General features: G+C 39.2%; 5 protein-coding genes and 1 pseudogene across 10 annotated transcripts in view; 4 read left to right on the top strand and 2 right to left on the bottom strand.

The window, feature by feature from the left end:
• Nucleotides 1–36,349: 36,349 nt before the first annotated feature.
• LOC147853475 (uncharacterized) lies at nt 36,350–37,949 on the bottom strand. Its single transcript, XM_087332258.1, has one exon. It carries the CDS (start codon nt 37,934–37,936, stop codon nt 36,380–36,382), a length of 1,557 nt encoding a protein of 518 aa, XP_087188384.1. The 5' UTR covers nt 37,937–37,949; the 3' UTR covers nt 36,350–36,379.
• A 24,561-nt stretch (nt 37,950–62,510) lies between these two features.
• LOC147853474 (amino-terminal region of chorein) lies at nt 62,511–88,234 on the top strand. 2 transcript variants are annotated; one of them, XM_087332566.1, is made up of 21 exons: nt 62,512–62,624; nt 62,717–63,439; nt 68,901–68,989; nt 69,231–69,334; nt 69,475–69,538; nt 72,771–72,856; nt 72,940–73,006; nt 73,116–73,178; nt 73,266–73,430; nt 73,515–73,608; nt 73,694–73,773; nt 73,843–73,918; nt 73,990–74,033; nt 74,114–74,181; nt 74,333–74,418; nt 80,538–80,695; nt 80,789–82,118; nt 82,198–82,451; nt 86,642–86,866; nt 86,967–87,123; nt 87,763–88,234. In XM_087332566.1, exons 2-21 carry the CDS (start codon nt 63,328–63,330, stop codon nt 88,062–88,064), a joined length of 3,624 nt encoding a protein of 1,207 aa, XP_087188692.1. In that variant the 5' UTR covers nt 62,512–62,624; nt 62,717–63,327; the 3' UTR covers nt 88,065–88,234. The 2 variants fall into 2 exon arrangements, with proteins under 2 accessions (XP_087188691.1, XP_087188692.1); XM_087332565.1 differs by having other exon boundaries at nt 62,511–63,439.
• A 13,616-nt stretch (nt 88,235–101,850) lies between these two features.
• LOC147853473 (uncharacterized) lies at nt 101,851–107,294 on the bottom strand. Its single transcript, XM_087332405.1, has 2 exons — nt 106,676–107,294; nt 101,851–102,915 (listed from the first exon to the last, which is right to left on the bottom strand). The coding sequence occupies exons 1-2, from the start codon at nt 107,292–107,294 to the stop codon at nt 102,698–102,700; spliced, it is 837 nt and encodes a 278-aa protein (XP_087188531.1). The 3' UTR covers nt 101,851–102,697.
• Nucleotides 107,295–111,625: 4,331 nt separating this feature from the next.
• Nucleotides 111,626–115,927, top strand: LOC147853472 (phosphatidylinositol 4-kinase gamma 6 pseudogene; annotated as a pseudogene). 3 transcript variants are annotated; one of them, XR_015531149.1, is made up of 5 exons: nt 111,626–111,676; nt 111,785–111,897; nt 112,002–112,087; nt 112,194–112,469; nt 113,522–115,927. The product of XR_015531149.1 is annotated as a phosphatidylinositol 4-kinase gamma 6 pseudogene, transcript variant X3 (transcript). The 3 variants fall into 3 exon arrangements; XR_015531148.1 differs by lacking the exon at nt 111,626–111,676 and having other exon boundaries at nt 111,768–111,897; XR_015531147.1 differs by lacking the exon at nt 111,626–111,676 and having other exon boundaries at nt 111,768–112,087; nt 113,535–115,927.
• Nucleotides 115,928–122,549: 6,622 nt separating this feature from the next.
• Nucleotides 122,550–128,113, top strand: LOC147853471 (pescadillo-like protein). Its single transcript, XM_087332180.1, has 14 exons — nt 122,550–122,704; nt 122,978–123,063; nt 123,303–123,431; nt 123,507–123,626; nt 123,756–123,881; nt 124,011–124,095; nt 124,215–124,325; nt 124,489–124,582; nt 124,701–125,026; nt 125,195–125,302; nt 125,395–125,516; nt 126,555–126,768; nt 127,312–127,506; nt 127,732–128,113. The coding sequence occupies exons 1-14, from the start codon at nt 122,675–122,677 to the stop codon at nt 127,798–127,800; spliced, it is 1,815 nt and encodes a 604-aa protein (XP_087188306.1). The 5' UTR covers nt 122,550–122,674; the 3' UTR covers nt 127,801–128,113.
• Nucleotides 128,114–136,497: 8,384 nt separating this feature from the next.
• The window catches only part of LOC147853470 (uncharacterized), an 8,221-nt gene continuing 539 nt past the window's right edge, over nt 136,498–144,179 (top strand). The window contains exons 1-6 of one of the 2 annotated variants that reach the window (XM_087332354.1): nt 136,498–136,664; nt 138,900–139,058; nt 139,256–141,092; nt 141,207–141,369; nt 141,656–141,819; nt 142,305–142,563. In XM_087332354.1, the coding sequence (XP_087188480.1) occupies nt 138,920–139,058; nt 139,256–141,092; nt 141,207–141,369; nt 141,656–141,819; nt 142,305–142,563 (2,562 nt within the window). In that variant the 5' untranslated portion in view covers nt 136,498–136,664; nt 138,900–138,919. Of the gene's footprint in view, nt 136,665–138,899; nt 139,059–139,255; nt 141,093–141,206; nt 141,370–141,655; nt 141,820–142,304; nt 142,564–144,179 lie in introns of those variants that run through there. The other variant, XM_087332355.1, reaches the window with a different exon arrangement.

Genomic DNA, 144,179 nt, shown 5'->3' with positions numbered 1-144,179 from the left:
CCGCTTTGTACTTATCTTTTCACATAATATATTAACTGTTGTCATCATCTTTCTCTCTCTCTCATCCTCGCTATCTCTCTCTCTCCTCTTCTAACTTTCTCTCTCGGGAATCTTACGCAGTCCCGTCCTCTTAGTACTAATAGTACTACTCTTCTTAGTACTAATTCCATCTCTGCTTTAGTACTATTCCTGACAATTTGAATCAATTTCCTTTCCTCCAGCCTACTTGTCGTTCTCCCTCATCCTCCTACCCTTTTCCCTATACTACGGCTACTGTTAGCGCCCAAGAATATCAATCCGTTTTCTCCGAGCTACAGTGCCTAAAAGAAAAGTTTGTTGCCCTCAAACAAGAAAACCAACGGTTGATAGGGGATCTACAACAAATCGCTCTCGAAAAACAACAAACGCAACAACAACATGGGGAGTTAGCGTTACGGGTACGACAACTCGAAGCAGCGTTGCAACAACAAGGATCAAGTCCCCAAGGATTTCATAAAGAGCCCAAGATTGGACTTCTTGTGAAATTTGATGGAACGCGATCGCAATTCCGGGGATTCCTTCATCAGGTACGCTTAGTCATCCAGATGCATCCTTCCCGATATCCCACTGATGCATCTCGAGTCGGCCTAATAGGCACGTTACTTAGCGGCTCAACCTTGGCATGGTTCGCTCTGCTTCTAGAAAAACAATCGCCCTTGCTTAATAACTTTGAAGATTCTATTGGTGAGTTTAAAGCCTGCTTTGGAGATACAGATAGCATCAGGACGGCGATCAACAAGATCCGAAGATTGCGTCAAGGCGATCGTCCAGCCTCTACCTATGCGGCGGATTTCCGTCTACTCACCTCAGATATCCCCTAGGATGATCAGGCCCTCATGGATCAGTTTCGCTACGGCTTGCGCAATGATGTCAAAGACTTGCTTTTAACCTTCCCCGAAGAACCAAAGTCTCTTACGGAGGCAATCAGTCAAGCGGTCCGATGCAACAACCGCCTTTTCTAACGGCGTTCGGAATGTCAGTTACAAATACCACGCTCTCAGTCGGAACCCACATACGCCTCAGTCACGGCTAAACCGTTTGCACGTGATGTACCGCCAATATTCCGACACCGATGGAGATCGACACCATGCGTCGACGCGGCCCGTTATCGGAAGAAGAAAAGCAACGACGACGTGCCAATCGATTATGTCTTTATTGCGGTGGACCAGGGCATATCGCCATCAATTGTCCCCATAGGCCAAGAAGACGGGTAAATCAAATTGTTGCCTGTACTAAACCCGAGTCAATTCTTCCCATCGGAGTGTCTGATAGTATTAAAAGTACTAATAGAGTGTCAGATAGTATTCATAGTACTAATAGCCCAAGTATCTCAAACAAATTTGAAATCCTTAGTCAATTAGATGAAGAGTTAAACGATTGAGTCCAGCCAAAATAGGAGCCGTTTGGTTGGACAGCATCCCTAGATCTGTACAACCCATTAGTGGTTCCATTCCTTCCAAGCAAGTTAGCAATGTGTTCCTAGCCCAAGTCATTGTTAGTACTAAAAGTACTCCCCCAGTACCCGTCCTAGCACTTTTAGATTCCGGGGCTAATTCCTGTTTCATGGATCGAAATTTTGCCCAAGCTTCTCAAATATCCTTAAGAAAACTTCCTTGTCCCGCATCTGTAGTAGTCATTGATGGTCGTCCCATTGCTTCCGGGAATATTGTAGAAGAATCAGAACCCATTCAAGTGGTCCTAGGTAGTTTTGTGTGTGTAGTATCATTTAATATAATTAGTAGTCCATAGCATCCCATTGTCCTAGGATTACCTTGGTTTGAATTACATAATCCAGCCATAGATTGGAGAACAAGAGAAGTCCGATATCGACCACCCCAAGAATCTAATCACCGAGTTTCGACCATTTCACTCCATCAATTACGCGAAGAAGGACACAAGGAGGCAATGTTCCTATTTGCAATATCAGTACATCCTTCCAGCACTATTAAGGACTCCTCAGTACAACTTCCGGCAAAATATCATCCTTATGCCGATGTATTTGACAAGGTAAAAGCCGATACCCTTCCTCATCACCGTCCCTATGACTGTCCCATCGATTTACAACCAGGAACCGAGCCACCATGGGGACCAATTTACAACTTGTCACTCACCGAGTTAGAAGTCCTTCGATCCTACATAGAGGAGAACTTGGCAAGCGGGTTCATCCGTCATTCGAAATCTCCGGCCGGTGCACCCATCTTCTTTGTCAAGAAGAAAGATAGCTCACTTTGTCTCGTCGTTGATTACCGCGGATTGAATAAGGTCACCATCCGGAATAGGTATGCACTTCCTCTTATAGCAAGTCTTTTAGAGCGAGTTAATGGTGCCAAGTTTTTTACCAAAATCGATCTACGAGGAGCGTATAACCTCGTGCGGATCCGACCGGGAGATGAATGGAAGACCGCCTTTCGCACGCGGTATGGGCATTTCGAGTATACTGTTATGTCGTTCGGCCTAACCAATGCACCCGCAGTCTTCCAACACATGGCAAATGATATATTCAGAGACCTCTTGGATATCTGTTTGATCATCTATCTGGATGATCTATTGATTTATTCGAAGACCCAGCAAGAGCACGATTCTCATGTACTATTAGTACTAAAGCGACTCCGCGAGAATGGTCTTTATGCCAAGCTAGAAAAATGTAGCTTTGACTGCAAGCAAGTGGAATTTGTAGGCTACGTCATCTCCTCAAAGGGCATCGCCATGGATCCAGCTAAAGTCCAAACTATACTAGAGTGGTAAATTCCACGGTCGGTACGAGATGTACAATGTTTTCTAGGTTTTGCTAACTTCTACCGTAAGTTTATACAGGATTACTCGAAGATTATTTTACCCCTCACACAACTTACGATGAAGGGCCAAGCATTTCTTTGGTCCATTGAAGCAGATATGGCTTTTCGGCATCTTAAGAAAGCCTTTACATCATCACCGATTCTAGCTCATGTGGATACAAGCAAACCATTAATCATGGAGGCCGACGCATCAGGAGATAAAGAAGAGTTGCATCCTATGGCTTTCCATTCGCGCAAATTCGATGTCGCGGAAATCAACTACGAAATACATGACAAGGAGTTATTAGCCATCGTGGATTCATTTGTGCAATGGCGGCATTTCTTAGAGGGCTCTCCACATCAGGTCATTGTCTTTAGTGATCATAAAAATCTTGCTTATTTCCAGAACGCTCACATACTAAATCGACGGCAAGCTCGGTGGGCGCAATTCCCCACGCGTTTCGACTTCAAAATCACATATCGACCGGGGAAGTAGCAAGGAAAAGCAGATGCACTATCACGGCGTTCATATCTTGCACCTCGTCCTGGTGATCCAACATTTGATAATCAAAAGCAAGTAATCTTGGGACCAACACCATTGCACACGACGCGGATTTTTCACACCCCGATGGATTCACGGATTACCGATGAAATACGTGCAAACTTGAAGACGGATAGTTTTGCTCAAGACATCCTGGCGCAGATTGATACTTCTCGGGCATCCTGTTCTCAGTCTCAACAACCAGGTATTGACTACCGACAATTCGAATATCATGATAGTTTGTTATTCTTTAAAAAGCGCGTATATGTCCCCAATTGCTCCTGTTGCCTTCAAATCGTCCAGCATTGTCACGACACCCATACGGCGGGACATTTCGGTAGTACTAAGATGTTGGAGCTAGTGCAGCAATCTTTTTGGTGGCCCCACATGCGTCGTTTTGTCGACGACTACGTTCGGACCTGTGATGCTTGCTGCCGAGCAAAGATGCCACGACACCATCCATATGGCTTGTTGGAACCCTTACTGATTCCAAGTAAGCCGTGGCAGTCTATTTGTCTTGATTTTATCACAGATCTGTCGGTCTCGAAGGGGTTCGATGCTATCTTAACCGTTGTCGATCAATATACGAAGATGGCACATTTTGTGCTGTGTACTAAGGCCATCACTAGCGAGGAAACCGCCGCCCTTGTCATGCGTGAGGTATTTCGGCATCATGGCCTCGCAGACAGTATCATCAGTGACCGAGGACCACAATTTGTCTCCAAATTTTGGCAGCATCTCTTCAAGATGCTCAAGGTCTCTTGCAACCTCTCCTCCGGTTACCATCCTTAGACCGATGGGCAGGAGGAACGAACCAACCAAACACTAGAGCAATATCTCCGGTGTTTCCTGAGTTATCAACAGGACGATTGGGCCGAGATTCTCCACTTTGCGGAGTTTGCGTATAATAATGTTGTTCACTCCTCGACTCGAGTCTCCGCATTCTACACTTATACCAGTTCTCATCCTCGTTGGTTGGTGATCGACACCCCGGAGCTACCTACTAATCCTCGTGCCGGGGATCATTTGGAGAGACTACGCAAGATCCAGACAAATCTCTCGACTCATCTTCGTCATGGTCAACAAACACAGAAGACTTACGCGGATCGTCATCGGCTTCCCTCCTCTTTTGCCATCGGAGATCGAGTATGGCTCTTACGTCGTCACATCAAGACCACTCGACCGTGCGACAAGTTGGATTATCGACGACTCGGTCCTTTCCGTATTATGGGTAAGGTTAATGATGTCACATTCCACCTTGATCTCCCTCCGTAGCTTCAGATACATCTGGTTTTCCATTGTTCTCTTCTTGAACCTTATAAAGCAAACACCATTCCCGATCGTGTTACACCACCGCCACCCCCGCTGGAGTTGGACGCTGACCCGGAGTATGAAGTTTCTGCCATCCTCGATTCCAAACTTATTCGCAACAAACTTTATTATTTGGTCGATTGGCTTGGTTATAGTTCAAGCGAACGCACTTGGGAACCCGTCGAGCATGTTGCCAATGCTCAAGATCTGCTTCCTGATTTCCACCGACAGTATTCGGACAAACCCAGTCCGCAATCAACGTCGACTCGTTCCACTCGTCGTCTTTAAGGGGGAGATATTGTCATGTTATGGCAAGACTCGAACCCATGACCTTATAGTATATGGGTCGAGCTCTTAACCATCACACCATCTATTGTAATTCATAGGATATTATTTTCATTTATGTTTTATTATAAGAAAATAATGTATATTCCAGATTTCTCTAGAACATTCTAGAAGTTTCAGGATTACTCCTGACAACACTATAAAAGAAGGCACTAGGCATTATGTTGAACCAAATTGGTTCAACGCCAGTCTTAAGCCTCTTAGCCGCTTTGTACTTATCTTTTCACATAATATATTAGCTTCTGTCATCATCTTTCTCTCTCTCTCATCCTCGATATCTCTCTCTCTCCTCTTCTCACTTCCTCTCTCGGGAATCTTACGCAGTCCCGTCCTCTTAGTACTAATAGTACTGCTCTTCTTAGTACTAATTCCATCTCTGCTTTAGTACTATTCCTGACAGAGAGCTCCCCGAACGACGGCTTGGCAACATACTGTTGTTGTAACCTACCTTGGTCCGGCTCGAAGCTGGGGTTGTATCTCTTCCATTGTAATATGTATATATATATATATATGTTTGGTTGTGCACATCCGCATCTCTAGTAGTGTCGGGTGTTTCCACCCCTTTTTGTTTCCCGTGCATAAGAGTCGGCATAGCGCGCGCATGTTTCTCTCTCTCTCTCTCTCTCTATCTCTCCCTCTCGTGTTTCAGCTTCTTGGCATCCTTTCCTCCCTCGTCCGAGACCCCCGTGGTCCCGCCCTTCTACACGCACGCGCATAACAACACAACACCGCGTCGGACGGGCCCGCACCCGACTCCAACCAAGTTCGAGTCTCATCTTTCCTTACCGATGTCGGCTCCTCGAACTCCCTTATCGGGACCAGCCTTGCTGCTGTCAACCCCTCGCCGCTACATTCACGCCGTTTGTCGAAACGACCACAGACTTGCTTTACCACGGCCCAGTCTGTCGTGAGCCCTTCATCTGTCTCCAATAGGAGACCGACTTTCTCCCGGTGTAACGCGTCCACCGCTTTGACGAATAGCAGGACTCGGCTTGTGTCGAGCACAATCCGGTCCAGCGCCGACAACCGAGCAAACCATTTCTCAAATTCTTGGAGGAGCGCAGACGTGTTCCTCGCCTTTCCGGGGGTCTCCACCCACTCCATGAACTCTCGCTTTGATAGCCGAAGCGAGTCATCGAGCTCGTATTTCTTGAGGATCTGACCTTCAAACTCTCCCAAGTCCAACATCCAGCTTGTACCTCGAGCACCTTTGCGTGAATGCTTGGCGTTGCCACCCGAGGGAAACCGACCAACAGCCTATCTTCCAGAATGTCCCTCATCACCATTTCGGCCCGGTAGGCCTCCAAATAAGTCGTGGCGTTCTTGCCATTGAACCAGCCTATTGCGTTGACAATCGCTTCAATGGCCCTGTCGAGGGCGCTCGTGGCCTCGCGAGCGCTTACTATCCGATCCACCGGTACCGCCATGGCTTCTGCAAGCTCCGATCCCCTCATCTCCAACTCCTCTGCTTCCTCATTTCACGTCGGGTTTACCAAATTAATGTCGTGTAGTTCCGCTGACATGGAAGAAATTAAGGCGGGACCGCGGGGTTCTTGAACTGAGGGGTTTAAGAGATCAAAAGTGAGAGAGAGAAGACAGAAGTCTGAATTCAATAACTAACAAGGTTACAATGTATGCAAGATTACAACCGGCAAGCCGGCAACAAATCCAACACAGAGAACCCACGCACACGCATGCGACACAGAGAACGCACGGTGGAGCCTCTGTTGGAAGCACGCGGGCTTACACGCAGCAGAGGCAACCGACCCAGAAATAGAGTGGAGAGCAACGATAGAGGAGGAGAGAGCTCGATACCCAGTACGACAACACCCAGTCCGGTTTTCTTTGCGACAACGTGACGAAGGTGCTGCAGAGATTCAACATGTAGGAGGCGAAGCCGGTCGGCTTCACACTACTGACAAACTGCAAGCTAAGTGGAAACCAATGTCCAAAGAAGAATCTAGAGAAAGTTGGGATGAACAAGAACCCATATGCCTCAATAGTTGGAAGCCTAATGTATGCAATGGTTTGCACTAGGTCAGACATTGCCTATGCTGTCAGAGTAGTCAACTGGTTTATGAGCAATCTCGGAAGAGACCATTGGGTTGTGGTGAAATGGATACTCCGGTACCTAAAAGGCACCTCGAACGTGTGCCTCCGATTCGGCTTAGGTTAACTCATACTAGAAGGATTCACTGACTCGGACATGTCGGCTGATGCAGATACTAGCCGGTCCACGTTCGGATATGTGATGACATGTGCGGTTACAGAAGTTTGTGGCACTGTCAACCACGGAAGCGGAGTACATGGCCGTAGTGGAAGCCGGGAAGGAAATAATTTGGATGAAGGACTTCATCGGAGAGTTGGGGATCTGACAAGAGGAATTCCGACTCTATTACAATAATCAGAGTGTCATCCATCTTGCGAAGAATGCCGCTTACCACTCAAGGACCAAGCACATCCAAAGGAGATATCACTAGCTCCAAGAGAAGGTAGAAGAAAAGGACTTTTCTTTGACGAAGATCCACACATAGGAAAATGGATCAGACATGCTAATGAAGGTGTTGTCGGCGGAGAAGCTGAATGCATGTCGAAGACGGGTCAGACTGACGAAGCACCCCATGCCGGAGTGAAGGCCCGGGGGAGTTTGTTGGGAAATAGGTTCCTTTGAATGGGAAGAGCACGAGCCGGATCGGATGGAGTTGATAGGTAACTCGGCGGAGGCCAAAAAATTGATTGACCCATAACTGATCGATAACCGATTTGGCTAATAGCCGAATTGGCCGAATCCAACTAGGCTATATTTGTAAATAGCCTAGATGTGCCCATTATGGCTATATTTGTAAATAGCCCATATTCTATATGAGTATAAATATAGTTAGGGCAAGTCATTAAAGTTGTAGCAAACTTAGTTATCATTGTATAGAGTTGATTGTGCTGTGAGAGAGATTGTGTGTGTGAGTTAGAAGTAACTCTGTTGTAACTGTCTGTTAAATGAAGACAGTTACAACAGAGTTGTTTGTGTATTCATTTTCTATTCTTTCATTTCCACTTGTGAGTGATAATCAGTTGTGGCCGATCCCATATTTAACAAAACCCCCACATTCATTACAAATTATTTAATTTTTCAAAAAGAAGCTACTCTCTCATTAGTTACGAGAATATTACATTAGTATTAAGAAACACCCAAAGGCTATACACACAAGATGTAGTAATGAGCTCCTTTTCTAAATTATAATTGTCAGCTTAAAAAAATACTTTAGTGTAGAGTAAAACCATTCCACGTTACCAGAAATCCGTTTATAAAATATGCCTATGTCTCAGGTGGCATGAAACTCCAATAATCTATAAATGTAACTGCATTACAATTTTGTAAGCAAAGGGACTACATTATATTTATTAGGGTGTGGTATTAATCCTAAGAATTTGCAATCACATGCATACTCAAGGCATTGGCTAATAATCATAATCGATAAGCCATTTCCTAAGAAAACAAGCATTGCATATTATTTATTAGTGTAATTGAGGAAAAAGTAGACGATGTTATTGAATGTGTTCAACAAATGTTATAATACGATTGGCCCTTATGAATTTTTGTCTTAAAGTTGTGGCTGAATATGACATGTAGCATTAAAGTCTTGGCATGTGGGTCTTGAAGGTAGGGTCCTTGTGTTTGTCTACGTGGGCCAAAACCTAGCTATTTGTGGTTCCTAAATGCTAAATTATTTAGCAAGAACAAGGTGCACCAATTACTTGGAGGGGGGGAGGGGTGTAGCCATGTACTTCATTATCGGCAACCTATTACGAAACAACATAGTTATCGAGTCAGCTTTTAACAAGAATACGCACCACATATTATTCATCAATAATTGAGTTAAAACTAGACAGTGTTGTCGCATATGTTCAAACAACCACGATAAATATGATTGGCCCATATGCCTAATTTAAGTTTACACATTTTACGTTAGTTCTAGGATTTTTTATGTCAAGCTTGAAAAACCTTAGTGTGTGGGCATAGGTGGCAAAGCCCTTGTGAGTTTTTCTATCAAGGATTCCTTGTGTGAACCCATCATTGCTTGTTCAAGATGTTGAAGGAAACGTTTGACTTGACAAAATACACACTATAGAAGTTCAATATGTCCATCACATTATCGTTGCATGAGCTCTTGGATATTTATCTGTTGGGACTAGGAGATCAAAATATGTATTGATCACCTCAAATCTTGTGGAATTTCTAGCATGAAAGAGGCGTAATGTAGACACTATATATGGAATTGTCATAGAGACAACTAATGTAGACACTATATATGGGATTGTCATAGGGACAACTAAATCTTTGCTAATGTTGATTCCACACTCATTCAAGGCACAAATGCCTAAAATGTCACGATACAGTGTGTCCATGACATAAAGGAGCATTACAAAGAGGAATGAAACCGTGATCCAGATTTTGAGTGGATGAGAAGGTGAATGCAATTACTATAAGGAAAAAACATCATTGAGATAAGATGATAGTCATTGAATTAGAGAAATGTGTATTTCTCTATCTGTGATGTATAATGATGGTCTAAACACAAGATTTACGACGTGGGTGATAAATCAAAAGTTGAATCCAGAAATTCTATTCTTTACTAGATCAAATAGATTTAAGAGGGGGGGATTTCAACCAAAAGTTCTTTACTGGAAGATGCGAATTTATGGTAAAACAAGACATATGGCTAAAGACTGTTATATTAAACACTAACAACTTGACACCTCTACTTTGGAGTTTACCAAGAGGAATTCTCTACATTTGATTAAAGACAAAAGGGCAAAATTCAGCACTATCAAGAAGTAGATAATGCTACATTAGCTTGCTTCACAATTCATGTGTGAATGTATGAGGTAATTTGCTCCTCAATAATAGATCAAGGTGGTACATGGATAGTCAAGTGAACTCATTTAGGAACTTTAGAGACGTTATTTGAACTCATTCAGGAACTTTAGAGATGTTAAAGATGTAGGAAATTGGGCGATATATACTTTCCCAAACTAACTCGTGTTTACGATGTGCAAGGTTTGCATGTTGGGCAAGTTGCACTTGAATTCGTTTTTGCAAGAGCTTAAGAGACCTTTATAGACTTCTATAGAAAGATGGAAACAAAAACATTGGGTGGATCATCATATACTATAATAAGATGATGTGGGTATATTTCTCAAAAGGAAAGGTTGAGGCTCTTTAAAATTTCATAATGTAGCAGTGTATTGTGAAGACACAATTGAACATGTCGCTTGATTGTAATGCTTTCCCTAATGTCATCTAAATGTAGCATCTAAATTTTTATAAAGCGGTAGTGTATAGTGAAGAAACAACTGGACTTGTCACATAATTGTAAAGTTTTTTTAGACTGATAACGGAGGAGAGTTTCTTTTATGTCAATTTGAAAAGTATGCGTCATTGAATGGTATAAAAAAAACATTGTTGCTTCCTACATTGTGACTAATAAAGAGCATTAATATCCAAATATTATGGAAATGGGCCAATCTAGTCTCCAAGAAGGAGGTCGTACTATTCATAGATTTGGTAATCTTATTAGCCCCTTCAAGGTCAATGTCATGACTTTCAACTTGTGTATGTGTTAAGCTTGTTACCCAAACCCAAATTCATGGGTGATATAAGAAAGGATATGATGAAAGTGTTTGATTGTCCAATGTGTGTTTGATCCCTCAAGTGCTGGGCATTAGGAATCGGCAACGGTTTGGTTTTGGCTATCCCTATCCCTAAATCGGTTGAGGCTAACAGTTTTGGTTGAACCGATTAAGCCTTAATCGGTTTGTCAATGCCCAAGTAGAAACAAATAAGCTCAAATTGGTTAAGGAAGCTCAAGCCTAAGGTGGGTTGAAGCAAACTATTTTAATACGGTTTAATGGCTCAGTTCACGTTTGAGCCAATCTGTTGCTAACTCCTAGTGAGTACATGTATGTGGCTCAACTATCCAAGATGTGTGTGATCATACAAGTATTATGTGCACATTTTGCATTAAAATCTACACACTCCATTGTCAAAACCTTGTTACTCCAAGAGATGCAATACTCAGATCACATAATTAATGTAAAGAATATTCCATATCTTACCTAGGTCATGATGACAACGACAAAGTAGTTGCAATCTAGTGAGAAGGTAATGAGAGAGTGACCCTAAATCAATCACTCATCAATGACTAATTATTATCGTCCCCTCTTTTATTAATATAATTATTTTTCTTTGGTTCAATTTTTTATAAGCTATTTCTATGACATGATTTCCCGTTGATAGGTGGACGGACACCTTCAATGCGGATAGTTGGTGTTACGTATGCATGAGAGGCAAAATCGCCAAGATTCGATTTGAGAGAGGCTTGTAGTTTGCATCCCCTTGGTTCCCGGACATTTGGATGTTGATCACGGGCTTCACCCTGTGGTATGTATGGAAAGCGCATTGCCTAAAGGTCTTCCAAGATCTGGTGCGGTCCCTAGAGGAAGTGATCATGGACATATGGTTTGCACTTATTAGCTCCCTACGAGTGCAATTGGACGAGGTTTGCAGCCATTCCACTGACGTGGGCACTGCCCGTTTGCGCTTTTGGTAGAAATGTGTAACTAGTCTCATTTTCTTGAACTTGATCGGAGGGAGATTCCCCGATCTATGTTTAAGCCTCCTTGTACAATCTCTTTGTAATAATCCTTCCTAACTAATGAGAAAGTAGCTTCATTTTGGAAGAAGATCAATCGTATGATAAACTAAACCTATACGAGTTTTAGAACTATACTTCTCGTAGGGGTTGGTCGCACAATGAAAACACTAGCATGGGGGCCACAAAGATTGAGAGTATGATTGATGATGAACTGAAAACACAAAAGATTCTCTATCTCAATAGAACAAATGTAGCCATCATGGAAACATTGATTAAGAGCCATTTAGGTTATTTACAAAAAACCATATTTACAAGAAACTAAATATGAGGTTAGAGAATATAATGATCAACTTTTGTTAGAAACAAGTGAGTGTTTAGATGAGATTGAGCTAAAACAAACATTAAAGGAGAAAAAAATGGACATGGGGAGGTGTGTTGTGCACGAAATGAAAAATATAAGCACAATAAAGTAATGGGCCAATGTATGTGGTGGTGATATTGTTTCACCCACAAACCTTAGAAAAGTCATCACAAAATTCTTTATTATGCATTATGCCATGTCGTGTGTGAATGTATGTGGGGGCACACTGAGTTGGAAAACATGATGTTGCTCATTTGAGAGAAACGGCCTATTGTTAGTACAATGGTTAACAATACAAAGAGGAGGATCATGCTCAAAGACAGTGGGTGTACCGTAAATGACAATGCTTTGTGAGTGAAGATCATACCATTTCACAACAAAATGCTCATTGTAAAGCTCATAGAAAAATGGAAAAATAAGGTTAAGGACGTGTCCAAAGAAGGGAAAATATGCAAATATGGACACAATGTGCAATACAATGCTTATTATAAATAATGTATCTTTATGGTCCAACATGAATGGTTTTACAAGTGAAAACATAATGAATGAAAATTGTGTGATTGGCTATGTGGTTCTTTCCAAACACATTTTGGATTGCATACACAAATTCCATGTAGTGAATGGACACTAGAATTCAACAATATGACCTTTATGCATTGATCTCAAATGTATGAAAAGGTTTGAGTGTGAGACGGTTTTTGATAATATCAAACAACCATATTTGAGCATGGACCTTAAAATGGGCACTCATATATTCATGATGGATAAACTTTGCTACAAATGACAATTTACAAAGTCATAAGTTTTCAAATGCAAATGGGAAGCTTTCAAAAAAGTCATTTACTAATGTATTAACAAATGTTTTTCCGCCAAGCGCATACCTTGCAAAGGCATCAAGAAACGTAGTTCAAAGTAAAAATGGTTTGATAATGAATACCATGAAACTTGAAAATGCCTTTTGAGTTTGGACGTAGTCAAGGATAAAGAAAGATATTATAGGGCAAGGCATGGCATGACTTCAGGGCCTTTGTGACAATCTAGAATGAACACGAGAGCTGAAATTGGGTGTTACCACAAGTTTTGTAATCGTCTATGTGGGTGTTTACAACCTGCCTAATTGTTGTTTGCACCACTAAAATGAGGTACATGCGTACTTGTATCTCTCACATTATTGTTGTATTTGAGTCAACTTATTGCCATCATTCACATGACCATGAAATGGACTGGGTGGCCTCTAGCAATTCATTGAGGCCAACAATGTTTGTGTTACGGGCATGCCGATACAATATCCCATGGTAAGATGGTACCGTAGTATTCTATACACGTGGATGAAGTGTGAGGGTTAAACGAGAGTGTAAAAGGGAAGGATTACTTTTAATCCTTGGGATTGAGACAACCCATTAAGGCCAAGTGTGACCTTGCTTGGGGGCCTTAGGTTTGGCTATAAATATGAGGCCTAACTACCCTCATTTGACACATCTCTTGACTACGTCAAGAATCTGTCCTTGTGGTGGATCAACTCTTGTAGCGAGCACGCCAGTACCAGGTACGACTTGACGCCACGACGGTGGTATGGGACGTTGATAGAGGCTCGAGTCCATCTTGATCCCTTCGTTCGGGGGTGGTGCCCTTCTTTCTCTCTCTCCTTCTTATCTATCTATCCATTAATTCCTTATCATATGCTTACATCAAGATCTAGCTCTAACAGTTCCTTAATGGGTCGTCTCAATCCCAAGCATTAAAAGTAATCCTTCCCTTCTGTACACTCTCATTTAACCCTCACACTTTATCCATGTGTATAGAATACTACGACACCATCTTACCACGGGATATTATATGGTCATGCCCGTAACAGTTTGGATAACAATGGAGTCTATCCAAACATTGTTGGCTACTTACATGTTTTGAGTGTTTAGTGTGGCGTTAGATCTATGCTGACAAGTTTTGAGCAGTTGTGTAGGAGCTAGTAATAGCCTCACATGACGCTCATTCAACTGCTTGGTTGGCAAGTTGTTCCTACTTTGCTTCCATCATTGTTCATGTGATGCTAGGTTGGAATTGAGTCAAATGTTTTGCAATTGTTTCCAATTTTACAATTGTTTACTTGGACACTCGAACGCACGCACGAGCATAGTCAATGAAGACACCACCATGGTGTATGTCACCATTGACTTGTCATCTTTGCCGAGCTCAAACAATATTGACAGAAGCATATCACACTTTATTAAGCCTTGTGACTTACAATGTGGTGTATTTCAAAGAAGATGTATCGTCCCTCGAAGTTTCTGAGCCCTTTTTGGGTAACAAACTAGAAGATCTCAAAGATAACGTAGGTGTGAAAAGTAATTACCAAGACGGTTTGTACATTGTCAAGAAAAAAGTTTGTTACATGTGAATGAGAGGCGGAACCATAAGCATTTTGAACTTGGAGAGGTGTTCCACATTTTTCTTTAAGGTACTTATTTGTAATTTTTCTATTCATCATTCATTGGTTATTTATTTACTACCAATCATCCAAAAAATTATTTAGTTTATATCTATTTATTAGCAATTAATCAATTGGTGTCACTTGTGACCTTCAAGTTACTTAACAACATACTTTGGCCATTTCTATTGTTACTTGTGACCTTCAAGTTAATTAAGAACATACTTTGGCCATTAGAGATAATATGCTCTACAATGTATATGTTCTGAGGATTCATCCGTATAGAAACAATGATTGGTATCATCTACGCACAAATCATCTATATCTGCATGATTCACCTTTAAATGTCATAGATGATCTAAATACATTTTATTTGTCCTAGGTAATTTTCCTATGAGATTTTATGTTGATTGCATAGAAATCCATTCGTTTGTGCACTAAATCTCACTTAAATGCCATTGATTAACCCTTGGATTAGAAAAGGAGATCCCGAAATCTCCTTTGTAAAAATCTTGAGCCTAAACCTGTCAGGTATAGTTTCAATTACATCTGAGATCATTTCTATTTCTGCCCGTGATTTATGCATGATGGTTCATTATCCAATGATTTAATGATATTAGTCCCAAATACATTTAGATGCTTATGCCGATATTGCCTTCATTAGAATTTGCTTTCTATGCAATTTTCTGAATTGTTAGAAGGCCAAAATTATATAGGATATTTATATAGAACATCCTCTACTTACATTAGATCATGCAATCTCAAGCTATGTTATTTGAATCAGTAACAATGCCAATTATGATTGTATGAATCTGTATTGGAGGCAATCATGAAAACCCAATGGAAAACTCTTAATGAATGTCCTAACTTGTGAATGTGGATGTGCATATTATGCATACCTGAGAATCATAAACCTAATTGAGGAATTGTTCTATGAAATGGGGACATGAAATCAAGTAGTAGCATTTTTTTTCAGTCTAAGAAATTGTTTAGATGGTTGGGAAAGGATCGTGAGCAGAACTAAGAATCGTGTGTATGATTGAGGATGGGAATGTCGAGAGGCACGAGTAACTAACTAAGAGCCCCATGTGGAGAATATTAATTTGTCCCAAAACCTTATGTTAATGTTCCACTAGAGCTAATGCAAAACGTCCTAAACCTGAGGCTTTATTTCCTTGAATAATATAATGAGTCCGCAAATTTGAGTATACATATTGTGGATGTTAGCTAGAAAGCTACATCTTCTTCAAGTCTTTGAGAGAAACTAATCCGCGTAGACAAGGGGTTCTTGTTGGCAAAACAACTACTAGTAATTACAAATAATTAGTATTGTATTTATGTGTGTGATTGAAGGAAACAATTACCTTATAAGTTGACAAATACAAGGGCTCCATGTGCTAAAGCACAAGCCTTGCCCTAATCGAAAATGCCTAAGGTCCAATTGGACTCACATGACTCTTGTTGGTCACAAGCAGTATAAATACTGTCTATTTATATTTTGGCCATTTATGATGTAGAATATTCAATGCTCGTTCTTGTTTGGAAGAAGCACCAACCACTGTCAATCATCATCGCCGGATAGCTTCTTGAATGTTAATTCCTACTTAAAAAAACATGGTCCCCTTAATAATGTATAATAATAATTTTTTGTTAGAGAAGGATGATGATATGGGAGGAGGAAGCATCTCTATGGAGCCACAGGGACATTAGATACGTTAGTTGTACGCTACTCTTGGTGTCATTATTTGTTCTTCATTCAATCTCATATTCAAGTGACATTGCATGATGGATGCGAAGGATGAGGGAACAAGAACATTAAAGTTGTTTGGTTTGGCTTTGTTTGGGGAAGTCGTCCGAAAATCTTTTTAGTCTAAGTTTGTGGTAGAGATGGATGATGAAGCAGTTCTAGGGGGTGACGGGGAGGCTTGATTATACTTTTCAAATTTGGGGAGTGATTTTCTCATTTTTCTGGTGAGGATGAGTGGAGTCAAACTGCCAAAAGGTGTTGTATTAGGATGTATACATTTGGTAGCAGGTCTTATGTGTTGCTAACTATGAGCATGTTGAAGAAGGATTGAAATGGTTCAAAGCTAGGAGTTGTGCGAGCTTGCCTCAAGATGCAGCTACTTTGGTTTCTATCTATGGAATAGCTTGCAATGTGTTGATTGCAAATTATGTTGAACATGAACATGAGCATGCTGAAGAAGCATTGAAGGTTCATATCTATGTATCATGGAATTCATTGATTGTGGGATATGCCGAACGTGGGCCTTTTAGTGAAGTTTTGAAATGTATTCAGCAAGTTAATGAAGTTGGAGGAGATTGCTCCAAATAATGTAACATATTTGTGATGCTTGAAAGCATGTGGAAGAGTTGGACACGTTGAGAAAGTACAAAGACTGTATGCAGAGATTTTATGGGATGGTCTCAAAATTGATATTTGTATTGAGAATAGTGTGATAGGGATGTATGTTAGGTCTTGATCTCTATTAGATGCACAAGATGTATTTGATACGCTTGCAATCAGAGATGTTCTCTTGTGGAATGCATTGATTACAAGATATGTTGAGCATGGCCCAACAAAGATTTTTTGTGGGGTTTTTTATATTTTAAATATCCTCCATTGGTATTGAAATTAAAGTGGCCAGAGGCAATATGCAAAAATAGTCCAAGAGTCCAATCTTCCTATAATTACATTTCGCACACGCTCAAGTTGCATTCTCTCATAAAGCTTGAGAGCTTCATCACCATTTCCATGCTCAACATATCTTGATATTAACTTATTCCATGTTACTATGTTCTAAGTTGGAAGGTTGTCAAATACTTCTTGTGCTTTGACAATTGTGCCATATTTTACATACATATCCTGAGATTTTTTGTGGTTTACTTTAGAGGCATAAGAAATATTTTCAAAGCTTCAACTTAGAGATATGAGGATGTGGAATATAGTGATTTTGGCCTTGGGAGGCTTGCATCTTGTGTTATTTTGGACTTGATGGCTATGTTGGACTATTTTGATTTCAGGAGATGGATTTGAAGCACTGAAATGTTTTGAACGTATGCAAAGTGAAGGGCTTTCTCCTAATGTGATATCATTTCATTTTCATTTTAAAGGCTCTCATATTCTCCAAAGAGGTTTTCTAGCAAAGATTACCCATCTTGGAAGTAGTTTCGTATAGATGTATGCAAAATGTGGTGACCTGTAAAAGTTGAACAAGTATTCACTGAACTACCCATGAAAACTATTGTTGCTTGGAATGCTCACATCACGAGATGTATTCAATGTGGCCAAGCTTATGATGCTATAAAATGGATTATTTTAATGGACACCTTATGTGTCTTTGCTCAAGGCTTGCACTATGTTGCAAGATCTTGAGACAAGTATACTATCTTGCTAAATATGTATATGAAATGTGGCTTTTTCGCAAAGGCACTCAATGTGTTCAAAAGACTTCCATTACAGAATATAGTCTCTTGGACAACACTGATTTCAGGATATACTGGAAATGAGTGTGGGGAGGATGATCTTATATACCGCTCATGTAGGCATTCAGAAGGACCTAGTATATCTCTGAATGTCGTGGCTAGTATTCGAATAGTAGAAAAAGGACAATAAGTGCACAACAGTATATGCAAACAGGGTTTGAAGCATGATCTTGTAATTAGTAATATGCTCATTGATATGTATGCAAAATTGATATGTAATCAGTAATGTGGAGGGCGAACATGACGGGAAGATTGTGCTAAGTAACACCCATGAAGTGACAACAACGTTTCAATGCATCACACTCCAATATGTTTGGCCTTCGTATGATAAAATGTTTTTTTAGCCAAGAAATGACACTCATGGTTGTCACAAAACAAGAAGGGCACAAGCTGACGTATGCACGTGTCACAACCTAGTTTGGAAGGTCATAGACCTTCCTTACATGCCTCACTAGTTGCAACATACCCTATGCTTTAATAGATAAGAGTAGTAAAATCTTAGAGACCTTATTTGTAATAGATGGCACCTCCCACAAACTAGTATATGTATCCTAAAGTGCAAAAGAATAAATGTATCCTAAAGTGGATTTTTTGCATAGTATGAGTCTTGTATCCAAGAATAGATACATTGCCATCACTTAAATATAGACACTTATCTTAATATCATCTTAACTACTTCCCAATGTTTCTTACCAAGGTCTTGTGTCCAATAATAGATACATTATCATCACTTAAACATAGCTCCCACTGCAAATGCAACGTACGACCTAGTTTCTATCATAAGCACACATGAGCCTACCAACAATAGATTGATAAAGAATTTTGTTCATGATTTCCTTTTCGTTATCATATTTGGGCATTCACTCTTGTTCAGTTTTACATGCATAGATAGTGGTGTGCTCCAAGGTTTTGCACTCTGCATACTAAACCTCTTGAGTATTTTGTATATATATTGAGACTGATAAATAAAACAATTACTCTTGTTGTGAGTAATATACATGCCAAGAATATGTTTTGCATTTCCCTAAACAATTGATGTCAAATCTTTGACTCATATTTTACCTCAACATAGATAACTTAACAAGCTATTTTTCCTACCAATAAACATGTTATCTACATAGAGTATAAAAATCACGTAAGTCCCATTTAGACATTTCTTCATGACAGATAAGAAATGTCATTGCTTCTATTATAATCTTGTGACTCCATAAAGGCATCAAACTTTCTGTGCCACTTTCTAGGGGACTACATAAGTCCATACAAGCTCTTCTTAAGCTTGTATTCCAAATGTACTATTTCACAAGTCTCGTAACCCTTTAGTTTATTCCATGGTTATGAGGTATGAAAGTACGCATGCTTCTCGTGTTTTTCATTTTTCTTATGGACACATCTCTCTCACCTCGTTTCCTTCTTCTATTCCACGGTTCAGAATTAGAAAACTAGTTATTTGGCCTACTATTACGTCATTGGCTCTTTGGATAATATGGAAAGCGAGATGTGATTATGTTTTTAACAATGTCCACATCCCATCCACATACATCTCAACACTATGCTTATTGAATTCTGGATGTTATTTGTTCACACACTATGTGTTCAATATGATGATCTACAGGGTTCATATGATGTTCTATGGCAATAGCTAGTGGCCTTTATGAACCGATGGCAAGAACTTCACTTATTTTCGGGTACAACTACTAGTCCGAAGTGGAATTATGCCATACCTTCTTTTATGTTGGATAGTTGATAATACTTTTCTACTTGTTTCATATATGACATCATCTGTTTGATCATATGTACTAGCTTTTGTATCTTACAATAAGAAGTGAGATGAAATGTCTCCTTCTATTTTTTCTATGTAGAGTATTCAAGTAATATACTAAGGTGCATAAAATAAATAAAAACCCTCTAGTTTATTCCATATAGATCTCCTCATCGAGATCTCCAATTAAGAAAATAGTTTTACATCCATCTAAACCAACTCAAAATAATTCTTAACAATCAATGCATAGGAATGTGCAACAGTTCGGTTTCGGCTTAATGGGCATAAAAGCATATGCATTTTGTAGACCTCATTTTGTATTTGAGATGCCATGACCAAAGAATCATCTTACTTCTTATATGAAGTTCACTTTTAAGGGAAACCAACTAATTCATCACGTCAATATGAAGCCTTCATCACGAGGTTCATGACAGACTTTTCGGATCTCAATTCTGACTACCAAGCGAAGAATTACATCAACCTATTAAATTATTATTATTTTTCCATAAAAAACTATCCTCTATTGGTATTAAAATTAAAGTGGGCAATATACAAGATAATCTAATATTACAACAAATATTGTATAGCCATGTCAAACGGTTGTAGCCAATCTTTCTAGGTAAAGATAAATAATCTTTCTAGCCAATCTTATTCATATTCAGCATATCCAAGAAAAATGTTCATTCAGCAACCCCGTTCTTTCAATCTTAGCAGACATCTCACGTTTCTTCATAATCTGCTTGCATTGTCAGTGTCTTTGCACTTGCAATACATGTCTATAAGAGCATTTCTCACAAAGACATTCAAGTCATATCCACTTGCAATTGTATGGTTATCATGTCTATCATCTTACTTGCAATAATGATGTCTGCTAACAAACCATTTTTATAATAAGGTTATTGCTTAACACAAGCCAGGTTTCCTTCTTTTTTGCATCTCTTTGTAAGAAAAAGTATTGATTCGTTTGGAACAATTTTCCTCTAGTAAACAATTCCTAAAGTTCTTGAAATTCCTTGTTGATTGATCCATCTTCATGCACCTCACCGAAAGCTCCAACAGTGCCAAAATAGTGACCCTTCTCTTGCACCTGATGATGCTTGTTTTTGAAGGTATATCATTGTCAACCAAGTATTGAAGAGACTACCAATTGACCTTGTTTGCAGATATTGTTGTGCACTTATTGTCTTTTTCTACTATTAAAATACTGACCACAACATTCAGAGATATGCCTTCCCGATGTATCATGAGTGGCATAAGAGCATCCTCCCCACCCTCATTTTCAGCATAACTTGAAAACAGTGTTGTTCAAGAGACTATATTCTTTCTTTTTCCCCATTCTCCAAATCAACAAGATGCATAGTCAACCTCCACAAAAAAGACAGTGCGCAGTTTTTTTTGTTTTTTTTTGCGCCAACTTGATGATAAATTCAATTGCTTCTTTTGCCACATCAACATTCCCATGAAGTTGGCAATATCTTAAAATAACCATCCATGATGATAAAGAAGGTTCATTGGGAAGCTTTTGCAACAAGTTAGTTGCTACTATAATGCCACATGACCTTTTGTCCTGTGCCATTTTCAGTTATCCCATAAGCATGAGAACGACTTTGGATACCCAAACATCATTGAAGGATCTATGGCAATCATCAATAAACAAACATATTCTTACATTCAACTATAATCCAATGGTATTGCCTGATCGAAACTCAATTTCCCAACCTCCAATTGTAGGTTAATTTGAAAATGGCATCATTTTTATAATTGACATCCACATTTCACATACATATCAACCAACGCAGTGCCAAGCATAATATCTTTCTCCAATAAACCCTTTACTAGAAATAATATGATGAATTTATTTCCCCTTCTCTATGGCTCCAGTACTCCCATATGCCTTGAAGATACATATAAAAGTAACCATATCTAGAGAGATGCCCATGCTTTGCATTTGTTCAAATGAGTCGAGTGCTTTGTGGTCGTGTCTATGCTGGACATATGTTATAATGAGTGCATTCCAAGCTATTCACATCTTGAAAAACAAACTTTTCCAACAGTTCCTTGGTTGTTCCAAACACCTATGGTACCACAAGCTTTCATGATGCAAATGAAGGTGATTGCATCGACAAGATAACCCTCATATCTCATCCTTTCCAAAGCATTTCAGTGCTTCGTAGCCTCGACATTGTTGGGCATATCCAAAAATTAGTGAAGACAAAGAGACTTCATTTCGAATAGGAAGCTCTTAAAGCATTTGTTTTGATTTTGCAAGCATACCACATTTAGCATACATATCTGTTAAGGATTAGGTAATTAATTAAGGAATAATCATTACCTAATTATGTGATTACATAGCGGAAGATTAAGTGATATGTGTGTGTATGTGTGCATGAGAGGAAGAGAGGAAGAGAGAGAGAAGTACACTTATAAACACAAAAACAAGATGGGGGATGATAAAATATATTAAAAGGTAAATATCATCAACTATCATCAAATACAAAAATACCTTCAATGAGGTATATATAAGTTTCATGTGCAAGGGTGCACATGTGCTAGGAGAATATAGGTACAACGTGTAAGTCCTATATTAAATGAGCATGGAGTGGTGGATCTACAATGTATCCCACTCAAGTACAAAATCCTATTTACGGCTTTATGGTCAACACACTAACTAGATTCTATCTAGGTAACTACTAAGTTACATGTGTTGACTAACTAACTAAACTAAGTTGAGCTTGATCTCTCAACACACTCCCTCAAGCTCAAGTGTGAGGCTTCCAACATCCGGCGTTGTTTTCGGTGTTGTCCGGCTTCCGATGTCGGCTTCTGTGCAGCTTCCATCCAGTTCGGTTGTTACCTTCATCGCGAAGGCGTAATGATGGGCCATATACTCGTTGTAGCCGAGCCGAGTGACAGGATTCTTCTCTCTAGAAGAGCGTCAAAGTTTTTCACTCACTGATGTGAGCTCCTTCTTTCCTCCGGGTGTACGCATGATGGGTAAACCAAACTCACTGTCAAGTGAGGGAGCCGATCCATCTGAATCATTGTCGTCGGGGTGATCGACTTCGTATTCGGGCATTTTACCTTTGCCTTTGTCCAAGTTCGTACTTGGCTGCGACGGGCTTGGGTCGCGTTGGGGCTCTTGTGGCCCACTAGGCTTTGCTGTGATCGGACTTTCTTCGAACATGTGTTCGAAAAGATCTCCATCTTCTACATCTTGTTCGGCGGATTCCGGGTCGAGCGGAGTCGGAGTCAAAGTTGTCTCTGGTGCGTACCAAGATGTGGACTCGTCGAAGATTACGTCTCGACTTACCAGAACCACTCGGGTAGAAGGGTTGTAGCACTTGTACGCCTTCTTCTCGGATGAGTATCCTATGAGGATACATTCCTCCGACTTCACGTCGAGCTTCTGTCGTTGTTCGTTCGGAATGTGTACATTTGCAATGCTTCCGAACACCTTGAGGTGCGACAGGGTCGGCTTCCTTCTGACGAGGAGTTTGTATGGAGTTAGCTCATGGACTCCATTGGTGGTGCACCGGTTCATGAGATAGACGGCCGTGGATGCCGCTTCGGCCCAATAGAAATTCGGCATGTGCTTCTCATGCATCATGGGCGCATGCTACCTCGAGTATTTGCCAATTTTTCCTTTCGGCGACTCCATTTTGTTGGGGTGTGTGTCGGCATGAGAATTCTCTCCGAATGCCTTCACTTTGGAGGTAGGAGGTGAACTCGTTGGAGAAGTACTCCTTTCCTCCATCCAATCGTAGGCATCGAATGTGCCGACCAGTTTCTTTTTCGACTTGCCCCTTAAGCTTTTGGAAGTGGGAGAACACTTCGCTCTTCTTCTTCATCGGGTAGATCTACGCCTAGCGCAAGTAGTCGTTGATGAAGGTTACGTAGTATCGGCATCCGCCGATCGTCGGCATTTGAGCCGGTCCCCATACATCTGAGTGTATGACGTCGAGGAGGCCTTTGCTTGCGGAGCTCTCCTTCAAGAATGGGAGTCGATGTTGTTTGCCGAGTTGGCACGCTTCACATACTCGGTCGACTCGTTTCGACTCGAATGTCGGAAGTCCGATGATGACTCCCTTTGTTTGCATAGCTCAGAGCCATTGGAGGTTGATGTGGCCGATTCTTTTGTGCCACAACTCGATGTTTGTCTCGTTTTTGAGACCTTTAGCGTACATTGCCGATTTCACCTCGTTCGAATCGAGGATGAATATTCGGCCGTCTCTCCGCCCCTTCGCTATGAGTCAGCCATCTTTCTCAATCAAACAACCTTCGTTGTTGAAGCGGACTTGCATGCCTTGCTCCATGATTTGGCCGACCGAGACCAAATTCTTCGTTATTGTGGGCACGTGCAAGACATTCTTTATGCAAGTTTGCTCGCCTTCTTTCCCAAATGAGACATTGCCGATGTGCCGAATGGGGTGCGTGGTGTCATCTCCCGTCTCTATGAAGCCAGGTCGATCCGGCGTTCGTAAATCACGAAACCACTCTTCGTGAGATGTCATGTGATGTGAGGTGCCGGAATCGACGAACCACACGTCTTTCGAGTTGTAGGCGCTTGCGGAGTTGGAGGCCTTCATAGAGTTCGCTCTATGCCTCATTATGAATAGTCTGTCGTAATCATCGTATTCGGAGTTGTTGGCGTAGTTTGTGAGTTGTCGACTTGTCGACGCCGACTCGCTTCTTTTCTTCCGATACTCCGCCTCATAGTGGCCAATTTTGCCGCAATAATTGCAAGTTGTGGACCTCATTTGCCGACCTTGTTCGGCTTGGAAGCTCCCCCTTCTTTCGAAGGTTCCTCGATGGCTTCCTCTTCTACCGCCATGACCTCTTCCACGACCACCGTCCGAATTCGAGAAGAACATTTGTCCAATAACATCGATTGGAGGTCGAAGAACAAAGGAGGGTTATCTCTCGCCAAGATTACCGTCCATAGTGGATCAAATCGTTGTGCGAGGCCGTCCAAGCATACTTGAACCATCTCCTCTTCGTCGGCGTTTATGTTGATGGAGCCAAGCGAGTCACAAATGCTCTTGATTTTGGCGGTGTAGTCCGACACGGACATGTCTTTTTGCCGAATGTTATTCAACTCTTGCCGGAGTTGAAGTTTGCGGGCAGTCGTGTTGGTGGCGAACATTTTCTTTAAGTTCTCCCACGCCTCGTTAGGCGTCTTGGTGTCTCGAATGTGGCTAAGCATATGGTCGTGGACACATGTTGCCAAGCAATACATTACCCGACTAGCTCCTTGCGCCCATGTTGGGTAGTTGGCATTTGTGTTCTCGAGCTTGTTCTCGAGTGCACCGTTGATGTAGCTCCAATACCCTTGGCCGACGAGGTATTGGGTCATCTTGTACTCCTAAGAGGAATAATTGCTCCGGTCTAGCTTTTCGCTAGGGTGCGAGCTACCCATTTGTGTGTTCATATTGTTTTGTGTCTTCCTTTTTGGCTCTTCTTTCTTCGATCACGTACTTGTGCTACGTAGCGGCGCTACGGTAGAGGATGGCCAGAATTTGTCGTCGGCATTTTGAATACACAATCACGGAGTGTCGGGTGGACTTAGTGGATATGCTAAACCACACGCTCTGACACCATGTTAAGGAATAGTTAATTAACTAAGGAATAATTATTACCTAATTATGTGATTACGTAGCGGAAGATTAAGTGATATGTGCGTGTATGTGTGCGTGAGAGGAAGAGAGAGGAGTACACTTATGAACATAAAAACAAGATGGGGGATGATAAAGTATATTAAAAGGTAAATATCATCAACTATCATCAAATACAAAAATACCTTCAATGAGGTATATATAGGTTTCATGTGCAAGGGTGCACATGTGCTAGGAGAATATAAGTGCAACGTGTAAGTCCTATATTAAATGAGCATGGAGTGGTGGGTCTACAATGTATCCCACTCAAGTACAAAATCCTATTTAAGATTTTATGGTCAACACACCAACTAGATTCTATCTAGGTAACTACTAAGTTACATGTGTTGACCAACTAACTAAACTAAGTTGAGCTTGATCTCTCAACAGTATCAACCAAGGTTGAGCCGATTTGAAGAGCATCCAACACTAACGTTGAAGAGCATCCTTCTTGTGGGCACCTCAAGGCTCTATGAGAAGACCAACGAATCAACAAAATTAATCTAGATTATTTCCTCCCCCCTCATAATCTGCTTCAACCCCCACACCATCATCACTCATCCTCTCATTATGTTACTATACTTCAATCCCTACCGCCACACCATCATCACTCAACATAATGAAAAACCTAAAATCTTTTTCATTTAGTCCACATCAACAATTGGATCTCGCGGACCATCTTGCCATCTTGGAGATGCCCACCAACATCCTGTACATACAGCAAAAAATGAGTCTAAAAATTTCCTCACCTACTCATAATAGTCAGCTTCGACCCCCCCATCATCTTCGCTCATCCTTATCACAAAGAAAATATTCTTCCTTCAGTGCACATCAACCATCTTGCCAATTACCACCAGATTCCTGTATAAATAACAACAAAATGAGTGTAGAATGTTTCCTACTCATGCTCTGCTTTGGCCTCTACACCATCATCAATCATCGTCTCATCTTGACAATTTGCTTCAATCTCTACCATCATCATCACTGATCCTAATGAACAACATAAAATCATCTTCATTCAATCCTCATTAACATCTGGCCGACCATCTTGCCATATCGTCGATTATCATTAACATCCTATACATATAACAAAATATGAATCTAAAAAGTTCCTCACCTTCTCATGATATAGCTTCAGCCCATACAACACCATCACTCATCCTTACAAAAAACAGAAAATGAACTTCCTCCAATCCACATCAATCATCTCGCTATCGCCGATGATCAACAACATATCAACTTCCTTCCCGTGATAATAGCTTCAACCCCTACAACATCATCACTCATCCTGACAAAAACAAACAAATCACAAAAAATTCTTCATTCAGTCCACATCAACCATCTCGCCGAATATCGCCAAATTCCTATCTAAATAACAACAAAATGAATCTAGACTATTTCCTCCTCCCCTCATGATCTGCTTCGGCCCCCACACCATCATCACTCATCCTCTCATCATATTACTATGCTTCAATCCATACCGCCACACCATCATCAGTCATTGTAGTGAGAAACCTAAAGTCTTCTTCATTCAAACCACATCAACCTATCGATGTCTCCGACCATCTTGCCCTCTCGTCGATGCCCGCCAACATCCTTCTCATGATATCAACTTCAGCCTCTACAACATTGTCACTCATCGTTATAAAAAATAGAAAATAAACCGCTGACTCCAACTATCGTCCATGTACGATCCGTGATGGATCTAACCAGCAACCCACCCTACCCCGTCCTACACGACAGCTTGTCTTCGTCCAAGTAGGGTCCCTAAGTGACATGTTTTGGGGGTAGAGGGAATTTTCGATGGAGCGGTGAAATGCGTAGAGATCGGAAAGAACACCAAAGGCGAAGGCACTCTGTTGGGCTGACACTGACACTGAGAGACGAAAGCTAGGGGAGCGAATGGGATTAGATACCCCAGTAGTCCTAGCCGTAAACTTCCTCCAATCCACATCAATCATATCACCATCGCTAACGATCACCAACATATCAACTTCCTTCTCAAACACAAAAGATTCAAATTTATGTTCTTATGTGAAGGAAATATATTTCATCCCAACTTAAGAATGAAATAAGAAAGGACTAGGCGGAGGAAACAAGCATCGTGGGGGCACATAATTCCAGCTATTTTCATGTGTCCCATCTAGCCATAGAGGTATTAGCCACCATATTTGACGAATCTTCCTTCTTTTCTTATGCACCTTTTCTGTTGTTTCTTTGATATTATCATACTCTCCCTTAACTATGTGTATCAAGTTGTCCCAGAACATCTTTATCATATCCACCACATTATACTCGGTACCTTCATATTTCTTGTTGTGCCGACACTTCCACCACACCCATAAATCATGAATCGAAACAATATTCCAAACAAAAGACTTTTTAAAGTATTTACCACCCGCAACAATGCGAGCGTGGAGAAGGTTGTCGATCGTGTCGTTGAGCTCAAGGGTCAATTTGACGGAAGGAACATTACGAAGTTCCTTGATGCATATAGAAGGGAGATGAATCAAAGGGACGTGTCCGAAGCACGTCAAATCGCAAGCTTCAAGAGAGTTGTTGCCAACAACATCCAAAGACGTGTCATCGAGCTTCAAGAAGGCAAGACAATGTGGTCAGAGTTTGAAAGATCAATATTAGCGGAGTTCATGACGAAAGATTTGTCGAGGATGACTCGACATACCTTGATGAGGTGGATAGAGAAGAAAAATAAGAAGATGAGCGCCTCAAGGGTGTACGACGAGTTCGACCAAATGTTTCGTCGTCTCCCCACCACGGACCAAGTGCTACTTGAGGAGGACAAGACTTTGTACTTCTTGAAAGTTGTGGACATGAAGGATAGGCGAGAGTTGGGAACTCTCCTCAAAGATGATACCCAAGCGAACGGGCTTGTGGCGGACTAGGTTGCGGTGAAGCAAGCATGCAACAAGATCGACAGGCGTCATCGATTGCTCGATGATATAATAACTTGGTAAGACCAAGCGTAGAAAAATCAAAACCATCTAAAGAAGTTGAGACGCCTAAACAACGCATCCAACATAAAAAGAAGATTCATGATGACTCGAGGACGGAGAAGGCCACTTTGAGGGAGGACAAATGTTTCGGAACATGCGTTGTGTTCGAAACAACGGATGATGGAGCAAGCCAAATCGAAGCTTGCATTAAGGGAGATAAAAAGTGTGAGATCGACATGATGAAGGATCTCACCACTAAAATCAACATCGAGGAGGCGGCTATGAATAAGACAATAAGCGTCGACAACAATCATGACCGGATTTTCTCCACACATGTTCCGGAGACTTGGGTAGTTGCGTCCAAGAACCAACATGAGACCCAAGTGATGGAAGGTGTTGGCGAGGAGCCGAAGGTCAAAACGAATACATGCGACGAAGAGAGAAGGATAATCGAAGCTTGTTCGATCAAGAAGGTCAATGGGTACGAGGCCCATGAGATTGAAGAGATAGCCACGAAAAACGACATCAAGTCGGAGATGGCTATGGACGAGTCGATGGCGGATGGTCATGTGGAGACTTTCCTAACACTTCATCTAGAGACTTTGGCAGTTGCGTCCCGGAATCAACATGAGACCCAAGAGACGGATGGTGGCGAAAAGGAAGAGAAGGACCAAGATAATACAGACAATGATGACGGCCAAATTTTCTCCACACTTGTTCCAAAGACTTGGGCAATTGCATCCGAAAACCGATGTAAGACCCAAGAGACCGGAGGTGATGGCGAAGAACCGAAGGTCGAAGCTAATACATGCGACAAAGAGAGAAGCATAATAAAGGATTGCTCAGTAAAAAGGATCGATGGGTACGAGGCCCATGACTTTGAAGAGATAGCTATGGAAAATGACGTCAATACAAAGATGGTGAATGGCCATGAAGAGCCTTTCCCCGCAATAGTTCTAGAGACTTGGGCGTTAACCGATGTAAGACCCAAGAGACGGAAGCTGACGACGAGGAAGCAAAGGTCAATACTGATTCGAGCAACGGCGGCAAGGAAGCAAAGGTCAATGCTGATTCGAGCAACTTTAAGATGGAAATGGCTAAGTGCAGCACGAAAAAGGCGAACGATGGAATCGTATGGGTTCCTCCACACTCATTCTAAAAACTTCGGCAATGGTGTGAAAATCGCATAAAACATACGAAATCGAGTATGAATCGGATAAAACAATAATAGTGAAGATACTAATTTGAAATTAGTTTAATATCTTCGTACAAAGAGATGGAGGTCTTGAAGAGCTTTCGAATGCACTTCACTACATAAGAAACGGACATCTAAGTGTCAAGTTATGTGGGTATGAAGTTTTGCAAAAGAAAAAGAGAAAAATAAAACTGTGAAATATCCCACATAGATAGGAAAAGTTTAGGCTCCAACTATATAAGAAGATTGAGATCCATCATATTTCATCTATGTGTTAAAACAGCACATAAGAAATAGTTGGACTTGGGCCACTTTTGTCTAGATGGACATATGTGGCTAAGTCATCGGATGTGGCTAAGTGCCCGAACCGGTTGGTGAAGAAACTCAAACCGGCCGATAACAGGACTGGAAACTGGATGGAGCTGGCAACCGGATGCGTTCGGCAATCGGTGAGCCGATTCGGAACAGGCAGCATCCGGCGTTAGAGCCGGTGAGCTAGTGGAACCGGCGGAACCGGTGACCAGCAAGCGACTTGGGATGCGGACCAAATCAAACCAAACGAATGCAAATTGGACGGATCGGTCGAGTCGGTTGATCGCGGTGCATGGTGTCTTAAAGATATTTGGTCCAAAAGCCTAATAGTATTTTGTGCATAAAAAGAAAAGATGCAAGCAAGACTTGAACTTTGCACCTCCAAGATAGAAGGCAATAGACTTACCACTAGGCTATGTCATTTCTTTAGAAATGGGTTGCATATCATTATAATTTTACATGTAAATCCTCATATTAGAGCTTGATTGACATGTGATACGTGAGCGCCAAATGGCAAACATGCATCACATGCATTTCATGCATTTCATGCATTGTATGCATGTCTTGTACCCTCACATGCATCATATGCATGGGAGCATTTATAAAAGGGTGGATGAAAAAGATCAAAAGGAGAGCTTTGTACTTTATATCAAAATTAAAATTAAAATATTAAGAATAAAATTCGTTATCCAATTGATGTATTAATCAAGAAATTAAAAGTAAGAAATTCGATATCCAATTGAGGTATCAATCTTGTTCTTCAAATCTAAAGTCAAGAGTTCAATCTTAATCTCTCTCAATCTAGAGTCAAGCATTCTATCTTATCTCAATCTCTCTCTCTTTCAATCTATCTTAATTCCTTTCTCACTAAAGCTAGTGCAATCTTCGAGTCCTTTTGGTCCAGAACCTCGGCGGTTCCGTCTCACAATCCGCACATAGTGACGAATCTTCACGACAACACATCCTCGTTTTTACTGGCAATGAGCATGTTATCCACATAAGAGTATCAAAATCGCATAAGTTCCATTTAGACATTTCTTTGTGTAGAAATAAGAACTTTATTGCTTCTACTATAATCGTATGACTCCATAAAGGCATCAAACTTTTGGTGCCACTTTCTAGGGAACTACACAAATCCATAAAAGCTCTTCTTGAGCATACATTCCTAATGCATTTTTCCACGAACCTCATAACACTTCGGTTTATTCCATATGGATCTCCTCCTCAAGATCTCCATGTAAGAAAATAAATTTACATCCATCTAAATCGGCTCTAAATCATTCTTAGCAACCAATCATAGGAATCGGCAATAGTTCAGTTTTAGTTTAATGGGCATGAAAGCATATGCAATTGGTAACACCTCACTCTGTATCTGAGATGCCATGACCAAAGAATCACCTTACTTCTTATATGAAGCTTAACTTTTAAGGGAAACAGACTCTTGAGCCTAGCCATGTGATTTGAAAATGGAGTTTACTAGTAACTTTGAATGTTCAAGAATGTTACTATTTAACATTGTGGCTATGAGAAAAATGTAAGAAAAAAATACTCAAATATGAGTTAAACTTAAAAAACTTTTTGAAGGTAAAATATGCAAAGTTGAAGAAACTCCTTGGTTAGTAATGTCCATACACCCCATCTCGCGTCAGTGACAATGTTACTTAGGTTGCATCATGCATGAAGCAATGGCCTACATTGTGTACAAAGAGATGGGTTCATGCATGTATGTATGTATATAGATAGATAGATAGATAGATATATTCACCTTGGTATTAATGGAAAGAGATGTCCAAAGGCTTGTATCATGTATATATTGAGAAGACAATTCTCTGGAAATAACAAAATGAGAATGACAATATCATGCCATGCACACAAACATTCTCTTAAGCCGGATATAACATGGTAATTATATTTGGGTAGAACGTCTAGGGGGGGGCTTAAAGAAGAGTGTCAAATAATTTATACTCGCAAAGAAATGCTAGCCATTTAAATTTTTGTAAATGTAAATCAAACTTCATCCTAATGTTTACTATGAATATGAAAAGTATCATATTTTTATCCTTTTTTATTATGTTTTACCATATTCTTATTCATTTTTATTGTGTTTTATAATAGTTTAATTCCTTTTTATCTAAAGATTGGGTAATTTATACTCGCAAAGAAATGCTAGCCATTTAAATTTTTGTAAATGTACGTCAAACTTCATCCTAATGTTTACTATGAATATGAAAAGTATCATATTTTTATCCTTTTTTATTATGTTTTACCATATTCTTATTCATTTTTATTGTGTTTTATAATCGTTTTATCCCTTTTTATCTTAAGATTGGGTAAGTTTCACTCAGTTTCAAAAACTAGAAAACCAAATTTCAGATCTCATAATTATAATACCTATACCTTCTATAAATTATGGCTACTTTTAGAAATGAGACAATAGTTATCTTACTAAATAACAAGCATAAAAATTCACCAAAGAAAAGCATAGGAAAGTCGGGAAATTACTTTGACTCATTATGAATAGAGATGATATGCAATTAAATAGAATCAAATGTGAATAAATTATAGTGAGTTTATTCTGGGTGCAATTACATAGAAACAAAGCAGGGTAAATTATTGCTTAGGTGAGATGAATTACAAAGCATGTGTAATTTATTGGTGTAGGAACACTAGTAGTATGTTGATATGTATAAATATTAGATGAATAATTAGTATGGGCGTTGACCAATAATGTTTCCACGAGGATTGTAGCTACATATGATGTATGTTGCACCAGTGTTAGAGGTGCATGCACGAATAGCACATCCAAGATGACGTGTCTTGGCCCATACCACTTGAGTGTAATGGCCACATTGTTTACCAACAGCACAAGTGTTGTTTTGGTAGTTGTAATTGCGTTTCTCGGAAATCCAATCTTGCACTGCCTGATTAGGGGTTGCAACAACTCCAGTGCTAGTCCAATACCAATATAGGTTCTCGCCATAAGGACCATTCGAGTGGACAAGTGCGCCTGAGCAACCAGCTTGGGGTTTATCTTGGCTTACAGCATATTGGTTGGCATAGGTTGCTAATGTGTCATTCCACACTAGAACTGGAATGCCCAATGATTGTCGCTCCACATTGTGTGCATTTAGGAACTGGTCTTTTATAGATTGGGCAACTCCACTTGTGGAATAATCCATCAACACAAATAGAAGAGTGAGTAATGCATAATGAATAAAGGCAAGGTGTTGGTTCTTCATCATATTAAGTGGTTATTCAATAATAACTTCAAACTATTATTGCATGTGTCCTATGTTAACTTCCCAGTGTTTTATGTGTATGTTGTATTATTTTTGGATGATATTATGTATATATATAGACATAGAGAGAGGGAGAGAGAGAGAGAGAGAGAGAGAGAGAGAGAGAGAGAGAGAGAGATTGTTTGATAGATAATAATGTCAATGAGACCATTCGTCCATGTGCTACAAATACGTGGCCTAACTCATACATCATTGTCAAATATATCAAAAAATTCACATGTTATATATTAAAATGCAAGGACCACGTTTTACGGTCAAGGATTTTATAATAACTCTATGATTGTGAGGCCACAGTACATATAATATTCAACAACTTATCAAGTAATAACCTTAAATAGAGTTTCTTCAAGAAAAAAACAAACACTACTCATTATTAATCATGATTGACAAAATAATTAGACAAAATTGTTGCATACATTCAAGAATAGTCATCTAAATCCTATTGGTCCTTGGCCCTTTAGGTTACCACCAACCTTAGGTTTTGAATTCCTTCTATTTGTCTACGTAAAACATGGTTTAGGCGGTGCCTTCCCCCAATCAAATGACACACGACTTTTAGTTGTTCCGAGAACTCCTTCGTCAATCACAAGAACTTTCTCTACATGGCCTTGTTCTGAAAAATTCATCAAGCGCTTGAAAATTCCTTTCATCACCAATGATCTCATAGAGTTTGTGTTGGGACAAAACAAAAACAACATATTATTTATCAAAATTGAAAAAATAAGAAGACAATATTATTGCATGTGTTTAGCAAAGATTCATGTGAGTCCTATTTGCATTACCCCTAGTCTTTGACTTTAACACATAAAGCCCTCAACCTTAGGAGGTTCGTCGGTTCCTTGTGTTTGTTTTCTTATATGGTAATCATGGTTTTAGGAGTGCACTTCATCAATCAAATGACACATGACTCTTACTTGATGCTCCTACAATTGTTAAAAGGACAATTTCTCTACGTAACTTCTTTAGCTACCAAACTCTCATCGACTTAGAATCTACAATTAGGTCTTGTAATTAAACTTAAGATAGTACGACAACCATGACCTTATAATATTCAAGTAATGTTGTCATATCGTAAAGAGAGAAATGAGCATTGTGAATTACTTGTCATAAACGGCAATATAATCATTAGAAAATAGTGGTGCACATGTTCACTGAGAATCATTGGAATCATATTGACTTTGAGGCCTTTTGTATTGTTCTTAGGATTTTGTAGTACACAGGTGCTCACCCTTAGGGTGCCAACCCTTTGTGTTTTTCTAGGGTAATCAAGGCTATATGGAAACACTTTATCAATCACACAACACACAAAGGCTTACTTGTTCTTACAAGACCTTTTTGTACTTTTACTAGCTCCCAACCATTTTTTGGAAAAAAAAAGGTGTCTTCATGGAATATTGTGATGGTTATCTCAAAAGAATATGTTTAATAGGAAGAACCATTTCAAGTTCCTTCATCTTGATGAAAATCAATCCACTCCCAAGATTTAGGGGCAAATATGATATTCCTATCTTTGAGTGGGCAAAACTTCATAAGGGCGGGCTTAACAATCCAACATTTGATTTCTCCTCCATTTCATATGGCCTCAAATGCATACAATGTGTTTAAAGCTTTGTGTTGTTTCAAGTGGATCGTAATTGTACAAAGGGAAAAGTACTAGGATACCCTTGGAAGTTCGTCTATTTACTAAAATGCCCCTGGAAGTTCCAAATTTACCAAACTACCCCTATGTCCAAAAAATTACACTTTATAAAGTAATTAAACACTCAAATCTTTGGTAAATAGGGCTAGTTTGGGTCCATTTCTTCCATCTTTGGTAAATAGGGCTTGTAGATTTGAGTGTATAATTACTTTATAAAGTGTAATTTTTTGGACATAGGGGTAGTTTGGTAAATTTGGAACTTCCAGGGACGTTCTGGTAAATAGACGAACTTCTAGGGGTATCATGGTACTTTTCCCTTGTACAAAATGTGTGTTTTATCCTTATTTTGAGTCCTCATAAGCATAACCTTTATTTTAAAGAGCTAATGATACTCAAATTATAGTACACACATAAGTTTTCTAATACACTTGGAAGTTTTTGAGTATCTTATAAAGTACTTTTTTAGATTGCTACCTAATTTTTATGTACAAAAAGCATGATAATTATCTTCCTATTGGTAACCTCAGTAATGCCTTCTTGCTTTGAAAATTCATCAATGTACAAACATAATAGATTTGGAAGTAGTCAACATCCTTGCACAATATTATAAGTGTGAGTTAAAAATTTTGGAAGTCCATCTTCTATACATACGACATACCACCTTCTCGTAGATTCAAGAAATTGCAACCATTCACTTAGTACTTTGAGCTCTATCATGTGTTTCCAATGTTGCTCATTACTCCGAAGTTGTTGATATGGCGTCACACCATATAAAAAACATCCATGGCGTCCATAAAGCAACAATTCAATCATTTTCCTATCAAAAAAATTGATTGTTAGCATGACGTTATGTGATCGATGATGTTATCGTGCTCTCATGAACTAGTTTGTCTATAAGCTATTTTATCATTACATTCAAACTATGCACTAAACTTTTCTTTCATTACAATTCTAGATAATTTTTTATAACATAATCAACCATGATTGTTGGACAATTGTTTACATTATCTACATTTCTCTCCTTCATATAAAGATCTAATCAAGCTTGTGCTTCAATTAGTATGGCATGTTGTGCACAATTCAACTTATCACATATCCAAGTGTGTGATTTCTTTCTCACCCATTTGGGCATTTGTTTCTTAGTATCTTGAAGATATTTTGCCTTGCCAATTGGCAATGGCAAACTTAGAAGCTTTGTGCATACATCCTAAATAATAAAGATGTAGGAATAAACAAAAAAGAATAGTAAAATATCATCTATCCCACATTTTATTGCTCATATACATAGTTCTAGCCATACGTCTCAAACGTGTCATACTCATACGTGAATATTCGTATCATACTCATACGTGAAATGGTTCCAAGTATGATTGGAATCCATTCGTCTATATTTATATTTATATTTATTTTTATTACTCTAAATTTTTTTTAAAAAATATAAAAAATAGAAAATAATCAAGATTTTTATAGACAAAAATCAAGACCTTAAATTCATTGAAAACTAACAAAATAGCATCCAAAGTTCTAAACATGAACCAAAATTTATCCAAAGTTCAAAACTTCAAACATGAACATTAACCTAGAAAGTAGCTCTAACCTCTAAATTTATAGTACTAATTGTTAATCCACGCCTCTCTACTCTTGAGGTGCATTGTCAAAGTTAACATCTTGCCCATCATCATCATCTTCGTCAAAATCCTCATTAACCATAGTTGCATGTTGACTTTGCAATACCAAAAGCCTATCATCATCTTCTTCTTTATTAATCATATCCAAAGTCACTTCTATACGGCATGAATCTCTTTCTTTGACTTTCTTTAATAGACGATGGTTTGTATGCAAGTATACTAGCTTCTCTATATGATCATGACTCAACCTATTTCTCCTCTTAGTGTGTATCAATGAAAAGGTACTCCAATTTCTCTCACATGGAGATGCACAAGTACCTTGAGAAAGCACTCGTATTGCAAGTTTACTTAAATTTGGGGTTTCTCCTCCAAATAATTCCCACCACTTAACACCATCTTTCATTCTAGTAGGATCATTTGAAGGTGGAAGTTGAAAAATACCCTTCTCTTTAGTTTTATAAGCATGACACTCATCTAATAAATTACCTTGCATCTTAATGTCACCATTTGCATATCGCATAATGGTGTCTATCCAACTAGCATTCACCACATTATCAAAAACTTGAGAATTTTCCCACCAAATTGGATGTAAGAGGTATCCAATTGCATGTAATGGTGAATGTAACATTTTGCATCTATCCATGCATAATCCTCTAATTTCATCAAGCAACATGTTATTGATTCCTTGCATTTTATTTATTTCTTCTATCATTCTTCGTGTACATTCATATATCAACCCCATTGTTGCACCTTCTCTATCCGCCAATCGCAACACTTTTAAAATTGGTGAGCATATTTCCACTATCATCTTTACATTTGACCAAAAGGAAGCATTCAATATTATCGAAACTACTTCTTCTGCATGTTGAGTTTTAGATCCCTTCCATTGGCACCATTCTTCACTAACTACCATTCTTCTTAAACCACTATACACTCTATCATCCAACAAATTTGATAGCACAATGAAACTATAAGCAAACCTTGTAGTAGAAGGCTTCAACAATTCCTTTTTACTAAACTTGCGAAACATTGCAAGCACATATAGCTTTCTTGTGATGAACGTAGTAACCTTCATACCTAATCTCAAAGCATCATTAACCCAAGCACATTTTCCTATATCCTCAAACAACAAATCAAGGCAATGACATGTGCATCGAGTAAAAAATATCATGGGCCACTCTTTCTCTATCATATGTCCCGCTGCCACACAATTTGATGCATTATCCATGCATACTTGCACAACATTTGTTGGGCCAATTTCAAGAATGGTAGCTTTTAGAATATTAAAGATATACTCCCCCGTTTTACATTCTCCACTTGTATCCACCGACCTCAAAAACATTGAACCAAACATTGATGAAGCTAGAACATTAATTATTGGTCTACTTCTAGTATCTGACCAACCATCACTCACTATAGTGCATCCATATATTTTCCATTTCTCTTTGATGCATGAAAGTTTATCTTCAACAACTTTTACTTCTTCATCTAAGTGCCTCTTTCCCAATTGGAAAGAACTTGGTGGCTTATATGACGGACCAGCCTTTGCAATTGCTTGAACCATATCATGAAAAAAGGAACTATCAACCTTAAGATGTGGAATATCCTCTACAAAAAAGAATCTTCTCACTGATTCATCGGCATTCTTATTCAAACTTTTTTGCCAAGAGATTTGTAAGGATCCACTAGTATTCTCAATTTTCCTCTTCTTACATGATGAAGATGACATGTCAACTACAGATGCACAAGTAGGTGGCACAACATTGGCATTAGATGTACTTACATCGACATTATTCTCACTTTCTGCAATAGAATTTTCATTAGCATTAGTACTTTCATGAGCATCCACATCCAATATCAATTTCTTTATCTCATCTTTTATTGCTCCAGTGACTTTGCGGCATTTATCCACACCTTGTCCTTTTAGCCCCAAAAGATGGGCTTTGATTCGGTGTGGACCACCAGCAAACACGTGCTTGCAATGTTTGCATTCATTTATATGCATTCCTTTATCGTTTCTCTTCACGACGATAACGTGGTCCCATAAAAAGCTCTTTTGTTTGCCCATACTACAATCACATTGATTTATAAATCAACAATTTAGTAAGTGAGTTAATAAATCTACAATCACATTGATATGAATATAAAAAAAAAACATTAGAAAACTACAATTACATTGATTTAATAAAACTACAATCCTTTTGAAGTGCTTTTCCTTCTCAAAGTTTAGAATGATTCTCTCACCTTAGAATGCAAATATTAAAACATTTGAACAAGGTGAAATTTGTTTGGTATGATAATTGCAAACATGTCCTTCCAAGGAGATTTGCAAACAAATTGTCCATAGTACATACACAAAAACATCTTTTGCCAAAGCTTAAGGCGAAGCGGAAGATGTACACATCAAAGTATGCATGCCTTATTATTTTATCTTTCTTTGAAATAAAGATGACATGATTTTTTAAAAGCAATGAAGATAGCTTTGAGACAATGGAAACTTCATTCCCTCATGGTTTGTAAAATTTAGTGAGCCATCTTGCACATTTTAAGAGAATATATACACACTTGTAAATTTAAAACAACTTGATCAAACAATATATACACATCTTTGCATTTTTTTGTTTTTCACCTCAGTCCACGACTCCACTTAGATTGTGTAAAATGAAGAAGAAATTGCACAGCATATTGCTTAGTTTCGGAGAAATTGCAAAGCATATTGCACAATTTCGGAGAAATTGCACTTAGATTGTGTAAAATGAAGAAGAAATTGCACAGCATATTGCTCAATTTCGGAGAAATTGCACAGCATATTGCTCAGTAAGTGCAGACGAATGGGAAGGTGGGAGTACATACCTGTGGCTGCTGCTGCGCTGCTGAGAGAGTAGTACGTAATTAGTTTCCAGGCTCCAGCTGCAGCAATTAGTTCTCCTATCTCCTCCTCAAATTAGACAGACAAATCTCTCTCTGTGTGCCTCTGCTTCTAAGTTCTAACTCTCAGACTCAGACTCTCAGAAAATCAGACTCAGACTCAGACTCACGACTCACGACTCACTCGGATCCTCAGTCTCGACTCTCGACTCTCACAACGTTAACGCATCAGAAAAAAACCCCCAAAAAAAACACCCAAAAAAAACCCCAATTTTTTTTTAAAAAAAACCAAAAAATTAAAAAAAAATTGGCAAACGAATATCGCGTATCATACGCGTACGTTTGCAAACGTTCACGTACGTCCAATAAATTGGACGTACGCGAATATTAGGAACTATGCTCATATATAAGTTCTTATAATGCATACCGAAGTCAATAAAAGAAAAGTTACAATAACTTTCAACAAGTTTCTCCTTTAGTCTCCTTCAAATTTTGCATTTGGTTTTCCTTATCTTTCACTAAACCTAGCCCTTCAAGTATTTTTTTCCGAAAAAACCTTCAAGTATTTTTGGGCATTTTGCCATTTGTTATGAAATGATTTTTTCATTGAGTTACATTTAACTATGTTTTGTGGCTTTGTATGCACAATGTGACCAACAACGAGCATGACCTAGCAATTTTCTTAGAAAATAGGTTACTAAAATCTACATGTATTTATAAGTTCCTGAGATCTTTGTTACAAAAGTGACATCTTTTAAATGGTTAATAAGGTTCCTAGGGTGGAAAAGACATACTTGGAACAATCAAAAGTCATGTGGGCATATTATAATGGAACCCCAAGGACCATGACTAGATTAGAAATCCATGTAAAGAAAACCTTGGTGTTTAATTGTGAGTTTCCTTGATGCCACCATTGACTTGTTTCTTGCACCTTCTTTACTTGGTAAGTTATCAAGGTTCCTTTGCATGTGCCTATGGCAATGATAGCACAAATAATCATCGAGTCTTTACATGGGATTCTTTTTACTAACTACACTAGTAGGTTAGTTCATAATTGTTAAGGGTCTATTACTAATCAATAGGCCAAACTAAAGTAAAAGAAAGAAAATAGAATGGATAGAAGAACCCGTTCCACCCGACCACCCCTGAGCTATGATCTAGACATAGCCAACCTACCACTAACATCCCATATAGCCGGATATTGGGATGACTAATACCTTGGAAGAGATCAACACGATCGTTGAGACGAAAGCCTAGGCCGCACCACCGGTGTCTAAGACAACAGCCTTCCAACGTAATGTGATTATGAGGGTAGCTAAGCCTCATATTTATACCTTTTCCTAGGCCCCTTGAATAGATGTGCCTTTCTAAAAGGCTCTCCATTCATCGGTTGTCCAAATCATGATAGTGCATGCACTTATCATTCCTTCTATCCAATCATTAGTCCCCTTTTTAACATTAGTGAACATACCCTTCACTAATGTAAATATTGGTGACCTACCCTCACCAACGTTATGTGTACATAACAATAATGAAGTGAAAACTATTGGACTAGGATGTGTCAGAGTGTCTGATAAATTCTTTATTATGGTTATGACAATATCCAATAGGTGATATGATAACTTCCTTAAGTAGATCAACTATAGGGATGTTAATGGGTAGGGGTTGTGGGTTTGGACTCAAACAAGGTGCCCTCAAAATGTGATTCACGCAAGGTTATGTCCCATAGTAAGAGTTGAGGTTGAAGACCATCCATTGTTGGGAGGTACATTCATTGAGCACTCGACATTATTATATACTTGCTTGAGTTTTTCAAAATCAGAAGGTGCAACATTAAGTGCCATTGCACCTCAAGCTTTGATGTGAATTCCTCTTTTGTATTTGGAATTCATCATCAAAATTTTATCTCGATCACATGGAAACGACTCATTGGTAGGGCGTTGCAACTTGCACATGATATATGTTGCTAGGGGGTTAGAGGTGCATGCGTGAACGACACATCCAACATGATGAATCTTGGCTCACACTGTCATAAAGACATACATCTTGGCTTATCATGACATTCATCTTGGCGAACCAGGAATCGAACCCATAACCTCTTGGTTTACATATTGTACTTTAACCATTGTAATAACATATGTGAGATGTAATCATAATAATTATATGTTTAGTTATTACGAGATATTTAGAACATTCTAGATTATTCTAGAATGTTCTTGAATATTTCATGATTATATTTATTATTATTATTATTCATAAATATCTAAAATATTCTAGAACATTCTAGAATACTCCATAAGGGTCTATAAATAAGAGTCCATACACTCATCACAACTCATTCGGTTCAACACCAGTCTTTAGCCCTTAGCCTACTCCTTGTAATCTTCTTTCTCATAATATAATCGCATTCCCATTTCTTATCTCTCACTTATACTTTTCTCTCTCTCGCACTCTCTCCCTCTTTCACTCTCTTTCTATCACTATCGCTATCTCTACCGCTCTCGCCATCTCTATCGTTATCGTTATCTCTATCGCCATCGCTCTCTCTCTGCTTCCTACTCAAGAGTCACGACAGTTTGAACCGAATATTTCTTTTCCCTTTCTCCAATAACCCTAGCAAGCTTTCTTCTTTATCCTTCTTTCTTTTTCCCCCACGGTTATGGAGTCGGTCAGCAAGCAAGAGTATATGCGTGTCCTTTCGGAGCTCGATATGCTCACCACTAAGTTTGTGGCATTAGAGCAAGAAAATCAAAGGCTACTTGGGGATCTTCAACAAGTCAGTACTGAGAAAGCTCATCAATATGAGGAGTTATCACAACGGGTTCATCAACTTGAGGCTACTATATTAACATTACGAGAACAAGCGGCGGGGGTTCAAAACTCCCCAAGGGAACCAAAGATTAGCCTCCCTGCCAAGTTTGATGGTACCAGATCTCTCTTTCGAGGTTTCCTGAATCAAGTTCGTTTGGTGATTCAGTTACATCCCAATCGGTATCCAACTGATGCCGCCCGTGTGGGATTAATAGGAACCTTGCTAAGCGGTACAGCGTTAGCATGGTTTGCACCACTTCTTGAGAAGAAATCACCATTACTGGAGGATTTCGAGGCATTCGTTAAGGAGTTTCAAGCTAGTTTTGGAGATACGGATAGCACTAGGACTGCAATAAACAAGATTCGAAGACTCCGACAAGGAGATCGTCCCGCTTCAGCTTATGCCGCAGATTTCCGTCTCTTGGCATGCGACATCCCTTGGGATGAGGCAGCCTTAATGGATCAATTCCGTCAGGGTTTGCGTAACGATGTCAAAGATCTTCTTCTTACTTTCCATGAAGATCCAAAGTCTCTTACTGAAGCTATTAGCCGAGCTGTGCGATGTGATAATCGCCTATTTGAGCGACGTTCTGAACGTCAACAAATGTTACGCCGCCAACCGGAACAGACATACGCTTCTATAGTCGCCACACCGCCACAAGGTTCTAGACCCGTTACGAGGGATGGTCCCACTCCGATGGAAATAGAGTCGACACAACGTCGAGGGCCCTTATCAGATGCTGAGAAACAACGACGTCGGGCGCATCGCCTATGCCTCTACTGTGGTGGTCCAGGACATATAGCTATGAATTGTCCACATAAACCCAGGCGTCAAGTTTACCAAGTAAGTGCACATGACAACCCTACATCAAGTTCTACTATCACTTCTAATAACTTAAGTACTAAGCCTACTAGCCCATGCCATGAGAATAGATTTGATGTCTTGAGCCAATTAGAGGATGTGTTAAACGAATAAGTCCGGCCAAAATAGGAGCCATTTGGTTGGACCATCCTAGTTATGTAGAGTCAGTACCTAGTTGTGGTTCCATTTCATCAAATCAAGTTAGTAGAGTTTTTTCTGCACAAGTCGAGCTTAGCACATCTACAGGTCATCGCGCCCTAGCCTCTGCCCTCCTAGATTCCGGAGCCAATTCTTGTTTCATGGATCGCGAGTTTGCATTGACTCAAAACATCATCTTGAAAAAACTCCCAAACCCAGTAGCTGTAGGAGTCATCGATGGTCACCCTATAGCATCAGGAGATATAGTCGAAGAGTCTGAACCAATTCGTGTAGTCCTAGGTAATTTGGCTAGTGTCATCTCATTTAACATCATTAGTAGTCCGGAGCACTCTCTAGTTCTTGGTCTTCCTTGGTTTGAGTTACATAACCCAACCATTGATTGGAGAAAAAGAACTATTGAAGAGGTCACCGTACAATCCAAGTCTCTTGAAGCTCCAACTAAGGATCTAGGATCCCCCACAATTTCAACAATCTCTATACGTCAATTACGAGAGGATGGAAGAAAGGAAGACATGATGGTATTTGCGGTTTTAGCAACTCCCTCATCTAGCTCACAAGAATTGGGGGTCCAACTACCAAAGAAGTACATAGAATTCTCCGATGTGTTCGATAAGGTGAAGGCTAATAGACTACCAGAGCATCGACCATATGATTGCCCAATTGATTTGCAGCCAGGAAAAGAGCCTCCATGGGGACCAATTTATAATCTTTCGCCCACAGAGTTAGAGGTTCTTCGAGAATATATCAATGAGAACTTGGCAAATGGTTTTATCCAACATTCAAAATCTCCTGCTGGTGCACCCATCTTTTTCGTTAAGAAGAAAGATGGTACGCTTCGTATGGTCGTGGATTATCGAGGCTTGAATAAAGTGACCGTTAGAAACCGATATGCTCTCCCATTGATCTCAAGCCTTCTAGAACGCCTCAGTGAAGCAAAGTATTTCATGAAGTTAGATCTTCGAGGTGCCTACAACCTTGTTCGAATTCGTCCTGGGGATGAATGGAAGACGGCGTTCCGCACTCGCTATGGTCATTTTGAGTACACAGTGATGCCTTTTGGCCTCACGAATGCACCAGCAGTCTTCCAACATATGGCGAATGATATTTTTCGAGACTTCCTCGATATCTTCATCATTGTTTACCTGGATGATATCTTGATCTACTCAAAAACTCAAGAAGAACATGATATACATGTTCGCCAAGTTTTGCAACGGCTACGAGAGTATGGTCTCTATGCAAAATTGGAGAAGTGTAGTTTCGACCAACGTCAAGTGGAGTTTTTGGGGTACATAGTCTCTTCAAATGGCATCTCTATGGATCCATCAAAGGTTCAAACAATTTTGGATTGGCAAACACCACAGTCCGTGCGAGATGTGCAATGTTTTCTGGGGTTCGCAAACTTTTATCGCAAGTTCATCAAAGACTATTCAAAAATTGTGTTGCCCCTCACTCAACTAACGCACAAGAATCGATCATTTGTATGGAGTATAGATGCGAACTCTGCATTTGAGGGTTTAAAGCAAGCGTTTACATCCGCACCAATCTTAATCCATGTCGATCCAATGAGGCGCTTTATACTTGAAGCTGATGCATCGGATTTCGCACTCGGAAGTGTACTATCCCAAATTGGTGATGATGGTGAACTGCACCCGGTGGCTTTTCACTCACGAAAATTTGAAGCCACAGAAATCAACTATGAGATTCACGACAAAGAGCTTCTTGCCATTGTGGATTCTTTTCAACAATGGCGTCATTTTCTGGAGGGTTCTTCTCAGCAGATTATTGTCTACAATGATCATAAAAATCTAACATACTTTCAAAGTGCTCGAGTCTTGAATCGACGACAAGCTCGTTGGGCGCAGTTCTTAACTCGTTTCGATTTTGTAATTCTATATCGCCCTGGGATGCAACAAGGAAAAGCAGATGCTTTATCTAGACGTTCGTATATGGAACTTCAACCTGGAGAGGCCGCATTTGAAAGCCAAAAGCAAATCCTCTTAGGTCCTGATCGTCTACGAATAATGGCAATGCATACCATCAACACACCGGGAGATTCAAGGCTTCTTGATTCCATTCGTGAGCAGATTGTGACTGATGCGTTCGCCCAAGAGGTTTTGAGCCATATTATCCCAAATCGTGCATCTAGCTCCCAAACTCAAAATCCTCGTCTAGACTACACCCAGTTTAGTTGGCATGATGGGTTACTTTTTCGACAAACTCTCTTGTATGTGCCTGACGGTCCTTCTCGACTCAAAGTCATGCAACAATGTCATGACACACCAATGGCGGGACACTTCGGCATCCACAAGACTTTTGAGTTGATTTCTCGCCGATATTGGTGGCCACGGCTTCGCCATTTTGTTACGGATTATGTTCGTAGCTGTGATACATGTTGCCGATCAAAAAAGCCTCGACATCATCCATATGGCTTATTACAGCCAATGCCTATTCCGGAGAGCCCATGGAAATCTATTTCCTTGGACTTTATTACGGATCTTCCACCTTCCAAGGGATTTGATTCGATTCTCACGGTTGTCGATCGTTTTACGAAAATGGCACATTTCCTTCCATGCACAAAGACCATTACTAGTCAAGAGACAGCTGATTTACTCATGCGGGAGGTGTTTCGCCATCATGGTCTTCCGGATGATATTATCAGTGATCGGGGTCCCCAATTCATCTCGAAATTTTGGCGGCACATGTTCAGACTCTTACATACTTCTTGTAAACTCTCTTCCGGCTACCATCCAGAGACTAATGGGCAGAGTGAGCGCACCAACCAAACAGTCGAGCAATATCTACGTTGTTTTGTCAACTATCAACAAGATGATTGGGTGGATTTACTACCTTTGGCAGAATTTGCTTATAACAACTCCGAGCATTCTTCTACTGGATATTCCCCATTTTTTGCAAACATTGGGTACCATCCTCGTTGGACGATGCTTGAACATCCTGAACTCCCAAAAAACCCAGCTGCTGAAGATCGGCTCACTCAACTCCAAGAAGTTCAGGATATGCTTTTGCATCATTTATGTGAAGCCCAAAACACTCAAAAGAAGATTGCTGACCGTCATCGGCGTGATTCATCGACTACATTTCAAGTAGGCGATCGTGTATGGCTCTTACAAGGTAGCATTAAAACGACCCGACCTTGCTACAAATTGGATTATCAACGTTTTGGCCCATATGTCATAAGTGGTAAGATCAATGATGTGACATTTCGTCTTGATCTTCCTCCTCATATGCGTCTTCACCCGGTCTTCCATGTTTCACTTTTGGAGCCTTACACAACGAGCTCTATTCCGGGTCGTGTTACACCTCCCCCACCTCCAATTGACGTTTCCAATGGCTCTGAATATGAGGTTGCCGCTATCCTCGACTCCAAGATCATTCGCAACAAACTATACTACTTGGTTGATTGGTTAGGCTATACACCTAATGATCGAACATGGGAGCCTGCCGAACATCTTGCCAATGCCTCCGACATGGTTGTTGCATTTCACAACCAATATCCTCATAAACCAAGTCTGAACTCTTTTCTTCCGACTCGTGCAACTCGTCATCGAAAAGGGGGGATAATGTCATAAAGACATACATCTTGACTTATCATGACATTCATCTTGGCGAACCAGGAATCGAACCCATAACCTCTTGGTTTACATATTGTACTTTAACCATTGTAATAACATATGTGAGATGTAATCATAATAATTATATGTTTAGTTATTATGAGATATTTAGAACATTCTAGATTATTCTAGAATGTTCTTGAATATCTCATGATTATATTTATTATTATTATTATTCATAAATATCTAAAATATTCTAGAACATTCTAGAATACTCCATAAGGGTCTATAAATAAGAGTCCATACACTCATCACAACTCATTCGGTTCAACACCAGTCTTTAGCCCTTAGCCTACTCCTTGTAATCTTCTTTCTCATAATATAATCGCATTCCCATTTCTTATCTCTCACTTATACTTTTCTCTCTCTCGCACTCTCTCCCTCTTTCACTCTCTTTCTATCACTATCGCTATCTCTACCGCTCTCGCCATCTCTATCATTATCGTTATCTCTATCGCCATCGCTCTCTCTCTGCTTCCTACTCAAGAGTCACGACACACACCACTTGGGTATAGTGACCACATTGTTGGCCACTAGCACAAGTCTTGGGCTAGTAGTTGTATCACTTCTCAAGTATCCAAAAATTCAAGTCTTGAATTAGGTGTTGCTCGGGTGTTGAACTAGCCTTGAACTAGCTTGGGGTTTATCTTGGCTTATGGCATATTTGTTGGCATAGGCTTCCAATGTGTTATTAGAAACTACAAGTGAAACTACTATATTATGTACATTATGAAATTGGTTTTTTTGTGTTTGGGCTATGTCACCATCAAAATAATTCATCAACACTAATAGAAGAATGAGAAGTGCATAGTTATTATGTTGGTTTTTCATTATACGAAGTGGTTGTTCAATATTGAACTAAAGCTAATATTTCCTTCATCCAATATAACTTCCCCTCTTTATAATAGGAGCATCCTTTGGAGTTCACGACTTGGTGGGCATTGGAAGCCACATAAATTGTGACTATTTTGTATGGACTTAAAGCTTAGGAAATCTAATTGGTTGGCTGATCGCACATGTATGTCAATGATGAAGGCGTGGAGTATGTTCTGTGGGCATCTTAGCCATATAGGTCCAAGTACTAATGCTAAATGGATGCACCGACCCCTATTGTGGAACGAGACCTTAAAGTCGACAGAGGGAAATATGCTTAGCGAGAGCAAGGGTATGTCGTGGGCTATAATGCATTGTGCAGGGATTCATTCAATGGCAGATTGGAAGCGACTGTCCGCTAGTACTCGGGATAAATTATATGAAGACGTAGGAAAGTTCAGAAATGGTAGGAAGATGCTTGACGTAGTTGATACAGTTGTTTACTCTATTCCTATTAATAATGAGGAAGAGGGTGAATGGTTCGGACAATGTGATGATACGGGAAAAATTATCAACTTCAAGGGTTTAGGAAAGAATGGGAAGATCATCCAGTTGGGATCAATAGATGCAGGTGCTAATTGGTCCCCGATTAGAATTGTGGCACGAGATGGTAAGAAATGGAAGGTGAATCCATCAGTCAATGAGGTTGAGGAGGATTGGATATTGTATGTAGTTGAAGGCAAGCCACTCCAAGTGTTTAGAATGGGATCCTGCAGAATATATGTGGAGGGGAGAACAAGATAAAGCAAGAGGTTTCTTCAACTACTCAACGTGCTTGGGGAGAAAGTTATGCTTCCATCGCGAGAAGTGTGTCAACAAATGGACCCACGTAGCTATCAATTCGGTCTTCGTGGATAGAACTAGGGGCAAGATATGGAACTCATCCCTCCCCAAAAGGGTCAAGGTGTTTTTTTGGTTAATCACCCATCGGGTTGTTCCAACTAGAGAGTGGTTGGGGAAAAGGGGTGGCATGGAGCGAGTTTGGAGGACATCGCACATTGTTTGTAGAGTTGCCAGTGTGCCCAAGAAGTTTGGACAAGGAGCTTAAGAATTCTGGCTCGATGTGGGGTTGAAGATCAAGTATCAAGCACAACAATTGTTTGGTTAGCCACTGAATCGGCTGCGTGGTTTCATGGGTGGAATGGAAATAGTCTTTCTTTAAAGGTGAAGCATGGAATTGTACAACCTTTAGCTCAAGGAGGTACATTCTACATACAAGAACAATACATAGATATTTGGTTTTTAGTGACCGTCCGTAATGTTTGGCAAGTGTGGTATCTAGGTGCAAGGAGTCATTTACCGGTAAGCGAAATCCACCATCTTAGAGTTTAATGATGATTTGGTTTAATCTTATTTATACGTTACAAGGAGAGTTTGACAACCTTCAAGGCTCCTCTGACACGAGTGAAGAAGCTAGAGGTCGTTTCCTTATTAAATGGAGAGGTTTTCCGATGTTGTAGATGGTGGATGGCAATGCAAAGTGTATTTATCAGCCACCCCAATGGATGTTTCCTTCGAGGGTACCAAACATAGAGGTAGGTGTTGAAATGTGAAGAGATTGGAGGATGTCTATGTTGAATGTGGGTTGTGTGAGGCTCATGTTGAGGGGATTCAGTCGAGTAATTCTGTGCTCATTGGATGAAGCGGTGAGTTTTTAGTCTTTGTTGATTCCTTTATACATGTTAGTTTCTTTATAGCCATGCAAATTGGCTTGTAACATACGAGTTGTATATTATCCTATGTAAATTGTCTTAACTAATGGAAGGAGAATTTTTTTTGGAAAAAAAAACTTTCCCTCGTTATATGTGTTTGTGTTGTGATATGTACCTATAATACACACACACACACATAGAAAGAAAGAAAGATATATTAAAATCTTCTAAGGCCGAGAGAGAGAGAGAGAGAGAGAGAGAGAGAATGGTAGACATAGGTTGACACATGCGTGATATTCGCAATATTTGAGAATACGAAATTGCCCTAAGAATATTATAAAACCATTCGTTTTGCAAAATAAATATACAAAAAAATTAATTATTTTAAAAATGAATAAATTTAATTCATTAAAAAAAGAACAATCATTCATTAACAGATTATAAAAATGTGATTCGTATTAACTCTCCGTTATCACTAGTGTCAAATAAAAAAGGGGAGAGTTTATGAAATTTTATTTAATTTAATTAATTAACTTATTTATTTTTAAAATATGAATATTTTTATATTTATTATAGAAATATGATTAGTTTGAAGTCCCATTTTTAATGTGAAATAAAATATCCATAAATTTTGGGAGAAGAAAAAGTAAAGAATTAATGAACCTTTATTTTATTTTATTTATTTATTAAAAATAAACCAAATACTTTTACATTTATTATAATAATTTATTATCCTAGGAAACTAAAAAGGAGGGAGTTCATGTACTATCTCTTCTTCTTTTTTGATTAAACGAATACTTGACCATGCATTCGTATGGGAACCCCCACGAATGAGAAAAATGTCATATTCTCATTCGTGGGGGTTCCCATTCGAATGTAAACGAATACGCATACGAATGCATGGTCAAGTATTCGTTTAATCCAAAAAAATAAAAAATAAAAAGAGTACAAGAACTCCCTCCTTTTTTAGTTTCCTAGGATAAAAAAATGGACTTGACAATAAAAAGAGACATTAAAAGAAGGACTATAAAAAGGGACATTAAAAGAGGGACTATAAAAAGGTACATTAAAAGAGGGACTTGAAAGTAGACACTAATAAATTTATATAATAAATATAAAAGTATTCGTTTTATTTTTTAATAAATAAATAAAACTAAATAAAAGGTCATTAATTCCTCACTTTTTATTCTCTCAAAATTTATGGATATTTTTATTTTGACATTAAAATTTGAACTTCACACTAGTTATATTTCTATAATAAATAAACAAATATTCGTTTTTTAAAACAAATTAATTAATTAAGATAAAGGTTCATAAACTTCCCCATTTTTTATACTAATCATATGTTTATAATCTATTAATGAATGATTGTTCTTTTTTTAGTGAATTAAATTAATTGAAATTAATTAATTAATTAATTAATATTTTATATTTTTATTTTATAAAACGAATGGTTTTATAATATTCTTGGGGCCATTTTGTATTCTCGAATATTGAGAATATCACACATGGAGAATTTGGCGAATATCATGCATGTGTCAATCTATGATGGTAGATAATAATGTCAATGATATCTGCTCCTCAATGTCAAGGGTTATCTTCCATCCTCCATGTGATTCTAATGCAACATATTAGCCTAGATTATATGTCATTGTCAAAAATAATAAAATGCATGTCCAATGTATTAAAATATATGTTGGAAAAGTTGCACATGTATAGATTATAAGTGAAGCGACCATGTTTCCCATGAGGGATTAATATTAAACTTGAGTGGTGTGTGAGAGTTTATAATTATCAATGACTAATGGGTTGTAATTATCATAATTGGAATCTCTTCCAGACAAAAATAGGTTTATATATCCTATAAAATAATTGGACAATAATATATAAATGGCACAATGTGAGAGCCTATGTATTCAATTGGGATGCTTGTATAGGCAATCCAACAGTGATAACGACCTTTTTCCCTGGTTTACCTAAGCAATGGGAGTCCTTTCTCCCCGCTATTGACAAAAGTATGGGAGGGCAATGCCTGGAAAAACCTCTAGCAGAAAGAATAAGTGAAACACCGAAGATCAAACTAATTGTCTCGGATGTAAAGACCCTACTGCACTCGATGTTGCTTAGTAGTAAACAAATGCCTGACCATGTACAAACAATGGAGTATACGAGACTCCTAGGGCAATGCTTTGCATGTAGACATATGGGGCATAGGGCTAACTATCGGCAACGGTTCGGTTTGAACAAAACCGAACCGCGAAACTGTGGTTTAACGGCTTAACGGTTTCAACTGTTCGGTTTGGTTCAGTTCGGTTTTGGTTTGGTTTCAACAGTAAAAAACCGTGGTTTAACGGTTTCTATTTTAGGATTTTTTAAATGGTTTTTAAAAAAATTCTAAAAAATTTTTAAATTTGTTTTTAAACAATCTTTTCATTTTTACACCTTATTCTCACATTTTAGGAACATCTTAAAAATTTTAAATTTTCTAAATAATGAAATATTATAAATTTTAAAAAATTAAAAATTTTACATATGTTGAAAACCGAAACCAACCACGAAACCTTGGTTTTTACGGTTTGAAAAATGTTTAATGGTTCCGTTTAACGATTTCAAAGTTTGGTTCGGTTTGGTTCAGGTTTCAAAAAAATTTAATGGTTAGGTTTGAACCCTCTCAAACCAAACCAAACCAAACCAAACCGTTGCCAATTGTGACATAGGGCCTAAGAATGCCCGAGAGGTAAAGGGAACATGCATCATCGAAATGGGAAGCAAGGATGGAAAAGCATAACAAGTCTAATGCAATAGAATAATTAACGAATAAACCATTCAAGGAGTATGAATGTAGATGGATGGAAATATAACAACAATAAAGGCAAACAAAAATTATGGTCGGACAAGAATGGCTCCCACTTAGCAACAAATATGCACTCTTAACCTTAGAGGACATTGAAAACAAAACCAATGAAAGGGAAGCAAGAATGAAGGCAAATTATGAGTGCAACTATGTCACTGGAAACTATTAATGATATGCAGAAACTACAACAGGAAGACAACTTGGTAGTGGATAATATGGACCAGATGCGTCATGAAAGTATGGATGAGGTAGGAGAATTAAATGTAGGAAAGTTCGGAAGCCCCTTGAAAGAGCAAGCTAAGACAATTGTGGCAACCCAATATATTAAGGGGACATCAAAAATGAAAAGGCATATGTGTGCTAGAAAAGAGGAGGGGAAGGGAATGGAGAAAAATAAAGGTATACCTAAATGGCCAAGAGTGAACTGGAATCTTCAATACAAAGCGACCCCTCTTTCGAATACTGGACAACAGATGAAACTGAAACTGACAGGCAAAAAGTGGTTCAAGGAAATGTGAGGAAGTGAGATGAAGAAGGACAACATGTGTAGAATCAATATATCTGGTAAATGTATTGATGAAGGACGGATCGTTGGATTGTCCTATATTTTGGCCATTGGAAATAAGGAACCACAGAGCAGAGAAGAAGCACTTGGATGTTTGGAACAACAAATGGTTGTGCATGTAGACTCATCATATGGTATTGTAATAGGTGTGAAAATGAAAAGACAATGGAAAGATGCCATGATCTGGGGTTCGGGCAAGACGAATGAGCAAGGTATATGCTACATAAATGTGAAATTTCTGAAGCTTCCAAAAATGATCACGAAATTCATGCTATACCTCCTTGAAATGCTGACATAGTTGGAAGAGGAAAATCTCCAAGATAGGATATTAGCTACCATAGTGGAAGCTGAAAATGCACTGGTCGGGTCATAGAAGATGCAAGTTATATGAATCTTAGCTTGGTTCAACGCTAGTCTTAAGCCTCATAGCTATTTTGTACTTACTCTTCACATAATATATCATTTGTTATCATCATCCTCTCTCTCTCTCTCTCGTGAGTCTTACGCAGTCCATCCTCGTAGTACTAATAGTACTTCCCTTCTCTAGTACTAATTCTCTCTCTATTTTAGTACTATTCTTGACAGTTTGAACCAAATTTTCCCTCTAGTCTTCTTTTCGGTTTCCCTCATCCTCTTACCCCTTTTTCCAATACTATGGCTATTGTTAGCGCCCAAGAATATCAATCCGTTTTTTCCGAGCTACATTGTCTAAAAGAAAAATTTGTTGCATTGGAACAAGAAAACCAACGATTGTTAGGGGATCTTCAACAAATTGCTTTAGAAAAATAGCAAATGCAGCAATAACATGGGAGTTAGTGTTATGCGTACAACAACTCGAAGCAACCATCATAGCGTTACAACAACAAGGATCAAGTCCCCAAGGACTTTATAAAGAGCCCAAGATTGGTCTTCTTGTGAAATTCGATTGAACGCGCTCACAATTCCGAGGATTCCTTAATCAGGTATGCTTAGTCATGCAAATGCATCCTTCCTGATACCCCATTGATGCATCCCGAGTAGGCCTAATAGGCATGTTGCTTAGCAGCTCAAGCTTGGCATGGTTCGCTCTGCTTTTGGAAAAACAATCTGCCTTGCTTAATAACTTTGAAGACTTTATTAGCGAGTTTAAAGCCTGCTTTGGAGATATCGACAACATCAGGACGACGATCAACAAAATCCGACGATTGCGTCAAGGCGGTCATCCAGCCTCTACCTACGCGACAGATTTTCGTCTACTCGCCTCAAATATCCCCTAGGATGATCAAGCACTAATGGAGTAGTTCCACTACGGCCTGCAAAACGACGTCAAAGATTTACTTTTAACCTTTCCCGAAGAACCAAAATCTCTTACAGAGGCAATCAATCGAGCGGTCCGATGTGACAACCGCCTTTTCGAACGACGTTCAGAACATCAATTTCAAATGCCACGGACTAGGCCAAAGCCCACATACGCCTCAGTCGCAGCTAAACCGGTTGCACAAGATGTATCTCAAGAAAATACTCTGACGCCAATGGAGATCAACGCCATGCGTCAACGTGGCCCGTTATTGGAAGAAGAAAAGCAACGACGACGTGCAAATCGATTATGTCTTTATTGCGGTGGACCAGGGCATATTGTCATCAACTGTCCCCATAGGCCAAGAAGACATGTAAATCAAATCGTAGCCTGTACTAAACCCAAGTCAATTCCCTTAGGAGTGTTTGATAGTATTAATAGTACTGATAGCCAAAGTATCTCAAACAAATATGAAATCCTTAGTCAATTAGAGGAAGAGTTAAACGACTAAATCCAACCAAAATAGGAGTCGTTTGGTTGGACAACCCTAGATCTATGCAGCCCATTAGTGGTTCCATTCCCTCTAAGCAAGTTAGCAATGTGTTCTTAGCCCAAGTCATGATTAGTACTAAAAGTTAAACGACTAAATCCAACCAAAATAGGAGTCGTTTGGTTGGACAGCCCTAGATCTATGCAGCCCATTAGTGGTTCCATTCCCTCTAAGCAAGTTAGCAATGTGTTCTTAGCCCAAGTCATGATTAGTACTAAAAGTTAAACGACTAAATCCAACCAAAATAGGAGTCGTTTGGTTGGACAGCCCTAGATCTATGCAGCCCATTAGTGGTTCCATTCCCTCTAAGCAAGTTAGCAATGTGTTCTTAGCCCAAGTCATGATTAGTACTAAAAGTACCCCTCCAGTACATGTCTTAGCACTTTTAGATTCCGGAGCCAATTCCTGTTTCATGGATCGGAATTTTGCCCAAGCTTCTCAGATATCCTTAAGAAAACTTCCTTGGCCCACATCTGTAGTAGTCATTGATGGTCGTCCCATTGCTTCTAGGAATATCGTACAAGAGTCAGAACCCATTCAGGTTGTCCTTGATAGCTTTGTGTGTGTGGTATCATTTAATATAATTAGTAGTCCAGAGCATCCCATTGTCCTGGGATTACCTTGGTTTGAAGTACATAATCCAAACATAGATTGGAGAAAAAGAGAAGTCTGGAACCCTAAACCCCGAGAATCTACTCATTGAGTTTCGACCATTTCGCTCAAGGACGCAAGGAGTCAATGTTTCTATTTGCAATATCAGTACATCCTTCCAGCACTATTAAAAAGGAATCCTTAGTTCAACTTCCTGCGAAATATCATCCTTATGTTGATGTATTTAACAAGGTCAGAGCTGGTACTCTTCCTCATCATCGTCCCTATGATTGTCCCATCGATTTACAGCCAAGAACGGAGCCACCGTGGGGACCGATTTACAACTTATCACCAACCAAGTTGGAAGTCCTTCGAGCCTACATAGAAGAGAATTTGGCAAGTGGGTTTATTCGTCATTTGAAATCTCCAACCGGTGCACCCATTTTCTTTGTAAAAAAGAAAGATGGATCCCTTTGTCTCATTGTTGATTATTGCGGCTTGTATAAGGTCACCATTTGGAATAGGTATACACTTCCCCTTATATCAAATCTATTAGAACGAGTAAATGGTGCCAAGTTTTTTACAAAAATCGACTTATGAGGAACATATAACCTCATGCGGATCCGACCGAGAGGCGAATGGAAGACCGCTTTTCGCACCTGATATGGGCACTTCGAGTATACCGTTATGCCATTCGGTCTAACCAATGCGCCCACAGTCTTCCAGCACATGGCAAATGATATATTCAGAGATCTCTTGGATATCTGTTTGATCATCTACCTGGATGATCTATTGATTTATTCGAAGACCCAGGAAGAGCATGATTCTCATGTACTATTAGTACTAAAACGACTCTGAGAGCATGGTCTTTATGCCAAACTAGAAAAATGTAGCTTTGACTACAAGCAAGTGGAATTTCTAGGCTACGCCATCTCCTCAATAGGATTCAACTAAAGTCCAAACTGTGCTAGAGTGGCAAACTCCACGTTCGTTACGAGATCTCCATGGATTCAACTAAAGTCCAAACTGTGCTAGAGCGGCAAACTCCACGTTCGTTACGAGATGTGCAATGTTTCTTAGGCTTTGCTAACTTCTACCGCAAGTTTATACAAGATTACTTGAAGATTATTTTACCTCTCACACAACTTACCAAGAAGGGACAATCATTTCTTTGGTCCAACGAAGCAGACATGACTTTTATGCATCTTAAGAAAGCCTTTACATCACCTCCTATTCTAGCTCATGTGGATACAAACAAACCATTCATCATGGAGGCCGACGCATCGGATTTCGCCCTCGGTAGCATCTTTCACAACAAGGAGATAAAGAAAAGTTACATCATGTGGCTTTCCACTCATCTTTGTCATGTTCAACACACACTTAGATCGTCATCAGCTTCCCTCCTCTTTTGCCATCAGAGATCGAGTATGGCTCTTACGTCGTCACATCAAGACAACTCGATCGTGCGACAAATTGGATTATCGACGACTCGGTCCTTTCCGTATTACCGACAAGATTAATGATGTCACGTTCCATCTTGATCTTCCTCCGCACCTTCAAATACATCTGGTCTTCCATAGTTCTCTTCACGAACCTTTATCATGCCAACACTATTCCCGATCGTGTTACACCACCACCGCCCCCGCTTGAGTTGGACACCGGCCCGTAGTATGAAGTTGTTGTTGTCCTCGACTCTAAGTTTGTTCGCAACAAACTTTATTATTTGGTCGATTGGCTCGGCTATAGTCCAAGCGAATGTACTTGGGAACCCGTCGAGCATGTCGCCAATGCTCAAGATCTTCTTGTTGATTTCCACTGAAAGTATCCGGACAAACCCGATCCACAATCAACTCCGACTTGTGACACTTGTCGTCTTAAGGGGGGGATAGTGTCATGATATGGCAAGACTCGAACCCATAACCTTATGTTATATGGGTCGAGCTCTTGACCATTACATTATCTATTGTAATATGTAGGATATTATTTTCATTTAAGTTTTACTATAGAAAATTATTGTATATTCCAGATTTCTCTAGAACATTTTAGAAGCTTCAGGACTATTCCTGAGAACACTATAAAAAGAGGCACAAGGCATTATTTCGAACCAAATTGGTTCAATGCCAATCTTAAGCCTCATAGCTATTTTGTACTTACTCTTCACATAATATATCATCTGTTATCATCATCCTCTCTCTCTCTCTCTCTCTCTCTCTCTCTCTCTCTCTCTCTCTCTCTCTCTCTCGCGCGCGCGCGCGCCTTCGCTATCTCTCTCTCGTGAGTCTTACATAGTCCGTCCTCTTAGTACTAATAGTACTTCCCTTCTCTAATACTAATTCTCTCTCTGTTTTAGTATTATTCCTGATAGTTGGAATGCACCTAACTTTGGCCTTAGAAGACGTTAATATCTCTCTCTCTCTCTCTCTCTCTCTCTCTCTCTCTCTCTCTCTCTCTCTCTCTCTCTCTCTCTCTCTCTCTCTCGCGCGCGCGCGTGCGCGCCTTCGCTATCTCTCTCTCGTGAGTCTTACGTAGTCCGTCCTCTTAGTACTAATAGTACTTCCCTTCTCTAATACTAATTCTCTCTCTGTTTTAGTACTATTCCTAATAGTTGGAATGCACCTAACTTTCAAATGCAAAAAGAAAAATCTCTTCTATACTCTAGAGTAGGAGGAAGCGTGCATGGGAGGACGATGTCCAGGCTAGATAGATGGTATTTGGACCCTCGGCTCATGGATAGGAAAGGTAGATGCATTATTTGTCCTAGAACAATATTCTCAGAACATGCACCAGTTTTGTTGCACATACCAGAAAACAAATTATGCAAGCCACAAAATGTGAAGGTGAGCAAGGAATTGGTTATGGATACTAAATGGACTGATGATGTACGGAAAATATGGTCTAATATCAAATGGAGGTACCTTGATCCTGCTCATAGGCTGGCTGGGAAACTTGAGGAATGTGCATGTTTGTTTCGGAAGAAAGTGATTGAAATTAGAAAAGAGATAAGGGAGAAAATGTAGAGAATGCAATGGACACTCGCTTCTATGCAATGACTAAGAGAATTATACCCACATAATGTATGGATTGAGACCCAACTAGATGAGGCCAAAAGCAAATTAGAGATGTACCAGAAACTAAGGAATACCTATGCCTATCGAAGTAAGGTAGCAAGCTGGATGAGGGTAGGAGACTGGGTTACTAAAGGTTTTTTTGAAGTTGTCAAATGCAGAGGATCCGGGACTCAACCTTCATGTTTAAAAAAGATAGATGGCACAATGACCACATGCAAGGAGGAAATGCTTGAAATAGGCACAAGCTATTATACTCAACTACTTAATGTATGCAAAGAGGAACAGATTGATCATGCTACCTTTAGAAATATAATAAATAGGATACCTAGGAAAGTTCCTGCTCAGATGATGGACCGACTAAATACCCCTATAGGTATGCAAGAATTGTGGGATGCTATTGGGAATATGAACAAACAAAGTTGTGCAGGAATTGACAAACTTCCTATATACTTTTACATCAAGTATTGGGATCTAATTAAGGATGACATGCTAGAAGGGATGCAATACATTATGGCAGAAGAATTAATGCCCACAACAATATGTAGGGGAATGATTTATTTAATACCCAAGGAGGGAAAAGAGCTGACAATGCTCGATAATTAGTGACCATTGACGATCCTCACCAATGCTTAATAGGTAATGGCCAAAGTTGTAAGTAAGAGATTGAAAACAATACTCGGGGACATTATACATACAACGCAAACTAGCTTCTTGGAAAACAAGAGCATTGTTGACAATGTGATAACTTTTTGGGAATACTCAGCATGGGCAGAGGAGCAAGAACTGGATTTGATAGTAATGTTACTCGACTTCGAAAAAGCATATGGTAGGATCTCTAGGGAATTCTTAGAAGCAGTGATGGCAGCCCTAGGCTTTGAACAACAATGGATCCTTGGAATGGGTGCCTTTTACAGAGGTGCATACAACTAGGTTTTAATGGTTGGAAGTATGGGGAAGAGCTTTTAAGATGCTACATTCGGTACGCCAAGGATGCCCATTGGCCCCGTACTTATACCTCATTGTAGCAGAAGCTTTGCATTACCAAATTGTTGATAGATCTTGGCAAATAAAAGGCCTTACCTTGTCTGATGATGTAGGGATAGTGCTTGATACAACATATGTTGATGACACAATGACCTATGTCAAGGGTGATGAAAACAACTTGGGCAGATTGCAAAGTGCAATTGATGAGTTCTGTAGGGGATCGGAGGCTAAAATAAATTGGAATAAATCAATGGGCATTTGGACCAGTAATAAGCTCGTGTTAAATGGGGCCCCTGTCCCCAATTTCAGATGGTTAAGGAGAGGAGAAGCTACTAGATACTTGGGCTTCAAATTTGGTATGGACATTGATCGGGTAGAACACTACAATCTACTAGTGGACAAAATAAAAGTGAAGCTAATATGGTGGAATGAAAGAAAATTATCCTTTGCGGGCAAGATTGTGATTGCAAATCAAATTCTAATGTCCACTATATGGTATACTGTTGCATGGTGGATAATCGTGCCCAAGTCGATGAAATTGATAAAAAGGATTATTAAAAATTTCTTATGGGGGGGCATGGAGGAAAAATAGACCACTGCAAGGGTTGCTTGGACCACACTTATAAAAGGAAAAAGTGAAGGCAAGGTGGGATTGATAGATCCCGTGGTGCAAACGAAGGCCTTGCTAGGAAAACTAGTGGTCAGGAGCTTACAACCACCTGAGGCACCTTGGAAAATTCTATGGAGACGTAGATGGAATATGTGGTTGTTGAGACAAGGGGGAAGCTGGCCAAGCAACCCCTTTTGGGGCTTTGTGCCTGCAATGCAACCCAAATACTAGGGAAGTATGCAGAGTCTATGTGTTGTTGGAATTATGAAAGCATGGCAAGAAATCAGAAAGGGGATCCACATGTAGGTGGAGAAATGATGCATATGCCAGGATGCACATGCCAATTGTATGGAACCCATTGATTAGAGATGTGGATGGGCTGATGATAGGACAAAAAACAGGTTTCAAATGGGCCAACTTAATCAATGTCCAAGGGAATGCATTAGTGGAGTGGAAGCGGTTTCTGTCCAATGAGGTGGGCACTCAAAAGGCTAGAACATGGAGAATAAGCAGGGGTAAAGGCATGCTCAAGAGAATTACAGATGCCATTGCATGCTACAAGCATGCCTTGGAAGAGGAAGAAATAAGTACCTTTGAAATTGAGTGGACAGGACTTATAGATGTTGAGCATTGTTTAATTGGCATTAAGGGAATGAAAGCATAATCGAATGAGGCATGCTACTACAAAATAGAGCACGGAATGGCAAGAGGCGAGCAACCAGCCTATCAAAGTGAAAGGCCGATTAGGCTGATAGCAAAAAATGGAAAGGATATTATTGTTGACCCTAAGCCTAGGGAGTGTTGGCCAATAGAAGGGCATTCAGATCAGCTATCATGGGACCCAACAATGTATTTCTAGAGAACTCATGAACAAATTGAGGGGGCAAAGCTGGTTCAATTTTTCAGGTACAACACGAAAATTGGGAGGCAAATTATCCTAGAACAAGAACACGACAAAATTACAACACATAAATTTTGGATTTAGGAGGGCAATGAGATTGTTCCACAAGCCGACATTCTTTTGTGGAATCACGTTGAAGACTTCTTGAGAATCTATGAAAGAACCAAAAAATAACCCAATCTTTCTCCAACAACCCCTTATAATTTGGATATGTAATTCTTTCCCTCTCTCTCCATTTCTTATTTTGTAACTACATATCTTAAGATCAGATGTGGACGTAATGGCCTCAGGGGGGGCACCAAATAGCATTTGATCAAAACAAATAATTGCTCCTAGATCATCACCTTGTTTGATGAAACTCGCTATCGAAGCATTCCACATCCATGTATCTCGAAATCGAAGCTTTGAAAATATTTCTTGTGCCTCACCAAATAAACCACAAGAAATCTTCAACTGGGTTGTGCTCAACATATCCTATAATCAATGCATTCCACGAGAGAAGGACGGCCATGTAGATTTGTGAAGTTGGAGATAGACACATTTGAGTAAACATTCTTTCCCATTTTCACATAGTGAATATCACATTCCTTCCATTTATTATTGAAGGGAATTTGAAGCCCAAAGTATTTAAAGCTTTCTATTATTTCAAGTGGATAATTATTGAACCAATGCATGGAATAAATATCCTTAATTGTTAAGACTCCCCATATGCATGGTTAGAGGCTAAAGCTATTGGTAGTCAACTTATTGTGCACACAAAAGTTTTTCGATACATAGAATACTATTCAACTCCTAAAGTATTTTCCAGAAGAAACAAACCATTTGTTGTAACAAAAGCATCAAATTTGCATTCCCAATTATAACTTCTCTGTTATGTTATTTTACAAACTTATCAACCATTTTTTCCAATTCATCAATAAGTAAACCAAGGAGAAGAGCTAGTGAAGGCGGTTATCCTTACGTAACACAACTAGTGTTAAGGGTGAAAATATTCTATTCTATCTCATGTATACAAACACATATCACCCTCACATAAGTTTGAGAAATTCCATTCACTTGGTATTTCGAGTTCTTCCATGTTCCTCCCAAGATGCTCATGGGGCATCAAATAAATTGTTACCTTTGAAACTAAGATTTAGGAAGGTATTTTCGGGAAGGTTAGAGAAATATACAGGCGTATTTTAGGCATTTGGGGGTATCTCTCAACGTGGCATATACCAAAAGGGCATATTGGGAAATAAAGAAAAATGCACTTGGGGGGGATATAATAGAAATAACAATATTGGAAAAAAAGAAGTAATTGTGGGGCATGTTTGGAAATAAAGAAATATTTAGGGGTATTTGAGGGAGATATATCAAAAAGGTTACGTGTGGGAGATAAGGAAATACTTAGCGGCATTTCAGGCAAATATAGAAGAAAGGGCATTGGTGAGAGAATACAGAAATCACAGGGGTATTTCGGTCAAATATAACAGAAAGGGCATGGTAGGGAAATAAAGAAATAACGCGGGAGGGCATTTTGGGAAATAAAGAGAAAATCCAGGGGTATTTCAGGCATTTAACAGAAGGGCATATTGGGAAATAAAGAAATGGGCAGGGGTATTTCTGGAAATTAGGATATACTTTACTGCGTAATATGCCAAGATAAACGTGGAGGGTAAAAAGGGAATCAGCACTCGCTTTTTGCGCAGGAGATCGATCGGCAGTCGACCCAGAAAGAAGAAAAGCCTTCCATTTAACGCTGCTGCTTCAGCTCCAGCTTTCTTTGCGTGGATGATCTGGTTTATCTTGCTGTGGCTCCATTCCTTCCCATTAATCTCCCGCAGTTTCTCTGGTGAAATCTCGTCAAGGATGTTTTTTGTAGCTCTGCTGAATTGCAGAAGCCGATCTTTTATAGATCTCCCCATTGAACCTTGGAGATTCAAATTCTCTCGCCAGATTCTCACCATTGGAATGCAACAACTTATATTGTCTTTCTGAGAAAGTTATGCACGTTCTTGTAAGAATTCCATTCAATTCTGGTTTGGTAGATTTTCAGCAGAGAATGCAGCATTTAAAATCTTTCATTTTTTGCATGAATGATCTGAACAGAAGCCAATTCGAACTTCTCCATTGCACCTGTCCTAGATTAATCTCTTCTGGCGACTTTTCAGAACACTGTTTTGTGTTGCGCCGATAATGTGAACATAATTCTACCTGAAGCTTTCCCATTGAACCTGTACCAGATACTTGAAATTCTCTGGTAATTTTTCTCGATTTTTTTTTGACCTGGCGTGGATTATCTGGAGAGCAGTCAAGCTGTCGATTGAATCTGTAGCGTCAATCTCTCTGATGAATTTTCACAAAAACAATGTGCTTTAGGATACAACCTGCAATTTAGTTCAAATACTGTAGATGGGTTAGCAGATAATTGTTGCATTAAAGTACAAGCAGGTCTCAGAAAATCGAAAGCACCTAAAACCTCTACAGCACCCAAAGATCTATTGAGGAGACAGCATTCTTCTTTGTATTGAGAAAGCAAATGTGTCCGTTCAAGATGTTGAAGAATGTATCCTTCTAGAATTAATATCGGATCTCTTTTGGAAAAAATTCGAGATCTATTGAAGAGATTTACATGGCAAGCATATGGCAGCAAATCTGTGTTTCGTGATCTTACCCAGAGGATGTGATTGATTGATTGAGAAGGGTCTGTATCAAAAGCAATGGAGTCCCTTCTCGCGAGGGCTCTAGAATCCAAGTTGAAATATTGGCTCAAGTCATTCACTAGGGATCAATTCAAGCTTAAGGGACGTACAGTTGAGCTATGCAATTTAGGTATGCTCTACGTTTTGCTTTCAATAATGCAGCATATGTGTGTTGAGAGAGAAACAATGATGATGACGACGTATTATTGTCCTAGAGATGATGGTGATGATATATTTTCATCCTTGAAGGAGACGCCAAAAATATATATGCTCTTTAAGACCTTGATTAAGAAAAAACACTGAAATGGTAGACTTCTTCACTGATGGGTCAGAGGGAGGCGTGCTTCATCAGTGATCGTCTATAGATAGGGTTCCTTGAAGACAAAGTTTCAGCTTGCTTTTTGTGAGGAGTTCCTGGAGTCTGTTCTGGAAATCTGTGATGATTAGAGGGGATTCCATCCTTATGTTGGCATATACAGCACTTTCTAGTTTAGTGTGAAATTTTCTTCATCCTTGATCTCAGGCCATGGCATCCTTCTCGTGTACAAGGACATACACAGATATGCACTTTTAACATACATGCAATAAATATAAAGAGCAAGCCCGCTTGCCACATAACGACCATCTTGGGACACGATCCCCTTGGGAAATTATTTAACCTCTTGTGAATGCAAACACAGAAACACATAGATTAATTTGCTGTAGTTAACTATTGGGAACAGCTATGATGGTGTAGGTTTCTTCTTCTCAGATGAGTTAATTAGTATACCTTGGATTAGAGAAAAATATTTTCCTTCAAATTCTACTCTCAATGGCAAGGTCATGGCTATTGGCTCGTAAGATAATTATCTTCCATCTCATTGTGGATGGTTGGGGACGATGATGTTGGATGCATTCAGATGTCTCCTGGTAAGTGTCCTCGTGCTCTAGGCTTATGAGAAAGAAAGAAGATATATTAACTCCTCTCTCTCTCTCTCTGTGTCTTGTTTGAAGGGTTAGGGTTATCTCCTTATTTCATAGAAAATGGCATGATGACAAGCATAGTGTTCTTGCAATTACACCCTGTGTTCGTGCAATTGGCAGATCTGTTCCAATCCATTGCTTGTTTCTCCTGCTTCTCGTGTGGCTTTTATGATGTTGACAGGATAGAGCTTAAAGTCTACAACACCCATATTTATTACAAATAATATCTAGTCGGTCATCCATGCACCACTTCTTGAACAGTTTTGGATGTCATGTGCCCAAGTGGATGAGAGAATTTGACTTTTGTTTGTTTTCTGTAGTTTCTAGCTAGAATGCCATGCATATAGTGGTATCTGATGCTGGTATTGCATTCACCTTGATCACGCATCCATACAAGGTGGATTTGATCTCAATTGGCCTCATCGAGTAAGGGGTGGTCATTCTGATCATTGGGTGTCATGATCAAAGTATTATTTACACTTTCTCAAAGACATTTTCATTATGCTTTGGATATCCTCCCCATACCTCCTCCCCGAATAGGAATTAGGCTACTAGCATGTGAAATATCCAACCTTTATTTATCATATGATTGCTTTGCTGCTTATTTTGCATTTGATTCATGATACAATTTAATGATATCAACCTGGATCATTCTATTCTTTTCCACTTGTCATGTTTTGGTGTGGAAAATCCAAGCTATATTTGAATCAGAGTCTATGTTTACAGTAATGCCATGTGACCAGAACCATTCTTGCATTTCAGCATACCAACAATGATTATCTCCATTTTCAGCCAACTGTTTTGATGACCTAAGTGTCAACCTTGCGTACCTTGGTCAGGTAGTGCCCAACTCCATTGGATACCAGTCATTTATCAGAATAATGCCTTGGCTACTGTTGGGGCTGTTCCCCTCTCCAGCCGGATTATCACTTAGTACCAATGCATTGCTCCTTACCATGTGGTTCAATTTATCTAGTTATAAGCCCTATGGCAGCTTGGTTCCCAAAGTTGTACTCTGTATAGGAGAGTTGGTGTTACAAGTGTATCAAACATTTATAATTTAGCTCTTTTTCTTAGAACTGATGTGTGCACCAAGGGCTGCATATCCCCAAGAAATATGAGCACAAGCAGCCTTTGTAAGGAGAACCGAGCCTCTGTGAATGTTACTCCTAAATATTAGTAGAATGGTGTGTATGTCACCTTTTCTCCCAATACCAGTGCTAATGCATTAGATCCCATCAGAACTCCACAATTAAGCGTGCTTGGGCCTAAACAATATTGGAATGGGTGACCTTCGTGGAAGTCCGGGTGCTACACCCTTCTAACAAATGGAGCTAATGCATTGGATCCCATCAGAACCCCACAATTAAGCGCGCTTGGGCCTAAACAATATTGGAATGGGTGACCTTCGTGGAAGTCTGGGTGCTACACCCTTCTGACAAATAGAGACTACGTGCTTCAAAATATGAATATCCCTTCTTAGGAAGATATATATATATATATATATATATATATATATCGATACATACATACATATATACATATTTTAAGAGGCCAAAATGGCCTATAAGACCAAATAAGAGATTACATCTTAACTGTTGTCTTGTCTTTGAGAACAACAAATCAAAATAAAATAAATGCTAGTAAGTAAACATAAAAGTAAATAAGGTAGAAAGAGACTAAAGAATCTTATTATTGGCATTCTCAAGTTGGATATATTCTCAAGAATCTTGTTATTGGAAGGAGACAAACATCAATAATACTTGTGTACTCAGGTTCCATGGGTCAATATTGGGCTCTTTATGGATGCTAAACAATATCTATCTATCTATTGATGTGGTTTTGATCTTGTTACCCATGCTTGAGTGGTATTAAACACCATCGCTTTAGTTTTATCAAGGTTGGCCGACAAATCCTTCTCTATACAAAATCACTTTAAAGCAATTAAATGTCAAATATCAATACAATGACATTGGGGTATAGTAATATTGGTGAATGTTTTCCCAAGGGGGCAACACGAATCATACCTTGGAATGTTACACTTCCAAGGGTCACTATCGAGTCTCGAGGGGCCGCCTTCCTATTAGTGGGCTAACTGAGGGTTTGGGGGGTGTCACTCCCCAATAACAAAGACCACATTATACATCAACACATAAAAGAACTTATGTCTCCAATCCATGCAACCTTCAAAGCTTCAAAGGCTTCTTAACATAAAATTAACGCAACTAGTCATTACACTAATTAAGAAATATGATTGTTTTAATTAAATAGATAGTTACGACATAAGAGATGTCTAAGGTGTTTCAATGAAGTAGATAATTACTAAGTTTGAAATATGTATATCTTGATTAGTTAGTGTGGAAATGCTGCATTGAGGAAAGTGACTCTCAGTGGATGCAAATGGGAGAGAATGAGGACCAAAAGGTAGCTCCAACGTTGGGGCACTTGAGGGCCTCTCTTACATTAGAGCTCTTGCCCTTTTAATCAAGTTGGAAACCCTTAAGGGTTCCTTTCACTTTACAAGCCCGTTGACCATTAACCATTCCTACTTAATAAAGAGTAGTTCCCCACAAATGATAATATGCCCATGTTTCTGACATATATTTGGCCTATAACCATTATTTTAAATGAGCAATATTGAGCACTATAAGGTTGTTAAAGCTTAAAGAATATACACTATTTCCCTTAACAATAGGTATAGAAACCCTTGCTAAACTTGCTCTTGAACCGCCCAATCTATTTGTCTTTAGATCTTATCTATATAAAGACTGTAGAGAGTGTCTCAAAGTGAGCATCATTGTTCTACTCTAATTGTGCTAGCCATGACCTCCAACTACCCAATAGGAGTGCACATTTTTCCTAACATTTATTCATATGGTGCATAGGTCCCATTCTGCATATCTACTAGGACTCCAAGGTCTTCTAGTTGTTGTCAAGAGGTAAGCACACGACACAATGTTGAAGCCTTTATGGAAATCCACAAAGCAGCAGTAGATTCTCGATTTATGGTTTTTCCCCCCCTCTAAAAGGGTTCAATACCAAAACAACTTGCTGAACATGGATGGGAACTCTTATATGGACATGCATCTATCCTTTGCACTGCTTTGTGTGATAGGGCAGCTGCAAACTTCATCACATCAGTTAGAGATTGAGTAGGCAAACATGCACAAAAACCTATTGTGTCATCAAGAGTGTGGAATCTAAAGAACACTGTTTGTCATTGTATTTTTTTTAAAGAAATAAGAGGGAGATACCATTGCCTCTTTAAGTTACGCTTTGGCTAGGTAATGGAATATGAGGACCAACGGTGCCTAGGACTTTTTTTGCTAGATCTCAAGAGACACAAGGAAAAGTTATTGAAGGACAACAGTACAGCCACACAAGCTCATCCACAAAGAACAATCACAATTTTCTCTAGCCTCATCACTCCTATGCATGCTACAAGTCAATCAAGGCCTACACACATGGGCTCTTGACCAGGACATACTAGAGGGTTTACACTAGATCCGGTAATAGAAATTGGTTGTGCATGTAGGGAAAAGTTCAAAGGGTACATGAGGAGAGTCCTTGGGGTCATGTTTCAAGTCTACTTTCGCATGTACTTTTCCGTCCATGCTAAACTTTGCTGGTCTATTTATGATTTTCATAAGTTTTGTTCTAATTTGGTCACTGTTAAGTCTATTCCTATTATTCTACCATTATTTATTGGTGCTTTCTTTAATCGATCGCAATAGAAACTGTTCTATTACTTAGTGTGAGTGCTTAATGGTTGTTTGTGTGTATTTTCATGTTTTGGCACTTAGGTGTTTTCTTTATTTTAGGTTTCATTAATTTATAACCATTATCCTTAACACACACAGACCCAGAATGACCATGCATGCTCTGAAAACACTAGAGTATAGAAAGAAAGAAAGATATATTAACGTCTTTTAAGAGGCCAAAATGGCCTATAAGAACAAACAAGAGATTACATCTTAAGAGTTGTCTCGTCTTTGAGAACAACAAATCAAAATAGAATAAGTATTACTCGGTAAATATAAAAGTAAATAAGATAAAAACAGAGGAGGGAATCTGGTTTTCGGCACATGTGAGATTCTCAAATTAGATATATTGTAACTTTTGTCTTCGAAAGATCTCTACCATAGGTTGATCCAGAATGGAGAGGTCTTTGAAGCGAGGGAAGCACCTGCGATGGTGGGAGATAATGGCCTTTATCTATCGTTGACAAGGGTGTTGTGGTCGTGGTCCATGGGGCCCGGCCTATATTCAGGGAAGGAAAAACACTGGTATCAAACCAGTCTTTGGGAACCACATCTTGTTCTTCCTAGATGGATGATTTCCCCGTTTAATGCTGTCGTGTGAAAGTTGTTGTCATGAATTAGGAATTCAACTGATTATAGGTAATCCATCTTTATGTGGCACGACATGAAATGTGTTATGAAAAACACATAAATGACCGAATTACGTGAAATGAACAACTTCTCATGCATTTGCATTCTATACAGCAAGTGCATGAAAAAAAATGAAATTCTTTTGGGAAATCAGTTTGTTGATATGAATGTATAAAAATTTCCACATTTATGGAGCGCATGTGTGAATGCTAATTCTATTCCATGAATGTTTTACAGATATCAACGGAGAGGTTCTACATGCTAGCATTGGTTTACCGTCAACTTTGCTTGTTTTACAAGCAAGGGTTGGCAAATTGGAACTCAAGGTACGTAAAAGTATTTGGTTAGTCATTATAGGGTCATAATTTAGCTTCATAGATAAGTAAAAATTCTTATGTCTTCTTTTTTCTTGCTATCAAAACTTAGAAGATGTGGAAATTAGATATCCTCTGATATGATCATGGTCTGAACTCACAAACATTATATAAGAAGATTCAGAGGATGCAAACTTGTGGTCTCACTTCATTTCATAATTGTTGAGCATGACATGGTTGTTTTCTTCTGCAGGTCCCACCATTTTCTAATGTACAGACGGAGCCTGTTGTAGTACAAGTTGACAAATTGGACATTGTGCTTGTGGAGAAATCGGTTTTTGAGCCAGATGTACAAATGTAAGGCCATTTTGTCAACCTATATGAATTTCATAACACAAAACTGGCTTGTGACAGTCTTATGCTTGGTATAAATAAACAAAAGGTCATTTTCCTAAGATTAAATATGCAAACTGAGATTTACAATTTGAATTTTGCAGATCCACAAACACTTCCAGCACATCAACGACAACAAAAAGCACTAGTTATGGATTTGCTGACAAGGTTCTCTATTTATATGATGTCTGTTAATTTTAAACCTAGAAAAGGCTAGGTAGGCATACAAAATGAAAGGAAGGTATGTACTTAAGAGGAACATGAGTTGGAGGATAGAAATACAAGATTTGCCTAAGAGATGCTACACTTATGGATATATATAGGCTATGTAGAAGGCTGTATGAACTTATGAAAAACTGATAGAACATGTGTAACATCCTTTCAGGCCCATCATATCCAGTCAGTGGTTCCCTCTTCATATGGTACAAAAGCATTTCCCACATGGGCGCCCCATAGAGGAGTGTTGTGGTAAAATTGTACATGGTAACAAGTCTAGGGATCCTGAGGCAGCAAAGCCATGTTTGAATATTTCCTATGCTGCCTTTATCATTTAGAATTGTCAGTCTTAAACTTGCTTCCTAGATATACATATGATTTTGGGCACCCTACTAGGTTCTCATCAAATGTGAATTCATGTTCTTGTCTAATAACTCATGTTTATATTTTGTACTAAACATTGGAAAGAGACAATATATAAACACAAAGGAGCGGAGCTGCCTGACATGGGCCTCTTATATAAATAAACTGAGGAATTATAGTAGCTTTAGAGGGCAAGATGCATTCTCAAGCATCTCCATGGGAAGATGAAGAAACCAAATCTAATATAACTGATATAAAAAATATAAGCACTAAAGAATCCAAGATTGTCTATACAAGTAATATCCTCAAGTCAGACAAAGAAAGAAAGAAAGTTATTTTAACGTCTACTAAGAGGCCAAAATTTTCTATAAGACCAAACAAGAGATTAATTCTCAAGTGTTGTCTCATCTTTGGGAACAACAAACCAAAATAAATGTTATCATGTAAAAGAAGAAGAAGTAAATAAGATAAAAAGAGTCTTGTTATCGATACATGTAAGATTCTCAAGCCAGATAGATTGTAATTTTCATCTTCAAAAGATCTCTAGCATAGGTCAATCCAGAATGGAGAGGTCTCCAAAGTGAGGCCTGTAATGGTGGGAGATGATAGCCTTTATTTGTTGACGACACGGGTCATAAGAATGTGGTCTATGAGGCCGGGACCTACATGCACGTCGTGGCAAATTGCTATTGCTCAATCTATTGTAACCCCGTTGTTATGTGCTGGTCATGAGCCCATTTGTGTAACCTTTATTGACTTGTAGCATGAGTAGGACCAATGGGGCTAAAGAAAGTTGTGTTTTTTCTTTGTTTATGAACTTAAGTATGTATGTCCACACTGGACAAAGCATAGGATAGAAGTATGTTCATATAAGATGGATTGATGATGAATCCATCCTCTGACACGTGTAAAAGGTGTCTTATAGTGGGCCATCTTTCTATCAAGTGATATTTGGGGCTGATCCATGCTATCTTGTTTTCCAAGTTAATAATATTAGTTCGGATCACTCTATTCTTTTTCACTTTGGTCATGTTTAGATGGGCACAATTCAAGCTATATTGGAAAGGGAGTAGTGTATTTACACTTACCCCATGTGACTCGAACCATTGTTGCATCTTAGCATACCAACAGTGAATGTCTCCATGTTCAGCAAGTTGTTTTGATAACATAAGTGCCAACCTCGAGTACCTCTGTTTAGGAAGCTCCCAATGCCATTGGATACTAGTCACTGATCAGAATAATTATTGATGATTATATCATGGGACACCAATGCGTTGCTCCTTATCATGTGGGCAATCATTGAGACCAAAGATCTCTCTAAATCTTTCCATATATTTGCCTTGTTAAGACTCGGTTCCCACATTTCTACTCCATAGAGAAGAGATGGTGTCACAATTATATTGAATAGCCACAGTTTAGTTTGTGGCTCTTGGAACTACATATATGCACATTGTCTTTTAAGAGCACTAAGGGCAACATATCCACAAGAAAGTCAGGCACAAGCAGCCTCCAGTAAGTAGAACCTTGGCCATGTGAATCTTCTTCTAGGTATGCGTAGGAGTATATGTATGCCACCTTTTCCTCTCCCAAGAAGAATTCTAGTTCTGATCTTGTTACCCATGCTTGAGTTGTGTTAAACACCATACTTTAGTTTTATCCATGTTTATCAACAAACCTTTGTGTGTGCAAAATGCTTGTAAGGTGTTTAGATATCTTTGTAGTCCCTCCAAAGAGTTGGAAATCAGCACAATATCATCAGCATATAGTAATATTTATATGGCTATACTTGCAAACCCCCGAATCTCTTTATGTAAACCATCCTTGTTTTACTCCAATTGTGCTAGCCACAAGCTCCTCCTACAAACCATTGGCAGGCCACACTTTTCTTGACATGGATTCATACAGTACATATATTCGCCATTGCATATCTGTAGGGGCACTTTGTTGATTCTTTTCAGAAATCCACAAAGCAGTAATAAACCCTCTTATTATGAGCTCTACCCTCCGCAATAAGGGCTCAAAGGGTCAATATGTGATCCGAAGTTATGAACTCCTTCCGAAAGCCTGCCTTTCAAACTGAATGGCAACCATTTCACTCTGTCCATATACTTAATTCTGACTCTAGGATTGAGCCATGTAGTTTAGGCAAGTAATGGCCATTCATGATTGTCGTATAGTTCGTCGGCATCATGGGGTCTCCACTCTTGATGATTGGCACAATAGTATGTTCTGTTCATCTAGTAGGGAAACCTTTACACATAGCTCTATTAAAGATGTGTGCAAGAAATTGGAGCATTCTTACAATTTGTGGAGTAAAAAAGGTGGATTCACATGGGCATGAGCCATATGGGTGAGGGAATGGGGGCTGCCTGGGGATATCATATAGTACCTTTTCATCTTCAAATATTGTCTCGTCTTGAGAACAACAAACCAAAATAAATTTAACTAAGGAAAAAATTGAGAGGATACTTTTTATAAAACAGATGTATTTGACCTCACATTTTACAAGGGTTTCTGTATAAGGAATGTAAACAGATGTCTTTTAAGAGGCCAAAATGGCCTATAAGACCAAACAAGAGATTACATCTGCCTCGTCTTTGAAAACTACAAATCAAAATAGAATAAGTATTACTCAATAAATATAAAAGTAAATAAGATAAAAACAGACAAGGGAATCTGGTTTTCAGCACATGTGAGATTCTCAAGTTAGATATATTGTAAGTTTTGTCTTCGAAAGATCTCTAGCATATGTAGTAGTGAAGACCCATTCCTAAGCCATGATAAGATAAAACAACTTTCCCATGGTTTTCTTTTTATACAGATTGCAGATGGTATGACATTTCAAGTAGGGACTGTGAACCTATCATTGGAGACACGTGGTGGTATGACAGGTCAAGGAGCCTCTTGGTAATAGGGGTCCTCTGTATTTTCATTCTTTTTTTATATGTTCTGAGAAGCATAGAAGTTAGATGATTCTTTTGTGAATGAAGGACACCTCCACTTGCTGCCATAACAATCCGCAACTTGATCCTGTACACTACGAATGAAGCCTGGCAGGCAAGCTCATATTTTTCCAGTTAAAAAATGGGACCATGCTATTAGGGGTATTATAATGTTTCATTACTATAGATTCCTTGAGGCATCTTCTTTTCTGTGGCATGACTAGGTTGTGAACCTGAAAGAAGCTCGCGATTTCTCCAATAACAAGAAATGCATCTATGTCTTTAAGGTTGGGAACGTTGCATACATAAACCATCCATCTTTCAGATAACTTTTATCATGTTACATGACTTAACACAATCATTTTTCCGCTCAGATGTTAGAATGGGAGTCCTTGTCAGTAGACTTACTTCCTCATCCAGATATGTTTAGTGATGAGCAATTAATGGATACAAAAGTTAAAAAAGCTGATGATGATGGTGCAAAAAGGATGTTTTTTGGTGGTGAACGGTTTCTTGACAACATTTCCGGAAAGGCCCATGTAATATCTTAAAATGATTCCACTTCCTGGGATATTTAAGAAAGAAAAGCTAATTTCAAACCTTGATTTTCCTTCAAGCCACAGATCACAATGCATAGAACAGAACAAAACAATCCACTTGGACTTGAAGTCCAAGTTCAGATACCACAGGCAATGTGTTCTGCATTGAGTGAGCCAGGTAAAGTTGTTGGTCATATATGCTCATCTATATCCGCAGAAGGTTATGCCCCATAATGTTTCATAACGTGGTTCCTGGCCTATAGGATTAAGAGCACTTCTTCGCTTTATGACTGGAATGTATGTATGCATGAACAGAGCAGATGTTGGCCCCAGAGCTTCACAGGTGGCAATTTGATTTTTAATAAGAGATGAATGTGCCTAGTCCTGGCCTAATCTAGGGATCTTCTTGTAGTCAGGAGAAGAGGCTGCAGGGCGTTCTCTTGTATCAGTGACTGTGGATCATATTTTTTTATGCATCAAAGATGCAGGTTAGTTTTTTAAGCATCAAAGATCTTGCTAAGCATTCTTTCTCTGACTCTGTGACTTTGATGTCAAACAGATTTTCAGCTGGAATTTCTTCTGCACAATTTGCAGTATATGAGGGCAAGCATTATTTCATTAACTTTATTGCTTGTAAATTGTTGTATGGTCTTATGTTTCTTATCCTGTAAAATCATGCTCAGTCAACTGTAATCAATGGGCAAGAAACGAAGACAATGGCTCGTATTTACATTGGAGATCTGTTTTTGAGGTAGTGTAATCTGTACAATGTTTTTGTTGTCTCTAATACATAATTTCTCCGTGATTCATTGAATAAGCTAATTTAAAAGTTGGCCTGGTTTTGGAGTCTAAGATTAAGCTTATTTAACTGAGGTTTCCCCTTTTTCCTTGTTTTTTTGCAGAGATACCTTTTCACATTCATGTAATAATTTGGTGCAGCCTGTAAAATTGGACAGATCCTATGAACTACCTCCTGTCCCAAATTTTGGTAATCTTTGACTCCCATGTTATTTTGAGTTCCACAGTTAGATTTGTTCTGTGTGCACCAATGGAATACTATCCTGAAGAGTCTTCAACCATGGAACTCCACTCTTCTTGTTGCTTGTAAATATATATTATGTCATCCATATGGATGGTTTGGAAATCAGAACCTTTGTTCCATCCAATAGAATCGTAATGGTACATCTGACATGAATTTTGACATTGTTATTTTCTGTGATTCGCATTTGCTTGGCTAAATTATATGGCTCAATCTTAGATTCAGAATTAAGTTTATGGGCCAGGAGTAATGGTTGCCATTCACATAGGCAGCCAGGTTTTCAAAAGGGGTTCACAACTTTTGATCACATGTTGACCCTCCGAGGCCTTATTGAGGACAGCCCAGAAGGAGCGGATTTATTGCTTTGCTTTGTGGATTTCTGAAAACTCTTCGACACTACTATGTGCTCAGCTCATGCAGCGACTAGATATACAATGGGGAATCTATGCATTGTGAATCCATGTCAGGAAATGTGCGATCTCCCAATGGGTGTCAGAGGCTGTGGCTGGCACAATAGGTGTACTGATAAGAAGATGGCCCACTACAAGACACTTTTTAGATACATCATCAGGCCATTTTATATGGACATACATCTATTCTATGCAGTGCGCAGTGTGATAGGGAAGCTAGGAACTTCATCACATCAGTTAGAGATTGAGGTAGGCAGATATGCACGAATATATCTAGAAGAAAGAATTTGCCAATTGTGTCATCAAGTTGTGGAATCTGAAGAACGCTATGTTTGTCACTGTAGTGTCTTTTATGAAATAACAGGGAGATACCATTGCCTCTTTAAGCAAGGCTTTGGCCAGGTAATGGAATATGAGGACCAGCGATGCCTAGGACTTTCTTGCTAGAACTCAAGGACACCAAGTCAATCAAGGGCTACACAAATGGGCTCCCGACTAGGACATAACAAAAGAGTTACAATAGATCGGGCAATAGCAATAGCCCTGGTCCCATGAACCACAATCTCACCACCCTTGTTATCGATGAATAAAGGCCATTATCTCCCGCCATCGCATGTGCTTCCATCACTTCAAAGACCTCTCCATTCTAGATCAACCTATGCTAGAGATCGTTCAAAGACAAAAGCTAGAATATATCTAACTTGAGAATCTTTCAAAGGTGAATGGCCCAGTGGTTAGTGCCTTTGACTATGTATAAAATGGTATTGAGTTCAAATGTCCGCAGCGTGTATAAACAAATTATTCCTTTTTCATGTAAGAGGGATAGTATGCATTTAATGCCAAATGAGTGCCTCTCTCCCTATAAAAGGGGGGAACAAGACTCATTTAGGGGTTCTTCTTTATGCATTTAATGCAAAATGAAGTGCTTCTCTCCCGCCATCGACAAATAAAAGCCATTATCACCCGCCATCACAGGTGCTTCCCTCACTTCGGAGACATTTCCATTCTGGATCGACCTATGCTAGAGATCTTTCAAAGACAAAAGCTACAATATATCTAACTTGAGAATCTCACATGTGTCGAAAACCAAATTCCCTCGTCTCTTTTTATCTTATATATTTTTATATTTACGGAGTATTATTTACTTTTTATTTTATCTTATTTTGATTTGTTGTTCTCAAAGACGAGACAACACTTAAGATATAATCTCTTGTTTGGTCTTATAGGCCATTTTGGCCTCTTAAAAGACGTTATGTATGTATCTTTCTTTCTTTCTTTCTCCCTATAAAAGGAGGGAACATGACTCATTTAGGGGTTCTTCTTTTTGGGATTTATGGAGCTTGACCTTTGGCGATTTTTGTGTTAAGGTATATTGTTGTTTTACTTCTCCTTCTACTCTGGTCATTGAAGGGAGCATGAAGTAGCCAGGTGAAACTACTACAACATCGCGGTGTTGTTGCCATCAGTAGTAGTTGCGGTGCCACATAAACGCGCATGCTTGTATTACTCGAGCAGGACCATGGGGGCCTTGAGTTAGGAAGGGCAAATGTTTAAGGATAACGGTCATAGTGAGGCGAATGTTTAGACGAGGTGAATGCTCAAGCAAAATGAATGGTCGGGACGAGGTGAATGTTCGAACGAGGCAAACGAACCGAACACTCAAGCAAGGCAAACATTCAAGTGAGGCAAATGTTTGAACGAGGCCAGTGTTCAATACGAGGCCAATGCCTAAGCAATGGGCACTATATGACACTCCTCACTCCCTCACACACACATGATGACGGTGTTAGACTCTTAATTAATGTTAAGCAAAATATGGAAGAAAGGGCATCAGTCCACCTGACCACCCCCTGGCAAAGGTGAGAGACAGATCCAAGTCCCCCGCCGGTGTCCCATACTACTGTATACCGACATGGATCGTGCCTTGGGTTTGAAGGAGGCACACGGATATGAAGCTAGAGTTTTGCCACACTAATAGAGTATCCATCTCAAAACATAAAAGAAAAGAGATGCTCATTCATGAAGGTAGCTAGCCATCTTATATAGGCTCAAACCTTAGGCCCTTGTGTTTCTCACTTGGTTGCTTTTTTTTATAAAAAGTAGACCAGTGATGAGACACTCTGAAGTTATTTCCCACCATAGGATTGAGATAACTCAATCATGACCCTTCATCCTTACAAATTAACCCACAACTATGGTTACGGTTATGCTCGTAAGAGACGGTGTAAGGGTGATTAATGCACGGTTATTGCTAATCCCTCGAGTATAGCACTAACTACTACAGATTAACAATGGGAACCCAAGAGCGGGGCCCTAGATACACCGATTAGTTAGAGAATAAAAGCTTCTTTAAATAAAAGTAGGTTCACCCAAATGAAGACCGAAAAACCCTCCCCAAAGTCGAAACAGAGATAGAGAAGATGAAGTGATAGTTAACAAAATTTTTACATTTATCACAAACGCTTCCAAAATGTGAGGGTGAATCAAGTGAACCATCAAGACCACAACCACTATCGACGGCATCAACACCTTGAAGTTGGTGTAGTGTTCTTGGGTCAATTCCTGCTTCCCTCAATAACGAGTGTGTGAGCTAGCCGGTCCCCTTCTCGAAATCGTCAATGCGCGATGAGCTTTATGGTGAAGAAGTCCGCAAAACCTCAAAGCAGAAGAGAAGGTAGAAAGAAAGAAAGAGGAGGTAGAAAAAAGAAGAAAGAAGAAAGATATATTAACGTCTTTTAAGAGGCCAAAATGGCCTATAAGACCAAACAAGAGATTACATCTTAAGTGTTGTCTCTTCTTTGAGAACAACAAATCAAAATAAAATAAATATTACTCCGTAAATATAAAAGTAAATCAGATAAAAAAGGACAAGGGAATCTGGTTTTCAGCACATGAGAGATTCTCAAGTTAGATATATTGTAGCTTTTGTCTTCAAAAGATCTCTAGCATAGGTCAATCCAGAATGGAAAGGTCTCCAAAGCGAGGGAAGCACCTGCGATGACGGGAGATAATGGCCTTTATCTGTCCATGACAAGTTCCCAAGGTCGAGCTCCAATATACCTTAACACCAAAATCCCAAGGTCGAGCTCCAAAAGTCACTCCAAAAAAGAACCTCTAAATGATTCCTCTTCCCCTCCTTTTATTGGAAGAGGTGCCCCATTTTGCATTGAATGCTAACTAGCCCCACTTTGCTTTAAAAAAAAGGAATAATTCCTTCATTCACACTAGTAGAGATTTGAACTCTGCACCCTTTGTACATAGTAAATGGCCCTAATCACTAGGCTATTATATAGTTGCTTTCTTTAATAGATATTTACATATTTGTGGGTGCCTCTTTTTTGCCCCTTTTCCTAGTTTCACAACATTAGTCTCGGCAGTCCACTTGACTCATCTTCACTGGAAGCTCAAGCCTCAGATCGTTCTTCTTTTCTAAATCATTAATCCTTGTAAAACCCATTGTACTCGTGGCATCATTAGGTGAAACTGCTTCGTTGTAAGAAAGAGAAAATTTCTCCATCTAAACACATTTTGAGCCACTCGTGTGTTGTAGTGCTAGTCAAGTACATTAGTGCTAATGTTGTGTTATTAACTCTAATCTTGTGGTACTTACCCTATGCCAGTGTGTGCGTGTGAAAGTGAGGAGGTTAAGCAGTTGTCGGCAGTCACCTCCTACGCTCACCTCACCTCTTTCATTCACCTCATTCATTCACCTCCTATGCACATGCCTCAGTCTTTGCGCACTAATTATACAAAGGGAGATTTACACAAGGAGATCCAGAAGGCATTCTGAAGAATCTTCTCACACATCACATCCTCCCTGGTTCCCCCGTGGTCCTGCTTGAGTAGCACATGCACGCGTGTTTATGCGACAATGGTAATTATATAAATGAGGTTGCCCACACAACATTCAGGTAATTATATAAATGGTAATTATACAAATGGTGGCATACACACATTCATATACATACGGCCTCAGGTGTCCTTATGAGAGGTTGTTTGTACTGGACTTCTTGTGGATATGCACTAGTCACACCAACTCTTCTCTGCAGAATGGAAACATTGGGACCGAGTCTTCACAAGGAAAAAAGTGGAAATAATTGGAGAGACCTTAAGTTATAGTTTTTGCCTATGTGATAAGGAGCAAAGCATCAGTACCACATTATATGATTCAGGCGGAAAAGAGAGCAGCCCAATAATCAGTAATGCACTTATCCAATGTCTTTAGGAATTTTCTAAATGAAGATACTCGAGGTTCAGAATTATGTCATCAAAACATCTTACTGCACATGGAGACAAACATTTTTGGTGTGCTGAAACGCAACAATGGTTCAAATTAATAGTAACAAATTGGATGATGGAAGAATATGGATCAGCCCCCAATGTCTCTTTTAGGAAGATGGCTCACTATAAGGTACTTTTTTTACACATTGGAAAATGGATTTATCATCAGGCCTTATCATCTATGTCATGTGCTACACAGTGTATTAGGACAGCTCATGACATCAGTCAAAGTTGAGGTAGGCAGATATGATGCACACACACCTAATAACCAAGGCTTTGGCCCACTACAAAAGATAATGGAATATAATAACCAACAACGTTGGGGATATTCTTGCTAGAACTGAATAAACACAAGGAGAAGTTGTTGGATAATAACAATACAGCCAGACAAGCTTGTCAACAAAGAACAATTATAACTTGCTTTAGCCCCATCACACCTACTCATGCTACAAGTCGATCAAGGGCTACACAGGTGGGCTCCCAAATAGGGCAATGCAAATGGGTTACAATAGAGCAATAGCAGTTTGTTGTGCACATAGGCCCCTGCCTCATGGACCATGATCTCACCACCCATGCCATTGACAAATAAAGGTCATTAGTGTTGCAAGTGCTTCCTGTACTATGGACTTCTCTTAAGATGTAATATTTTGTTTGGTCTTATAGGCCATTTTGGCCACTTAAAAGATGTTAATATATCTTCTTTTTTCTTGCTCCTTTCTGAACAATCTATGCTAGAGATCTTTTAAGACAAAAATTACAACTTATCCTACTTCAGAATCTTAGATGTATAGACGATGGGATTCTTTAGTCACATCTATTTTTATTTATTTACATTTTGGTTTCTTGTTCTCAAAGATGAGAGACCATTTTAAGAAGGAATCTCTTGTTTGGTCTTATAGGCTATTCTGGCCTTTTGAAGATGTTAATGTATTTTTCTTTCCTTCTTTCTTTTTGATTCATGTCAGACATAAGAGGTTGATTGGAATTCAAGGTTCATGATTTTTATGCCATATCATGTGGTTACAAGTGTAATCTATTCATTAATCCTATTTTGTTTGAAGGAAGTTTAAATTACTTGATTCCCAAGTATATGCTTAATTACCGATGTTCCATTTAAGCATTTAGACCCCTGTAAGTAGGCCTACTTTAGTTTAGGAAATAAGAGACTAACTTTCTGAGTAAGGTGTCAAAAGTAGTTCATTGATGCATGAATGTGCTAATTCTATGGGCCTATATATAACTAATTTCCTTGCACGATTTATGGGTAGGCGAGTTGGCACCTCATGATCATCATGAGCTTATCTTGAAGACCTTATATGCTCTATCATAGATTTTGTTCCTGATATAGACATCACAGATGTGTTCTCTATTTTGCAGCCAGTGACAAATTATGGCCAAGAATTTATCCTTTGAGTGACCCAGCCACAAAAAGTGTCGTGGCACCTCTTCTATGTATGTATTCACTACAGACAAATCCTTCACCTGCACCTCCAGTTTTGGCATCGCAAATGGTGGTACAGTGCCAACCTGTGAAGGTCAGTTGGGGGAGTTATTTTACCCCTTTTTATTGATATTTGAGGATTCAGATTCATGTAGTTATTTATATTATGACCCATCTTCTATTGCAGGTTGAACTACATGAGGAATCATGCCTGAGGTTGGCCTCTTTCTTGGCGGATGGCATTGTTGTTGAGCGGGGTGTTGTCACTCCTACAACGTCAGTAGAGTCAGTGTACTTAACAGTAAAACAGTTGGATCTTATGATTCCAATGGAAGATGCAGTGTTCACGGATGTTAGCAATGATGAATTTAAAGGGGCAAGATTGCATGTAAAGGATTTCATATTTATCCAATCACCATCTCTGAATTTGAAAACATTGGATTTAGAGAAAGATCCAGCATGTTTTATGCTATGGCAAGGGCAACCTGTTGATGCGAGCCAGAGGAAATGCGTAATGCGAGCAATGCATATGGAAGTTGCTCTTGAAATGGGTAATTTTGATGTATCAAATGGTCAGCCTGCAAGAGACTGGTCTTCTAGTTTATGGAGTTGTGTTGAAATGACAGAACCATGCATTGAAATGGCAATGGTAACTGGAGATGGTGATCCAATTCTGACTATACCACCCCCGGGTGGAATAGTACGATTTGGTGTACATTGCAAGAAGTTGACTTCGAATACATCAGTGGAGCAACTATTTTTTGTGCTGAAAATGTATGAATATCTGGGGAAAGTGAATGAATCCGTTGTAAAAGTGATGAAGTCATCAAAGAAAGTGAAGCCATGTGATAGTCTTTTGAGAGCTTCGTCTGTAAAAAGTTTGAATTCCCTAAGTAGCATTCTTGAGATGGCACCAAGTGATACAGCTGTATGTTTGGGTCTAGGAACCTTGGAGCTAAAATTCTTGGAGTCGGTTGCTGGTCATAGAGGAACTCAAGGATTACCTCTCGTGCAAGTATCAGGGAGTGAAATTCGCTTAAAAGTAACCCACAGAACGCTTGGTGGTGCGATTGCAATTATGTCAAAACTGACTTGGCAAGATGCTTTGGTAGAGTGTGTCGAGACCAAAAATATGTCAGCTTTCTCATTTGGGCCAACTTCAGTGCAGGAGAGCACCATGAGGCCAGTCTTTTGGATAAGCAATGGAAAGTATGAATCCATCTGCAATGGAAACTCGTCTAATCCGAATGAAAAGCCACTATTTGTTGATGTAGATGTTACAAATGTGATTCCTTACAGGCCTGAAGATGCTGAATGCCATAGCCTCAGAATCATCACTAAAATATCAGGCATTCGTTTAGGTGGTGGTATGCTTTATAGTGAAGCTCTCCTACATCGATTCGGTGTTCTTGGACCAGATGGTGGACCTGGTGAGGGGCTCAATAGAATTTTACAGAATCTATCTAATGGCCCTCTTGCTAGACTTCTGAAGCCTCCATCGCAAGTAATTAAACAAGGTGCGTTTTGGCCAAATTTCCTGCATTTATGTGCTTATGCTTAATCAATAACAATGTCTCCTAACCTATCATTTTCCAGATGAAGAGAGGCTAGAAAATGAATTACAATTGGAGCTTGGAATTCCTGATGAACTTGATGTTAATATCCAGTTGAGGGACTGGATTTTTGCCTTGGAGGCGGATGTAGAGGCAACTGAAAATGCTTTAACGAGAAGAGAAAAATGCTGGCACTCAGCTTTTCAATGTCTTTCTATTTCTGCTGAAGGTAATCGAGAGGATGTGAACCAACAAGAAAACAATCTGGGCCCAAAACACCCTATGCAAAAAGTAATTGTAAGTTACGCTTTCAAGCATTCTTTCAGGTGGATCAAGCAAATATGCTTTTATGAAAATCTTGTAGGATTTCTTGGGTAATCTAGAATGGATGATGACTTAAGGTGGCAAAATAGCAAATTAAGTTATTGATCTAACTAATCTTGTATCTGCATTTTTTCTGGATTATAATGTAACCCCATATCATTAAATTGGATTATGAAAGATCATGGGTCAGCCCCACAATGTCTTTCTTTAAGATAGCCAACTTCAAGGCCCCACAATATACCTAAGGGTAATATTCATAGGGCCTTGGTTCTCCTTACGGGAAGTTGCTAGTGCTCAACTTTCTCGTGGGTGTGCAGCCCTTGGCGCTCTTGAAAGGCAATGTGCACATTTGATGTTCAAAGAACTAAACTGTGGCTATTTGATACACTCGTCACACCAATTCTTCTTTATGGAATAAAAACCTAGGGACAGAATCTTATAACTGGAAAGATTTAGAGATACCTTTAGGCTCAATGATTGCCCACATGATAAGGAGAAAAGCATTGGTGCCTCATGGAGATCCCACATAAAGGTATTCAAGGTTGGTGCATATGTTATCAAAAGAACTTTCTGAACATGGAGATAGTCACTGCTGGTGCATATGCTGAAACAAGGTTGGTGCATATGCTATCAAAAGAACTTTCTGAACAAGGTTGGTGCATATGCTGAAACCCTACAACAGTTGGAGTCAAATGGCATAAACATAAATGCACTACCCCCACTCTAATATAGCTTTGATTTTCCCCATCTGAACATGACGAAAGTGGAGAAGAATAGAGCAATATAAACTGATATTACCAAGTTGGAAAACAAAATAAATGGATCAGTCCTACAACATCTCTTGGTAGGAAGATCATCCACTATACGACAATTTTTATGCACATCAAAGAATGGATTCATCATCAGGCCCTCTTATATGGAGATACATCCATCCTAGAAGATATGCAAATATGCATGAATACCTCCAGACGAAGGAATTTGTCAATTGTGTCGTCAAGGAGTGGAATCTGAAGAACACTGTCATTGTACTGTTTTTTATGAGATACGAGGGAGATATCGTTACCTCTTTACGAATGGGTTTGGCTCACTCTCAAGGTAATGGAATATAAGGACCAATGACACTTGGGGATTTTCTTGCTAGAACTCAAGAGACATTGTGGCTAGACAAGCTCATCAACAAAGGACAACCACAACTTTCTCTATCCCCATCACTCCTACTCATACTACAAGTCAATCAAGGGCTACACAATGGACTCTCAACCAGGACATTGCAAAGGGGCATAACATTACATAGAGAGATTTGGGGGTTTAGGAGCATGCCAAGCAGGTATAGCTATACAAATATTATTATATGCTAATGATATTGTGCTGATTTCTGACTCTCCAGTAAGCGAACACTAGGAGGCTCCCGGTACTTCATCACCTTTGTAGATGACTGTACACAGACATCATACTTATCATAAAATTTGTCATCATACTTATCATAAATTTGGTCATCATACTGATCATAAATTTGATCATTATACTTATCATAAATTTGATCATTATACTTATCATAAATTTGATCATCATATTTATCATAATTGATCATCATAAATGAAAAGGAGACTCTACATATAATACATATAAAATTTAATAAGTTAAAACAAGAGTTTAAAATTAAAAGTTGAAAGTTAGAGCCTATAGAGAATATTTTTGAGTATTTTTTAACCTATAAACCTTTAAACCGAACCACATAAACAGAAACCGATAAGCCAATAAACCGATAAATTCAAAACCAAACCAAACCAAACCGAAAGCGATTAGTAACATTTGAAACCAAACCAAACCGTTTATTTATCTTTGAACCTATAAACCATTAAGCCACGGTTTTTCGGTTCGGTTCGGTTTGAGCCGAAACCGGGCCCATTGCTAGTAACAAGATCAGATACGGTATTCTTCTTGGGAGAGAAAAAGGTGGAATACACACGCTCCTACACATACCTAGGAGTAACATTTACTGGGCCTAGGTTCTCCTTACGGGAGGCTGCTTGTGCCCAATTTTCTCATGGATATGCAGCCCTTGGTGCTCTCAAGAGACAATGTGCATATTTGCAGTTCCAAGAGCCATGAACTAAGTTGTGGTTATTTGATACACTTGTCACACCAACTCTTCTTTATGGAGTAGAGACGTGGGGACCAAGTCATAACAAGGAAAATCATTGGAAAACTTTAGAGAGACCTTTAGTGTCCGGATGATAAGGAGTAAAGTATCGGTGCCCCGTGATATAATCCGGGCAGAGATGGGAGCAGCACCTATAATCACCGAGGCATTGTTCCGATCAGTGACATGAAGGTATCCAAGGTTGGCACTTATGTTATCAAGACAACTGGCTGAAAATGGAGACATTCATTGTTGGTATGATGAAATGCAGCAATGGTTCCAGTCACATGGCATAAGCATAAATGCACTACCCCTGTTCCAATATAGCTTGGACTCTCCCCTTTCGAAATATGACCAAAGTGGAAAAGAATAGTGTGATCCGGACTGATATTATTAACGTGGAAAACAAGATAACCTGGATCAGCCCCAAAATATCACTTGGTACGAAGATGGCCCACTACAAGACACACTTTCTACACACATTGGAGGATGGATTCAATACATCTATCCTATGTGTTGCAGAGTATGATAGGGCAGCTGCAAACTTCATCACATCAGTTACAGATTGAGGTGGGCAGATATACACGACTACCTCTAGAAGAGAGAATTTGCCAATTGTGTCATCAAGGAGTGGAATCTGAGGAACACTATTGAGTAATATTTATTTTATCTTGATTTATTTTTATATTTATTGAGTAATATTTATTTTATTTTGATTTGTTGTTCTCAAAGACAAGACAACACTCTCCTGTTTGGTCTTATAGGCCATTTTGGCCTCTTAAAGACGTTAATATATCTTTCTTTCTTCCTTCCTTCCTTTCTTTCTTTCTGTCTTTCTTTGTCATGCATGTAAGGTCACATCCATGTGGACAACAAAAGGATCGTGGTCATTGAAGATGCTTGCCTTGCTTTAGAGAATGGGCCATCTTCGACCAGCCCACATTGGAGATCTTTTGAAGGCAATAGATTCAGGTCATTGAAGTTCAGAATGTGAACTGCATCACTAATGAGATTCCTGGGTACCCCAAGAAGTTCTGCTAGTTTAATTATATTTATTTTGGTTTGTTGCTCTCAAAGATGGCACAACAATTTTAAGGTGAAATCGCTGGTTTGGCTTCATAGACCATTTTGGCCTCTTCAAAAACATTAATATATCTTTCTTCTTTCTTTGTTTTTTCCCAGATTAACTTTGCCCTTTGATATATTTAGAAATTTATCATGATACTAGGCTGCATCTAATACAGAACTACTATAATTCAGCTGCTATTTCTTTTTCATCACCTTTAGCGAGCACTGGCTGGAATCAATGTTTTTGCATAGACTAGGATTAGCAGGCTATCAATGGTCATCAATGAGGCTTTGGTCTGCAAATTACTAAAAGGTGATTATGTAAGATACATAATAGCCTCTCTAGGAATCGCCAGATGGCCAAAACTTCTCATATGTCCCAAGAAAGCTAAGACAAAGGCTGGATATTAGCATTGAGTAAGGTACCATGATCCATCCAAGTGCATAATGAGGTGTCAGTGTGAAGAGTAAGTGTGCAGACTTTGCATGTTGAGAAGGCCCATCGTTGTAATTGTTATCCAACCTCCAAATTGTGTGCAGGAAAACGTTTTCCCACTGATCATGTTAACAAGCCACACAACTAATACCACATATGCAGTGTCACAGCATTATATGTCATCAATTCCAGAAGAAAGGCTTTGTGATTCTTGAAATATTTTTGCCAATGTGTGTATGTATACTCTTTGCCCCAAAGAAACCTGTTAGGTAGAAATGGATAAAGTTAGAACCAGAGTCCAAAGACTCCCTCAAGCAAGATCGACTCTTTTGGTTTCGGCCATGAATAATTCGACAGGTTTCGCATTTCTGTCCAAGTTGGTTGTATACATGTACACCATTCTTGAAATTACAGTTTATATGGTTCAATGAAGTTGATATAATGGTTTCTTTTTTTTCCATCTATATTAGTTTTCCTATCTTCACCAACACCAATTAATTGTGTTCCTGGGTATAGATAGCAGTTGATGGACTTGAATTCATAAAGCCATCTTCTCTTAATGGCATGCAAACAGCATCTTCAGCAGATCTCATAAGTGATGAACCAGAAAAATCAAGAAGTCATATGCAAAATGGGCTTGATATTGAGGTGTTATTTGGTCTTAACAAGGATGTCACGAACACTGATATGCACATGGGACACTGGGTGATTGAGAAGTTACGATCTGGCATCAAGAATCCGGTAAGTACATGTCGTCTATTCAATTTTATAAGTCTAAGTTGATTATCCCAAGTTTAAGTACTAACAACTAATTTTATATTATTTTCTTTATATCATATAGGTTCATGTGGAAGCTACAAAAGAGGAGGTTGAATATCTGATTGAAACAGTAAGGTTAGAAATAGAGGCAGCTAGCAGAATTGCAGCTGGTTTGATGCAGCTTTTGAAATTACAGAGCTCTATTGGACAAGCAGCAATCAAACAGCTTAGTAACATTGGTAATGCAAATTTTCTGTAGTTCACTGCACACACATACACACACATATATATATTGAAAATTCCTAAATGCCTTTATGTTCAATGATCTCCCATGATGCCCTTGTGGTTATTTTAAGTCTTCAATTGCACTTCAATCAATGAATAGAAAGTATACCTTTGATATCCCCCCCCCCCCCCCCCCCCAATATTTTGTACTTTCTCAATGGGAATAAAATTGGTAATGTGAATATTAATGGCGTTGGTAATAAAACCACGTCTTACTCTAACATGATCACTATTGGGTACTAATCCCTATACTAACCTTGATTAATTGGGTGCTGATCTCTCGAATGAGCAGAATTAATTTGGTGCTAGTTGATCTCCACAGAAAATGAGTAGCTTTAATTTATAGTGCATCGGTTAACCCAAGGCCATTTCAAAGGGAACTTAAGGGCATATCAAGAAATAGGCATAAACATAAGGGAATCTTAGGATGTTTCGTTTTTTTTCAATGGGAGGAAAAGCTTCCGTGTTTTACTTGTTGAAATCTTGTTGTCTTCCATGATTTATTACGTGCAACCTTCTATTCCATGATTTATTACTTGTAACTTTATATTCTATGATTTCTCACTTGAAACCATGCTTATTATATTCTTCAGGAAGTGGAAGCTTAGATAGATTGATTACACCAGAGAGAGTTGGACGACGAAGCAGTATCAGCAGCATAGGTTCTGTACAGTTTTGTAATGGAAATCTTCGTCAAGAGTTCAACCTAGCCTCAAATTTGAGTAAATTGGATCAAGCCATAGCCAGCTCTCAGGAAATCTGTTCAAAGCTTAGCAACAAGGTAAAGAATGGTGATTGTCTGAATATTGAAGAGCTATCACATGAATTATCATTATTAGCTTGCCAACTCAATGAAATGGAAGAGACGGTGATGAGGTCACGGTCTGTCATTTAGTAGAAATTGATCAATCCAATGTGAGGCTGTAGTTTTGTCTATATAGAGAGTAAATTAGTGTTTTGGTTCTATTTCATTATTCTTTTGAAGATTCTATTTTCTATTTGATCGCAAATAAATGATGTAAACGATGATGCACTACCATAATATAATGTGCTCATTGTTCTTTATGGCTTCATTCCAATTGATTCATCTCTTATTTTCTCCCCCATTATCAATAAGGTTTGTGAAATGGGTATGGGGAATAAAAGCATTTTTAGTGGATGTAAGAAGCTTAGAATGTATATTGCAAAATTCAAAATCCTTTGTACATTATAGTATTTTTAATCCTATGAAATCAACTAGATTTTATGCAATTTCAATTATAAATAAATGTGCAATTGACTACAACCAATTGCATCAGCACTCTCCACCATATACAAAAAGCTAGCATTCCAAAGCACAACATGAAAGCATTACCTTATGTGTGAAATAAGACACTTCAATAGTCAAGCCGGAAAAAACAATTGATTATAGGTTAACTACATTATGGATTTGCTTATTGGATCTAAAGGTTGTCTTAAGCAGTGTTTGAGGTCGATCATAATTCTAGTTTGACATCATGCACACTAATAGCTTGGTCCTTAACATTTGGCATTACATGTTTGCTTACTAGAACCAATGTTTGAAAATAATACTGTAAGGTTTGAATATTTTGCCCCTCTTTTATGTCATTGTCCAATTCTGTCACACACGATGCCTTTTATGGTTGTCCCATACAACATATTTGGGCCCAAATTTTGAACTACCATTCCTTCCTCTCACTATTTAAACCAATTTCTCTTATTAGCATTGTGTGTTTAAAGAAGAAGCCAACTTGTTGGGAAGCCTAATGCTAGAAGTTTCTGTGAAGCCTAATAGAAGGCTTCTAGAAAATTGCCAAAGCTCTTTTCTATTCATAATTTTGAATTTTTTTATAAGCACAAAAGTACGTTGTATTCTAATCTATGAATGTGTTTGCAAATAAGAAGCAATGTATCACATTGTGTTATCCATTTAACATTTTGTTTTCTTTTCTTATTGTTTCATCTTTCTTGTGTCTATTTTCCATCTCATATTGTTTTAAAATGGGTTTTTAGAGACCCTCTTTGCAAACCTATATTTATTTAATTTCACAATATTTCTATACATAAAATTTCTCTCATCCTTTTCATACATAAACATTCTCTCACATGTTCTTTAGACACACACATAATTGTGTTTCCTCTGATAGGTAAGTGCACTCTCTATCTTCTTCATCTCATTGTTTGCTCCCTTCAAATACATTGTAACCATTATTGAGTTACAAGACTTGTTATTCACATCAAGTACTTTATAATCTCATTTTTTGCATAAATCCTCTTTTCTATTCAATCAATAAAATCCAAGTAGCGAAGTAGACTAAATCCTATCAATTGTTTTTTGTTCAACTAAATTCCAACAAAACAATCTATTTATACATTTGTGTAAAATGAGGCTCCATAAGTCAAACTAAATCAATCTATATATAAATATTTGAAATGAGTTTAGACACTACTATTGAGCTAACAAACATGATAACCTTTCCTAACTGCACCAAGCCACTAAATGATATTTTCCTCGTTGAGGTATCCCCACATTGTGGAATTTCCTAAAATCTCTATTATCAAACTAAATACAAAGTGAGACTCCACAAGTCCAACAAATCAATCTATTTATAAATATGTTGATGAGTTTAGGAACTATCTTTAAGTTACAATCAAGTTGATTTCTCCTAATCCCACAAAGCTACTAAATACTCAGATATCACAATATTATGGAAAATCCTAAAAGTTTTAATTATTGTGCTACCCAAAACACATGCTCAAAGCAAACAAAGAACCCATACTCCAAATGAGAACCCAAATTCACTTCACATGGAGGTCTTTTTCAACTGTGGTGTGGTAAATGGCAAATGCAAAGAAAAATACCTCATCGGCTTTTGGTTTACAAGGAAGGGTGTTCGGGTAAGGCTAGCTTATGCCCCACACATCTAAGCTTGTGCACTCATATTATGTCTTAAGCGAAAACCTTGTTGTGAATAACATTTAAGTACATATAAGAAAGCCCCAAATGGAGCCTATATATGGCCAATAGCATCTTTTTTTTTTCCCAAAATGAAGCTACTTTCCCATTAGTTAGGAAGGATTATTACATAGAGAGTCTACAAGGAGACTTATACACACATCGGGGAGTCTTCCTCCGATCAAGTAAAAGAAGATGAGCCTACTTACAATGCCTTGAGGCCTAACTTAATGTAAGAAGCTACCTATATCTAAGGCGATGCCCTTCAATGTTGCCTAGTACGAGTCGGCTCTTGGGGCCTACAACGAAAAGAGGGTGGCATGTGAGTAGGAAACAACCAGCGTGGGGGCTGGTAATTCCACCTCGGGCCACTCCCGCCTTGCATCACCATAGGTGTGTTCCGCCATTTCTGCCAAAAGCACAAACGGGCAGAGACCACGTTGTTGGAGTGGCTGCAAATCTCTTCCAGTTGCCTTCGTAGGCAGCTAATAATCGCGAACCATATGTCCATGATCACTTCCTCCGGGGGTCGTACTGTACCTTGGAAAACCTTGAGGCAACGCACTTTCCATATATACCACAAGGTGAAACTTGCGATCAGCATCTAGATTTCTGGAAACCTAGGGGATGCAGGTTGCAAGCCTCTTTCGAAACGGATCTTGACGATTTTGCCTCTCGTGCATACATAGCACCAACTGTCTGCATTGATGGTGCCTGTCCACCCTTTGCCCGAGTGATCAATCCATGCCGCAACGCTCCACGAGGTTGTTCCTTCAACTTCACATGCCGCAAGGAGGCGAGTCACTCTATCCCAGATCTTTTGGACTTGAGGATAATCCCACAAACAATGTCTCAGAGTCTCAATAGGTCGAGAGCACAGTGGGCAGCATAATGGGCCGCCACGTTTATCTAGCCATTCGCCAACGGGCACCACATTATGACCGATCTGCCACCAAAAGAGCTTGATCTTTTCAAGCATGTGGAGACGCCAGAGACCTTTCCAAAAGGTAATGAGCGCCTCATCGGGGATGCCCAATGTTCGCCAGCCATTGCGAAGGGGACTGCCTAGCTGCAGCTGCAAAGTCCGACCCAATTTAGTGGTGTAATCGAAGAAGTGATGGAGTCTATCGTCATGTTTCCATCTGAAATCCCTTGGGTCCCAATCCAGATCGACAAGGGGGCGATAGCCATATACCCTTAACCTCCAATGGGGTTCCACCTTAGCAACATCTGAGTCTGTCTTCCAGATGTTGTCAACCTGTGCCACCACTCGAATTGGGTGCCAAGAGCCCCTGCTCTGACTATCCCCCAAAACTGTATCTCTCCCCGATCCCCTCACACCCTTTAGCGACTTGACCATTCCAACCTCGTCCAAGAGACCGAACCATGCATGTTCTCTCGCCTCCCCCATCGGAACCCTGTCAACTGCCTCAGCTATCAGTCTCCGCATTTTCGTAGCTCCCTTGAGGGGAGGGAAAAGGTCCTCTTGGGCTCTTCCTGAAACAACCATGCGTCTCCAATCGTTTATAGATAGGAGGCCTGTTTATGCTAGCTTTCCCCATGTTAGGCCCTTAAGTTACCCTAGCATCGTGACGTCACTTGTTCGCACGTGAGGATTCCAAAATAGTGGTTGTCTAGTCCATTCGGTCAATGTCTCCGGGGTGTGTTTGACCAAATGTTGTCATAGATGGCACCATGCCCGCAAGATGGAGTTCGCGACCCTGTCCTCCGGATGGCAAGCTAGCTTGGATGCGACTCCGCCCATGCAACACCAATTCAAGGAGTCGGGCCAAGGCCTACCATACTTGGGAGTCCTTGCTTGCAGCCTGTTGCGAAGTAGTACCTTCCAGCACCCCTTACTTGGCAGGAGGCAGTGAACCACCATTTTAGCCAGCAATGAATGACTCTACATTAAGGGGTCTATGAGGCCAAGCCACCCTTTGGCCCGCGGTTGCGTTAACCAACACCATGACACTCTGGCAGCAGCCCTTTGGTTGTCCTTACCTGACCATATAAACCCCTTGATGCAGCCTTAATCGCGTGCAGACCTGCAGGGTCCATAATCCAGCAGGAGACTGAGTGCCAGATGGTAGCGAGCAGCACTTGGTTCGCAACAAGGACCCTACCAGCGAAGGATAGTTTAGATCTACTCCATTGGGTCAACTTCCTATTTATTTTGGCTTGTACGTGAGCCAATTGCGCTCCCTTGGGGATTGACCTCCCCATCGTAAATCCAAGGTACTTGAACGTCGTCCCATCAGGGACCCACATAAAATCGGCATGGGGTTGCCATCTTGGTTTCTCTTGTTCGCTGAACCATAGGCCTTGGGTTTTATTCCAATTGATCTCGGCACCAGCCGCCTGACAAAAGTCCTCGACAAGATGTTCAGCCCGCTGCAAATTCTCCTCATCACCTTGCAAGAAAAGAACCGTATCGTCGGCATATTTAGATAACAGCAAATCTTCAGTCGCATTGGGGATGGGCAATCCCCGCATCCCGTTGGTTGGTGCTTGTAAGTAGGCGGAGAAAGCCTCAATTACAAAGAGATAGAGATATGGGGCTAGGGGACAACCTTGCCTCACTAAGCGTTGTAGTTGGAAGGCGGGTCCCCTAGAACCAGCCATCAGCACGCTACTCGTAGCTGTCCAATAGAGTGCAGAAGTGCAATTCCTCCATTTTTGAGGTAGGCCCAAATCTCTCATCACATTTTCCAAAAAGGGCCATAACACCCTGTCATAGGCCTTCTCGAAGTCTAACATCAGAATAGCCGAGCTCGATGCAGAGCGGCCGGCCAATGCCATAGCTTCCCAAAGAAGCAACACATTATCAAAGATACACCTGTTCTTGATAAATCCAGTTTGATTGTCATGTATGATGTCCGGTAAGAAGCTTGCTAACTGCCGAGGTAGGACTTTAGCGAGTATCTTGTATGTCGTGTTAAGGATCGTGATTGGACGCCACTGGCGCAACTCTAGGCTTCGCTCTAACGCTTTGGGGATGAGATATATCATCCCCTCAGCCACACCAATTGGCATCTTTCCTGAGGACCAAATCTCTTGAACTCCGGCTTCCAAAGACGGGATAACACATTCCCAATGAATCTCGAAGAAATCTCGTGAGAGACCATCGGGGCCGGGGCATGCACCCCTTCACAATCCCCTAAGCGCCTCCGAGAGTTCTAAACGAGAGATGGGGCTATCGAGCACAACTTCCATCGCCTGGGTTACCTTGGGGTGAATGCAAGACATCACTCGATCAGCCAGCTCCGTGTGTTGCCTCACATGCATAGGTGCGAGGAGGTCACGATAATATTGTGTTGCCATTTCCAGAATCTCAGTCTTGTCCTCCGTTATCAAGCCGTCTGGTTTTCGCAACCCTTGTATACGTCCACCACCACCCTTGGGTGCCTTGTAGTGAAAGAAATGTTGATTGACCTTGTCGTCTTTTCTAGCCCACCATGTTGCGTTTCTTCGAAACAACATTCGGTTCTTCTCCAAAGTCCTTTCCTGTACCTTCATCTTTGCTTCCTCCTGCTTAGCTCTAGACCAAGTGCAGCCAGGGTCTACCTATAGCAACCGTTCCGCTGCCGCAACAACCTTCCTTAATTTTGTTTCAATGGCTCTAACCTGCTGGAGGGCGCGCTTGGTCTCCTGTTATAAGAAGGAGGAGGAGAGTGTCGAATACAAGTGTATAATGGACGTATTCACACTATCCCTTTGTATAGATCAAGTTTGGGCCATTTGTGTAATTAGCATAAATGGTAGTTGCCCTAAGTCGGTCACTATATAAAGTGACCTTGTAACCTTTTTGTAAGGTTGGTTGTATTATTGTTTCTATGGAATAGAAAGAGTCTTGTGTGCCTCCTCTCTCTCTCTCTCTCTCTCTCTATCTCTGTGCACGATCTTGGAAACTGTCATACGCAGGTATTCAACACGAACAGAACGCTACTAGATCTTCCGCATTGACGGCCTTGTCTACAACATCTGGTATCAGAGCAGAGGTTCCTCAACCCGATGTCGGCCGTCGTCTCAGCCTGCATAGCGATTCGGTTTCTTGCGTCATTCGAAGAAGAGAGAAGAAGAAGAAAAACGAGGCTTGCATCTCATCGCGTTAGATCATCTTCGCTTGGAGTAAGCCAGCCGGTTGTACTCTGTTCCTTGTGATCGTAACCGCTCGAGGTGAAATCCCCTTGTGCAACATTGACACGATCGTGCTCCACTCGGTTAAACGGCATCCGAAGAGGTCATCAAACGCTGCTCGCCGCTCATTGTAACCACTCGGTGCAGATCAGTCTCAAGACAACAACCCCAATTCGTGCTTCATCCGGCTGATCGACATTCGGGAGGATCAGTTGGATCCGTCTCTCTCGTCGCTGCAGTCACCCGAAGCAGAATCGGTCCAGACAATCGGTTTCAATAATCGGTATTCGGCATATATATTCGGAAGCGAACCGGGCTCACTCCGACTCGGCAACATTCGGGAAGACCAGTCGGTTCTGTCCCTCAAGTTACCGGAGTCAATTCGAGCAAGTTCAACAATACATATATCCGAAGCCGAACCGACTCGGGTTCAAATCCGACTAGAACGATATCGGGTGAGCCAACCGGCTGCACTCCAACAAGGTTCGTAGTCAACTCCGAACCGAGCTTCGTCAACCGAAACCAAATTTGATGGCATCAACATCCGGCTCGTCAGAAATGAGTCTACGAAAGTTCGATGGATCGAACTTCAATTTCTGGAAGGAGCAAATGCAGGACTATCTCATAGTCAAGGGGCAAATCGATCCCATCGAAAATGAAGAACCTCCAGAAGGATACAAACCAATTGAGTGGCAGAAGCTGGACAGAATCGTCCGCGCCACGATTCGGATGCACCTATCGGAATCGGTATACTTTACGGTGCAATCGTGTACGACAGCATTCGAACTGTGGAAAACACTGTCGGACACCTACGAAAAGAAGGTCGCTGCAACAAAGATGTTTCTGATCCGGCGCCTCTACAACTTGCGGATGAAAGAATCAGATTCGGTTCAAGCACATCTCAATGAGTACGAAAGCATAAGATCCCAAATCTCATCTTAGGGGACGGCAATCGAGGATGAACTTAGAGCAATGATACTCATGAGCAGCCTTCCCTCATCATGGGAAACTTTCGTCACAACCGTGTGCAACGCGTCAACCACGGCTATTAAATACTCCGAAGTCACGAGCGCAATCCTGACCGAAGCAGCTCGGAGAAAGTCTTTCGCCAAAGACTCAACAGACGACGCTTATGTAGTACAAGGTTCGACAGACCGATCGAACATACGAGGAAGAGATTCCTCAAGGCAGCCGAACAATCAGCGAAGACGGAGCCAGTCACGGGACAATCGAATCTGCAACTATTGCAAGAAACCCGGACACATCAAAGCCGACTGCCGCGCACTCAAGAACAAGAACGACAAGTCTCAGAAATCAGACAAGAAGAGTGGCCGGCATGAGGAGATCAATTACGTCAGCTTCTCAGCTGATGTGCTACCAAACGACCCGAATATACTATCAATCGAAAATCCAGTCGGATCAGAAGTTCTGCTCACGACTGAAGAATCGAGCACATGGCTCTTAGATTCGGACGCGTCATTTCACGTGACTCCTCATCGATCCCAATTTCGGCAATATACGATCCGTCACTCCGACTCAGTTCGAGTCGGCAACTCGCAACACTGTGACATCATTGGAATCGGCACAGTAGAGCTCAACCTTGCAGGTGGCTCTACACTTGTACTTCACAATGTCCGACATGTACCCGAGCTCTCAAGGCCATTGATCTCAGTCGGACAACTAGATGAAGACGGCATTCGTGCCGGTTTTTCTTCGGGAGGGTGGACACTCCACAGGGGGAACCTCCTGCTTGCTAGAGGACCCAAGATACACTCACTGTATCCGTTACATGTTACGCTCAGAGAGGGTAACCTGTTTTTGGTGGACATTCCTGTGTCATCACTATGGCACAGAAGATTAGGACACCTCAGCAAGGCCGGCATTACGCACCTATCTAGAGCCGGATACATCCCTAAACTCTCCTTCTCGGACCATCAATTCTGCGAACATTGCCAGTATGGCAAACAAGCAGCCGCATCACACCCGACATCAGCACCAAGAGAAACGAGACCTCTCGATTTAGTCCACTCGGACGTCTGTGGCCCAATGCCGCATCAGTCTCTCGGCGGTGCCTCTTACTTCGTCAGTTTTATTGACGATTCGACTCGAAAGGTGTGGGCTTATCCAATTCGTACCAAAGATCGTGTCTTCTCGATCTTCTCCGATTGGCTCGCTATGGTAGAAAATCAAACTGACCGAAAACTGAAATGCTTTCGGACCGACAATGGGGGAGAGTTCAAATCAGAAAAATTCGTCAAATTCTGCCGACAACGCGGCATCCGACGTGAATTTACGGCACCACACAGTCCGGAGCAAAACGGGATTGCAGAACGCATGAATCGGACAATCCAAGAACAGATAGTTTCCATGCTCCAACACTCCGGACTGTCGGATGGCTTCTGGGCAGAGGCTCTACTCACGGCAGTACACATAATCAATATGTCGCCAAGCAGACCTCTAGGACTTCAAATTCCTCAGGAACTATGGATCGGCAGCAAGCCGAATTACGACAAGCTGAGGATCTTCGGATGCGAGGCGTACGCCCTTATTCCGAAAGATGATCGCCGAAAACTTGCACCTCGGTCCAGGAAATGCATTTTCCTTGGATATGGATCAGACGGCGAAATGGGATACCGACTCTGGGACCCCGAACGCAGACAAATCGTTCGAAGTTCGGACGTTGTGTTCAACGAGTCGGCTATGACTCCATCAGTCGAAACACCGATCGAAGTCCGAAGGGTAACATTTTCCGATGTGCCGACCCTTCAAGAAGGCCCCGCTCTTAACACACGGTCAGCTTCACAGGTAGCTGAACCTTACACTACCGACTCGGACAACTCCGACTCGGCACAGCAGAATAATTCGCTTTCGGACCATCCGACCTCGATACCTGATACGACCAGTCCAATTATACCTCGACGATCCGAGAGACTGTCGCAACCTCCGGAGAGGTATTCTCCTGGAATTTTCTTCACCGACGCCGGCGAACCGACGTCTTATGAAGAAGCATCGACATCTGTCGATTCAGCCACCTGGCATCTGGCGATGGAGTCGGAAATGCACTCCATTCAGGCAAACAAGACTTGGGATCTGGTCGAATTACCTAAGAATCGACGTGCTCTTCCTTGCAAGTGGGTCTATCGACTAAAAGAGACGTCTGATTCGACCACCCCAAAGTACAAGGCCAGATTAGTTGCGAAGGGCTTCAGACAAGAATATGGCGTCGACTTCGACGAGATTTTTTCACCAGTGGTGAAAATGACAACCCTTCGTTTTCTACTCGGCGTAGTGGCAGCCGACAACTTGGAGCTGATTCAGCTAGATGTCAAAACAGCCTTCCTCCATGGCGATCTTGAAGAGGAAATTTATATGGAGCAGCCAAAAGGCTTCGTGGCAATTGGCCAAGAACATCTAGTCTGCCGACTCAGGAAGAGTCTATACGGCCTCAAACAGGCACCGCGACAATGGTACAAGAAGTTCGACGACTTCATCCAATCGATCGGCTTCTCAAAAAGCAATGAGGACCATTGTCTTTTTACCAACACAGCTCAAGATGGATCACCCATCTTCCTCATCATTTACGTGGACGACATGCTAATTTCTGGACGCCACGCGGGCGAACTTGCCGATCTCATTCGGCAACTGCGGTTGAAGTTTGTCATGAAGGACCTCGGTCCGGCACGACACATACTCGGCATGAAGATTAGTCGGCATCGTGATAAACGACATCTTTTTTTGTCTCAGACCGACTATATCGGACGTGTCTTGGAACGCTTCAACATGCAATCAGCCAAATCTGCTTCAACCCCGCTCCCCATGAATCTTCGGCTCTCTCAGCGAGACTGCCCGACATCCGGTTCGGAGGGGGAAGATATGAAGTCGGTACCATATGCACCGGCAGTCGGCTCCCTTATGTACCTGATGGTCGCGACACGGCCTGATATCTCTCATGCCGTAGGAGTCGTTAGCAAATTTATGCACAATCCTGGCCGATCGCATTGGAACGCAGTCAAGCATGTGTTCAAATATTTGGCTGGCACAAAAGACCACAGCATTCTTTTCGGTCCAAACCGAACCTCAGGCGTAGTCGGTTACACCGACTCGGACTTCGCCGGCTGTATAGACAGTCGGAAATCAACAACTGGATACTGCTTCAAATTCGGCAATGGAGCAATTTCGTGGAAGTCGAAACTTCAGGAGTGCACAGCGACCTCAACGACCGAAGCAGAATATGTAGCTGCGTCCGACGCTGCAAAAGAAGCTTTGTGGCTCGGCCGGCTGGCGCACACGTTTCGACAAGTCGACCATGACTCGGCCCCAGTTGTCTATAGCGACAGTCAAGGTGTTGTTGCCTTGTCGAAAAATCCGGTTCACCACAACGCCTCCAAACATATCGACGTTCGATATCACTTCGTTCGGGACTGCGTCATTTCAGGGAAAATCGGTCTAGAGAAAATATCCACAACCGACAATGTCGCAGATGGAATGACCAAGTGTCTTTCGGCAGACCGTTTTCGGTCTCTTCGGCATCAGATGGGCGTAACGACAAACCAGTCCGGTTAGAGCCGGACACAGCGCGGGATGGTTTCAGACAACCGACATCAGTTCCTTAATGATCGGCTTCAACTCTTCCGACCCGACCAGTTCGGTCTTCTGCCTTCGGACCCTGCCGACTCGAACAAAACTGATATGTCAGAGAACCTAGGTTTATACCTGTAATCTTAGATAACTCATGTATACGCCCATTACGGGGGAGTGTCGAATACAAGTGTATAATGGACGTATTCACACTATCCCTTTGTATAGATCAAGTTTGGGCCATTTGTGTAATTAGCATAAATGGTAGTTGCCCTAAGTCGGTCACTATATAAAGTGACCTTGTAACCTTTTTGTAAGGTTGGTTGTATTATTGTTTCTATGGAATAGAAAGAGTCTTGTGTGCCTCCTCTCTCTCTCTCTCTCTCTCTATCTCTGTGCACGATCTTGGAAACTGTCATATGCAGGTATTCAACACGAACAGAACGCTACTAGATCTTCCGCATTGACGGCCTTGTCTACAACAGAGAGGGCCAATTTTTTCTGTAAATCTTCGATGGCTGATTCACTGCCCATGGTGTCTTGCCATATACTTTGTAAACCGGCCTTCACCTCTTCACTCTTCATGATCTTTGTGGGGATCTTCACATTGAGACTGCCCTTGCTATCGTTGGGTGGGTTAAGGTCTAGTCTCACTGGGTGATGATCTGAAAAGGTAAGACCTGCCAAGATAGCAAAGGAGCCCCCAAGCTCTTCGAGGGATGAGCTGATGTATATGTGATCTAGTCATGCAAGACTACCGCCCCTAGCATTCCCGACGGCTTTGGAAAAGTGCAACGAATGTGAGCTTCTCCTAAGGGAAGAGCCCCATGTATCCTTCACCCCGATTTTGCCAATTAGGAAAGCCCATGAATCCAGCTCCACACCATAAATAGGCCTCTGGGTCTCTCCTTTCCTATCTCCCAGGTGTTCAGTCATGTTGAAATCACCTGCCATTACCCAAGCCTCGGCATCAGGTAATGTTGTCGCTAACATCCTCCAAAAGATTGCTCTCTCGGGGGTTGAGTTAGGGGCATAAATGTTTAGCACCCCAACCTGTAGGCGATTCCATTTCAGAAGCACGTATAAGGCCCGAACCTCCACCAGCGTGCCAGATGATGTTACTTCGTATCGGGCCTTATCGTTGATCGAGATGCAGACCCCTCCTCTTCGGTGGAGGTCACCCTATGCAGCTGACCACCATGTGGTCCACCCACCCGACAAGGGGTTTACTAAGCTCTGAGTTCGCTCTTGCAAGAGGTGGTGTTCCTGCAAAAGCAATATGTCAATATGGCCCCCTATATTAAGGGGATTCAGCTCCTCCTGAAGTCTTCTGCACTCTTGGTGTTGTCAGCCTCCACCAAGGCCCTGTACATTCCACGTTAGGATCCTCATCCGAAAGCAGTGATGTTGACGCCCATGTTTGGGCCGATCCCCATGTTATGGGGCAACCTAACACCTATTTCGGGGGGTATGGTCTCCACAGCAGGATGCAAATCCCCTACGGGATTCTCAGCCGGTCGTTCCCGACCCGCTTCAAATAGATCCCGCGATACTTTTGTGCTCTGAAGCGGTGGCACCTCTTGCATCCCTCTATCTAAGAGAGTCATCGCACCAATACCATCTTCATTATCTTTTTTATCATCTCATACCAATGAATTAAATTGCAGCCAACAAGGTACATATATTGCTTATTATTATTATTTATTGCTCCATGGATAAAACGTCACAATGAGCAACTACAAACCATAGTTAAGTCATACTCTTAGTAGAAAAAATTTCTAAGCAAGAATCTAACATGTTTTGACATTAAAAGAGAGATTGTTCTTATGGTTCCTTATTTGTTCTTTTACCAATTGAGATAAATATTCATCAAAGAAGAATCACATAGACAAGATCCAAGAGATGTAATTTTGGTTCAAATTTGGTACCATTATTTGGAAAGTGTGAGGCGGGGTGAGGCAACACCCCTCTAGTCATTTCTCAACATGACATTTTGGAAAGAATTTTTGGATATTTAGTTTCGTTCCCAAAGCTACCTCACAATACATCCAATTTTTCAATGAACTAAGACTTTGGGGATTATCAATTATGTGGACATGATGTAACCATTTGGTCTTCAAAGTTCAATCCAATTGTTGTAGATGAATTCTTCTTATGTAAGCGGTTCCTTAAACCATAATTGCATGAGTATCTCCAGCTCTATGATGTTTCACTTAGCAAATTTCAGTTATTCTTGGAGTATTTTGGAGCATCGCATTGTGCTTTAATAGTTTTTGTTTTTTTTTTTCCAAAAAAATAGTTTTTGTTTTACCTCACATTGAGGTTTCCTACCAATAATATGAAGCATCTTCATAGCATATAGAATTTTGTTATTAGCACTCTTCCCATGAAATTCCCTGTGGCATATTCCCTCACCTCCACCATGTCATGGATCAAGTAAATTGGTCTCCAAGTCAGAATGAGAATGACCTATATGCCCAAATGAAAAGAGGAACAATTTTCAAATACAAAAAGACAGAAAGAAACACTTGTGTTTAAATTATTGTAAGTAAAACTTTTTTTTTTTTTTTTAAAGATACACCTTAGTAAATTACTTGAGAAATGTACATATAGAAAACAGAGGGAGACATTTCATCTCACCTCTATTGTAATACAAAACCTAATACCAACATTTGATGATACAGATGATATCACAATAGGAACAAATGGAACACCATCTACAAGCTATGCAATAAAAAAGGAGGAATGGAATAATTCCACTTCATACCAGGAGACGTATCTGAAAATAAGTGAAGCCCTCGCCACCGTTTCTTAAAGTCCACTTGTTGTTGCCTTTGAGCATCAGTTGTACCCTGCAAATCATCATATTGTCCACGTATGGTGTGGACAAATAACCACCAGAATTCAATAAGCATATTATTGAGATGTATGTGAGCATTATTAAAAACAGCATCGCATCTCGTTTTCCATATTATCCACAGCGCTAGTGACGTAACAATACGCCAAATAACCAGATTTTCAGTTCTAAACCGAGGAATAACAGATGGAAATGAAGTGAGATAGATGTACCCATTGGAAAAGTAAAAAACATGAGAAGCATGCATACGTTCGTAATTCATAACATCTCCATGAAGGACACCCCATAATACTGCACCCCACGAGAAAGTAGAACGAGCATAGTGGTTTCTTAGTAATAAAAACAACTTACTCCAGAATTGCTTGATTTTGGGACACATCCAAAACAAATGCAAAATAGATTCCGTAGATTCACCACAATGCATTCCACAAGCATATTGCTGATTTTGCCTCAACCAATCACCAACAGGAAGAGCATAATGTATCAACAACCAACGAAAACAAATAACTTTTTTCGGCAACTGCATACTCCACAACCATTTCCAAAATTTTGTAAGTTGTAGTTCATTCACATTATTTGCAATCCAATGCTTCATGGCAGCTGGGCATTTATACTTTGATTGCAATAATAAATTTCTACCTAACTTAACTGAATACTGAAAGAACTCTAAGTGTTTACCATTTCCATTAGCATTCGGTTTTTTCCATTGATAATCAGTTGGATCCCAATCCAAATTATAAAGCGGCTTTTTTTGAAAAACCCACAACGAACAACACCGTAAGCATTCTTGAAATGGTGGATCCAAGAGCCATTTTTTTCCCGATCTTGCAACTACTCGAATCGCTGAAACATTGGCGGATATCCACACATCTGATTCAGAAAATACATGCCACAACCTACCATCATCATCCACATTAAAGTATATTACATCACCCATAGTGTTAGTTACTTTAGCTCCTAAAATCACTTTTAGAGGAGAGAAATAACCAAACCAAATCTAATTGCTAGAGGGGGACCATGAAGCCATAAATTGTCCCAATGCCACTTGCATATTATCGCACATAATAGCACTTCCTCGAACTGAAGGCCTCGACAAAGGTTGTAACTGTTGATTCATAACATAGCATCCCCATGCTTGAACATTACCTGCTATTGATGCATCCATAGAAGCCCAATTCAACCGAGGACGGCTACCAAGCAGAAAACCCCTTGAATCTGAAAAGAGAAAGTTCCAGATCAAGGGTTGTCTCAACAAGTCATCCGTTGTCGAAGGTACCTTCCGAATTAGAAACTTTTTGACAGCTGACCAACTTGTGAGAATTCCATTAAAAAACCTATCTTCTAATAAGGTTGTTTTAAACAAATGAAAATTCTGAATAAAACCCCATCTTAAAGATGGTTGCCACTTTCCTCCTATTGATGGGCACATAGTAGACAACCTATGCATCATCAAACGACTCCAAACACCTTGCATTGGCAGCATAGCTCTGCACACAAATTTAGAAAGCAAAGCCTTACACTGTGCATCTGGATCTACCAGCCCCATCCCACCATTTTGTCGTGGAGCAATCAATACTGCCCAAGCTACTTTAGGCCTTTTACCTTGACCTGTTTTCCCTCCCCAAATGTAGTTACGAATGAGGCGTTGCACCTGTAAAATACATGATCTAGCAAACAATGTAGTTGAAGCAACATACCAAATAGTCGCTAACAACACTTGGTTAGCTACAAGTATACGACCTGCAAGTGACAGGTTAACCGAATCCCAAAGCAACAATTTTCTTCTTAATTTTACAAGTAGAGGAGCAACTAACATATTTGCAGTAACATGAAGTCCCACTTGACAGCCTAAGTAACGAGTAGTGGTTCCATTAGGAACCCACTTGAATTCCTGCGAAGGCATCCAATTAGGCAAGGAATTTTGTGACACCCAAAAGCCAAGAGATTTATGCCAATTTATCTTTGCTCCAGAGGCCAAACAAAATTCCTCCACTACTTCTTGCAATTTACTTAAATTTTCATCATTACCTTGAACATAAATTGCAGTATCATCTGCAAATTCTGCATCCAACATTTGTTGTTGCGTGGCAGGCAAAGGCAAGCCCTTCAAAGCAACTTGAGAGGAGTTTAAATACATTGAGAATGTTTCCATAACTAGCAAAAACAGGAATGGGGCCAATGGACAACCTTGACGAACCGAACGCGAGATAGAAAATTTTCTAGTTTGCCCACCGGCGACCAACACTGAACTAAAGGCCTCACGATACAAGGAAGCTACAGCCCTAATCCACTGCGCAGGAAAACCTAATCTCAATAATGAACCTTCCATGAAGTCCCAATCAACTCTATCATATGCCTTCTCAAAATCTAATAAAAGTATCGCTAGATCTTCTTTAGTTTTCATTGCCATCCCTGTTAATTCCCAAAACAAAAAAATATTGTCAAAAATACTACGTTCTTGCATAAATCCCGTCTGTGAGTCATGCACAATCTCTGAAAGAAAAGGTTGTAATCTCAAAGCCAATAACTTAGCATAGATTTTGTAAATTGTATTCAATAAAGTAATGGGCCGCCAACCCTTCACCTCATCCGTAACAACCTCACCTTTCGGAATGAGGCATATTAATCCCTCTTTCCACTTTTGTGGCATAATACCTGTATTGAACATTTCTTGAAATGCTGCCAATAGATCTTCGGCAATCAAGTCCCAATATGTAATGAAAAAATCTCTTCCCATTCCATCTACTCCCGGGGACACATCTGGCCCAACACCTTTAATAGCTTGTAATATTTCAAAGGATGAAAATGGACGAAGAAGCTGAAGAGATATCCGAGATGTTACCTTAACCACAGTAACAGCCCATACTTTTTGGCGCATTTGTTGAGTTTCAACACTTGGAGTATCTGCTAATAACAACGACTCATAATAAGTGGCAACAATGTTACTCATTTCATCTTTATCCATAGTAACTGTACCATCAGATCTTTTCAATTGTACAATCTGAATTTTATTTCTTTTAGGCGTAACATGTTGGAAAAAGAATTTTGACATGGTGTCTCCTTTTGTACACCATCTTGCTGCAGATGCATGAAGAAAAAATTGAGCACGTTTTTGCTGCAGAAAAGAAATAAGCATCATAACATTCTGTAATTCACAATGAATATATTGAGAATGAGGCTGTTTTTCTTGCAAAATTTGAAGAGAAGCCAAACCTCTCTTAGCATTCAGCAATTTTCTAGTGTAGCTACTTTGTTTTAACTTAACTTGTTGTATAAAGAAGTTGGAAACTGCGAGAAGAGCATTCTGTAATTTTTGACAATTAGAATCCCCTATAGCCATTCTCCAAATTGACAAAACTGTATTCTGCAAACTCATATCATCAACAATAAACCTTGGCACATACAATCGAGAAATAGAAGTATGGCTGTTCATACAGAATTTGAGCATAATCGGGGCATGATCTGAGAACGAAGTGCCTGATATAATACCCACATATCCTCCACGATCCCAAAAAAAAGAATCTACATAAAACCTATCTATTCTCGACAGATTAAGAGCAACACTTCTTCGATTGGAACGTGAGTATAACAAGGAATCGGGCATGCGAGAGAAGGTTGGAATATGCCACAAATCAGTAACTTCATATTTGAAAATTAACTTTTCCCACTCACGCAATTCTAAACCCGATATAGTAGTAGAAGATCCACCTAATCTATCACTAGGGCTTTCAATCATGTTCCAATCACCACACATGCACCAATGTTGTGCCACAGGAAGATCTTGCAATAACTTATTCCACAAACGAATTCTTCCAGTAACAGAATTCGGAGCATATACATTCAAAAAACCAATCAATTTTCCGGAGATAAGAATAAGCATATATTGAACTCTACCACCAAACAATACTCCTTTAGCTTGTACATTAGACTGCCATTGCATTTTAAGTGCGATACAAAGGCCACCTTGAGTACCAGATGGTCCAAAAGCCGGAACCCATTCATAAATCCAATTACCACGTAGTAAATTTCTATTCGATGCTATCCTTTGTGAATTAAGATGGTGTTCTTGAAAGCATAGCATATCAAGTTGACCTATTGAAGGTAAAGATAATTCTTGATTCAAGTAACATCTTACTCTATTACAACGACTCGTACCTAACCCTTGAAGGTTCCAAGATAAAATATTAAAATAATACATATCAAGATTGAGATGGAGAAGACCTCTTACCAGTCAAAACCACTTGTCTCTCCTTTTGAGATGAAGTTACTGCTCTTGTTATTCTTTTTTCCACACGGAAATCCTTGACTAACACACGATGGTCTTTATATACCCTATTTTTGCTATTCCCAAGCGCTTCTATAGTATCCTTTGCAGATGCAAAAACATACAGTGATTGCCCCACCCCTGTCTGCAAAACATCTGAATATGATCGAGCATTTACCTTTGCATCATTATGTTGAAACGATGTTATCATTTTCTGAACTGACGCCTTAACTTTCGTCGGATCTTGTTCTAGCATTGAGTCAATGACTGGAACAATTTCCAAAGCGGAAACGGAAACCGGCATAACTACATCTTTTTGCAAAGCGTCCATACTACATTCAGGCAGCACTAAGGGAGGAGGAATGGCTGGAATGATCTCCAAAGATGGAGCAGAAATCGACATTCCTAAATCTTGCCTCAACGTGTCCATACTACCTTCCGATAGTGCAAATTGAGGGACATTGGAACAACTCATATCAACACCTTTTCCCTTACCCACTTTATCTAACAATATATCAAAACCCTTTACTTGTTGAGTTTCATGAGGCACCAGTGAAGTGACCACATTATTATTTTGCTTATGCATAGCTACAATAGGCTTCCCATGGACAATCAAACAATCTTTTGCTAAATGACCAATTTTTTTACAAGAAAAACATTGGTTGGGCAACCCAAAGTAAAGCACTTTCTGAATTTTTTGAAACATATTACCTTGCAGTTTTGGAAGGCGAATCCAATTAGGTAACACTACATCTTTCTTGCAAAGTAACTTGACCGACGGAGCTCCTCCTTTTTCTACAATATCCTTGAATGTAGATGAGTTAACATGTAAAACTCTACCTATTGTTGCCCCAATTTTGTGAAGAACCTCCCTCCACTCCTTGTCTAAACCTGGAAAAACAGCAGTACACGTAAAGTATCCCGTTGCCTCCACCTGTAGGGCTGCCGTATCAAAACCATGGGTCCATGGGAAAAAAAGAACCCATGCACCTGAGATTTCTACCGAGTTGATGGAAAGGATATTGCAAACGGAAGAATGATCTTCAAACTCCAATTGATAGCAACCTCGGCCCATCAATTGAATATCAGTTATCTTATCCAATTTTTCCTTTAAGGCTGCCTGGAGAAGATGACGAAGATCCCCTCTACTCGGTCGTTTTCCCAGGACTTGGGCAACAATAGAGCACCGCTCCAATCGTTTAACTTCATTGAGAACAGTGAGCTCATCTTCCGGTGCCAATTGGACATCTATAGTACCGTCAATCGTAGGAGAAGCGCGGGCCGATTCGTTGGATCGCTCCTTGGGCGTTGACGAAGACGGTGTATACATCGACTCTCTTCTAGTCCTGAGTTTGTAAGACTCCCTACTTCCTAATTAATCGTTCTCTCTTCTCTTCCAAATCTTTCTCCTTACTTTTCCCCAATCACCACCACCACTAATTTCATCTGCTTCGATGGATACAAAGTTAATATAGGCAGAAATCAAACCTGTTGGTAGAGATGTTGTAGCGCAGCAGAACGAATTTGTAGCCCAGTGGTTGCTTCCCTTCCTCTGTTGTGGCGGCCGTGAAGCTCAGACATAGGGGAGGGTCGCCGAATATGGTCGCTGGGTCTGATGCAGAGGGATATTGCTTTCCTTCCTCAAGACTTTTGACAGGGATTCTGTTTTAAGAAAGACACTATTGTAAGTAAAACTTATCAACATAAGGTTGAACTTTATCTAGATTCTACAATAAAATCATTCTTTTAAATGAGAAATGACATTAGACAAGCTACAAATGAATGGAGGGTGAAATTTTTAATCAACTTTCCAAATTAGTTGTACATTTGAGTTTATACAAAGATTCATGTGAATTATAGTTCATACTCCATGATTTGGCATGAAGAATTTACCAAAAAGGGTTGTGTAGTAGGTCAACTAGTTTGAAGGAGATAAAGCAAATCTGAAAATCAAACACAATTAATTATATCCACTAGTCGCACAATTGAGTGGTAGCAAGACTCATTAAATTGTGGTGGCAAGACTCATTAATTTGGTTGTAACCAGTGAGATGGTTGATGTGGAAAGAGGAAGCATACCTGTTGAGTTTACAGTCACGAATGTGAAATGTGGTTCTCTTTAAAAAGCACATAACGTATTTCATTGCCTTCAAATCCGAGATGTATAGGCATGGAATACATTGTTCTCTACTTTTAAAGTTTGTGGTAGCATTCGGTTTTTTGGATAAAGATTATGTTGAACAGGAGTAGGTTGAAGAACTATTGAAATGATTCATAATTATGAGTTGTAAGGGCTTGTTTCCGAATATAGCTACTTTTGTTGTCGTCTATGGACATGGAATACCTTGGAATGTGTCTATGGAATAGCTTGCAAATTAGTGGACTATTTTCTCTACTTTGGAGTACATAGATTTGTTTCCTCAACCATTGTCTTACACAAGACGGGATTGGGGAAAAAATACTTTGTATGTTGTAGTTGTTATGACTTTTTTGTACAACTAATGGAAGGATATTTTGTTTCGAAAAAAGAAATTGTGGTTCATAATCCATAATTTGGCTCAAGGAATAAACTAATAAAGGTTGTGCGGTAGATCAACTAATCTCATGGCTATGATACAAGGTTGGGAAGCCAAAAGTCTAAGGCTTGTAGGAATAAGGTTCTTGAGAGAAAGAAGATGAGTTATGCTAGACATGCCATGTCAAGCTTTTTGGAACATTCCTTTGTGCATTGACACGTATACCACAAAATGACCTTTAGAGGAGTGTTATTCCCTCGCTTCTCACCTTCCAGGTCCACTATGCTAAATAAGAATGAAGATAAGATGGAAACAAATTGAAAAGGCAAAACCTTGTGGATGGTGTGCTAAAATTACTTGATCCTTTATCACCAAAGCTTTCTCATGGTCACATGGGCATGCAAATATTGTCATTTGCACGAAGTCTTTTCAATAAATAAGTTTATTATAGTGATGACTTGTGGATAGTATCTATCTCCTATAGGATTTCCAATGTACACCGTCCCCATCCCACAACTTTAATCAATAGAACATTTGATGATATTTAGTTACAAGCAATATATGCTCAAATTGTATTGTCATGTTTTGTGGTTTGATGAAATTCTATGTGTATGTTACAAGAAGAGAATGCTCGCTTTATCATTTTTTTAATGACGATCTAGCTATTTATGGACATGTACTTCTAGCGATGAACTCATGTTATTTGTTCATAACCACATCATTAATCTCAATTTGTTTTTGGTCAGCTTGAGATAAAATTCATAGTGTCAAACTTAACCTACGACTGTAAGGTTGCAAAGCTCCAAATTTATCACTATGTCATCGTGTTCACGTACTTGAATTTAAGAAATTCAATAAGATATGCGTGGATCGAACAATAAATTGTCACGTTAGCTTGGTGGGGGCATATAAAGTATCTTAGATTTTGTATAAAGGTAATATTTTCTGGCGCATAGTGTTTTATTAATCGTAGTACATATATATGTGTGCGAATGATCTTTCTTTTTGCTTGGTTTTACACACCTTGAGTGGACGGATTGTACCTAGATTGCCTTACATTGTGGTAGAAATATGTAGTCAAAGTTTATCCTTTCCCCTATTAGAAGCTTGTGCAAGCTTCGTGGTTTCCATTTTCGTTCTTTTATTGTTCGTGTTCGCGTGCTTTACACGTTTACTTTGTTATCTTGTATTATACTGAATTCAGAACCCTTTAGCAAATAGAAAGATAGAGAGAGGGGAAGATAGAGAATGTTACTTTACACATGTTTTCATATAGATAAGGTTGAGATGTGTTTGGGAGAGACAAAGTCACTTCATTATAGCTTAGAGAAAGAAAGTGACTCATCTATATTATCTTAGAGATATAGAGAAAGAAATATCAATGTCTTTTAAGAGGGCAAAGTGGCCTATGAGATTGAAGAATGACAAATTAAATCTTCAAATAGTGTCTCATAGTTTGAGAACAACAAGCCACACACACACACACATATATGTAATGGAGTACTTAGTATTCTGACCTTAGATGGACTGATATGTTTGTCTTCTAATGTTTGGAACTCAAATGAACTTACTAGAATTTTCGCCTTTTTAATACCCTATGAGGTCGGATAGACGAAAACATCTAACTTCTGAACGTTTTTAACTAAGTTGGATTGAAATGTCTACCTTTGAAGTTCAAATGGACTAAAATGTTTCAGTGAAAGCATTTTAGGCTCAAAATGATGAAAATGTCCACCTTCTATCTAACCTTTTGAGCTTAGATGGATTGAAATGTCTTCCTTCAAACATTCAAAGCTTCAAAAATATGGAGGCATCTGTCTGCCTTTTAGCATTCAAAGCCTAGATGGACGAACATGTTTGCTTTCCAACAAATTGGGCTCAAATGGATCGATTGAACTGTTCGCCTTCGGACATTCAGAATTCAGATGGATTCTGTTCTAGCATTTCAGAGCCTTTGAATGGATCGAAACTTTTGCCCTTCTAGCATTACGAACACATGTTGGGCCTGAAAAAACCACATGCCTTTTTGACGGTAGGGGCACAGATTAGACGGGGAACATCTTCCTTGCGTGAAACTTGCCGAGGTCGGATTGGACAGAAGCGGCCCACAAAAATAAACGTGACAAGTTGAGCGTAGTGTCACAAACCGTGGAAGTGAACCCCCCTGTGGTTGTTAACTTGTTACCCATTGTATCTTGTATCTGTATGTTGTTCTCCCTCCCTCTCTCTCTCTCTCTATATATATATATGTATATATTGTTTGTTTTATATGAACATACATACATACATACATACATACATATGTATATATACATATACAGTTATACATACATACATACATACATACATACATACATATGTCTATATACATATACATACATACATACATACATACATACATACATACATACATACATATACATACATACATACATATATATACATACATACATACATACATATATATACATACATACATACATACATACATACATACATATACATACATATACATACATACAGACATATATCTATGATCTATCTATGCATATGTATACAGTATATGTGTTATGTATATATATAGAACATACATACATATTGTTATTGAAGAAAAGCTTCATTCATTCAAAGGCTTTTTACACTTCTCCTCTCAAAACACCAATAGAAGAAAGGAAGCAAGCAAAGCAGCAGGCAGAGCAGAAGAAGAAGAAGAAGAAGAAGAAGAAGAAGAAGAAGGAAGGGGCAGCAAAGCAGAGGAAACAGGGGAGGGGAAAGAAAGCCCATGCATGGTTTTGAGGGGGGGGGGGGGGGGGCTTAAGGATCTAGCATCTGCCTCTGTGTAGAGAGCCATTGGAATGGACTGATTTCATGAATGTTTATCTGATTCTTCCCAGAAGAAACAGAGAAAGAAAGAATCGTGCCCTCTTTCTTTCTGATTCTCTCCCTCTGCTACTCTTCTCTGCTCACCATTTCTCTTGCAATATTCAGATCTACTAGTTTCTTTCATCTCTACTAGTTTCTTTCATCTCTACTAGTTTCTTTCATCTCTCTCTCTCTCTCTCTCTCTCTCTCTCTCTCTCTCTCTCTCTCTCTCTCTCTCTCTCTCTATGTGTCTGTGTATACACGAGAGGGAGAGGGAGAGGGAAAGATATATCTTCCTTATTCTGCAGATCTGAGAATCTTCCTTCGCTGTTGGGTAAGCTCAATTCTCTCTCTGTCTCTTTCAATTTCTTTGTTTTACAAACTACTTATTCGCCATTGTTTATCCTCTTCTCTTCTCACCATTTTCTTTCTTTGGTGTCAGGCCTGATCTCACACATATCGGATTAGATCTGGACTTAAGAGAAAAGGCAATGAATGTGAGAGGAAATCCAATCCATGTAATACGGGAGTATACATTTCCTCTTCTTGATGATGGTGATTGTTTCTCCGTCATACAATCGCTTCAACTTGTTGTGAGCTCGACATTGCTTCTCCTTTCTTATTCTTCGTTCTCAATTCCAATTTTCTGTTCATTTCAGCATTTTTCTTGGGTCTGATTTGGTCTAGATCTGAACATGGAAATTATTCTCTTTGAGAGAAGAAAAGTGGAAATCCTTCATAACTTGTGAGTATATATTTATATCATCTTCTTCCCCGACTTTTCTTTTTACTTTTCTTACTTCTTCGAACCTAAATCACCTCAGTGGATCTTCATTTTGATTCTTTTGCAGTTGTTATTGGATGAGAATTTAACAGTAAGAAAATATACCCTTCAGATCCAGATCTATACCGCACAATATATTGAGAATCTTCATCTTTCTTTACTATGGCAAATAATGAGCTCTGTAGCATTTACATGGACTTGTATTCATCGAAGGCTGATGGATCAAACGTGGATGCAACATGATTCACTCTTTGATTCAGTAATCATTGAATCTTCAGCCTATCATGACTTGATTAAATGTATTTATTCCTGGGGAGCTCATCTGCTTCTTCTGAATTCACAGGTTTAGTTCTTATTGAAAGATATACTGTTTTCCTTCTTTATTAAAATTTCAAAGCAGAGTTACTAGTAACACAAAGAAAGCTCTGTTCTTTATAATTTGTGAGGCCTAAAATGGATAATAGTGACTGTCTCTGGGAAGATTTCAGTTATTGATTAATAGTAAGTTGATTTTAGGTGGAATGCTGCAGCAACAGAAATGTGGAAAGAGAAGGATTTTGAAAGGACGAAGTGGAATTTTAACCCTCAGTAAACAGAAGTCTTCTTAGCATTTCCATTGCTACAGGCATATACGATCTGGGCTGCTCCCAACAAAACTAACCATGAGCTGTACATGGAGTGTGCATGGGTCAGTTGCCCTACGTTTGTTTGGACCAGTCTGTACCCTCCCATTTTGAGTAATATCGCAGTGAGTAACATGCATGTACTGTAGTGAGCCTTGTCACTGTTAGGAAACCTAAATTGATAAGAACTTTGCAGATAAGCTAATGATCTTTTACCATTTTTAAAAACATGTTCAATCAGCATGCCTACTAATCGACCCTGCTAGGCTCTTTAACTATTATAGTGGCTCATCATATGTATGCCATGCACTCATATCCGTACATAGCCGTCAATTATGCCACATCACATTCCTTGCTCATATGGGATTGGAGGATTCTTTGTAGTTGAGTGCCGCTGCAGACACAGCAATCTACATGATAAGGGATTATGATCCCTATTACGAAAGCTTCTTGAATCATTAAATTATACATTCTTAGAAAGTTACAGAGATCTGAGAATGTAAATCAAATATCATGGAAGATTAGAAAATATTAACACAAGATTCAATCGATTTGAATCACCAAATATTTGCCCAGAAAGGTTCATGAATCATTGAATTATAAACTTCATCTCACAAAAAGAGAGAAAGAAAGAGAATATGTAAATATATAAATAATGTCTCTCAAGAGACCAAACTACAAGATTTGAACTCCATTGTTGTTTTTATGTTCAATCTTAACAAAAACTCTCATTTAGTATGATTTCTTTTTAACTTATTTAATTTTCTTTCAGCCGTGCCTTTCAGGTTTATGATGTGTTGATTGATGTTTTACATGAGAAGGCATGCCTCCGAATGTTGGCAGTTCAGTTAAGACACGATTTCCATTACCCGTCCCCGACAGTACAAAGAAAGAATCCGATAGAATTTGTCTTAAACCACCCATGTGTAGGCGAATATTTGTACAGACAGACACTGGTAGTGTTCTTGGAATTGAGCTTGATAAAACCGACAATGTACACACAGTCAAGAAGAGAATGCAAACGATCCTCAATGTGCCCGCAGAACAATCTTCCCTTGTTTTCGGAGGTCATGTTCTTAAGAGTGATTTAAGTGAGGTAAGGAATGACTCACCGTTACTCCTTACAAGGGAGCTACAGAGGAGCCATTCCACACCTTGTTTCTTCCATCCATCAGAGATAACACATGAGGTAATAGATAGTGGGAATCCTGTCGAGTTGGTTGGAGGTATTCAATGTTGTTCAAGAATGAAGAGGATAATGAATGATGTGGTGAAAGCTTTAGAGTGCGGAATTGAGCCAGTAGCTGTTAGTGGGGGTCTTGGAGGAGCATATTACTTCAGAAATTGTAGGGGAGAGAGTGTGGCTGTTATAAAGCCTAATGATGAAGAACCGTTTGCACCCAATAACCCAAAAGGTTTTGTAGGGAAAACCTTAGGACAACCTGGCCTCAAAAGAGCAGTTAGAGTTGGTGAAACTGGAGTTAGAGAGGTTGCTGCATACCTTCTCGATCATGAACATTTTGCGGGAGTCCCACCAACAGTTTTAGTAAAGATTTCTCACCATATCTTTCACTATAATACTGATAATACTGTTCATCGAGACCATGGAAAGTCTTCTTTTCCAGTCATGAAGCTAGCCTCATGTCAGGAATTTGTACCCCATGATTATGATGCAAGTGACCATGGTACTTCATCCTTCCCTGTATCATCTGTGCACAGGATCGGTATTCTCGATATAAGAATATTCAACACTGATAGACATGCTGGGAACATTCTCGTGAGGAAGGGAACATCTAACGAGAGCCAAGCGGCTTGGGGCTGTGTTAATATCCATGTCAATGAAATTCTAGAGATTATTCCCATTGATCATGGACTTTGTTTACCTGAAGGACTAGAAGACCCTTATTTTGAGTGGCTACACTGGCCACAATCCTCTGTGCCCTTTTCAGAAGAGGAGCTTGAATACATAGCAAGTTTGGATGAGATGAAAGATGTCGATATGCTTAGGTCTGAGCTTCCAATGCTGAGAGAGGCCTGCCATAGAATGCTTATTCTTTCAACAAATGTTTTGAAAAAAGCTGCAGCGTCGGGTCTTTGCCTTGCTGAGATAGGCGAGCTTATGAGCAAAGATGCTATTGAAGAAGCAAGTCAATTTGAACTGATTTGCTTAGAGGCAAAAAGAGCATTGATGATCTCTAGCTCTGTAGATGATGACCTCTCTGAGGTTTCATTGAGGGAAATGAACGATGAATTATTGGAGCAGTTTAAGATGGATGAAGAGGAGCATAATGAAGATGATGAAGACTGTTTAGAAGATGAAATTTGTAACACAGTGCCAGTTTTAACCTTGCCCAATAGTACATTTTGGTCATATAACAGAGGCTCTTGGGGAGAGAGACATCAAACTACCCTCTCCTCGTTAGACGAAGATGCCATATTATGTGCAAGTAATGCAGTACCAATTGGAAAAATCAATAAGCTTTTACCAGTGGATTCTGCAAGAAGTGTGTGGCCCACAGAAACATTTGATAACCCTGGAGTGAAACAAGACTTCGAAACTCAAAGGAGCTCAAATAACAGAAAAGCAAGCTTGTCCTCCTTTGATTCTGATTTCCAACCGTCTAGGCCTACACCTTATAGGTGTATGAGCTTGAATCACAATAAGCAAAGATATGGGAAGTACAGTTTAAGGAAAAAAGGCTTTTTCAAAGATGTTCCCCTCACACCGGCACCTAAGATGGGTGGGAAAGGTTTCTCTTATGGAAATTCAAATCAAGTGTCATTTGGAGACATGAGTGATGAAGAATGGAATTGTTTTTTGAGTTGTTTCAATGGCTGTTTGGATGAAGTACTGGCTACTAGACGTCCCCAAAATCTGAATTATAGGCGGAGGCTTGGAACTTCTTGTCAATTTTGATGTGGAGCCAAATTTCTCTTGATTAAGCTCTTTTTCACTAGTTATTTCTGGAGAGGAAATTTTTGAGCTTTTCAAGATGCTTAGCTTGGACATGTGCTTATTAACGTTGAGGTGTTGAGCACATCGTCAATTGTAAAGATGTAAATTCTTTTATTCACAGTACTGAGCATCCCTCCGTTTGAAGGATGGGCTTGTATATTAATAACTCTTCCAGTTTGTTATTTAACATAATACAATATAGCAGTTTGTTTTACAAATCAATCATATTTTGTCATGAATGTTTCCATTTTAATATATGAAGGTGAATCAATATTATCCAAATGACATGTCAGTTTGTTCAGCATCATCATTCATAGGTGAAGAGATACATGATCTAATGCAAAGATTATATTTTATACCCAGTAAATTATATTCTACTCGAGCTCCATAAAAAACACAGGTTAATCTTGAGAGAAAGTCAGCACCAAGGTTCAAATCCTAGGAATTAATGATAACTATATCAGCTTCCTCGGAATTGCAAATCTAGTGATGCAATTGAACAATAACAAGGCAAAGAAGCACAATTATATGGGATCTCTTAAGATACCCCAACATTGCTGGACCCAAAACTTGAAGAAGATTGTGTTCTCACAAGTAAAATATAAACTGATTGAAGCAATTGCAATATAAAATCAAATCACTTCTTGTAAGCTTGGCAATGAAACACATATTGTATATAGTGGGGTGATTTGCGAGAACATACATTCTTCGGTAAAGGGATGGCATAGATATTGGATGAAGTTAAATGCCAATAAACACATATGATATAATGATGTATCAAATAATTATTGAGCAGACAATATGTTTCCCTAGATGGCATGGCATAGCTAAGGACAGAGAAGGTTATGTCAATTGAAAACATTCAAACATGGACTTCCAATTGAATCATATATGTCACTGATTTTAAAGCCACTATTGCATGCATTTGCCTCATATGCAGAGGGGCGATAATTATCTTTTCATTTACTATTATTGGCGGGCAAAACAAGAGCCATTAGTGATAGGTAGTGGTGCTTCTACAACTAAGCACGAAAATCTGACAGACCAAACCCAAAATTGAAGGACTTGAGAAGACAATCTCACTTTCACAACCAAATCAGACTAGTTATCTATGTATCTTTAGGAGCCATTGATCTCTGGCAAAACTAGGGACAACCAACTCAAACTAGTTATGTATGTATCTTAAGGAGCCATTGATCCATGGCAAAACTAGCGACAACAAATTGAGACTAGTTATCTATGTATCTTAAGGAGCCATTGATTCATGGCAAAACTTAGGACAACCAATTTTTTTTCCTCATAACAAGATCTACATAATATATAATATGATGCCACTAGAACTGGATTTCTCATAAATTGGTAATCATTCAGTACAATGACTCCCATTTTTATGAGACATTCGTGTGTATTGGTGGTTTCATGTCTCAAATGATGGGATTAACATCGCATTCAATATAATAAATCTTTGTAAATTTTTCGTTTGTGACGATGCCTTCTAGCAATCTAAGATCTTGTCTAGGTTCCTCGAAAAGGTGAGGTTTTCTTTGTGACCATTTCACTCTACGAAGAACCATTTGCTTATATTTGCACATATGCCACATTTGAGTTGTCTTGTCAGGATCTCATTGGCATAGCAAGTTCTACATGCACGATCGATCTCCGTTAGTTTGGTGCTCCTTTGGTTTTGGTTTTCCTTGTGATGACTAGATTGTGACTGTGTGCGTTATATGAAGAGTTTGTGTTTTAAACGAATGGTGACTGCATAGGGTTGGGTAGGCTCGGAAGTGAAGGCGTGATGCATGCCAATCAAGGGGGAAATGGTGGCGTTTTGGAGACAAAAAGTTGGTCATGCAGGAGAAAGGGTCATTCAGCCCAACCCAATCCCAAGAAGGCTAGGTTCTAGCAAATAAGGAGGAAGAATCAAAAGAAATAGGGAGATGAATGTCGTCTCCTTAGTACTGTTGTTTGATGGAGACCAAAAGGTCATGTGTTAAACCCCTACATTCTTTTGTTGGGCATGTCTCATTGTCAATATTAGAATAATTAAGCATTCGAGCAATGGATTACCAATTACTCGATTGTGGAGACAGGGTGTGTGTTGCTAAAGTTTCTAATAGTTCTTGATTCCCAACTCATTTACATGTTTTCAATGGTTCACTGCCACCTATAATGTGCGAAACTTCTATTGGCCTCTTTGTTGTTTATGAAGATTTCGAAGTGGCATCTGGTAAATTAAGAGAGAATACATATGGAGTTAATAGAAAGGCGAGAAAGTTGGGGCTAGAACCCAATTGGACGGATGAATAGACATGTGTATTTTGTATATGTATTTACTAGGGTATAGGAAATACATATACAAAATACATATGTTTGTCCGTACATCCGCTATCGTAAATACATGTACAAAATACATATCCGTCCGCCCATTTGTCCAATTGGGTGTTCCTTTGTTGTAAGTGAATGTGGGGATCGTGTGGTCGTCGTGAACCATACATATATATATACATACATGCTCGTGTCTATTATATACCAAATCATAAATAGGGATGGGGAGGGAATCATGGCTACAGATGGTGCAGGTTGCTCAGAGGAAGGCGTGTGTGATTTACACCGTCCGATTTGGATAAGAAAGAACGCGCGAAAAAAAATCTGTCTGAGGTCGCCCAACCCTGTTGCAGGTCACCCAACCACCCAGCTATTTTAGAAGAATAAATGAAGTATTTAATAAAAGTAATGCTAAAAGATAATGGTTTAGTGGTTAAAGTTGTTCTTTTAGCTTAATAGGTGCAAGGTTTAAACCTCTATTCCTCTCTTATTTAGAAGAGGGTTTATTTTGCTTATTGGTCAATTTTGGGGTCATTTAAGTTTTCTTCTTCTTCAACTTCTTTATTTTTTAGGGTTTCGACATTTGGTTTTGGGATTTTAGCAACTAGCAAGTGATTCTTGCAAGTATATTAATGTATTCCTCTCATTGACGAAGAGATTAATATATGATTGAATCAATATGTGAAGCTTATTGATCAATATATGTGCTACATATCAATCACACTAAATATTGGCAATACAACATTTCTTTCTAGTTCACCTTTTCTTAGATTATATAGTTTGCAACAAAAATACAAATGCAAAACCAACCCACTATAATAATGCAATATGTTTCAAACCATCATTACACCTAAGGTTCAAATGATGTTTCAAAAAAACAATAATTCATTAGACTAAAGGAAATTAATGGAAACAGTTCTACGTTAGGGTTTAGGTTTTAGGAAAGTAATGGAAACAATTCTACCTTATTTCACTTACTGGAATATGTTACTAGACCCCAAAATGCTTTCTTCTTTTCACATTTCATCTATCTAGTCAATATTGTACCTCTTGTTACATGCAAATGAACACAAATTCAACTATGCCATACTTGAAACATAAATCAACATATGACATACTTGGAACATAAAACGTAAAACATAAATCAACACATGACATACTTGAAACGCCAAACCTAAAACATAAATCAACATATGACATCCTTTTAACAAAAATCCACTTTAAACATCGTAAACCAAAATGCACCGGTCCGCAAAATTACTCAAACTATGTTTATGGCTCATCCGGAGATGATGGCAAGATGCGGCCACAATTCTTGCAACAATCGACATTCGAGTCCGTAAGGTGTCGCAATACAAGCATCGAATCTTCTCTGTCGCACATATTGGCAACCACCTCCTAGCTCAACTTGCACCTCTTTGCATTTTTCCTATATGTGCCTTGGAAGTGTTTGGGGAGCTGCCAATAAGATATTGTGAAATGTTGTTTGATGCTCCTCTCTTCACACCAATCACTTGCTTCTACCTTATGAATCCACCATCTTCTTCATTGGTTGGTTTCAGTGCACCAACGTGATACCCCAGCACCAATCTCATTTCTTTGCAAGATGCCATACATGCCAAAACTTGAGCATGGTTGGGGGATCGTAACCCTTGCCTGAGACATTGAATAGCTGCCTCAGTCATTTGTAATTCCGACTCCCATTCCTCCATATCTAATGCACTTGGGTTTGTCTCTTTGACTGGTACTACCTTTGTCTCCACTTCGGTTTATGTGAAATGGTCATTGTCCCCACATTCTACCTTTAATTCCTCACATTGGGTACTAAATGTGGATTCCGTAATGCATTGCATGAGTTGGCACATCTGATTATAAAAATGGTTTCTCTCAATTGCACTTGCCTTTGGCAACAAGTTGTCCACCCATGATTTTTTGGCGTGGAACTAACACAACAAAAGTAGACAATGTGATTGCAACATTTGCAACAATCCAAGATAATCGATCTGCTGCAACCACATTACTTATGGCATTATACGATGTCCAACTTTTATCGATGACTATTGCATTTGGCCTCACATGGGGCATCAATGAATATGACTCTCAAGCAAGTTCCTAAAGTTACTCAATCATGGTTTGTAATGGGATACCAATTCCCATGGTGTTTGGGGCCACAATTGCATATAATGGCAGCCCAAACCGGTTTGTTTTAAACGTGGAGTCGATTGCCCAAGAGTTGTTTACTGACAATCGCTCATACATCGCTAACATTCATTCATCTTGAAGCACCAAGATGAATGGTTGCCTTGCGAGAGATCCATAATCCCCAAGCAAGTAAGGTTGGACATGAGGCACCTTCCCAAATCTCGGAGTGCATAGGCATCCGGCATCATCAAAGACCAATCAACCTCTGATATGGCACTCCCAATTTTTTACTTGTTGGTCATGTTATGGACCTCCTGTGGTATCATAAAGAACCTATAACTCACAAGGTCTAATGGACTAGCCTTGGACTTATGATATGCTTCCTTACGCATGCTCATCCGTGCCACATGTTGTGCACATCCAACATAAAAAAGGCCATCTTTGCAACAACTTAAATAATTTGGGTCTGCCGGTAAATAGTACACATCCGGTCTACTTCCAGGTACATGACCCGTATGATATCCATATATTGAAATGGTCATGGTCCCATGGTCAACCCCTTCATTCCTTCGAGCGTCCACATGGAAAGTACACCCACATCGGGATGAAAGCTTTCTACATCGAGTACACGGGATATTACCGTATGGGCACACCGGCTCGGTGACAAACATACCTAGTCACACGTGCACCCCTTGCGACCCCTGTACGAAAGCGTGTGTGATACCTCTTTTGAACATCTGTGAGTGTATCATCTACCTTATGGACATCTATCTTGATCACTTCTATGGGTCTAGACTTTTTATATTTTATGACGCTTGTCCCCTCCATGTCAGATGGAGTTAACCTCGACAGAACTTGACAACCACATCGGTCCATTAGTGCTTTAACATACACACTAGGGATCCCATGGTCACAAAGATCATTGGACCAAAGTCTCTTTAACTCTTTTAGAGTACCCGTCAATGGGCGATGCGATGTGCCACAATGTGTGTGGAATGGTGCTCGGCCACAACTGAGTCTCAGACACTCAATGGGAGATCAAAACAGAAATGGAGATTAATACACTTACACAGACAACAGAGGGACAAAGGATGTTAACGTGGAAAACCCTAAACGGGAAAAAACCATGGGAGCCCAAAGACTCCAACTATCACTATGAGAGGAAAGGTACAATGCGAAACTCAGAGGCAACGACCTCGAGCTCTATGACTTCGCCAACCGACGGTTACAATAGAAGATACTTTCTGTTTCTCTCTCGCTTTCTCTATACAAAAATGATAACATTCACACACAGAAAGTGATTCCCTAAGTCATATTTATACTTATATGACTTTTGGACTATTTAGAAATGTGGCCATGACAGGCACAATAGAAACATATTTGTAGATATGTCCCTGGATGAACCGGATCCAGCTGGATACCTTCCGGATCCGTCTGGTTCGGTTCTTTCCTTCTGCTCGTCCGAATCGAATCCCATCCCATCCCATCCGGTGGGACCGAATTCCCAGGGCCGCGATTCCCTCGCCAGCCCTATTAAGGATTTGTGTCATAATAGACACGTTGTGCATACATACATACATTCTTTAACATACATACATACATACATCCACATAGAAACTGCTTACTGCTTTGCTTCTTCGATATGTATATATGTTGTACATACATACATACATACATACATATACATACACACATATCCTTCTTGCTTTGCTGTTTGGCTCTGAAGCTCCTCCTTCTTTTAGGGTTTAAGCTCCCCCCCGCCTCCGGGAGCTCCTATACAGCAGGAAAGGCAAAAACTAAACGAAACAAGTACCCTCTTCCTTAAGGTAACGCCCCAAATCCTCTTTGGTTTTCTTCCTTCTTCGGTTTCTCTTCCACGCAGGTTTTCACTGCCGCTATCCATGGTGCTTAGCCTCGAATGATCTGTTTTTGATTCTCTTCACCCAGTGTTTCGCTAATTATATCGCTGGATTTTATTTTATTTTCATTTTTCTGTTAAAATCGGTCTGTTAACGCCTAGATATTGGAGCAAAGAGAGCTTACTTTACTTGAAATTTGTCAAATTGGTATCTTGTCACTAGATCTTGTAATAATGTTTTGCGGGGGAGGGGGGGTGAGAGACGTAGAGATAGAGATAGAGATAGAGATAGAGATAGAGAGGCTTTTTCTTATAACTATATATTTCGTTCCAATATGTCATAAGAATAAGATTAATCTTTATGATTCTATGTAACAAGTTCTCTGTTTTGTTTTGTTTTTGATAACCCAAATTTATTCATTTTTCTGCCATTTGTTTAGCAAAATGGTCGATTAATTTATTATGCATTTTGTGCTTTATCTTAATCGATCTAGTTTCTGCAGCAGGGAGGAAAATAAACCTCACTAGAGTAGTTATATTCTATGAGAATATTTTCAGGTGAAATTTGAAGGTGTCCCATGGTTGACACTAACATTGCTGTGTGTCATTTTTTGGTGTTGACTAGTTGCTCTTGAAAGAAGGATATGACAAAGCCAAAGCATTATAGACCTCCGGTAAATACTTCTTACCACTCTAGAGAGAGATGATCCAAAGAAAATGCAAATTGTTCTCATCATTTTTATGTGAGCATTTGGGCTATCTTTCTGTGGGTTTTTATTGGGAAATTGCATATTATTCTCATTACTTCTGTTCGAGAATTGGGGCTATCTTTGTGTGTATGATATTCCATTATTAAAAGAATAAGGGACATTAGTTTTTATTGGCTTGAATTCTTGTATTGTTATATTCTTGTTTCAGGCACATCTCATTCACTTCTGATTTTTCAGGGCAAAAGGAAAGAGGGCAATGTAGCAAAATATACAACCAGGAATAAGGCTTTGAACCGTCTTCAAATAAAACTCCCCGAGTTCAGGTGTGTGGTTTCAAACATAATACTTCATACTTTTGAGCAGATTGGCACACCATATTTTATGTTCTGTAGAATGAACATCAATTGTCATCATATCTTAATGTAGTGGTCTGAGATTTACATCTTTCACATAAATACTCCATACTTCTGAGCTGAATGGTGCATTTCATATTGTATGTTGTGCATGAATGAATGGGAAACTCATCCTATTGTAACTTTTATGTTGGCTATTCTTTGCTCAGGCGATTGTGCATTCTCAAAGGGATACACCCTAGGGAGCCAAAAAAGAAATTTGAAGGAAACAATAAAACGTATTATCATGTAAAGGACATAAACTTCTTGGCGCATGAGCCATTGCTGGAGAAGAGCAGGTTTTTTCTCAAATGGTTCTCCTTATAGAAGGCATGCAAAATTTTCTATTTTTAACTTCATTTATGATGTCACAGGGAGATAAAATCATTTGAGAAAAAAGTAAAAAAAGCCAAGGCAAAAAAGAATTTAAGCTTAGCTAGTAGATTGGAGACAAACAGGCCAACTTACTCGCTTGATCATCTGGTTAAGGAAAGGTATTTACTATTTTGAAATCAGAATTTTGATATATGTGAGTTATAGTGTAATCTAACTGATCTATGTGCATGAAAAATGAGTGATCTTATGTTCTTATTTTCTCAGTTATTTTCTTTTTTGTGAGATAGGTACCCATCTTTCATAGATGCTCTTCGTGATTTGGATGATTCTCTTACAATGTTGCATCTTTTTGCAACTTTTCCAGCAGAAGCAGCTCATAAAATTCCTGCAAACACGGTGAATAACTGCCGCAGGTAAGAGTCTTGGCAGATGCTGCCAGAACATAACTATTTGTCATCTTTTAACATGCTCTAGCTGTGCATCAATATCTGGGTACATTCTATTTTGATGTTTGGCCTCAGTAAAGATACATGTTCTTTCAGACTGAGCCTTGAGTGGCAAGCATACATAACACGGACTCATTCCTTGCGCCATACATTTATTTCAGTCAAGGGAATATACTATCAGGTAATTTTCATGTTTCATTTTTCCTAGAGGTCTGTTTTATTCACATGATAATGGTCAGCCAAAGGATTTGTCATTCGAAATTATGAGTATGGTAATAAGCATTTCGTGTTTTTTTGCAGGCAGAGGTTGCTGGACAGAGGATTACCTGGCTTACGCCACATGTTCTTAGCCAAACAATACCTGATGATGTGGATATTAGAGTAATGCTTACTTTTGTGGAGTTTTATGAGGTATTTCATCTGTCCAATCATTGTTTGACCTATATAAGATTTATTGTTAATTGATTGTTAAGTATATCCACGTGGATAGACCAAAGAATTTTGGACTCTCTTCACTGTTTGTATATATTATGAGAATGTTTTGGTTTATTGGATCTGTTTCTCTCTGTTACAGACCCTCATGGGATTTGTAAATTTCAAGCTTTATCATTCTTTGGGCTTGAAATACCCTCCTATTTTGGATCCGCAGCTTGAAGCAGAAGCTGCAGGTATAAAAGCATTATCCTCTTTATTTTTTGCATTATGATTGATGCATATGCGTAACATTTGCTTCAATTGGTCAAAGACCTTGTATCCCTGCTTAGCAATGATTTTATGTTCTTCCAGAACTCTATGCTGTGATGCGAGATCTAGGTAGGGAATCAGAGGATTCCGGAAAGGATATAAAGGAAAGTGCTGTCGTTGGAGAAGAGAATGATCTAAACAATGATAATTCCAAAGTGACAGAGGTGCGACTTGCTGAGTCACAAGCGAGACTAGCATCACTACAGGAGAGATTGTCAGTAATTATGAGAGATAGCAGCAATGAAATGAGAGATCAAATGGAGATACCGCCATCCAATGAAGAAGAAAATAATGAGGAAGAGGAGGATGATGACACAAAGCAATGCAAAGGTCTATTTAAGGAGCTGAAATTTTTCCTTGGTAGAGAGGTATTTTCCTCATCCATCAAATTATCCGACTCCTCGAGTAACCTTGAAAAATGTCTTGAGATATAATGTTTGTGAACATGATCACATTTATTGCATACATCAAATTACTACCGTCTAAAACTATTTAAAAGATTACATGGATTGAATTGCATAATTCATGCTCTACAGGTGCCGAGGGAGTCTCTACTTTTTCTCATCAGTTCATTTGGGGGTCATGCATCATGGGACGGGAATGGAGCCCCCTTTAAAGAAAGCGATGAAGACATCACGCACCAAGTAATGAAGAACTTTGAAATCTTGCTTTTGTTATTTGATTTCTGCACCGTCTTTGATTATAAAAAGAAAATCTTATTCATTTTTGTGTCCAGATTGTTGACAGACCTACTCAGGGTCACATGTTTCTATCAAGGGAGTATATCCAGCCACAATGGGTATATGACTGTATAAATAGCCGGATTCTCTTGCCCACCCATGATTATACTCTTGGCAGGTAAGCATATTTGTTCAGTATTTCAAATGATTGCATGTGTGTCTCCTTTGCCGAGTTCATCTCAATATCTATTTCCTGATATGGCTATCCACTGCTGTCATGATTCTCTGTTCTATCTGCGTAAATTTACCATTTACTGAGATAGATTGAGTCTTTATTTATCTAAGCAGATTCTATGTGAATGTTGCTGATTTTGTACATTGAGGGAGAGTGTGTATCTTATCCTGCCCCAGAGAAATTTTAAATTACAGAGGAGTTGAAAACTGTCATTTCCTAAGGATGCTTACAAGATGGAGAATATGCTGTTGTTCCATAAAGATGCTTTAGACAATATGAATCCTTGATACACATATTAAAGTTGATTAGATTTCTATTTTTTCTTATGTTAACAAACTTAGTTGACAAATGCTGTGTTTCAAACATGGTGAACCAAATATTACATTCTCTTTCTCTTTCTATTCGAAGCCTCACTGGGTACCTGAACCTATAGATAACCAGAAGATAAAAACTTCGAATTTTAGCAAGTGGCTAACAATTGGCAACGGTTCGGTTTGAGAAGTGTCAAAACTGAACTGTTTAAAAATGTTGAAACTTGAACCGAACTGAACCACAAAGCTGTTAAACCGAATCGTTAAAAAATATTTTAACCGTTCAAACTGTGGTTTTGTGGTTCGGTTTTGGTTTTCAACTTAGGTCAAAATTCAAATTTTATATTTTCAAAATATGAAGATTTTCCTAAAATGTGAGAATAAGGCCTAAAAATGAAAAAACTGTTTAAAAACATTTTTTTTAATTATTAAAAAGATTAAAAATAAAAATAATAAAAAACCGCGAAACCGTTTAAACTGTGGTTTCTAACTTTTAACCGAACCGAACCATTTGAACTGTTAAGCTGTGGTTTCGTGGTTTGGTGGTTGAACCAAACTGTTGCCGACTGTTACAAGTAGCTCAAGTTTTGCTTCTGCTCTCAATTCCCGAATTCTCCTATTCAGTTTGTCACAGAATGTTTTGATTCACACTCTACATTGTCTTTTATAGAGTGCCACCTCCTCATTTATCGCCATTTGTTGACAATGAGAAAGAGGGCTATTTACCAGAATATGGAGAAACTATAAGGCGTCTCCAAGCCGCCTCAAACCCAGAAGTGCTACCTCTTCCAGGTCAAGAAGGCCTGGAAGGTTCCAATGGCTTCATTGCAAGTGTTATGGCACATCGAACTGAGGCAAATGAAGAAGTGATCAAAGAGAGAAAGGTTTGGCTTCATATTTTTCCATTTCAATTTACCTCCCTAATAATGATAAGATTCTTATCAAAGTAAGAGGCCATGATTGGTATATTTTGGTTTGGTTGAATCCTAATCATTAATGGTGTTCTTTATTTATGGTTTGTACATGAAACATGCATTCTTAAAGTAAGAGGCCATGATTGGTATGTTGGTTTTGGTTGAATACTAATCATTAATAGTTCGTTGAAAGTGGAGCACCATGCATGGCTCATTAAAGGGTCATAAATGGCTGCACAGGCCATGCCGATCAGGGAGGAAATGCATAGGTCATGCACATGCCAGGGACGAGTCATGTTTATGTTCTGATTACCATTCCTCATGTCTGGTCAATTGCCATTTATGTTTGTGCTGTTTATAAACTTTCCTCATGGAAAACACGTATGAGTCATGTATGTGATGGGTATGTCCGGGGTGGGTCATGGATAAATAATACTAATGGTTTATTGATGGCCACTATGAATGGGTCATGTTATGTGTTGTCATAAACAGTCTCTATTCTTGTGAATTCAGGAGACTACAGTAGAGAAAGTGTACGAGGAGGAGCTTAAAAAGGAGGTGGCTGGGATACCCTATTCTGTATCTCTACAGTCTAAAGACAGTGAACCTGGTCAGGAGCTGGAAAGTACTGATGCTTTACAGGTTGATGAAATACCTGCTGAGGTTATGATGCCTCGGAAAGCAAGAAAACTTTATGAGGCCATGCAGGTTTGTTTGGCTCGTTTTTGTCTTGTAGCTCTAGTTTCAATTGAAGTCTCTTTTGTGAGATAACTACATCTGTACTCTCTGGCTCAAGTCTCTTTCCTTTTATAATATAGCCAGAGTCTTGATTCTGTATATTTTTTGGATAGATCTATCTATCTCTAGTCTTGGCTTCTCATCTCAGTTTTGATTGCAACTCATCAATCTATTTGATGTTTTTATGTAAAACAGATTGGAAAAGCAAAGAAGAGAGCTGAAGTTGAGCTGCTCAAGGATAGGAAGAGAAAAGCAGCATCTTAAAAGCAGAAATTTTCAGGTTGATGATTTTTTTGGAATTAAGCTGTGTGATCTCACATTTTTGCTGAGTGCTAGAGAAAAACTGCCCCTTGTGGGTGAGGAAGATATCTATTTTTGGCTGTCCTAAAAAATTCAGCAATGTTCATTTTTGACTAAATTAAAGGGTTTGCTTGTGTTTCCGTGAGAAGATAGAGGTGGAGAGTGGTCTACGAGCATTCATTAGAATGGAGTGAAAGATATGGAAGGATTTATTTTAAGCAAACATTTGATAATAGGAGAAATTTGTTTGACAGTATTCAAATAATCTTTTCACATTGCTGAAAGCCTTGAGGTTCACATCACAATTTTCTTTGAAGGTGAACGATTGTGAGATTTTACTGGTGTAACTGATGTATTTGACAATCACAAAACTCACCGGTGTATGTGTAACATATGACTCAATTCTATTGTATCTGAGTAGATATTGAACTGAAGATAGGTTTCTAAATTCAATTGAAGACAGTGTAGAGAGCAACTGTCAACGATTGAGATAGTGATTATGTACTTGATAAATAGAAGGATTGCTGTGTTATGCAAAGTGCTACTGTTGATGTACTGTTATTTAAAGCATTTGCCAGCACCTAAGAATGTATTTAACCTTCATTTGGTTCATAAGCTCATAGCAATGTCCTTAACACTTGAGAGCTCCCATCCACTTCGAATTAGAATAATCCTCCCTCCACATGCAAATAATATGAACCTCCACATATATTCAAGTATAAAGAGCCTCCATGTGCATACATACATTTGTTGGCTTCCTTTGTAATCTTCAATCCAATTGATGGGACATGGACGTCCATGTAATTTAAGAATGGCCAAAAGAATATCCCCATTGAAGCAATGTCAACTTAACATACTACTGAAGATAGTACAAGTGAATGCTGGATAGTGATTTTGAAAAGTCGATAAGCAAATATGACTTGGATTCAGTGCACCAAAGAACATGGTTAGGGAAAGGAATACAATGACCACTGTAACATTGTACTCTAGTGGTTTGAATCAATGTTTACATTTCCTTATAGTTTACAGTTATGATATGGATTCATATTTATGAGTTGATTTTTGGACATTCTAATATTTTGCAAACATCCATTGAGAAAACTTATCGCGATTCATGATATTTATGCTTCAATTTAGGTAAACAATGGAACCCAGTACCAATGACACCATTGGGAGGTTTATCATAACTTGCAACTAAGGAGGAATCATGTACAAGACAATGTCTACTTGTCCACCCAATCCCCTCCTACATTCCAAAACTTGACATTTGAATACTCTTTTTGGACACTTGGTATTGTTTGTGAATGCTTTGCTCCTTAGGTAGAAGTTTCTTTCGTGTGGTAGATTTCACTTTGAAATAGCCAAGAAATATTAATATCTTTTTGTTGATGCATGGAAGCATAAAGTAAAAGATTTATGACTCATATACAACAATCAAGATATAATTTGTTTCCAAGATCTATGTACACCCAACTTATTGTATGATATATATTGTGTAAACTCTTCTTGAAGCAGTATGTTTGGTTGCCTAATAGAATCAAATCTTTAAAATTCAATGTTTGTCATGAAAACATTGTGGTGTTTAATGTTTTGCAAATCTTTTCAATAGATAACTTGTTTTGCATATTTTCGTCTTGACTTGTTTAGCTCAAATGGTGTGTTGTCTATTTAATTAAACGAAGATAATCCTGTCTTTATCTACCCTCAAGTTAAAGATATGAAAAATGTGTCTTTCTACACAGAAAATGTATAACTTGGAAATGGTTTAATATGAGCTAGCTTCCATAACCCTTGATTTCCTTTAGACAACAACCACCATCAAATGTTTGTTAACATTTAACATTACCCTTTTTACATGAACAAGTATTCAAGAGATAGATAATAAGACATCAAGGCAAATCCATGCTAACATAGCTCACAAATCTTGAATCTTTCCTTTTGCATAACCTCCATAATGTTGATAAATTGAAAATGTGTAGAGTTGTAGGACATCACAAACAATCCCCTAGGGAAAGTAGCCATGCATGGAAATAAATGGGATAACATCATTCTTAACCTCTTAAAAACTTTACACAACCACTAATGATATGGAATGTGAAGTTTTTCTTTATTTCTATAAATGCCCCCAAAGTGAACAATTGACTATGCAATTGGGGTAATCATGGTTAATCTATCCCCTTCTACTCAATTTTATGTGTTACTTGAGCAATTGTATGATCAATTAATATTCTTTGACTCTCTTTCGGGGGTTGATTAAGGGCATTTGGGCTATTAGAGGAAAAAACAAGTTTTTCAGAAAAATGTATGTCAAGTGCCAACTATGCCAAGACTCAGGAGATAAGAGCTATAAAAAAACAAGCATTGTGCATATTTTATAGGTAATTAATGACCATGTATGTACACACAATTGCTCAAGGATGCCTTGACGGGCAAAGGTGATTAATGATGATGCTAACTATTTGTGACAAATAGGAGATGTTGTAGGAATTTAAGAGTAAAGCATTGTTTTGTGTTAGGTCAAGTAGTTGGTCCCAAAGCATAAGCTCAGTTGGAAATCAAAACATGTTCATAAAAGCTGTCCTTTGCAAATCCAAATGTACATATTACACTTAGGAAACAATGGAGTGTCATAAAATATGCTAGCAATAAATGGGTAACTTCACTTATTGAAGTGGTTCTAATCTTCTTGCCAAATTTTATAGATCATCTAGGTCATTCTTATCTTTGCCATTTGTAATAATAAGTTGATTGATTTTTATTCTCTTTGGGGATGGCATAAAATGTGACTTTAGACATGCTCTAAATAATGTCAATGAAATTATTAGGTGGACCCCATTGATACAAATGTCATCCTCTTGTATGATAAACTAATTAGACATTTTATTTGTTACACATTTTATCTTATTTGTCATAAAAAATGTTTTTGGGCTTTGTGTGGCAGGTGACAAGTGTGTTCATGTATAAAATGCATGTATAAGCAATTGTTCCTTATTTTGATAGTGCATATGAAAACAAATGTATCATGAAAATCTTTGTTTTAGGTCATGAGTATGCAAACATTTCTCATCAAATGCTTCCAATTCATGTGTTGCTTGGAGTCACATTACATGGCAACCACACAACATACATGCCACCCAAATTTATAAGGGAATCATTAATTCATTCAAAGGTGTTGGTTATCCTCCTCAGTAAGACATAGTCATGCATTTCAAAGAGAAGGATTAAAAAAGTATTAACCTTCGATACATATATAATTATATTTATTTGCAAGACTATTCCAAAGTACATTAAAACTAAGATGTGACAATGTGTGTTCAATAATTCAAAACCCTTCATCATATTTATACAATGAGCACCTTAAAGTTTGAATCATTATGCATGGAGATCTATTATGGTATCAACCATTTTACAACCATCCATCCATCCATTGAATGTAAAACAAAATTTATAATGTACGAGGAATTTTGGGGAGGTAGTCAAACTATCCAAAATTTAAGTGGGAAGAAAATATTGGTTTCAAAGTTCAAAAATGTTGATGGAGGGCCGAGAAAGTAGACCATGCACCTAGAGTTTCATGAGGTTGGTGGAAGAAACGAGATTGTAATATATATATATATATATATATATATCAATCGGAACACGACCTACAAAAGCATCTTAATGCTCTAGATGACTTTTGTACACAACGAGGATTGGTAGTGAATCTAACGAAAACTAAAATCCTTATCTTTCATACATCATCCCGAGTTAGGAGTAAATGTCACCTAATCCTCTCTCATAAACTAGTTGAGGTAGTTGGATCATATGTATACTTGGGAGTCACTTTTAGTGCTCGCTCAGGTAAATTCTCGATGACCCAGGCATCCAAAGATAGGCTAACGAGAGGGTATGTATCCCTCTCACTCTTAGAGAGACGATGCCACCAGACATACTTTCAAGAGCCATGGACTAAGAGATGGCTCTTCGACTCATTAGTGACCCCTTCCCTCATGTATGCATTAGTAGTATGGGCTCCAGGTCTATCATCTTTCATGTGGACGCAATTAGAGAGACCTTTGGTGATGATGTTATCACGTCAACTCCGAAGCAAATAGACAATACCACATGACATTATTAGAGCAGAGTTCAGTCTGCCCCCGATGTTAGTAGAAGCACTGTTTCAAGTGGTAGTTTTTATTCATCGGATACATAGCCAACCACAAGATAGGATATCCCATCAATCCTTTGAGGCATCCCGATCCCTACATGCGGTTAGAGACACTAGCTCTTGGTATAGGACTGTGGTGAGTTGGTTACTTGCAAACGGCATAGACATTAATAGCCTACCCCCCCTTAAGTACAATCATGGGACAGATCAAACTCTAATATCTCATGAAGACCGTAATAAAGTGATACGCCAAGAAATATGGCAAATTTACACTCAATATAAATGGATCACCCCACGAGAGCCACTCCCATCTAAAATGTTGTATTATAAGGAACACTTCTTGCACTTCTCTCAGTTAGGTTTTATTACACGACCAAGATATCTAGATACATTCTTATCAAATGCACTAAGGGTGGCCATTGGACAACTTAGGATATCATCTCACCAACTTGAGATTGAGAATGGTCGGGCTAATAGAGTCCCTAGAGAGGAAAGGCTATGTAGGTTGTGCCACAAAGATAGAGGATGAGTATCACTTTACATGCAAGTGCCAAACTTATGCCGAGATACGAGTGTAATACCAAGACATATTAGGACCCTCTCCCACCCTCTCCAAACTATTAGATACCTTGGATGTAAAGAGACTAGGTAGGTATATCTTAGAGCTAAAACAACATAGAGAGAATAAATTACAAAGTGTTAACCATAACCTTTTCACTATTCACCAACTTGTAACTAGTGTAATTTTTCAGGAACAAGGGGAGACGATGAATGTGGATACACTTACGCTGCTCGGCCTCTCTCTTGAGGAAGCCAAAATGCAAAGAACAACCAAACGCTCTCGGATGTTGGGCTTCAAAACAAGTCGACATGGAATAGAAAGGATTAAGAAGATAAGGGAACGTGAGCTACGTCGACTAGAAGCTATGGTTGGGGTACCTTTTACATTGGGGCCACGGGCCACATCCACATCGAAACCCTTTGACCTCCCGCTTCTCTTCGAGAGACTTGGATGGAAATGAAATTAGGCCTAGTATAACATCATTTTCATTGTAGAACATGTTTGTTATTTTATTAGAACTATTTAGCTTAAAACTCTATTTTTATTTTTATTTTTATTGTTTACTTTCGATGAATGGGTAAATATCCCATTTTTTGTTGTAAACCATTTGTCTCATGGGCCAAATTTGGCCTTAGAAGACATTAATATCTCTCTCTCTCTCTCTCTCTCTCTCTCTCTCTCTCTCTCTCTCTCTCTCTACATGAGTATTAACTCTCGTAGAGCCCTAACACTCCTTCGCACTCGATCACACAACCTAGGTATTGAAGTTGCATTATGGAATCAAAATCAACCAAATATAAAGACATGTAAGGTATGCAAGGAAGGGCTAGTAGAGGATGAATATCACTTGCTTTTTACATGCTCCGCATATAGTGCAATTCGTGAAAGCTATGATGATATATTAAGAGGGGGCGATGACTTGAGTGTCATACTAAAGAGAACACCTAGAAGGTTGGGCTTGTATGTTTATGCCTTATTCGCACACCAAGACTTGGTGCTGCAAAGAATGAATATCTTTTCTTAGGAAGGAGACACACATTAAGATAACTTTTGTACTTCCGTCCTATGGGTCAATATTGGCCTCTCTATGGACGCTAAAAATATACTCTCTCTCTCTCTCTCTCTTCTTCTTCTTCTTCTTCTTCACATTGTGATGTTGTCATGGTTTTTAAAAGTTATATTAAAATCCAAATACTAGAGATGAAACATCACATTGGATTGCATGGAATGTAACATTTCTTGACATCAATGACAATGACACAATTGTATATATGTGAATTATGTACAAATAAAGAAGTAATGTGACTTGTTCATGACATATTCCACTCATCATGTGTAGAATAGGATTATTAACAAAGTGTTTCAAAGGCTTAGGATAAGTCGTAGATGTAGGAGATCATTGACATGCTAACAAACATTCAAAAAACACCAAGACATTTGATAAACTACATGAGTTTTATGTAGGATTTTCAGTGGAAAAGGTGGTACCCTCTGTAAAGCATTCCACAATGTAAACTCAAAAATTTATAAGAAACAATGTTACTTATCTTTTCCTAAACATTATGATTGACGTCTACATCTTCATAAAGCATAGGAAGAGCCACTTGGTATCTTGAGTTGAATACTCAAGATTGGGTAGCTATTGGATCAATGATTGTAACAATAGTCATGATTAGTGTTGTGTTATCATAGCTTGTTTTTCAAAGATTCAATGACTATCGCAATGTCCAATTCACAATTGTTGAGCTTCTAATTCATAAGTTGTGGTCCTTGCGAAAAGAACCCAGGGAGTTGCCTCTTTTATGTATCTCATTATTTCAACTTACTCATAAATGGCTAATTTTGTTTCTTATAACTTTATAAGACGATTATGTTGAACCATTTTAGGCAACTTGTAACTTGCTTTACATAGGCATATGACCAGGCTTCGACATGATTATACATAACAATGTGTTATGGCGGGGCACTATATGAGACACTGTAAATGACAACCCTCAATAACCTTTGGTGTGAAAACATGGCAATGACTCAAACCATGTGAGTAATACCAAGTTGTCTAGTTTCACATTTGAAGCACCCCAACCCCCCCAAAAGCTTCATACATCCTATTTTTCCATGAGTGGGCACTTTTACTGGCTAGCATTTTACCTTCAAAAGTCTCAACTGTTACATTAAGTAGCTACCAATACTACTTTCTTAACCTAGAGCAAGCCATAATTCACAATATGATACCTTTCTATGTTTAATGAGAAAAGAGTATAGCTTTTGCAAGTGACAATTTATGTGAATACATTGAAACATTTTACCATTTTATCGATTGGGGATGAGTTCATATCTCACTTCAAGTTTTAAGAAAATTCTAGTGTTTGTTTTCGGACAATCATGTTTCATCCAAAATTACACCAATTTTCCGAGGTTTTCTTCACAAAAGCCTCAAATACTACCCATGTTTTCTGCTATGAAGGTCACAATTTTAGGAGCTAGAGACTACAATTGGTTGCCTCTCTCTCTCTCTCTCTCTCTCTCTCTCTCTCTCTCTCTCTCTCTCTATGTATGTATGCTATGAACATATGTGTCATACTACATCCAAATATGTCCATCAATTTTAGGAGTTAGAAGAAACCAATTGTGAGTTCAAGGACATTGTTTAGGGAAAATAATCAATATGGTGATGTGTGAAGGAAGAAAAGGAGATAAGAAAAGACTCAATCCCGAGATAATTATAACGGTGAAATAAATGTGAGGAAAAATAATGACCAAAACAATAGAAAGAATCCCCCGATTCTCACATTGGAAAACTAGGACCAATCACTATGCATTCCCTTAAGGCAAACAAGAAAGAAAAGAATAGTAAAGGGAAACTCAAGAGAAGAATCTAATACTAAAGAAGGTGGTTTTCAAGCTGACATCGATGTGTTACCACTCCTGTGATATGAAAACATATAAACAACATACATTGCATGCTTCATTTTCTCCCTAAATATATTTCGCTCATACGAGAACCCCAAAGGATGTGTGGAGTCAATTTAAGTTGTGAAAAGGATGAGATCAATGGAGATTATGGGAGAAGTTCAATGACCATACACCCACTTAAATGTGGATCAAATGCATGTAGCCCCCATGCCTAACCGACTCCATAACCTTTGAAGAAGTGAAGGAAAAATGTGCACTCTCTAGCAAATGAGAAATCGGTGGTACCTCATATATTCAAAGCAGAACTCGTCAAATGGACCACAACATTCACTTTGAGATTGCAAATGCATCTAACTTAATTGAACCATTGGGGAAGGCTTCTTGAAAAGAATGGTAGGAAAATTGGATCAAACCCATATGCAAGAATGAACGTTCTAACTGTCAAGTTATTAGGATAGGCTTGATCTTTGCTCAATGGTATGGAACAGTAAAAAGAAATGTTATTAGGATTTGCTCAATGATCTAAAGAGTGATTGCATGAGCCAAGGTTTCAAACAATGTAACAAGCAAAAGTCTCAATAGGAGAGAATAGGAGACATATTGGAATTGGGCAACATCACTGGGGCTAACAGGCGGCCAACATGCTCACAATGGGCCTTATAGATATGCATGCACCCACAACCAAATGCGCAGAAAATGTGTTGCGTAGGGATCTTCAATTCAGTTATATTTTTTGTGCTTGGCAAGCACGGCCAATGGAGAAAAGCTATGGCTACAATGGAATGGTGTTTGTGTGTGTGTTCTCTTCCCATGTGACTCTAAAAGTATTCACAATTAGCACGGTTTGGTTTAAACGGTTTTGGTTTAAATGGTTTTATGGTTCGGTTCGGTTTAAGTTTCAATTTTTTAAAACGGTTCGAGTTTGATACTATCAAACGGAAACCGAACCGAACCGAACCGTTGCGGATAATTATGAATCACGAGTCACAATCTTAATACTCCTCATGTCTACACTATGGAGCTAAATCTGTCCTTTCTTTCTTTCTTTCTTTCTTCTCCTTCTTCCTTTGGATATATTCTGCCTCTGCAGTGAATTTCCTGGGATCTTCCTTTCTCTGCACACTAGATTGTTTGCCATCCGGATGGATATACGCATTCTGTCACTCCAATGTCACTCCAAGGTTTAACGATCCGTGGGGATTATTGGTTAGTAACTAACGCTAACATGATTATGGTTTGTAATTCAGGCTACGATTTTGAAGGAGAAGAAAGAAGGATCATCAGCTACATTTCTGGTCATATTCTTCTTAACTGTTATCAGCAAGCTAAGATCAGAGAGGATTAATGGGGAGATATCCATGGATTAACAATTGTTTGTTAATTCGTTTTCTCCTTCTTCTCATCATACATTTACCATGATAAATAATCTGATTAAGAGGCGATCTAGTGTCCACAGCTACTAATTTGATCCTCTATGGAAGTAAATATATACTCAAATCAGCTTCTGTAATTACATTCTTTGAGATAATCCTTCTAACATTACACATCCCAATGTTAGATGACATTTCTTCATGTTAAGTAGATTGAACCCTAAACCCTAAACCTGTATTCTTTAAGCTTCGTATTTAACCTGATGGGTTTCCAAATATGCCGGTAATGCCTCTGCATACGTATATGAAGTATCAATAATGGGCATTCTTTAAACTTCCTCATTAATCCGATCAATTTCTATATCTATACCTCTTTAAGGAAATCAGTTTTGACTAAAATACATTAGAAGGAAAAAACAGAAGGTAAAATACTCATTTTTCATGAGATGATCATGAAGACTATGTCTGGAAATGTGTTTTGTCCCCTTGTAAAGTATTTTACGCAAAACAGATTTCCTCAAGCTAATTTCATGGGTGTTTGTTGATCGATTGCGATATGGCCATGTTATAGTTGCATAATATTATGTATATCGTCTTCATGATGTGATGTGTACCCATCCTCTCTTCGTTTTCTCAGTGATCGACCTTTCTTACTATTCAGACCGAGTTCTTTAAACTTATGTTCTATTTCCTGTGCCACAAAATTTTCTTATAATCATCATCACCGTCACCGTCACCGTCACCATCACCATCATAATCTTCTTCTTAGTCATCATCTTGCCACAAAATTTCGTTCTTTCTTCTGAGAGAGCCTTGTCTCTTTGTTTCAAAGATGAGCATAGCACATCTCGTTGTCGTTGACAGCAAACAAAAATCATGCGCAAATTTAGAATCATGGAACATGAAGATGAAGAACTTGGAAAGCTTTATATCTGTTAAAATCATGGAATATTGAAGAAGAGTTATTAAAGGAGCAATTAGACCAGTTTCATGATAATCTTTGTTTGTCTGTTTTCATGACTTCCTTCTCCTTTATCTTCTTCTTCTCCTTCTTCTTCGAGATTTTCTGTTCAAAAAGACGACGATCCTCGTTGTCATTTGACAAAAAGAGAATACTTCATCTCCCATAAAGCAGTAGAATGTATGTGAAAAGGTAAGCAGACTTTCAGCAATATAAGAAGGTGGGGTATGGGTATGGAGGACTTGAAAAGGTTCTCTCAGCCAGATGAGTTAAATTATTATAGAATTAGATCTTCATCTTCGTGATGTATATACATAACTGTTGATTTTATGTTTTCATCTCTCCTGAGTTTATCGTTCTTTTCTCTGGGAGAGAAAAGAATATCATGCTTTCACAACCCCAGAATGATGCATGAAGGTGAAAAGCTTGAAAGCTAATCATGTAAAGTCCAGAAGATTCAGGTCGTTATGCATCATAGTAAACGATTCATGACCTTTGTCCAGATCTTCTATCTTGGGATTCTTAAACTTTGTCTGGAATTTTCATAAAAGGAGTTCGATCACCGTCAATCTTATATCCTTTAATCAGAAGAGTCTTGAGAGGATTTGGATCATCATCAACCTTCAATATTCATAGCCTTTGCATAACCTTTGTTCAGCAGAGTTATGCATAACCTTTCCCGATACATAAACTTTGTATTGTGCCTTCACTTCCATTTCGAATTTTTTATAGTTACTCACTTCGTTTCATTGTCATTTGACAGAATTCGAATTTTTTATAGTTACTCCAAGATGAACTCTTTAAAAGGCGAAGAGCTTGATAAATATCATTGACAGAATAGGGATACTCCTTTTCTCTTCCTCCTTCCATTTCTCAAGATGGACCATCAAAAGGAGAAGAGCTTGATAAATGCTTCTCGGCCAAATCATGAAAGTCGTAAAGGATTTAAAACCATGAAAGGAAGCTGCATTAAACTGAGTTAAAATCTGTCAATCCTTCAGGATGCATAGGCTTTGTTTCATTTCACCTTTTCCTTAGTATGCACACATTTATCTCTCCCCAGAGAGACTTTACTTTCGAAGATCATGCTCTCAAATTTGTCATTGGCAGAATACAATATTCCCTCCAAGATGGATCCTGAAGATGTTGAACTTGAAAAGCTTCTCAGCCAAATCATGGGAAGTCCAGAAGAGTTCTTGGAGTACTTAAAGGCAACCAGGGAAACAAACAACAATGTTATAGTTGCAGAAAGTGACTCCTACTCCACAGGTGAGGAGCCATGAAATTACTCCTCGCTTCTATGTTATTCCTTAATCTTGTTATTATATATATATTTTATGTTATGCTGACATTCTAATATAATATGAGAATTTCAGAAGTCCTGTTCCTATATCTTGACCCTCTTTTCTCATACATATGCTTCTTTAAATCTGTCTCATACATACACTATGCTATGTTCAATGTAGGGGTGAGAGTCTCAGAAGTCTCTTTGGCATCCCTTAACCAAACTTCCCAAAGCGATCAATTAATCTACCACATGGAGGGTGAACATTTAGAAGCACTTGGATTCTCTGAATGCTCAGTGTCACCAGATGTTTCTTTGGCAGATTTCTTTGGAGATGTTTCATTGGACACCTCTTCTTCTGATATACAAACAAATTTCCTTAGCCATGATAAGATCAATGCATTAACTAGAACCACACACTTTGTTGACCATGTAGTTCATTCTTTAGGTAGAAATGATGAAGAATGTGCCGCATTTCTAATTCCTGACCGGTTTGCAAAAGATATGAAAAGCTCAAATTTTGTATCTGATATAATACCTTGCTCATTGTCATCTGATTTTACGTCATCTCAATCATTTTGTACAAATAAGAACAATCTATTGATGCAGAAGAATGTTATGGGAGATCGAGGATTTTCTCATGGTAGGTACGACGCCATGAGTGGTGGAAAGATTGCTACTTTCTTAGATGTTGGTAGTCATGTGTTGAGAGATGTTTCAACAAGACTTTCTCTTTGCAACAAGGATTGTGAGGGATTGATGCACAGGAGTAATTCCTATTCGAATGGTGGTCAAGTGTTGAGGGATGGTTCAACAGGTTTTTTTAATTACAAGGATTCTAGGGAACCCATACACAGGAGTAATTCCTGTTCCAATGGTGGATTAAACAACCATTCCCATTTAAATCTTCTTCTTGGGCGTGGCTTGAATATAGATGAAATGAGTTTGTGCTCTCAGGATTCCAAGATGAAAAAGTCACCTGGTTATTCTCTGAATTCATGCTTGTATGCAGGAGAAACCAAACGTAATGTTTCCTTTATTCCCAAGGATAGTTGCCACCCAAATCCTTCCATACCATCTTATCTTCATTATGAAATGCAGATGACACATTCAATTGGAGAGGAAGAAAGGCAACAAAGGATGCAACAATTCCTAAACCACCATAATCAGCCTTTACAAAGCATGAAAAATCATGTAACAAGTCCCAGGAATCCTCTCTTTTCTTCATGTTATGATGATGATGGAGATAATGTTTATAGTCCATATGCAAGTTCAGCAGATTGGAGGTTCCAAGTATTACAACACGATACTGCATTCTGTTGTAGATCTGACAAGTTTGTTTCACATGCTAGAAACTTTTGTTCTTCTGCAAATCAAAATGGCCTTTGTAGCATTGAGAATGATTGTCCACGTCTACACTCTCAGTTGAGGGGTAGTGCGGGAAACGTAGCATTAGGAAGATTTTTGCATAGTAGGTCTTCATTATGTCAAGATCAGAAGCAATCGTCTTTTCCTCTGAGCATCTCCAGGCAAAGCAATAAAGTTATGTCAGCTTCAATACTGTCGCCGTCATTGGATTGCAATAGTGTACTCATGAATGGTTCATTGAAGGTTTTACCCAAACCAAATCTTCACCAAAATTTGATAGTCAAAATGCCAGAATCAGAAGATCTTAATGCATATACACAAGAGGTCAATTTGAAAATGGTTAAAGATGCATTTGTGCCAGAAATACCATATAAATCCCTAGCAGAGATCGAAGGTCGCATATTCTCCATTGCAAAAGATCAGTATGGATGTCGTTTTTTGCAAAATAAGTTTGATGAGGGTGCTAAGGAAGATGTAGAGAAGATTTTTTCTGAAATAATTGATCATGCAGTTGAGCTAATGATGGATGCATTTGGAAACTATCTGATTCAGAAGATATTGGAGGTTTGCAACGAAGATCAGAGATTAGATATACTAAAATCTCTAACAAGTAAAGGAGAGCTCATCAATGTTTCACTCAACTTACATGGGTAATAAAGGAAACTTTTAATCTTTGTGGAACCTTCATTACGCAAGATGGATTATCCTGTAGCTTCCTTTAGTTTTGTTTTATTTTAAATAATATGAATTCTTTTGTATGACAGAACTCGTGCTGTACAGAAGCTTATTGAGACCTTAAAATCAAGTAACCAAATATCTGTTGTAACAGAAGCATTAAGACCAGGTGTTATCATGTTAATCAAGGATTTGAATGGGAATCATGTTATACAGCGTTGTTTGCAACATCTCAGCAATCAAGACAACCAGGTGGGTTAGTTTACACCTCATGCAATTAATGAATTTGGTGAAAGCTCTATTTACTTTATTTCCTTAAATCCCTGGGTTTTTATTATTTTTCTTCCAAATTATGTCGAACAAAAGAGAGGAAAAGGGATGAATTGACCATGCAATTGCTCATATAGTACACTGGAGACAGGCTTAACTAAGGGCATTTTGGGAAACGAAGGAAAACTTGGGTGTTTTTGAGTTGCTCCCATGATATTAAATTTTCTGTTACATTCCCACATATTTCTGACATGGTGGAAATCCACAGTTTATATTTGAGGCCGCTGCATACAACTGTGTGGATATTGCTACACATAGGCACGGGTGTTGTGTCTTGCAACGGTGTATCGATTATTCAAGTGGAACATCGAGGCAACACCTTATTTCTGAAATAGCTGCAAATGCTCTCCTACTTTCAGAAGATCCATTTGGGTTGGTATCGCATAACACAAGAAACTTCTTGTTAAGAATTAGCTATGAACTGTTTGCTAACATTGCAATATCAAAATAAATAATTCTAGACTCTTTGAATAAAAATATTAAAAGATCAAGTGCGTGAAATTAGGATTTACTGCATGGACTTTGATATTGCAATATAATGAAACCATTAGTATTTCAAGCATAGTACTGCAAAGGATGCATGTTTTATTACTTTGCATTTTTATTATTTTATTGAATATCACCTTATCAACTAGCCGTCTACATGAATTAGGATTGTTGAAGCAGTGCAGAGCTTTAAGGTTGAAAATCCAATGAAATAATGCAATATAAGCTCTACAATAAGATTAAATAACTTATCATAATCAATGCCTTCTATTTTGTATTCTATCTCAATTCTTCCTCATCTAATTGTTGCAGATTTTCCTATTTACTTCCAACGGGTTTCTCTAACTGTAGTCTTTTAAATTTGATGGCAGTAACTATGTTGTGCAGTATGTTCTGGAGCTTGATTCATCATGGGCATCTAACCAAGTGATGAATCACCTTTCCGGAAATTATTCACGTCTCTCTACACAGAAATTTAGTAGCAATGTTGTTGAAAAGTGTTTGAAGCTTTCCAATGATGAATGGATAGCTCGAATTGTACAAGAACTCATTGACAACTCCTGTCTTCCGAACTTACTCCAAGATCCATTTGCAAACTATGTTATCCAGTCTGCCTTGACCATTTCCAAGGTTAGACTTCTCTTTTTAACCTTTCTTAGAAACCTTAAATAATAAAAAAATTGTATGCAAGTTCAACAGAATAGTGTAGGTTTACTCATTCACCATGTTCATTGAGTATGAATAGTAATCCCCCCAACCAAGGAAAGGAGGTGCAGATGTGCACCTAAGCCTGTGCTTATCCACTAGGCAGGATCATTTGATTTTTCTTAGGCAGGTGAAGTTTTTGTATTGGCTGGATAAACTTTATATGGCGTTGTGGGCTGACTTTCATGGAAGTTGTTTGATCATGCACTTGTGTGCTTGCCATTTAGAGTTTAGGTAATTTCGGTTGAGGGATTCTTGATCATGTCCTTTTGCAGATACTTGACATGGGAATATGTCATGTAGAGAGGTGCATCGGTAGTTATGTAGACAATAGATCACCATCTGCTTTCACAGATATGCCATTTAGAGAGGTGTATTGGTAGTTATGCACTCTATGCTTATATTGGTAGTTATGAAGTCTATCCATGCAGTTTACCTTTGTATTGGTAGTTATGCATTCTACCTAATGCCAGTTGTCACAAAGACTCTAGAGCATGAGGAAGCTTCCCATATGCTGATACCATCTTGATGCTCGGTCTTTCTGGCCCATCAAGTGGTTATTTCCTTATGTGATAACAGACATGGTTCCCAAATAATTATCTTGGAATGAATTAGTCTAGCTTTTGATGTCTCTTGCCAAGAGAGTTGAGTTCCTTTAAGCTTACCCCTAGGTATACATAGTGATAAAATGTGACCCCTAGAGTGAAGAAAGAAAGAAAGATATATTGACTTCTTTTAAGAGGCCAAAATGGCCTACAAGACCAAACAAGAGATTACATCTTAAAATGTTGTCTCATGTTTGAGAACTGCAAACCAAAATAAACATATCTAAATAAAAAAGCAAATAGAAATATAATTAAGATGTGACCAAAGAATCTTGTCATCTATACATGTAAGATTCTCAAGTCAGATATATTGTACTATTTGTGTTTGAAAAATCTCTAGCATAGGTCGATCCAGAATCGAGAGGTCTCTGAACTGAGGAAAGCACCTGTGATGACGGGAGATAATGGCCTTTTTTTGTCGATGACTAAGGGTGGTGAGATAGTGGTTCACGAGGTGGGGCCTATGTGCACGAAAAATTGCTATCATCTGATCTATCATAACCCCATTGCAATGTCCTGGAGACATCTACTAGAAGCAAAAATCAACCACGAAGTGCATAACTAATATGTATGGTTTGAGCCGTGGTGATTGGACATCATACTCATGGTTGGTCGATGAAGTCCAACAATAGAAAAACACCCATTTTGTGCTTGTAAATGTGACTCTTAGATATACATATGAACCCTCTATTTGAATTTGCCCTCATGATAGGGTGAAGACGTGCTTCTAGGCTCTTTTTCATGTCAAAAACCATGTATAGAGCATTGAGCTTATGTTGTAGATCTGCATGAGATTCGAAGACCAACATTATGACTGCCAACCTCAAGAAGAATGTGGATTGGTGTACCTAATATGTCAATTCCCCGGCCACCTCCATGTTTGATGTAGATAACTACCTCGTTGATGTACAGTCTGAAGAGGGGAGGGGAGAGGAG

Source organism: Azolla caroliniana, unplaced genomic scaffold, assembly GCF_043228905.1.
Source record: "Azolla caroliniana isolate FFs.n. ecotype wild unplaced genomic scaffold, voAzoCaro1.0.p SCAF_16, whole genome shotgun sequence".
In the NCBI taxonomy this organism is placed as follows: Eukaryota; Viridiplantae; Streptophyta; class Polypodiopsida; order Salviniales; family Salviniaceae; genus Azolla; species Azolla caroliniana.
Note: the sequence above shows the minus strand (reverse complement) of the source record. Positions and strands in the feature narration are given on the sequence as shown.

Bases quoted from the DNA above. Each gene is read 5' to 3' on its own strand.
- LOC147853475 (XM_087332258.1), bottom strand. From the start codon at position 37,936: ATGGTTCAAGCAATTGCAAAGGCTGGTCCGTCATATAAGCCACCAAGT.
- LOC147853473 (XM_087332405.1), bottom strand. From the start codon at position 107,294: ATGTATACACCGTCTTCGTCAACGCCCAAGGAGCGATCCAACGAATCG. The intron at 102,916-106,675 runs GTAATATGTTTC...TTCTCTTTTCAG, and splicing joins TCGCCTTCCAAAACTGCAAG to ATTCAAGGGGTTTTCTGCTT.
- LOC147853471 (XM_087332180.1), top strand. From the start codon at position 122,675: ATGACAAAGCCAAAGCATTATAGACCTCCG. The intron at 124,583-124,700 runs GTATAAAAGCAT...ATGTTCTTCCAG, and splicing joins GCTTGAAGCAGAAGCTGCAG to AACTCTATGCTGTGATGCGA. The intron at 126,769-127,311 runs GTTTGGCTTCAT...TTGTGAATTCAG, and splicing joins AAGTGATCAAAGAGAGAAAG to GAGACTACAGTAGAGAAAGT.
- LOC147853474 (XM_087332565.1), top strand. From the start codon at position 63,328: ATGGAGTCCCTTCTCGCGAGGGCTCTAGAATCCAAGTTGAAATATTGG. The intron at 74,034-74,113 runs GCAAGCATTATT...AATCATGCTCAG, and splicing joins ACAATTTGCAGTATATGAGG to TCAACTGTAATCAATGGGCA. The intron at 74,419-80,537 runs GTAATCTTTGAC...TCTATTTTGCAG, and splicing joins ACCTCCTGTCCCAAATTTTG to CCAGTGACAAATTATGGCCA.